General features: G+C 42.4%; 1 protein-coding gene and 1 long non-coding RNA gene across 4 annotated transcripts; both read left to right on the forward strand.

The window, feature by feature from the left end:
• The first annotated feature begins 1,682 nt into the window (after positions 1-1,682).
• rassf8b (Ras association domain family member 8b) lies at positions 1,683-27,794 on the forward strand. 3 transcript variants are annotated; one of them, XR_003986756.1, is made up of 10 exons: positions 1,683-2,226; positions 13,129-13,299; positions 16,111-16,458; positions 16,567-16,772; positions 16,956-17,159; positions 17,384-17,458; positions 18,172-18,294; positions 19,540-19,666; positions 20,243-20,453; positions 26,411-27,794. XR_003986756.1 is itself a non-coding variant. In XM_030440474.1 (9 exons), the coding sequence occupies exons 2-9, from the start codon at positions 13,188-13,190 to the stop codon at positions 20,356-20,358; spliced, it is 1,311 nt and encodes a 436-aa protein (XP_030296334.1). In that variant the 5' UTR covers positions 1,684-2,226; positions 13,129-13,187; the 3' UTR covers positions 20,359-24,818. The 3 variants fall into 3 exon arrangements, 1 of the variants encoding a protein (XP_030296334.1); XR_003986755.1 differs by lacking the exon at positions 26,411-27,794 and adding an exon at positions 24,174-24,818 and having other exon boundaries at positions 1,684-2,226; XM_030440474.1 differs by lacking the exon at positions 26,411-27,794 and having other exon boundaries at positions 1,684-2,226; positions 20,243-24,818.
• Positions 27,795-41,294: 13,500 nt separating this feature from the next.
• LOC115595742 (uncharacterized) lies at positions 41,295-98,192 on the forward strand. Its single transcript, XR_003986774.1, has 3 exons — positions 41,295-41,513; positions 51,895-51,952; positions 92,616-98,192. It is a non-coding gene; the product is annotated as an uncharacterized LOC115595742 (long non-coding RNA).
• The last annotated feature ends 3,679 nt before the right edge of the window (positions 98,193-101,871 follow it).

Below are 101,871 nucleotides of genomic sequence, written 5' to 3' on the forward strand. Positions count from 1 at the left end.
ATGCTTAGTTTTCAATCTGAATCATTCCGCATCAAAATATGAGCACCGTCGATACAGTAGGGAAGGTCATCTTTGATTCTGCATGATCAGCACAACAGGAAGCTGTCATGATTAATGCTGTGAGACATGAAGACATGAGTGTCGACTGGAATTCAAATATGGGAAAACCTTTTAGAATTTCAAAATACAATAGACCCTTCAAATAAGACATACCTTTTTACTTGAGTTACACATTTCTATCTTAGAAGAGAATGTTATAAATCTGTATTGACTTCATAAACTCTACAAAACACTCTGTTTGTCCACCCAAAGCGTGTTGTGCAGCTAAGCAGTGTAAGAAGTGTATTTAAGTCCCGGTCGAGATCCCAAAGTTTTACTGAAGATACCAATTATGTCAGGCTGTGTTTTTGGGGCCATGTGTGTGCGTGTGAAACAATGCACAAGGCATCCAGACGGTTTTCATCTGACGAAATGCTGAAGCCATAAAAAAAACACACCATTTTGCTGTGAATTTTTCATATTGTATCATTAAACTTGAGGCAATATCAAGATAAAAGAGGGTTAAATCTTTTTTTCAGAGCTGGGAATGCTTTAGTGCTAATGAGCTGGAGACCGGAAACATCGACATTTGTTAATCCATTTTCTGACTTTCAAGTTTTAATCCAGTAAAGCATTGTATAAATGTGACCATGTGGGGAGCTTCACTGTACAGAATGATGTACATGGGGAGTTTGAGACTAACGTGTTTCCATCAAAACATGTTTAAAGATGCGATATGTTAGAATTGGCCACCTGTCGAATTTATACTCCAAATCAGTAGGGGGCAGTATATCACATAGTAATCGCCAACTGTAGCTGCCATTAGGTAGTTAACTCACTTAGCTGCGCAGCTAGTGGTCCGGAATGGCAGCTGCAGGGGAGTGTTGTTGATTGGACAGGCCGCGGCTAGCTGGTTAGCATGCTATGCTGTCTCCAGTAGATGTCTCTGCAACAACACACCGACGTCGTAACGTCGCAACATTGTTTCTTCACATCCTGTTGATAATTTTTGGTTAATTTTTGAATGTTGCAAACAAAAATTATTACATAATACACCTTTACAATGTAAAAAAAGTCAAAGTATTCATTAAGCAGAATGGCACATTTCAGAATCACGAGGCTGTTACGTAAACATGCAGTCTGCATAGTAACTAGTGACTTAAGTAATCAAATGAATGTAGTGGAGTAAAAGTACTGTATTTCTCTTTTTATCTCTACATCTTACTTTTCCTCTCTCTCTTATTCTGTGACTCATTCCTTTTACCTGTAATAACCTATATTTTCCTTTTGTGTTTATTTTTGAATACTGTCTTTCTGCTTTTGCTTTTCTTTTCTTTTTTTTGTCAAAGCACCTTTTAAACTTTGCTTTTAAAGGTGATATATGAAGTTGGATATTTACCTCTGTAATGTAGTGGAGTAGTAAAAGAATCGAAATACTCGAGTAACGTAAACAATAAGTAGCCTACATCAAAAAAGTATCACAGTATATTAAATGTAATTAGTTCCATCCATCACTGCAAAACAATTTATTTGATAAATAATAAAAAATGTAGTTAAGTACAAGTATACAGTAGCAGGTTCACACTTGTAGGAATATGAACAATGTGTCTTTATTATCTCAATGCGCAATGACATGAAAACACTTGATTTAAAACCTGGACGCACGTGTAAACATCATCATCACCATCATCATCGTCATCATCATCACAAAACGTGACTGCGGGCTGCATCAGACCTCAGTGGTTCCGAGTGGATCTGAGTGGATCTCGCGGGTTCGTTCACGTCGCCGGTGCAGTGCAGCTTTAACCGGTCCATCATGCCTTGCGGTGTCCCAGTTCAGCTCCGATGTAATTGACAACAAGCTGCTGTGGTTCTCGCCTCAGTGACGGACGGACGGACGGGCGGAGCGGCTCACAGGCGGAGACACGCAGCCGCATGTCGGATGTCCAGTAACCGGACGGACGCGTGTTTACATACCCGCGGCTGCTGGGTGCGGGGCTCGTGCGCGTGAGTGCTGCGCGGCGCTCACTCTGATGCGGGATAAACAACGATCTCCCGCGAGTGGCCCGCAGGACACGCGGCGGAAAGTAGCGGATTTCTAACCGAGGACACAAACAGGAGAGTTTTTAAATGCTCTGACACACAGCTGTTCACAAGAAGAAGAAGAAAAAGAAGAAGGAGGAGGAGGTATGTTGACTGGTTTGATTTAAATTCTATACATCCATGTGATGTGTTCTGTTTATATCTGTGGTGAACACACAGAGCTGTTTTTAGCCGCACGAACTTTATTTCGCACGTTTCTCCTCACTAACATGCGGCCTGACATGAGAAAGAAAAGAAAACAGCCTTAAATGGAGTGATTCTGGTGTTCCCCTCCACAACATACCTGCTCCATGAGCCAGCGGCAGGAAGTGAGTGACTGTACCAGTGTGAGTGGTCAGTGAGTGGGTGATCTGCTGCTCAGCCCTGCAGTGATCAAGCTCTTAATAGAGTTTGGGGCCATAAGTGCTCGCTCAGCACTGGTGTGTTTTAATCACAGTTCCTTCAGCTGAGTCGTACACAGCCAGGGCAGAGAGTGGAAGGGTTCCTTGAAGTCACATGTGACAGAAGAACAGGTGTAGAAAATGCAAAAACAGTGAAAAAGCAAGAGTTTTCTCACATTAGAGGAGTCCCTGTCCCCCCGTCACCTGCTGCACCAGCCTAATGTACTGTGATTTTACCGTACCTGCGATTAAACGACAATATTTGGCTTCATCAGACTGTTTTTGTTGTGTTTGTCTTGAAAATTGGCAGGATGCTGGCCATTTTCATGGAATAGGTCTCAATTTATGTGTAACAGTGTCCATCAGAGAACAGCTGTGAACTGTTATGTTTAGAGCTACAACGACTAATCGATGAATCGCTTAGTTGACGACTGTTATTTAATCAGCGGCCCTTTTGATAGTCGATCTGTTCGAGTCATTTCTACGCACAAGCGCAAGTTTAAATTCTGATTGCAGCTTCTTAAGTGTGAAGTGCAAACTAAATATCTTCGGGTCGTGGACAGTGGCGGTGAGGATGTTTGAGGGACGGGGGCAGAAAAAATAAAAAAGCATCAAAGGGCACGAAGAGGATTGCAGTTTTGGGAGTACACCAATGGTTGTGGCCAAAATTGAAAGTTAGTGTTACTCGCAGGACTAATTTCTTTCATTACTGCCTGTTATTCTCTCCAGTCGGTTCATCTGAAGCAGAAAAATGTCTGCTCACAGTTGCTTGTTTTGCCTCACCGACAAGTTACAAATATAGATAAATAGTTCATATACATGTATAGTTAATTTAAGACAAAGAAAAGAAGCAAAACTACGCAAGCCAGAAGCTGTGACCTTACTCCAGTCGTTTTTCAGGCAAAAAGTGCTGAACATTTGCTGCTTTTCTTTCTCATTCATGAAAAGTAAATGAAGAGTCTTTGTGTTTTTGTACAGAAGAAGAAATGTGACGACGTCACTTTGCTGTCTGGGGAATTGTGACAAGCATTTTTCTCACAAACTTGACATTTTCCGAACCAAGCAATTAACCAAATGATCAGCGGACTGTCAGTAATGAGAGGGATTGCTGGTTGCAGCACTTCCTTGACTGTCACAAAGCTTCTGGTTGATTTTCAGTTGATCAGCTTCTTTAAACGCCAGAATCTGAATTACACAACGCTCACTGGTTCCTTTTCAAGTAAATACGTCTCTTCGTGTAGTCAACATTTGCCTTAACTTCAGAGCAGAGCAGTGCAGACTTCAGTGTAAATCCAGTCCATTCTATCTTTCAGCAGACGCCCCACTTCTGACCCTCCCACCACCACCTCGTGGTCTGCTAAGCTCCGAGTCTTACAGGGTTAAAAGCTTATTGTCTCCACCAAGCTGATTAGTTAACTTTTGAGACTGAAGGTTGGACGTTTGGTCACACAACTTCAGCATGGCGATCGTTAGCAGCAGAAACATCATAGACATAATGCTCAGTTGGGATTTTTAATGTGTTTTCCACATGACGTCAGCTGTTTTAACACAACTTATTTCCACATATAGTCGTGGAAATTGTGACAAGTACCTGCTGGATTAAAGGAAGCAACTTCATTCATGTAAAAACGCCGCTGCCTCTCTGCTCACAGGAAAATCTTAGTTGGTTTGTTGCAGGACGGGCAGCTGACGGTACCTGAATGAAAGCTTTTGTTCAACCTGTTCACCTCATTCCCTCAGCTGACAGAGCTGATGTGGAAGTAATCTCTAAAAGGTGTCTGCATTGAGTTACACACAGCTGTTTCAAGCAGGGCATGGGAAACGAGGCTGGAGGAGAGGTTATATTATCTTTAAAATCTCTCAGGGTGGACATAGTGGTATAAAGTGGAAGCTGTTTTAATATCAGTGAAGAGAAACAGGAAAGATGAGAGATGGTGCTGTTTGATCTGAGGCTTTGTGCCAGCTTTAAACCAAGAGTCATGAACATATTACTGCGAGAGGCTCCGAGCTCTCAAGATACTCCATCAAGAGGAGTGACATCCTGCCGGAGGACGAGGGTCAGATCTTAACCTGGTTTGCTTTTGAAATTGAAATAACTGCAGACATCGGCATTTTTCGGCAGCGAGTGTTGCTCTTCCACGGCTGCTCCAGGCTGAAACGTCTTGACCTCTGAAGGGATCGCCATTAAATTCTGTACAGAAATTTGTGCTCCCCAGAGGATTAATCCTGACTTTCCCTCTTGTGCAATGATGGGTGGATGGATGGAAGGATGGATGGCCATGACATTTTGTACGGACGTTTATGTTTTCCCTCAAGATGAACTGCTATAACTTTCTGTCACGCCGCGTCATCGGGTCGAAATCATTCTTTGCTGTACATTGTGTTTGATACTATTTATTAAGCAATGCCAGCATGCTAACATGCTAACCTAAGATAGCAAACAATGAACCTGTTAAACACCAGCATGTTTGCATTGTCACTATGTGTATGTCAACATGTTGATGTTAGCATTTAGCTCATAGCGCTGCTGAGCATGTAAGCGTGCAAACACGCTAAACTAAGATGGCAAACAGCTATCTGGAGCAATAACCAAGCACATTCACCTTCACCCTTTTGCATATGGCGAGGCGAGCTCTGAGGTTAAAACCGCTAAAACCTGACAAAATATAGCACAACACTTGCTGGCTTGTTTAGCGACCAGGTTCGCGTTCAGGGTTCAGGTTGCTAGCTTGGAGGTTGTTGTTGTTTGATATAGATAGATAGCGGACGGAAAAGGGGAAAGACGCCTGAAAAAGGCGTCCAGTGACAGGCTTTATACGAATCATTAACATGTAGTGAGTCAAACTAATCTCCTCCTGTAACTCCATTGTGGAAAGCGCTCTGCAGGGAGTTCTTCTGGGGTGGAATAACGACCCCGCGGTCCTTGAAGTGGAGGTCCTCCAAAGTTTCCTTCTCCCCGGGGATGCTTCCTGCAATGGAAACGTGGCTTACCCCGGTCTTGCACTTTGTTTGGTTGTTATCTTTTCATCTCCAGTTACAGCATAAATAGCAATTACAGCTCTGTAAATGTGCTCTTATAACAAATATCTTCTTTTAACGAGGAAAGAGGAGCGCTTTGAGCTGCTAGCATGGCTGTAGAGTCAAATTAGCTTTTGGTAAAACATACAAGAGTTTTTTATGTGCGGCACTGAACATGCAGCATGTTCTTTACTTTATTTCATGTGGGGAAAAACTCCTGTAAGAGTTGAATGTAATAAATGAGGTGTGTGTTTATACACCTAATAAACCAGGGTTTCCCCTATATGTAATTGACTGTGGCGCACCGCCACGGCAAAATAAAAGCTGCCACACCTTAAAAATTCAGGCATAAATAAATCCAGTGTTAGAGAAAGGAAATATTTTACCGTCGTCTTCCACCGCAGTCTTTGACGTTAACTAGCATGTTGGATCTTTAGCTTGATAATTAGCTAGAGGATTAAAATGGTCACTTAGAGCAGAGTCCTGCACGGGTCTTATTTTGCAAACCTCACCCCTAAAACCGCATCCGACCCGTTTTCCGACAGTAGCACAAATTACATTCTGTACCCGAGCCGACCCGCTATAAATTGATACCGAAGCCCGAGGGAAAATTGGACGGACGCAGTTTTTTAAATTGAAAGTAAGACAGCGTGGGGAATGGGAGTTCTGGGAGGGCCCAAGCACGCATGAATGAGCTCATATGAAATATAAATGCTTGTCATTTGTGTCGCTAATAATGACTGATGATAAGTGACACCTTGAAAAAGCAATCGTAAAACCCGGCCCGTCCCTCCAGGCGTCCGACCTGATCCGCATCTGTGTCAGACACAGTACATAATTTTTCACCCGTGCAGGACTCTGACTTAGATAACTCCTCTCTTGAACCAAATAATAAGAATAGTATTTCTTTACAATATTATAGTTCATGATGGCTGTGTGAGAGCATTATAACCATAGAAAAAAAATGAAATTCCCTAAGTAGCCTATGACATAAGTATAAATATTACAGTATGATGACCCAAACTGCGTGTGACGGTTAATGTCCACCAGCATAACCGGCTATGAGACGTTCTAGCAACGCCCAGCTTAATCCCGAGTTTGAGAAAAACCCCGCTGCCGCACACACCTCCATGATTTCTCGTGGGCCACACTGGGAGGAAACAAAGAGGAAGTGACAGGAAAGCACGGGCTGCTTCTTAATTGTCAGTGATTGTTTGGTTTACTTTCCCAGACCGTGCCCTCCAATCAATCCAGTCATCTGTGTAGGGCTCGGACAAAGCCAGAGCTGTGTCGCCATGGTGAGGGATTGTTTGCATCCAGTCATGCTGCTATCCATGTGGACACACACACACACATACACACACACACACACACACACACACATACGCACACACACACTCTGCAGCATGCCCTTTTGTCTGTGCACCACTTGTTTCAGCGGACCCCCTCCTGCCGGCTCAGCCTCCTTGTTGCTTTAAAAAATTGGCCTCAGATTGCGTGATCGTCTGTTGTTGACCTGCACGCTGCTGCCACCGCTTTAAACACTGACATCACATTTCAGGCGTGAAATATTCGAAGTGTGTAAAAATATAGTTTAACTGTACTGAGAAAAGCTCTGATTTCTGTAATGCTGAAATTGAAACAGTTATTTTCCAAATACTAACATTGTAATCCTTTGATTTATGTAATTTGAAATACACTGAACCAGATTTGATGCAGTTACTGTGCAACTGAGAGACATCATGAAGTTGTACTTTATGTTGTACCTTAATATGGAGACAATCTGTGTTAAATTTGATCAGAAAACATTTTCTTTCTTTACATACATTTTTTTCAGAGTATAGCGCACAGATCTTCTAACACACATCGAATTAGAACTTAAATGTGTCTCGAAATAGCCGAAATAAGTGTATTTGAGTACATTTACACATTTTTATTTCCTTTGTTTTCATTTATTTCGGAAATCGTACATTTCAAGTGCATTTTTCATTCCTGGGTGCACGCGGAAGTTAACTCAAGTACAGTTTATTTAGTCAAAACTTTGTGTTTTCATTATTTTTAAAAAGCAGTTTCCCAATTACAATCATTACCGTGACTCAAGTGCAGTTTTGTAAACTTCAGGCCATCCTCATCAGAAATACACCCATATATGGGTCGACTGTGAAAGCAGCTTATTATGACCCTTATTTACGTTTCTTGCAGTGACTTCTAGTGGCTGTAGTAAACATGACGGCAGTAAAGGAGGGTGTCAGGTGTAGAAGTATCAAGAAGTAGTTTCTAACCCTGACCAAACTGCGACTGTATGACAAAGACCCAGTACACCTCTTGTTGGTCTGCTACAGCCGTCGTTTGCTGGGAATAGTGCTTGTATGTTTTATGTTTCTTTTTGTAAGAATCTTGCTTTTAAGGCCATTATAGGCAACAATATTCTGTTTCGTCTGTTGCTGGCAGGCCGCTGGATAAACAAGTCAGGGTCGGGAGTTCAAACCTCATCAATGAGTTTGTTAAAGTTTAATTAAGTGATGGACTGAGAGAGCACTAGGCTGAGGCAAGGCAGGAAATGAGCTCTTTCATGGGTATTTTGCATTTAAACCCAGACTTCAAGTTGTTTGGACTTTAAGAAATATTTTCATACTTTCAGTAATCGTCTCAGGGATATTAACAGGGCTTTCAGTGGTATTTCTGTGCTGATGAGTCCTATGAATTACCGTCCATATTTGAGGAAATGCATGTAAGAAACACCGACGTGCCACACTGCGACCCCTCCCTAACTCTGCCTTCTTGTGGCATCCTGAGAATGAAACTTCAGGGGAGGCAGACTGAAGTCACAACTAAGTTTAGCTCCCGTGGTTCACAGCCCAGATGACACGGGATTCTTCATGTCTGAAGCCAAATGGCAAAAGTTGTGCGACAGCGAGGATTTGCACTGATAGCAGCAACCTTTCCTCTCCACACGAGTATTTCCTCATTTCACTGCAGCTACCATGAACACTGCTGTATCTTCTCTACTGGCTCTTATAGCCTTCAAAGATTAACTGTCTCTGTAGCTCTCTGTTCTCCTCAGCGCTGCCTATTTTGTTTAACCATTTGTGCTTATACAACTTCAGATGACTACAGGAACTCTGTATGACAATTTAAGTAGGCTAAATGTAAACACTGGAAGCTCCAGTAGAACATTAACAGTTAAACATTGCTAATATGCAATCATTGTGCAGTTAATTTCAACAATTTTTGCAGGGTTTTAAAGCATGGACAATGTTACATAATGTGTCTGACATACTATACGTAGCATAGAGATAAGGTCTGTGGTTAAGAGACCTTCATGTCTGTTCTATGACATAAAATACCCTTTTTAATACTGCGTGATAGGTATTTACTTGTCCAGAAAAAGGTGATTGCTAACAAGTGGCTAAATGAGACTACAGAAGTTGTCGTGGGACGTTAAATGTTGTTACACCGAACATGGAGACTCGTCTGCTCACTAGTCCGTCTTTACAGACCGACTGTAGTCACAAACTATTGTAACTGTCTCTCTACATATTGTATATTGATCATTTTGTTGTGACGTGTGTATAGTAAAGCGTTATAATAAGCTGAGTGGTGGTGATGTGACCGCGGTGTTGTCTGTTCATAGCCGAACAGTAGCATTTCCTTCTGCTGATTTCACTTCAATAATCACAAAACTGGTGTCCATCTGTGAGGGTTGTCTGACAGAACAGTATGTTCTGTAAACTTTCTGCAGTTATCCAAAATCCAATGGAAAGATCCCATAGGGTGTTTGACGAGGGAACCAGGGCGATATTAACCTGCAAGAATACGTCATTCCTACACAGCTCTATAGCGAGACCAATTGATAGATTAATATTGACATCAGCATGTCCACATCTGATGAGCAATGCTGACATGTTGATGTCCAGCAGATGTGTTTACTAGTGGTCGACCGATTGTCAGAAATCAAGTCGACTGAAAACTGATATGTGGGACTGATCAAACAACCAGGGATGAATAAACTAAAGCTCAACTGGCTCACCATCTTAGCTTCTCCTGTTGACATTCTGACATTTGCTCATTAGCATTAAATCAAAATACATGTTTACCTCGCAGCCTCACTCTGATCTAGAAACAGAGTTGTTGAGGCTGAACAGGAGCTACCTGCAGCGGCCTGCGCTGTCGGAAGGCGCTCCAGCAGGAATGCCTCTCCTGCATTAACGTGTGAACATGTCCCGGATTCCCTACGAATGGATGACTACGTGAAGGATTGAGTATGCAGCCGGAATGTGGAGCATTTGAGTCTGTTTATTAAACTGTGACTAATGGAAAAGGAAATTCCAACAGCTTCAGCACCTTTTCCCACAGGTTCCGGCCTTTGAACACACTGTGGAGACGTATAGCTCAGTCTGCTCCCACAGTCACTGCGGACGTATACATTTACAGTCACCCAAAATAGAAACGCACCCGATGTACAGTAGCATACTAATTAATTTGTGTGCACTCACCACGTTGCTCGTATGATTTATTTATCCGCTTTCTGGCGTTGGGACGGCTTCAAAGTGACTGTAATTTACATCAAAGACGGAACCAGAGAGAACGTGAAGGCAGCATGATGAAAATTCAGAACAATAGCAGCAACGGCCGACGGGGAAAGAGCCGCTGAGGTGCCGAGCCTCGTAGTGATTCAAGCGCTGGAAGTTATTAACTGGGGTAAAGAAAATCGAAAGCTCGGAAACGGGGGGTCCGCGGCGGTCCTGTTGTCGGAATTCGATTAGCCGGACATTGACGAGCTCGAAAAGCCAGCGCGGCATTAAGTTACCAGGTCACAGCTTCTATCTCCCGTGTGCCTCAGTTTATGTCAGGTTTTTCGGTTCGTCTAAGCGGTTATGAGACGGCCGTTTCATCTTCAAGGATCAAAGTATAAAAAAAGCCTATACGTACAAGAACCTCTGAACATCTGCTCCTGCACAGCTGCCTGCCAAACAGCTCCTCGCTGCGTATGGTGTGATATTGGTGTCAGAGGACCAGTGGGAGAGCACGAGGAATGAAATTAATGTTACATTCAGGGCTCCAACTTTTTTTCCATCAGTGTCCTTGAACAGTCCTGTAAAAAACAACTTTAACTATCCGAAGTAAATCTAACCTGAGTGGTAACTTGTAGTATTGTAGTAAGACACTCAAGACTCTCTGGTAAACATCAGCCATTTTAAACCACTTTTATAAAAGTATATTTCACAGCCTCTCGTAGCTCATCGCCTCACTATTTAACCTTTCATTTTAGAGCATTTGCAAATTCAAGTTATTTAACATGTTGAACATAAATTGGCTGCAGCTTATCTCGCTCTCTGTTTTCATGACAGCTTTACGACAATTGTATCGCAGAGGAGCGAATGACTTCAGCCCGACTTCTCACACAGACGTGTCCTGATAGCAAGTGTGTGTGTGTGTGTGTGTACGTATCTAAAGTGTGGGAGAGGTGGAGGGAACGGTCAGGTTTACAAGCCTGCGTCAACTGGCTCGTCCGTTTGGATGAAACCGCAGCGGGAGTCCAACATCACTCGTCATTGAATAAACATTGTATTACAACATTTCAGCCGCAGCTGTGAGAATCTGCAGGCATCATCACATCGCCGTCTGTTAGGACACTGTTTGTTATGAAACTATGTTGTGAATGCAGCCGAACAAGTTTGTTTAGAAATACCCGCAGAGTCGAACTTTTCCAAACGAGCGGTGCGTTCAGATTAGATGCGTTTCCTGCCTGAACCACCGCGACCTTTAATTTCGCCATCCCCCATTTCCTCCACTGTTCTGCTGAGCTGTATTCATGAGTTAGTCTCATTTACTGGGCCGTAACAGGCGTCTGGAACCAGATGCATCCTGCAGTAACGGTTTAAAATCAAAATCATCCCACCAAAGGCAGGCCTTGCCCTCACCAGATGCCTAGTGCGGTGCAATGCAGTCTCAGTGGTAAACGGCCTCAAGGGGGGGCAGTAGTTAAATTGCAGGAGGATTGGGACTCCCACGCTCTGGCTGTGATGAAGATGGAAGGCGCCTAAATTGTTAAGGGAGGCCACGAGCGGTGTGGAAGTCAAGGATCAGAGCAGAGCTGATGGTCCAGTCGAAGGGGGGGAAAAAAGGCAGAGCTGCTGCCCAGTAGGGTTGCAAAAGTCTGAGCATTAGGCACCAGCTCCTTCACTGCTCTGTTGCTCGCTCCAGCTCGCCGCCGTGGCCTTGCCAGGTTTGTAATGACTGCCTCGCTGCTGAGGTGCTTGTGTCAGCAGTTTGGAATGGCTCTCGTTCTGCGTGCATGCGACCGCTGAAAGCTCTCCTGCACTGACACCGGGGAAAATGAAAAATATGCTGGATGAGGCCCGCTTGACGGTCACAATTGCTGCACCACAAGTGTGCTCCTGCAGCAATTTGTCAGAGACATTACAGGAAACGGCTTCACAAAAGTGCAAGTGTTGGAGGTTGTTAAGTGGTCGATTTACAGGAGGCTAGTGTCACTCTGCACAGCCATGTGGCACTTGGTTGGTACTTTTCACAAAGAATTTAACTTAAAATGTGTCGTCTAGAGGTTAGAAAGCTATTCTGGGAAGTGTTTTAACTATATCATATTATAATAGCCAAATATATTTTTTCACCAAAACAGTTTTTAAACCAAACTAAATATGTTAAAACACCTGCACTAATGTATTTTGGGGTAGCAACAAGCTTTAAAACACAATATTGACATTTTATCACCTTCTACAGTTGATATGGCTAATACGTTAGCACTGTTAGCTTAGGTTAGGGGTTGTGTCTCTTGTTGTGTTCCCTCTCATTATAGCCTGGGCCACTAAATGCTGTACTGGGAGCTCAACAAGGACACTAACAGAAGGCTTTTTTAAAGTTTCCTCTGCAGGTAACGTGTGGTTAGCCTGACGCACCACATCATTAGGATCATCTGTCAGTTACCGTCTGTCACAAGCTTACTTCAACCAATCAGATCAAGAGTAAAAGAAAGCTACTACCATCAATGTTTTACCAAAGTCATTGAAGAAAAAAGCTGAAAAATCTTTTCCAACAAGAAAAAGTTTGATTCTCTGCTCTTTTTCCAATGAAATATACTTTCTAATTCTGATATAAATGATGCTATAGCAGCTAGTTAACCAGTTGACAAGCTGCCATTGTTGCTTTCAGACAAACAGTCCCTTCTCTTGCTGGTGGTCACATCCAACGCTCACCTGTAGCTGCCTCCTGCTCCTCCTGATTGGTCCAACCATTGTCCACTTGTGCCTAGCATGAAGCCTGGCTAGATGGATTTGGGAGATCAGCTGATGTTAGCATGCTAACCAGCTAGCCTCTGCTCATCCTGTCTCGTACCACTTTGGACCTTGAGCTTCTGACAGAACCGCTGGCTGCACAGCTAACTAGCAAATGGCATCTTAAGTTATTAGCACTTTGCAGTTACTCTGGTGATACACTGCCCCCTATTTGTTTGGCGTATCATCAGTGTACCTTTTTAAGGCTTTTGTTTTACACGCAAAAGGAGTTTTGTCTGAAATGCTTAACAGAGTTCCTTGCACCTAACATCGTTATCTGTTTTTTCTTTTAGGGATGGACAGGAAACACTATTAGCACCCCCCTGCGGTGTAGAGGAATGAGGGCCTCTGGATGAAGGCAATGGAGCTGAAAGTGTGGGTGGACGGAGTGCAGCGCATCGTGTGCGGGGTCACAGAGTTCACCACATGCCAGGAAGTGGTCATCGCTTTGGCTCAGGCCATCGGTAAGATCAAATGTACTTATTACAATATGAGAAAGAGCTTCATCTCTTGTGCTCCGAGGTAGTATTCTATAAAAATGTCTAATATTAAAAGGAATATGGGCAATAAAAAGTGAATAAGTATTGGTTATATGATGGGTAATTCACAGCCCAAAATAAATACTAAAATAAAGTATGTGGAAATCCAAATGGCCAGCCAATAATGTGGGATGAAATCCTCTTCATCTGGCTCCTGTGCTGAAAAACTTCAACTAAAGTGGTGTAAAGGATATTTTGTCCAACATAAATCCCTATGGGGGATTTTCCGTGATGTGAGTTGGTTCCAGTATTGGCCAGGCAGGTTGTCAGACGTCGTGGAGATGATAAATTGCAGTAAAATGAAAAGTGACTAGAGGGCACAAAGAGATTTTCACCATAAATAGGCTGCACAGAACAAGATGAGTCATGCTGCAGACTTTGGTTTATTGACGTGGTGTACGACTGCTGAGGAATAAGTTGAGGCTCTTGTCTCTGTTTTTCTCTGTTTGCATGGATTTAAATGTACGTGTAAATCTTTGTGAATGCAGGACAATAAGTATGATTTCTTTGAACTAAGTAATGTTTTTTTTTTTTTTTAATGGACAGATGTACACAGAGATATTTCTCTGAGTTGAAACGCGCGTCTTTCAGGGTGACAGTGTAGCAGGAGTTACGGCGTCCACCGTCCTTTGTCCCCTCTGTGCCTTTTGTCCAGGCGAGGGCACTTTGATGTGAATGGCTGTAGTGATGAATGCACCTCTTTTACAAGGGCCCTTACTGTGAGGGTGAGGGTAGGATGGGGACTGTTCTACTCTTATCTTTATGTGTACAGACAAGAATGCACACACACACACACACACACACACACACACACACACACACACACACAGAGCCGTGAACCATTTAGCGTTGCCTGTTTTCCCAGCACAATCACTGCTTGTTGAGTTGCATTTTCCCACTGTAAAGTTCTTTCACTGACCATGCTGGTAAAGTTCTTTGCAGCTACCAGTGCTGCTCAATGAGTCTGTTCCGTCTTTCCTCTTGTAATTGCAACATGCATTAAATCTAATTTGTTTTTACATTTTTGTAAGCACGGTTAGCTTCATACAACCATGATAAGATGCACAAATACTATAAAAATCGGACTGTGTCGACATGTTAAATGAATCAAGTTGCATTTACAGGCCATAAATCTTGGTTTCATCAGCACAACAATGAAAGCGAATGCTGTTTGTGACTCATGTATTGGGGGGCAGAGGATAGATCCTTGGGGAACACCACAGGTCCGTCTGACCTCCCAGGAAGAGAAAAATAACTTCTTCAACAGAGAAAGTTTTATTGAACCAAAAAGATGAACTAGTCTAAGACAGTAGTTCTCAAACTTTTTCATGTTAAGGAATACCAAACTGACACACATTAGACCATTGGCTCTCAACCTGAGGGTCGGGAAAGGAGTCAGGAGGAGTCTAGATAGTTGTGGAGAAAACCTCCACCTGAAATTTAGCTGGAATAGTTTTTAAGTTGCATTGCATGGACCAGTGATGTTATTAAAACAGATTTTATTGTTTGCTTGTGAGTGTGAAAGTGTGTGTCTACATGAGTAGACCCATTTTCTAATCAATTAATTGAACTTGAGGGATCAACTCCGTCAAAAGAAATGCTGAAATCAATACATTTTATAACTAAATAACTTATGATGAGGCTGTTTGAGTGATGTTGCAAAAGGCTCTTATCTACAACACCACAATGTTAAGACATTCCTAGACATAAAATATGTTACATGAAATATAACACTAAGATCTGGAAGCAAAATCAAACATAATTGCAAACTGTCTGTAAAAGATTAAAGTCATGCATGTGTCTGGAAGAGAACAGGCTGCTACTTCTCCTCAACCTCCTGGAGGTCGGAATTTCCTACTTCCGACCTCCAAGCGTTCCAGGTGCACAACGCCAAAAGGTAACAAAGACCTTGGCTGGCAAGTGAACACACAACTGATTTTACATCACTTTTACACTTGGAAACGTATCAAAATATTCCATTAACTCGCCTACCTGTTATACAAACACTGTCGTCTAAGTTGTAATTCTGAGTTTTAGTGGCATTTCATTGTACCATTTCTGGTAAGAGGTCGGAAATCTTCAAGTTCTTAAAAGTATGGAACGCGGCATTAATGTAGGGATGATACAAAAGACAGAGCTGGATTTTGAGATGGTTCACAGTGTCCTCTGAAGTGCACTCACCAACAGCCCACAAAAATAAATTGGCAAGGAAAGATAGTGCACAGGAAGGAATCTGAAGTCAGGATACATCTGGAGAATGTCATGTTCTGTAGTATTAAAGCCCGTCATCATTTCCGTCTAAATAAGTAACAATCAAAGTTAAGTTTTGACGAAAGAAAGAAAGCGTCCTTGGTTTTTATTTATATAATTTAAATAATTTCCCAGTCTGGGATCATTAAAGTAGTTCTATCTATCTATCTATATAGAATTAAACTGTCCACAAACTCAACTTCTGCTTCATCAGGACTGTCTGTGTTGTCCACTGAACAAAAAGATAACAAAACAAAATGACCCCACAGCTGTACTCACATTCAGATGTTGCTAAATCCTGATTGGTGCGTGAAAGTACATGACGTCAGCTGTTTCAAAACAGAAAGAGGCTCACTGAGAAAAAAATCAAAACAGAAGGCCTCTAACGTGAAACAGACTAATGTGTGATTTGCTGAACCCGCCACTCTGAGCTGATTGTGAAAATATGTTCTCCGGGCACTTATCAAGTTCTTAATCTCGTCCCAGGACGCACCGGCAGGTACACTTTGATCGAGAAATGGCGCGACACGGAACGCCACCTGGCGCCGCACGAGAACCCTGTGGTGTCCCTCAACAAGTGGGGTCAGTATGCCAGCGACGTCCAGCTCATCCTCCAGCGAACTGGCCCCTCCGTCAGTGAGCGGCCCACCTCTGACGGGCAGGCTCGCGTCCCGGAGCGAGGCCTCTACCGCCAGAGCCTGCCTCTGGCCAAGCTCCGCCCGTCAGGGGCAGACCGCTCGCTTAAAAGAAGGGAGCCCAAACGCAAGTCCCTGACGTTCACCGGAGGGGCCAAGGGTCTGCGGGACATATTCGGGAAAAGCAGAGATGCTGAAGGTAGTGTGCCAGTTTTACTGGCCTCCCTCTTTCCTCCCTCCCTTCCTTTATGCTTTTACTTGTCAACAATCCAATCTCTGTCCTTTCATCTCCTACTCATTAATCCAGCCAAACAGCCCCAGCAGCGTGGTGTGAGCCTCAACCTGCGCAGGGTTGGAGGTGTTGGAGTAGCATCTGCACCTGGGAGTCCGGCCAGAGACCTGGGCCGGCTGGTGCAGCTGCAGAGAGACAAACTCCAGGCCCTGGAGAGCCGTCTTCTGGGCTGCGAGGCCGAGCTGAGAGACTGGGATGAGTCTGTAGGCGAGGCCAACGAAGTGAGTAAAAATCAGCCGCCAGCTGACAGTGAAAGATCCTCAACACCTGCACTCTTTTCCCCCATATCTATAAATATATTCAGGTTAACGCTGCCTGTCACATCTCGACATCATCTCTTCTTTACCACGTTTTGTTTAATAAGTGTTTCCATTGTTCAAGTTGAACCATTTTCCACTCGCCAGGGCGGAAACCTGGAGGAGGAGCTGCTGCTTTTGGAGCAGCAGGTGAGGAGGAATGACGCAGAGATGGAGGAGGAGGAGTTCTGGCAGAACGAGCTGCAGATCGAGCACGACAGCGAGCGTCAGCTCCGGCAGCAGCTAGCCGAGCTGCAGGGCTGCGTGCGCGAGTGCGAGGCCAAGCTTTCAGAGTACTTATCGCGCATACAGGTGAGCTCAGCATGGAGAAGCTACCTGATTCCACTGGCTGCTGTTATATAAACAGCGTGAAAACGTATTTGTGAAACATCACTGTGGTTTTTTCACCTGCAGAAACAACTAGTGCAAATCAGAGTTGTCAAGTGTGAAACTGAATTAATTCTGGTTTTCTGTGAAGATTATGTTCGTGCCAGTTTTTCTTTTCCATATTATTTGTTGTCTGTTTTGTCTCGTAGAGCATGGAGGTAGGCCTGGAGGAGGAGCGACTGCAGCAGGAGGCCGAGCTCAACCAGAAGGACAACGAAGAGGAGGTACAGCACACAAACAGAGAGGAGTGTAGTCTGTCCAACTACTGAGATAGAAAACCCTGTCTCTCCAGAGACGCCAAGAATTGTTTCAAGTTCATGAAAAATAATCCACAAATGAGAAAAAAATTGGGCGGGGCAGGATTAATCAAGAGATTATTATAGTTTATACATTGATTTTTAGGAAAATCCTGCAGTGCATACATTTTGAGTAGTTTTTTTTCGCAGAATCATCATCAGAAAATTTCTTTCCAGCAAATATTTCTTCATATTACATTACACATGAAGAAAGAGCTAGAAGTCTGAAAGCCAAGGGTAGTAATCAGTACAGTAAAGAGCAGAAAATGTGTCCTTTAAAATCTGTTTTCATTCACTGTTTAATTAAAAAACAAATCAGTGTGGCTTGTTTCTTTGTGTTTTGTGCCAAATTAGCAGATGTTAGCAGGCTAAACTGAGACTGTGAACGCGGTAAATACAACCTGGCAGACATCAGCGTGTTAAGAAATATCTTCTTTGATGAGCTTTTCCAAATGTAAAGCTACAGAGTGGTCTCAAACATGGCCAAATTTGGAAATCTGCATTGTTTTTCCCAGCAAAAAGAAGCTCATTAAAGCATGAGAGTCCTCCTACGTCTTTATCTACGAGGATTAGCTTCTCAAGCCCATCGCAAGTTGTGATGAGCGTTGGCTCACTCTCCACACTTCCACTCTGGCTTTCAGGTGCAAACACAGCTGGAAAAAGTGCGGGCTGAGCTGGAAACGCAGAGCCAACACACAGCGCGGCTGGAGAGCAGCTGCAGGGCGTTGGAACGCTCACTTGGCCAGTCGAGCAAGAGATTACAGGTCAGCACAGATCCTACTGTTCACTATCATCATTCTGCTTTTGTTTTGAACACCAGCGTCTCTAAATCAAGAGGAAATGAAAGCATCCTTGGTAAGTTCCCTGTATGGGAAGGGAATCTTATTTTAGGAAATGTTTGAAGAAGGGCTCATTAAAAAGTTAGATAACTTTGGCGTTGCAGCGTTTGAAAAAAAAACCCCCAAAAAACCCAGCCCACTGCACACAGGTGGAACCATCGAAATCTAAGCTCATTAAAGTTGTGGGTAGTGAAGCAAAGATTAACCTCTGGATGTGCAGCAGATCCTCGGCTGCGTGCGTCCCGGTGTGAAGTGAAGTGCTCTGTGCGCAGGCGAGGTCCAGCAGGGTGTGGGAAGCATGAGGTAATGAAAAGGGGAAGGGAGGGAGGGTATTACAGCATTCTTCGCCTGATTAGAGAAGGGGCCTGAATAAGAACACAATCCCTCGCCTGCAGTTGCGTAACCATCTGGGAGCTAACGCTTCTCTTTAGCTGTCTCATCTGGGTTGTGACTTCTGCAGAGATCCTGAGCGCAGTCTTAACAGTTTTTTTTTGTTTATAATGCACATTCGACCAGTGGAGGACGTACTCAGATCCTTTACTTACAGTTCCTATATTGTAGGCCGTGAGATTCCCATGTGTTTTTTTATTTGCAAAAGCAGGTCCAGGTGGTCAAATGCACGCAAGCCGTGCGTAGAGAATTGTTCCTTTTTAAACGAGCTGCCAGAACATCCGCAAGGTTGTGATGTCACAACTGTACAGTCACCGTCCTCAGCCACGCTCTCAGTGAAGCAGCGATTGCAAAAACAAGGCAGAGTTGAGCGGAAAATGCGGTGGGTCGTGCCTGTTCAGGCCTGTGAGAGCTGACCAATCAGAGTAGACTGGGTTAAGCTCCTTAAAGATACAGTTACTAGGATGAATAGAGGAGCTGCAGCAATGGACAATGTGAGAAAATTGTTTTGGTTTTTTGACCATAAGGAGCGTGTTAATATTTTCCAAAATAAAAGTATGAACCTGGAAATTAGCATGATCGACCGATTGATTAGCTGACTAATCCAAACTAAGCTGTAAAATAAATCTTCTGTTGCAAAAAATCCTCTGTTCTCAAGTGAAGTACCGCTAATTCAAATTTGTGCTTGAGTAGATGTACTTATTGCTTTTCTTCACTGGCACACTGAGTGTATTACCGCACTGAGGAATTGATCTCATTTGGTTTGTCGTTCTGTTTCAGGAGAAGGAGCAGGAGCTGGAGCAGCTGACAAAAGAGCTTCGACAGGTCAACCTGCAGCAGTTCATTCAGCAGACTGGCACCAAGGTCACCGTGCTGCCTGCTCAACCTACAGGGGAACACTGCAACGGCACGTACACACACACACACACACACACACACACACAAATGTATATAGACTTACCACGTCACCATCACCTTGTCAAATGCTGTCACCGCATTCTGACTGAGGTGCGCTACACACAGTCTTGTCCTCACATGTGTATGTACACAGTGCCACCTTGTGGTCACCCTGACAACGACAGGTTAGGCTGCAAGACTTGAGCAGCTGAGGCAAGGCTGTTGTGCCCTAACAGCTTAAGTCTGCAGACCCATTACATGGACCAAATCACCAGCAGCCCTCAAAAAAATGCTGCAAGAGTTTCACAGTAAGTCAGGAGGAAAATCCCTGTTTTCATCCTCGGAATATAAAATCCCCTAGAAGGTTTTGCGGCGTACTCTTTCTCATTTCTCATTTCCGGTTCAGTTTTGCATCCTTGCATGTACTATAGTGGCAACTGTTTTTGTTTAATCACTTGTTTTACTGTCAAACGTTTGCAAGTTGTTGTGTAAAAGAATCTCTGTAGCTGATCCTAGAGCCGTAGATTAAGTTGTGTCCCTCGTCCTTGATGTCTGGCTTCTTTCTTTGTCACCTTGCTCGCTACAGAAGTGGAGTCTGGCTCTCTGAAACGCCTCGGCTCTTCTCGGCTCTTACCCAGTGACCTTCGCACCCTTCAGAGCAAAGTGTCCTCCAGCCTCAACCCTGAGGGCATCTACGTCTGACCCCAAACTGTTTCCTGGAGACATTTTTCTGAGCAGCCGGGAGCTCTGATGTTACCAGGACTCGAGAATTGACCGCTGGAACACTCTTGAGCGAGGTACTGAAACGAACCAGCTCTGCGAACAGTCTACTGTGGAGGATGGTGGCAAAAAACATTGCAAGGAAGATCATACAAAAAGAAAAATGAAAAAATCACAAGACTTACACATGTTGTGCATCTTTCCTGCACTGCCTCCTCTTCCATCAGGTCGAGACTCAAACTGATGTCAATATCCATTTGCAAACTAACATTTGATTTACTCTCAGTCAACAAAAAATCCATCTTCTCAGAAAAAATACTAAAAACTAGAAACCAGCAGATATATATATATTATATCAGTATATTTGTTGACTGAGGAGGCTTCAGACAAACTTCATTTCTACGTAGTAAATCATAAACTGAAGAGACCTTCAGGATGCAAAGTTTGGACACATGTAAACGTCATCCATGCACGACACCACACCTGTGCTATAACCACAGCCATATCTGATTGCCTTACTCTGATGCCTGAAAAAACAGACGTCAATAAGTCTAATGTCAAAAACAGAACTCAAGGTAGCTACTGAACTATGCGCCATATGAATAAAAAAAAAAATACAGAGCACCGATTCAGGTGATACCAAGTTATGGTAACTGATGTCAGAACACTGTAAAATGAAAAGACAAAGAAAAAGAAAACTCAAATTCAAGGCGACTACATGCTTGATACTCAAATAGTCTTAAACTTGTGAGTGTCTGCAGTGTGCAACTCAACATCGGCTCCTTTTCTTTCACACAAGTCAGAGTTTTTGTGCCGATTTTTGACCAGAAATATAATTTATTTCCTGCGTTTCATAACGATGTAAAAATCTTTCCCCCGTATTTTAAGGCTAACGACTCGAAGTGAACGGTTGGAGTAGATCATCGTCAGCTCCTGGACGTTTGTGGTGAAGCAGTGGCTGTCTGCTCAGTTTCACTGCAGGGGCCATTAATCTCCTCTTTTGTTTCAGCCAAACACTTCCTCCAAAAAGCTTCTGAAATGTGAGCGGAGCGATGAGTGATAACCGAGGCCTTTGAGCCTGCGGAGTGAATCCCCAGCCTGGAAAAAAAAAATTGCCAACACTGACTTTCATCCCCCCGTCTGACCACCAGGTGGCAACAAATCATACAATATCCAGACAGGTGAAAAGTTAACTTGTGTGAAAGTTGCTCCCGGTCTGATGTTAATCCGTCTTCATCCATCTTCAAGGGTCACATCTTGTTTTGTAAGAGAGCCTCAGCTCGTGAGATTTCAGCGAGCCACTTGGATCGTTTTGGCAAAGTGTTTGACATGTTTTCACTGTGTTCATTAAGCAGGGACGGAATCACACCCACATAACATTTCAGTGAACTGAAGATGTCTCATATGAACCAAAGCAAGTGTGAAAAACATTAATAGTTAGATGAATGTACTTTATTTTTTATATGTATGCAACTTATACCCATGAGATGCTCAAACTGGAGTCGAAACAGTAGCCACTTATATTTTTCCTGTCGTTAGATGCCAAATGGTTGAGCGTCGACGCACACGGTAAGAGAGAAAACACTACGTTTCACAGGAAGTGAAGGGATTGATAGAGAGGAAGATGACAGCAAAGCTAAAACAGTTAGAGTGCATACCTCAGCCAAGCCCAACGGCCCCCTTCAATTCAATGAAGCCGACTCCAGTATCAAATGAAACATATGTAGATCCGCTCAGTCTGGGTTTTTATATGGATCAGAATCAAATTGTACTCACTCATAGATACCAGCCACATAAACACACACGATTGTTTTCATGTCAAAATAAGGCTCACAATCTTAAGAAAGTGAGAAAAATATTCCTGGATCTGTCCCTTTACCAAAGTCAATGGGGTCTGTTGTGGACCGAGACCCAGACTCCATCCACGATTTATGGAAATCCGTTCATCAGTAGTTAGTAGTCAGTATACGAAAACGTATCCTCGACGCTGGAGGTAACAATGCAACTACAATTCCACAAAAGTCTGCTTGTTACTGAACTAATCCGTTTGCAGTTGATTGTTTCTCAACGCTGGATAAAAAAGAGATCCCTCTCTGGGTTTGTGGGATTAAACCAACGCAAGAGAACATAATACGCCGTCGATGCTGAAATGATTCCAAAGACTGTGGCGGACTAGTTACATCAACAGTCCATGCACACGCGTTTTAAGTTACAAGTGTGAACTTGTTTCAGCTCCTTTATTCATCATTCTACAACGCAGGGCTGTACAACAAAATGCAAGCTGTAGTCCCTTTGTGCTCCACAGGAAAAACAATTGCTATCATGGAGTAGAGAGGATTATTTAAGGAGTATCTGAGCCTGAAGAAAAAGAAGCTGCTTCTTAGTCTGGCGGTCTGTCAGCGGATACTCATGTATCTCTTGCCAGACGGCAGCAGGATGAACAGACTGGCTGGGATTGGTGTTTATGCAACTCCAGCTCTGATACAAACTGTGCACAGATTTTGGTTGTAGAAGGTAATCGAGTACATGTACTCTTTACACAGATTATGAACACAAATATATCCAATATACGAGAAAATATGTCTGATTATAGATTGAGCTAGCCAGTGCTGTACTCATTAGTTAAAATTAGCCTGACCTTTACCAGCTGCAACATGAAAGTGACACGTACTGTCCGTAATCCGATAGCAAACAGTGATTTTTCTCTGACGTGCCATGTACTGTCGGTGCTTAAATCATATTTGTTAACATTTCTCGTGCACAGTTTGTTATTTTCACACATAAACGACCACAAGCCTCGAAATGATTTCTGAGCATCGCATCACGCGCTCAACATCTCATTGACCCTCATTTGATCCCGTGAGCAGCGAGCTCGCGTTTGCACGACAACACAGCGAATCCCTCCCTCCGAGCGCGAAGCAGCCTGGCTTCGTCGTTTGCTCCGCGGCGCGAAAGACACCCGGAGGAACGCGCATCACAACTTCACAGCAAACTCTTCTCTGAAACTGTAACAGAAGTTTTTTTTTTTTTCTTTTCTTTTTAAACTCCCCCGTCTTAGTATGCAGTGGTATCATCATGGTAACAACTTCAGCTGTGACACAGAGCCTGTAGCCCGCTAATAAAGGAATCACAGCTCTTGTCGACTGAAGGTTTCGAATAATGGCATGCCTTACTGAAAAAAAAAATTGTAAATAATGTCTACATATCACCTCGATCTCTAGACTGTTTTTAAAGTAGATTGAAGTCTGACATATGCAGAGTGCTAGATAGGTTAGGTTTTAATGCTGCCCGCTCGATAGGCAGCTCCGCGTGCATGCAATAACGTGTGGATCGGTTTATTTGGGCTCCCAATTAGTGGCTAACAATTCATCTGTGATTAATTTTATTTTGGGTTTTGCCGTGTCCCTTTTCGCCTTGCTGACATTTACACAGATGGAGATTTTGAGCTTCGCTAAAGAGCAGGCAGACAGTTCTACTGGCAGGAAAAAAAAATAAATGGCAACACTTGCACATCCTTTTCTCGCCTGCTCGTCTAATTCTGGCAGAGACAACGTTAATGGATGTAAAATAGATCCGTGTTGCATCGAAACATGCGAACAAGTTTACCGACAACGCTGCTCGTGTCTTTTTTCCCGCTTCCCGCATCGAGACGTTGCCAATAATTGGTTTCTGTTGTGCCGTCAGTGGTGCTTTTCAATAAAAGTGCATATGGAAAAATGTGACGAAGGAGCCATTATGGAAACAGCCATCAAGTGGTATTTTTCGAATGCTATTTTTTTTATTTTATTTTTTTTCAGAAAACGCTGCAGCTCAGGGATATTTCAAGACACAGAATTACCCCCGACAAGAATGGGCAGAAAGTAATTATGGATAAACGCTGTTCATGACGTCTCAAGCCATTTGACAAGTTAAACTGTGTATTTGCTCTCACGGGGACTCGAGCAGCTGTTTGACAGGTGTAACATGTGGTGTCGGCTCCTCGATACAACAGGAAAAAATGTAACTGAGGTGATGATTTGGCTCTGAGAGACGAAGCTTTACATGAAGATAAAGCGTTTCTCTTGCAACTGGATACACTGCAGTGTACGCTGAGACACGTGAACGCTTCGCTGTAAACATCCTGCTGGTTGGATGACCTGCGCTTGGCTTACATCACTGACTTTGCACTAACCGACATTTAGACAAGAGAAATTATCATACACGGTATTATGAATGTCATGATTTTGTATCGTTTCACTTACAAGTTCACCTACCTGTATTTTTTTAGCCTCCAGAATTTAACAAATCTTTCCTTTTGTGGGTCATCGATTAGCCACTACAGTATGTATGACAGATAATGGATAAATCAAATACAAGAACAATGTAAAATATTATAAATAAATGAATGAAATATATTTAAAAAAAACATGCCAGAAAAGAATAAACTGCTATAAAGTGCTGAATCTTGTGTCTTTTGTGTTGTTTGTGACTGCATTTTTTGTATTTCTCAGAAAGGAAACAAAGGCCCGATTGGATAGAAAACATGACCTGAGCAAGTAAAAACATGCTGTTGGGTCCCTTTCTAGCAAACTCAAATAATAAAATAAGGTACAAGGAATTCATTCAATTAGTTTTCTGGTGATTCTCATAACCTGTTGATAAAAGCGGTGCGACTGCCTCGTGTTGTAAAGACCTTGATCTGTATGGCTGGCGTGTTCAATCGCTTTGGAAGCGAGTGAAAGAAACATTCAACGTGTTTTTGATACTACTTGGATTGTTTTGAACAAGGTTTTCAGGGTGCAAAGGTTGAAGTGATGAGTGAATGTATTTGTCTGTGGGTGTGTAAGATTTCCAATCATAAAACTTCTACTAAAACTGGTGAAACTGAGTAAACTCTGCGTTACGGTTCATACACATTCATGTATCCTACAGCTAAAAAGAGTCTGTTGCTCCCTAATAGCCAATTTTGTTGAGCTGAAGCCGAAGTTATCAACTTCTCTTAGAAATGTTAACTTGGTAGCAAGGTTAGCATAACATTTTCGTCATAATAAGCTGTTTTGCTGCCTCCTGGCAATATAGAAACATGCTCTGCTGTACCACCAGAATACAGTGGCTATTAGCTACTGACGCTACACCCTTTCAAAATTTGTAGTATTTCTATGAAACAAGAGGTTCTTGGTTTCAGTACGAAGTAGACAGAAGCTGCTAGTTTCTAGCCAAAGAGTCTCAAGTTTGTCGGCTGAAAAATGACAACTGTTGCTAGTGGATTTTATCAACGGTTGCTAGCCAGCGAATTAAGCTAACGTTACGTCACGTTTTCATTGAAAATGCAGTTTGACTGACTTCTGAATTGTTTTAAAATGAGAACCATGTAAAGGGGTCTTGTTGGTCTAGTTAGCATTATAAAAAAAGGATGTTTTAAGATAATGTTATTATTCTAATAAGCTACATAGCTTAGACGTACACACTTAGGTATCCAAAAGTTAACTTTATGCCTCATTGTTCGTGTTTTCAAACTATATTTTCACTTCAGACATCACAAGCTAGAATCATTTCAGGGTAAGTGCTAACCAGTGTGGTTTGCAAACATCACTGCCAGTAAATAATAATGTATGAAATCTCCCCAGCATGAATATAATTAACTACTGTATGTACTTTAGCTCAACATGCTAACCTTTGCAGCTAATATTACGGCTGACAAAAGCAGTTTAAACCTTTTTTCTTTTTACATACAAAAAAGAAACCACCAATGAAGCCTTGATTATGAAGCATGGCCCTTAATACTGCCCCACGGCAACATGTGAGGGGTCTAGCAAACTCTCAGCTCCCAAAACCCGTGTGGCTTGCAGTAAACCTGGGGCTTTTGGAGTTTTAACCAGAGAGGAAAAGAATGAGATGAAAAAGAATAATGTGTGTGGCTGACAGCTCTGTAGCCCCCCCAAAATCAAAATGCTTGTCACCGATCCAATCACCGGTAATATTTATGTTGTGAATGTCAGTGAAACTCATCCTTCAACAAAAAGATACTTTTTTTTTTTTTGCGTTGGCAAAACAGGCACTTGTATCACAGCAGAGAGACGCTGCTGCTGCTGCACGCTGAAGAAGGCGGAGGGTGAGGGTGACTTTTGCAGTTTGCCTAAACGAGATCAGATAAAAGCACGGATGACCTTCTTCTAAATCTGCCAAGGATAAAAACAACTTAATTTTTAATATGTTTCTGAGTTACCGGGGCAGTCACGGCTGCCTCTCCACCGGCACTCCAGAAGTCAAGGAACTATCAGAATCACTCCGAGCTCTTTGGCCAGCGGGCTGGCTTTGTGTTGAAAGAAGGACAGACCTCAAGATCGACCGGCATAAAAAAAGTTTCTCCCCATTTCAGATTTATTTTCAACTTTTGATACTTTACAGAGTGGGAGAACTTTGGTTATCACACCAGGCGCTCTGGTGGGAAAAGTCATTTGTCCCTCAGTCTGTCCCCAGTGAATTACTGCTCTAATACTTCAAATGGAGCTCAACAGCAAGGTCAGAGGGGCTCTTATTACATCTGTGACCCTCTCACACCAGACGACGCTTGAAGATCTGTAGCCTTAAATGCTGTTAACTTCATCCAATGTTTTTTTTTCTTTTTTCTTTTTTTACCTGTTGTTTTCTCCTTCCATCATTACATTTAATAGTTTGCTATACTTAGCAGGCAGTAAGTGCCAGCAGCTCTCAGCATGGAGGCACCAGCCGAGCCTCAAGCCATTCAAAAAACTACAGTAATATTCAGTTTAAAATGTCACTTTTTCTAAATCAGTGCGGTGTATTGAACGGGGAGGAGATAGAGTTGCATGTTAAAACTGTTGGATAACGCTGAAACATCAAATATGTTGTAAACTCTATACTTAAAAGACTGTGATTTGGTTTACTTCGCAGCTGACACGTCTGGAAAATGTCCCAAAGTCCAGCAGTTTCACTCTTAATAATGTTGAACGCCGTCTTGAACAGCGGTCTCTTGCTTGGTCACTGAAGCTGTTACACCCCCTGACATGAAAACGTATTTAATTGTACAAAATGAACATATCCATGGTTTGCAAAAATGTACCAAGCCAACATTTAATTCTTGTGGCTGGGCTGGACCTTTGACACCAAACTAGGAATACTTTTTTGTACTGTTTTTACTGCATATCACACTTTTCAGATAAATGATACCACAACTATTTTCCAATTGTTTCCTAGATGTCGAACATTCAATGTTGAACCACCATGTTCTCATCACCATCATGTTCCTGCTGTTTACATTCTACGTGCAAAGATGCCCAACGTGTTTATGTGTACTTTCTATATAAATGACTCTATATATGTAATATGTAATCTGTAGCATGAGAGTTTATGAACTTCCAGTTTATTATGCAACCTTGTGTTATATAATGACGAATAAATTACCTCATAACCTCTAATAACTGCCCTATTTCCTACACTTGTATGTCTTTTTACCCTGTAATGTTACAAATTTGATATAATCTTAGTACTTAAGTTAAAAACATCTGTTTTTACATTTTTGATCACTAACATTCTGTCTTCTGTTCTTATATCTACTTTTTTCATTGTATGTTCGCAGGCAGTATTTCATTGATGCCATGTGTGCGCAAAATAAATAACCTAATTTGCAGGCTGTAATCTAAAATGTTACCAAATGTCAGTGAAGATGGTAGAGATGAACCAAAAATCAGAGGAAGAGCCCGATTGGTCTGTTTATCGGCTGCTTCGCTTCCCAAATGTTTGTTAGGTGAGAACTTATCTCCGATTCATCCAAACAAATCTACTTCCCCTCGAAGCTATATATCGGCTTCTTTTCTCTATGCCGAGCTTTGCTGATTCAATCACACAGCCATCCCAAAGCTTGCGTCAACAACATCAAAGTAGTTTTGATTTTTATCAGAAGAAAATCTGTATGATGCTGCGGTGTGACAAGTCTTTTGTGGGAAAGAAACCGGCTGGATGGAGATCAGAGATTTTCTACGAGCTGCGAGTTATGCGAGGCGCGGTGTGATGAGGATGAGTAATGGTGTTACACTTATGAAGCCTATTAGTTAACCTCATTCTGTGAATTATGAAGCAAATATTGCACCTTGGATAGATTAAGCTATTGTGTTTAGGATGAATTATAGTTGTGCCGGAAGATTGATTAGACTATATTGTGTGCGCGTGTGTGTGTGTGTTCAAATCTGTGTGTGTGTGTGTGTGTGTGTGTGTGTGTGTGTGTGTGTGTGTGTGTGTGGATATTTGCACAAGCCATGGCTGATGCTGTCATTAAATAGCCCCTTGGCCCCTCTCCTGAATTTGTTTATTCTGCACTGGGCATGGGAGTAGGTGGCAAACAGATGGGCATCCATGAATTATGGAAATTATGGGCTTTGATTAACCACCACACACTCTGCTGGATAAAAGTAACTCCGGGGTTGCCAAGTTATGCGCTGCACTGGGCTGTGCCGCCAGTCAGTCGGTAGCGTGGATGGACCTGATGCTTGATTGATGTTGTTTACTGTTCAATTTCCAAAAACTCAGAACATAAACGGCATTATTTTTCATGTACTTCCTGCACGGTTTCTCACTGTGTCAGATTAACTTCCTTCACTATTTGGTAGAACTGATGATTATTTATGTAATAGTTTTGCATAAATTAAACATTTTGGGATATATGCTTATTACCTGTACTGTCGAAAGTTACAAGATACCACTTTTATGTTGGTGCATTACTTATGAAGCTACAGTCCGCAGACTTTTAGCTTATCTAAGCATAAGACTTGGCTAACAGCTAGCTTTACTCTTTCCAAACTTAATTAAATATGCCCAACAACAACTAATTCATTAGTGACCTCCATTTTTATTTGCTAATGTTTTAACAACAGCACACGGCCATTTTAAATTAGAATGTAGTTCAGCCAAGGCTACTCAAAACTAGCAGATTAAAAGCTAAATGTGATATTATATAGCACAGTGGGCTACGTATAAAGCTGACGAGCCAACAACTACTTAGCTTAGCCAAGCATGGGGGTAAATGGCTAACCTGGCTCCACAGGCGCAACAGAATCATACATAAACCCTGTAAAAAAAACAAAAACACATCCTCTCATTTTTAAACTTTAGTTTTACAAACCAGATGTTTGTATTATTAAACTAAGACATTTAGAGATCCAGTCTAGCCATTTTGCTGGGATTTTCACTCCAAGCTAAGCTGACTAACCGCTGGCTCAGGTCGTCAAGAGACAAACTTGAATGTTTCCAGAAATGTGGAAAAATACATTTAAGTGGCTGTCCCTAACATTTTACATTTACTGCTGGACCCTGCCTCACCATTTGGAGTTTTATTGCTCAGTTGATTATTAATGGTCAAATATGTTCAGCTTTAAAAAATAAATCCAGTGACGACAGAGATTTTGGCTTCCTGTTTCTCATTTGCACCACAATCTACACATTAAGGACCAGCATTGGCAACCCGCGAACATATTCAATCCGGTCGCGTGCCGCAGGATAATTAATCATGTCCATCATCATCATTTAATTCTTTTGGTCATATTAATCAAAGTCCTATTTTCTAAAGTGTTTAATCAAAGCACTTTTATAAAAGTATTTGATTTGTTTGAAACAAGCACCAATTATCTCAGAACTGGCCTTGCAACTTGCCTGCAACCGACACCCCCATCACACACACACACACCACTGTCCCCATCTCTTCACTTTCATAAATGAAGAGAGACAGCCTTATCCCGGAACCAACACGGAAAAGCAATTAAAAAGGAATTAAGGGTGTGCAGGGAGAAATTGGATATGATATCCGACGTCTATTGTAAATGTCAACGTTATTACTGTGTTGTTGTTTCCCATTCCTTTGGCCGCCTTGCCCGTTTTCAGGAGTGACAGCCCATAGTCTGCTGGGCTTAATGAAGCCGTCGCAGCAGCCAGGGTCTTGGTATGGAAGGTGAAGAGTGCTGCTTATCCTCCTCTGCATGCAGCTCTCATTAAGATCAGTTTTGCGGGTGAATCTTAACAACCTCCACTTCTCTTCTGTCCCCGTCCTCGAGTTAATGTCTGTTAAACTTATTTAACTCGGCCGCCCTAATGCATGTGAACTGTCTCTGCGCTATAGGTTTGTCTAATTGTGTTGTCAGCTCAGCGTCGGGGAGATGATGATTGCATTTGGCATTAACTAATAGGGGTCCTTGATGAAAACCAAGGAAAACAAACACCCGTAAACAGAAATTTTATGCAACACGTTGACATTTTTGTTCTGCTAAAAAATGTCTAGTGGTCATGAGCTCCTGAGGTAACAGAAGAGATTTTCAGATTGCGGAGATGAAGTTAAAACTGTGGATTAAAATTAACAGGTCAAGAAAACTTATATCTTTGGGGTAAGTAAGCAAGAAGAGAGAAGTCTAAAGCATCGGCTAAAGGTCGTCGATAAATGGTTCAAATTAGCTGACAGTATCCATTAATCACTTGAAATTGTTATCCTAATATTGGTAGCTAAAAGTAATGAATTAATGGCCAAACTCAACCAATCTGACCCATTTGACTTTTGAATACGGAGGGTCAGCATTGATGACGGGGTACTTGACAGGTGCTTAGCGGTTTTTCCTTCACTACCTGGTGGAAACATTAACCTCTCTTGAGATATATATATGATGTTATATATATGTTAATAATACATTTATATTAAAAAACCAACGAGAGCCCACCCCGTCTTTTCTTTTTCTTTTTCTTCTACTTACTTTAATAGATTATCTATGATGGACAAACACACTAGTAAAAATTAATCTAATGTACAGAAAAGCGACAAGTTTATTTGTCAAATGAAAATAAGCGTTTCAATTATCATCAAGTGGACATGCAGGTGAATATGCTATTCTGCTTTCCAAAGCCCAAATGAGGTAGCAACATACTCGGTCAAAAATATACATGTTTCTTTTTGTAAACCTGTTTAACCATGTGACAAATACTGCAAAGAGATGTTTTAGTTCTTTGATATTATTGAAAGAGAAACTTCTGTGTCAGAACTGTAACTCTTAAGGTGAAGGCAGTCAGCACTGGCCTTAGCTAAAGATAATTTAGTATCTTCCTCCAACCCGCTTCCTGTAATTAACAAATCTATTCTGATGCTCAAACATCTCAGCAACAGCCTATAAAGGCGTTTGATTAATGTTTTACATATATATGTTAATCACTTTGGTAAGTACTGAGGGAGGTAAGGATTCCAAGCCTCGTTTTTATTTTACTGCTGTCTGAGGCTGTTTTGGCACCCACAAGTTTTTAATGTGGGAGGTGAAAGGTCGGGGTTGAGCTCACAGGGGCTCACTGTCCTGGCACAGTGAGAAAAATTGCTCCACCACTAATTACTTGATGTATGAGTGTTGGTAAATGCAGTAATTGGTGTAACACTGCATAAATTATTCATCACAGCTGGCAAGAATCCAGAATCCGTGTCTAAGCAGAAGGACCGGTGGACATTTTCTTGCGTTTGACAAGTGAGAAGTCCTCATGAAATTCAGCTGGTGGATTATTCTCTTAAAAGTAAACCTACCTGGAAATGTAAGTTTGGAGACAGTGAAAAAGCAATTTCAGCTTCCACTCAGCCCTGCTGACTGCTGTCCGAGCTGTCAGTGAAAACAGAAGAACTGGCTCTGATAGGAGAGAGTGAAAGGAATTACTCCGGGATCTGGGATATCCAAGGTGAGCATGGTGGGCTGTATTACTGTAATATGTGACTGTCCTGTTTTATCACACTTTAATTTCCCCGAGGGACTTTTATTTTACACCTTGTCGCCTTGGCTTAAATGAATTGATATTCCCCTAAGGTGCTGCCTAAGATTCGGATTTCTTAGAAAATACATCCTGGGAGGTTTTTTTTTTTCTTTTGCTGGCTGCTTTTTTTTCAGGCCTGTGCTTCAAATTCATGCAGACATTCGCTCAGCGCAGCCACAGTCTAATGCTGTTGGCCACTGAGCAGCTCCAGTGGAGCGATCCGGGGTTTAAGTGGCTTCCTCAAGGGCACCACAGTGGTGTTTGTTGAGGGAGCCCAGAGTGTTGCTCATTCATTTTCCACACCTCGACATCCCCGAGATTATCTGTCCTGAAATCTTACAGGGCCAGTTCAAGTAAGAAGAATAATTCCTTTTCTCGAGCTCTGTGATTATACAAGACTAAGCAGACCTGCGTGTGTGTGGGTGTGTGGGTGTGTGGTATGTATGTGTGTGTGTGCATGTGCTTGAAGGTTTCTAGGCTCCCTTTGTTCTCACACTCCTGTCTTACTGTCTGTCTTGTGTGTCCCACTTCATCCTGCGGTATAATGGAAGTGGGTGACAGCCACATCTGAAGTCAAGAGATGAAAGACATCATTTACAAGTAGGTGTCTGCTCTCCCTCTGTGTGTCTTTCTCACACACACACACATACACACACACACACACACACACACAAGGTATGACACGGTGCATCCAGCAACAGACCAAAGCAGCACCACTAGTTTAAATAGAACTCTTTAAAAATGTTTCTCTCCCTACATTTGACTGTCTCGAGTGAGATTTGTGACACTGAAAAAATATCACCCTAATTTATTTCTGCTGACATTGGTGATTCACTTTTCCATTGCGGTGGATCGGCGCGCCATTAACAGTAAACGCATTAATCACAATTTAGCATAAATGTTTGCTGACTATACCGGCAAAGGCTCTAATTGGTTGTCACCAGTGGACAACTCCAGATAGCGCATGCTGAGGCACCTGTTAACACACTATGGCGGTCCCCACTGACATTAAGTGGGCCGGTGTGTGCGTGTGTCGAACAGAACAGTCTGTTTGAGAGCAGATTCATAGGTTAGCTTTAAGATGACATTTCACATTTTTAAGCTTACTGGAGGGAAAGGGCTTCATAGATGGGAAAGTAGGCGATGTAATATAATGGTAATGTCATTACCAAAAAAGTTTCCCTCAAAGAGCTATACATGCTTAGCAGTATTGATATGATTCGAATAAATGTAATTCCTATTAATTTGTGACCACTCTTGCCACCAGTCTTTCAGCCATCGCGCAGTTCAGTTCTGCACAACTGTAAACCTCAGCCACGTATTCTGAGAGCCAGCCAGACAGAACGGGGCCCGACTTGACACCTGAAGGGAGATTTTTTTGCTGTATTTCATCCATTAGCGCCTCACATTAGCTCCACTCTGTCTCTTTTTCCTTATGAAAGCCGAACCAAACTCCAGCAAGTCGCTGAGACGTGTCAGTTTTGGATCAGTTAGCAGAACTCACAGCCGCTCAGGAAGATAAGAATGAAAGAAATGTGAGATTTGTCTAAAAGTATGCAGACAGTCCTACTTATATGAAGAATGAAGTTCCCAGTAATTAATTAATACTTACTTCGGGGTTTATTGAGGTTAAATAAAGCTTTTCTTTCTAGGAAATTCCAACTTTAGGGATGTCAGTTTTAGTTAATTTGGCTTTTGATAGCCCGACGACAAATACCCGGTTAATTATAATGAAAACAATGCTTAATAAATGTAGAGAATCTGACAAATCATCATCATTTCATGATCAGCATCTGAAAATACGGCGTATAGTGAAAATCTATAGGGACTTCAGGTCATATTTCAATGGAAAACAACATATTTGCTGTTAGCCAACATTAGCATTCAGCCACTTACTAGTTAATATTATTGTTTGATAGAGTTCAAAGGTACAATAAGAAAGGCATAGATTATTTAACAACAACAAGCGATACTGTTGGCTATTAAGTTATTAAATGCTAACGTTAGCTAATAGATTAGCAAATAAGTTGTTTTACATTAAAATATGACCTGATGTCCCTCCAGATTTTCACTGTCCATCATCTTTTCAGTTGCTGATCAATCAGTAACCTCTGAAATGATAATGATTTAGATGTCAGATTCAGGTTGTACATTATTATAACTAAAGCTGCAACACAGCAGCATAACGTCATCCCAGCATTCAGCATGACATCAGAGGAAAATGGCAGCTGTGTGAATACGGTCTATAGACACGATGAGCTCTGACACACTCTGGACTGCATCTCCTGATGAAGTTACAGGTGGTTGTGAAGTTAACTTTTGTCCATCAGTTGCTTGTCATAGCTAAGTTAGCCTAGCGTATCTGCCCTGCCGAGCTAGACTTGTAGCTCAAAGTACTTTTCCACGTGTTTAGCCACAGTAGCTCTCAGTTTCATAACGTACTCGAGGTGGCAGTACCGAACTAGCTCTTTGAATCCCTTGTCCTCTCCCACGCTGATTGGTAGTGTATAGCCTCGGATCACCCTCCGGCCGGTAGCGACGAGGTCTTTGGCTGCAACCCCTCGTTGGACATGCGATTTTTCCTGTTGTAGTGCAATATAGTGCGAGGAGTTCACTACAAGTTTTAGTCTACTACTACTTACCCGAAGAGCGGTTTCACATTTTTAATTTACATTTGACTTTGTTCCCCCCACAGAGCTTCTTTACACTTGCTTCACTTTTGACGTAAGCAGAGCAAATTAATCGTTTGTGTTTCCGGTGAAAACTGTTCTCCGTGGCTACTCAATTACAACTGTCTTTCCAGGAAAATTCATCTTAAATCATTTGCAAATTATGAACCTAACACCAGTGTAACTGAATCTGAAAGTAGCTTTTAGTGTTTTGACCTGTAGGCAGTCATATTCAGGGGAAAACGAAAGCCTCTCATCTTGGTGAGGTCTCTTCGTTAAAGCAGATACACACATTAACGTGGCGACAACATGAGTTTGTCATCCACCTCCAGCCTCCATCCTTTTGTCTCTACCGCCTGCGACTGAAACCTTGAATCAGTCTTTTTCTGCCAATTACGAGAAACATAACCTCCCAGATCTGATTGTGTTTCCGTAATCTCTGCTGCTTCCTTTTTCTCGGCATCCTACTGTACCCTCTGGGCGTGCACGGGCGCCATGAGGGGTTAGAGTCCAACCTGCGCTGGCGTCAACCCTCTGCACCTTGTCTTGATGCCCTTGAGCAGTAATTGGTTGAATCCCTCCAGAATCTGACTTCAGGGCACAGAAATCCACGGCTCCCCAATCAGCCGGCTGTCAATCATTCTGCCAACTAAACTAAAGCCGGGGATAACTAACAGGCTGAGATTGGAATTTAGAGTTAGAGAGACATAAATCTTTCAGACAAGTTTGTGCTTGGCCAGGTAGGACTCGTACAGGCAGGGCTATCACCAAATTGGATGATAGGGATGTTGCCAACATGGTGGTTAGGGGGGAAGCCCAACATCCAATTTGGCTTTCACCCAGAGAGAGAGAGAGAGAGAGAGAGAGAGAGAGAGAGAGAGAGAGGATGTGCAATCTTCCTTGTTCCAAATATGTAAAAGTGACAGCACTGAGACAGCCATGAGAAGAACGCTGAGTAGATACTGAGCTCTGGTTCGTAAACAAATCTGAACATATGGGGAAATATGTCTTTTGAACCAAACACAAACATTTGGGGTTTTTTTTTATGTCTTACTACATCTAATCGGACTGTCTCTGGGGAGTCGTTCGGTATTAGTGTTAAGCCACCAAAAAGCCACAGGACACAGAAACAGACCAAGTTTCAAGCGGCTTCCTTTCCGGAAATTTGCAGCAGATAAATCACTCCTGGCACGAGTTTGTTTATCAAAACGAAAAGGTTGGGTTTGGATGGATTAATGAACAGAACGGTGTAAATTAATTTTACCAAACCAGTCTGACTGTGTGATTAATTTTTTTTTTACAAACATGCTCGACTAAATAGAAGCAATCACAATGTTTGTTTACAAGTTACACTCACGCAAATACCATTTAATTGCCTTTTTTTAATGATGTTATTTTCAAACTGCATACAACTCGTTTGTCCAAAATGCATTTTGTGTGATGCTTTAATATCTTGACGGGGAAAAAACTAAATAATTTCACTTAAATTAGGTTGGAAAAACCTAATTTAACTGTTGTTCCAGGCTGAGAACGTGACACAGCTGGAGTTTACCCAAAACTAACAGTTAGTCCGAGATGATAATGTTGTGGAGGGATCACAGTCGCTAGCAAGGCAACACGGTGAATAAAATAAGTGCGACAGTTACTGTTTCCCCTTTACTGTTCTCTGCTCGGAGGGAAAAGGAGCTCCCGGACCTCATCGGCTGACATTTCCATTTGCTTTTCAAATCTCTCCGGTCCCGGGTTGCGCACATAAAATGTCCTCCCCCTGTCTCTTTTCCTGCCGAGCTCTCCCGCTCACCCTTTTTATATAGAAATCAATTCGGCTCTGTTACTACCTCTGTTGCCGGCTTAGAGGCATAACAACAACGCCCCCCCCAGTCCCATCGTTGTAGATTTTAAACAGAAGGCCGCTCTGGAATAATGGCGCTTACAGGTCCAGCTTGTCTTTGTGAAGGGCTACAGATTATTGGTCACAAACCATTAACAATTAATCTAATGTTATTATTACATCAGTGTCATTTTCAGATGTTTTTGAAGATGGAAATACGCAGTTAGTAATCAAGTAAACCCACAGTGGTATTTCTGATCCTTGTGGTGATAAGAGTAACCACAAAGCCAGTTTTGAAGTGAGAGTATGTGACTTCTGCTAAACAGCTGCTTCTGTGGCCCTAAGTGACAATAACAGGATATTTATAAATGTCCAAGGATTATTAGCCACTATAATCCATCCATCTACCTATAACCACTTATTTTTCCGAGGGTTGCGGGGAGGGGGGGGCAGGAGCTGATCCCAGCTGACACTGGGCGAGAGGCGGACAGGTCAGTAGTTCATCACAGTGCTGACACGTAGAGACAACCATCCACAACCACATTCACACCTACGGGCAATTTTATAGTTTGACCAATTGACCAAACCTGCACGTCTCTGGACCGTGGGAGGAGGCCAGTGCACCCAGAGGAAGACATTGTATTGTTTTTCTTGCAGTTTGTGTCTTGGAACTAAGATTCTGTAAAAATAAAATAATAAATTATCTTCCCGTTGCTTTTCGCTGGGCAGGGCCATTCAAAGACTAATATATTCTCCAAAGTGGGAGCACAATATCCAGCTCAGTGTCTCGGAGCGCTAATAAAAAGCAATTTATTTCCTCCTGGCTGCAGAGGTGTGAACGTATCTTGTGTTTCCTTGAGCGCAACAACAGCCGGAGTAGCATTGTGGTCAGAGAGGCCATCCTGTAAGCTGTAAAAACCCCACATTCGATCCTCGTAACCCCACAGCGTCCACCCTGCAGTGTCCTTTTAATCACAACTCTAAATCTGCGTGGGGTTCCGCGAGAGGCTGACCCCGCCACCTGACCTTCCTGGTGGTTTATTGGGGGGGGGGGGGAGCTCGGGGATCGATAAGGAATTAGAAAAGTTCACGACGTTCTGCTGCCGTTCAATGATCACACAAGAGAGCCAACAGTCGACGCTAATCCCATCCAACGGTGATCAATGCGGCAAAATAACGATGCTATTTTTAAATGAAGCTGTGGTAGCATTAGCGCTAAGGTAACCTCTGTACATAGTTGTTGAACACGCCGACTGTTTTACAAATGCCTCACAGTGAGCTATCTCCAGGGAAGACCAGCTGTTCTATTAGGGCAGATGATCAGCATGGAGGAATGTATCTGTGTCCAGTGCGTTGCGATGGTGTTGTATAATTCATGTGGAGACACCCCATAGTTAAATGAGCTGGTGTGTTTCCTCGCAGCATTTTTTTTTTTTTTTTTTTTTTTGTCCTCCTGCTCCAGCAGCAAGACTTAAGGGTCTAAAAAAAACCAGGTTTTTCACTTGGACAAAGCTGTGTTTGGAGAATATATAAACATGCTCACAACGACAGTGCTAACAACAAAAGTAATGAATTACATTGCTCGTTTGTAAATGCAAAATATGTCATTTCTCCCTCTGGGGGTCTTTATATCAAAACTAAATAATTTGCAAATGAGGATAAACACCCAGAGTCACACTGTGGCACTCCGATTGTTTGAGACTTGCTCTCTTTCTTTGTTTGGGGCTATTTTTCCAAATCCCTCAGGACTAATTGCAGGAGATTCAGATCATCTGTGGTGAGGTGCAGGGTGGTGGAGACTGACTCCTGATTGAGGAGTGGAAGCAGCTTGGGGGCATTTCCCTCCCAGCCGATCACGGTGTGACGACGCCCCTTTTTTGAAGGCATAGGGCATAGGTTGGGCTGTCCTGTAAGTATTTTACTTACTTACAGGAGTCTCACCCAGAGCTGTTTTCACTCAGCTCAGAGATTACTTTATAACATTTGGGATTAAAGCCTGATTTTATCTTCACTCCCGTTGATCAAACTGACTGTAGCAGCGATCCACGGATGTGATTTCCGTTGGCGGGTGTTCATGTGCTGTCATGTTGACTGCCGACTGCACTTTATTACACAAACAAGATAACTTAGAGGAAGAGGGTAAAAAAAACGGCAGGGTTAGAGAACCAGAGTCTCTGGTGAGTGCTAAATTCAGTCAGGCTTGATATGTGTTTAAAAACACGCCTTCAGTGTTTGCTGTTGCTGTTAACGCACAGTAAAGTTAATTGCTGTTTGGGGTGAATAAACAGAATAAACACAGATGATCCTGAGGTCAAATTTGCCGTGCTGGTGGTGAATACACCATCGGGCAACCACCAGTGCTGAGGAAAATCAATCTGACGTGACTCGCGCACATAAGTTCACAGACGAGGTCATGTTCTAGAGTTTTTCCCGCTAAGTTTAGGCTCGTTTGCCGACTGCCTCTCCAGCTCTGGACACAACCAGCTGATTCCTGAACGTGCGGTTACTGGGAGGCACATTTGTCCCTCTTTGGGGCCGAGGCTAATTGCTTCCCCAAACCTGCAGCTCCTCCAAGCTAACGTGTCCCAGATTCCATTACTAACCCTGCCTCGAACTCACAGTGAGACTCAACAAGCACATAATTATGTGAGTGATGTGACAACTTGTGCTGAGTTTTTGTGTAACCCATGTTTAACGTCTGTGAATAACCTCTAAATGAAAAGCTACAGCTGACAGATGGATGTGTGGTCGTACACCAAAGGACTGGACAGAAGTGCTTTCATTAATTTTCTATTTTTGATCTGATAATGGCGCTGTGAAGAGATGTAAAGATACTCGAGATATTTCGACTGGATTAATGAAATTTCTGACCTGCAGGTGGCGCCAGATGTAATTAGTTGGATTCATCCTCTGGGGAACATGTCTGCCCATAATTTCATGGCAATCCACCCAAAAGATGTTGAGCTATTCATTCCTGACCAAAGTGGCGACTGACCAGCAGACAGACAGGCTGAAAAGCTGCGGTCGACCGGCGTTCATGTTGTACTTTTTCCAGCATTCAAGGCGGCTCACGCCGTCTCTGGCTGGCATCATGCAGCGGACTGCACCGCTCGCATTAGAATTCAGATTGATCAGCTCGATCCCATAATTCATTTCTGCTCTGGTGGGAGCATTGTCACAAAGCACAAGTGGCCATCCAGTTGTCTGATGAGCATGATAATTATTTCAGCCATATGCCAAGGATTTTCAAAGCACCTGCTCTGGACTCAACATCAGGCGGAGATGGACCCGAGCCGAAGACACTGTTTGCCACTGACAAACCACCATTATTGACTTTCTCCTTATTCATTATTTGCCCCTTTATCTTGCGCTGTTTGCCCTTTTTTTTTTTTTTTTTCTTTTTTTTTAATCATTCTCGTCTTGGCCATTCCTACAGCAACCCCTACTCCCAGTTCCCTCTGTAGCCCCCAACCCCCACCCCTATCCCGCTCACTTGATTATGTGGAGCCAGAGTCGGGGAAAGTGTCACTATGGAAACAGGGGCAGAGGCAGTGGAGGGCTCTCTATGGGAGAGAGAGGGGGGGGAAATAGACGGAGACAGAAAGAGAGGAAAAAGACTGAGAACTGGCCAGTCTTGAGGAATCCACGAGTGGTCATCTCACGCAGGTCTGACTCAAAAAAAAAAAAAAAAAAACAGCAGGTAGGGAATGAATTGTATTCACCGGTGAGCGGTGGGAGCACAGAGCTATGATTTGAATCCCGAACACCTTACTTAACGATAAGTGCCTTTTCTTTTTTCTCTCCCCTCCCTCTGCATTCGTCAGTCCACTCTTTTCAGTGAGACAGTGGGAAAGCTATGAGTAATGCACCAGATGTGATGAGATACAATCGAAGAACGCCGAGAACAGGAGACTTTTCAGACCCTTTGTGCACACAGCCCCCGTGATGTATCGATTGTCTGAAATGTTTAAAAGTCATCTACATCTCCTCCTCTGTGACTGTGATGTGATGTCGTTCGATACGATAGGGGCTTAATGCACGACACCTGAGCAACATACACATAGTTAGATCGTCACAAAGAGCCGATCGACCATTTAGTATGGCAGTTATTTGGATAAACGATCAGAAAAATAAAACATTTGTTGGTTTCGGTTTTTGAAAATGTGTGAATTTGCTCCTTTGTCTTCATCATATACGACAGGAAACTGAACATATTTGGGTTTTGGACTGTCGGGTGGATGAAACAGGCCATGTGAAGACGTCACGCTCCACTTTTCCTGACCCTTTTTTATAGACAAAACATTAATCAGCTCACTGGAAAAGCCAATCAGAGAATGAAAATAATCCTTACTCACTTACATATTTGGGATTTTCTCAACCATGGACTCCAGAAAACTCACCCTAGCAGATGTTAAACAGTGACTGTCTGGTGACATTTTTTTTTTCTTTTCTTTTTTTTTTTTTTACAAAACGGCAAACACACACTCGCCTCTCTGGCTTGATTTCCTTTGTCACCCCCTGAGTTTGAGGGAGTACAGCAGTGTGGGAGGAAAGAGAGTCAGGAGGGAGCAGGTCATAAGAAAAAAGGGGGAGGAGTGAAAAGAGGAGGAGAAAAAGGAGGGAAGAGGAGGAAGGGGGGGGCAGCAGGGGAGAGATGTATGATAGTGAGAGGAGCTGAGACACAGTGGCAGAGCGAGCCAGAGGCGGGGAGGAGGAGGAGGCGGCGAAGGAGCAGCTCTCCCATCCCGGAGAAGACAGAAGAAGAAGAAGAAGAAGAAGAAGAAGAAGAAGAAGAAGACGGGGGTGAAGTCAACAGTCCTGCCTCACCGGTGCATCCCAGCAGCTCCAGAAGTTAAAACCAAGACGTGCACTGTGAGGTATGTTACGTCTCTCCTCTTTGTGCCTTTCCTCCTTTCATCTCTCGCCTCATCTTTTATCAGGAGTGTGTGTGGACGAGCAGCAGCAGCAGCAGCAGGCAGTCAGGCGCTGGGGGGGTGTGTGTGCGTGTGTGTGTGCGTGTGTGTGTGTATGTGTGCATGTGTGTGTGTGTGTGTGTGTGTGTGTGTGTGTGTGTGTGTGTGTGTGTGTGTGTGTGCGCAAAGATCCTGCCAAGTATAAGGCTTTCAGCAGCAGGTTGCTCCGCGTGTGAGAGCAAAATGGGGTCTGACTTTATCGAAATGTCAGCAGCGATTCTGCTGAGATGTGGTTTGTCTCTGACATTTTGAAGACTGATAACATTTCACCGCAATCAAGATCATCCTCAGCGCAGTGTGACCTGAGGGGAGCTGATCGCCTCCAAAACTTGTCACACGTCCATTTCTCTTCATCATTTTTTTACTCACGGTCATTCAGAACAGAACAGAACACACGTCATTAAAACCTTTAAAAAATGGCTTTCCTGCATGTGCATCTCTTTCCGAGGCTTGTCAGGTGTGAGATTTTTGCACAAATGCCCCCTTTTTCCTTCATGAGTCTGCTCTTGTGATCTTCTTGGCTTGTGCCGTTCCTAAAGTGTGACTAAATGCAGTTTGCAATGCAGCTACAGCCATTAAAATACACTTTAAAATGTCCCAAAGAATAAAAAAAGACCCATTTTATTTCCCAAACCTGGCTCTGTGGCTCACAGCCTGTTTTTCTCTGACCCCGAGTCTCCCTGAGTATATGTGTCAAGCACTCTCTTCATTAGTGCCATTAAGGATGCTCTAATGTTATCAGGCACATGTGCGGTATCGATCCGCTAACCTGTTCCCGCGGGGGCAATAGCCCCCCTGACAGGCTCACAGTCTTAATTCTGAACTGTGCTCTCTTTACGTGCGGCAGAGCAGAGAGGAGAATTTATTGAGTGGACTAGCGCAGGGACCGTCTTTGTGCAGATGTCATGATGTCATCCTAAACCGGACCCCTCTGATTCTTGGCTAGCAGAGGAAGAAGAAAAGGACTGAACGTTAGAGAGGAAGTGAAGTATCCTGTCATGACAGAAAGGAGACAGTAAAAGAGCGTGGTGATAATTTGGTGATGGAGTGTGATAATTAGGGTGATAAGTGTTTTTTTGGTTGTTTTTTTTTGCAAAGGTTTGTGATATGTCATTTTTTAACTGTGTGCCGAGCTTGTCACGTTAAATCGAACAACTGAGCAGAGCCTTTTTTTCTTCTGTATAACCTGTGATGTCTTGTCCTTTTGGCTGCTTTTATTGTTTTCTTATTTTTCCAGCAAATTACCGCTGATTACTCACAAAGAAAAAGGCTGAATATACTGTAAAACGAATCATTCCATTATCTCAACAAACCCCATGGTGGCAAATAAGAGCATTTTACAGAGCATTTTACTAATGTGTTCCAGCTCGCATGATCATTTAGTGTATTTTTTTAGAGAAATTACCTCGTTATTGATTGTATTCTTTGTATAATTGGAGCTCAAACAGTGTTTGTGGACTTATTTCCTGAATGGAAATTTTTAGGGATGGTGCGTTTTGCATAATACCTGTTGATAGGACCCTCAAGTGGCAGACTATCCTTCTATCCTTCTTGACTGAGATGAAATATAATGGTATTATTCAGTTTGTCAGTTTGGAAAATTTGACTCTATATTCTGCAAGTTATTAATCGTGCGATTGAGGATTTACACGTGGAGCCAGGTACATTTTTATATATACTGAAAGGGCTGTAATGCTAATTTTCTTTATCGATTACTCTGCCACTCGTTTCTGGATTCACTGATTGCTCTTTTAGTTTAAAAAAAATGTCAGAGAATAGTGAAACATGTCCATATGGTGGTTGTTCTTTCTGAAAAATCATCCAAAACCCAAAGAAATTCATTAATTATCACAGGAAGACAAAAGAAACCTACCAAATCTGGACTTTTGAGAAGCTTGAACCACATCATTTTAGCATTTTTGCCTAGAAAATGACCAATAGACACGTGAACAAAACAGCAGCTGATCAATACCTCCTGATCCGCAGCACGTCTATACGGTACATCGCATACGATGGAGCCGCTATCATAATGACGCACTTGCAGCTGTTGCAGCGCTGAGGTCAGACTTCACGAGTGCAGTCCTACAGTAGATGCATGTATTCATGTGCCCGTGGGCAGCATCTGCGCGTGTGTGTGTGCGTGGATGCCGAAGAAAGTGTATGGAGATCAATGCAAGCAGCTGTTCTCTCTGCACTTCAAACGCGGCTCTGTTGTTGGCGCATCAACGCTCCGACAGGCCCTCGCGCAAGGGGATCAAAGGCTAATGAGACAGCCATCGCACAAACGCACCCGGCAGACCCATGAATATTGATACGGCTCAGGAGAGAGATGGAGGCAGGGTGTCTTCGCTCGCGCAACAGCAGCCCCGATAAATTAAAGAGGGGGGTGGGGGTGCAGCTCGATGCTGGAAAGACTTCGGGGTTTTCAAAAATCTGGATGTGCGGACAAGTGCTAACAAGCCGATGACAGATTGTAATTTTCTTGAAGGTGTTCCTAAATTGGCCTCTATCTCATATATTTCACATTTTAAGACGCTGCCGCCACACTCGCTCCGACTTGCACAACAGCGAGTGCAACACGGTGTCCAAACCCCTTCAACAACTCCCTCACTAGAAGCAGCATAATCAAAAAACTGATTAATGTAATGAGATTTTTTTAAAAGGCCTTGATGGAGGGTTTTATGGAGCTGAAACAATTACTTAACGAGAATGGCACTCAGTAGAGTGCATACCTTTGTCAAGGCCCAACAGTCCTCTTTTGTACTCGCTCATACCAGTCAACTAAATATGCCTGATCGTTTTTAATCAAGACTCAGCCATTATTTCCGCAGCAATTAGCACAAAATATTGAAAAACACCCTCGCAATGTTAAAGAAGTGAGAATACTGATCTGCACCTAAAGTTAATAGGTTCATTTCTGGTTGGAAACTCGTCCTCCATCCAAGGGTCGTGGAAATCTGTTGAGACACCAACCAACACACAAACAAGTGGTCACAGGTGAAAACATAGCTCCCTGGGCAAAGGTAGTCACCTAATTGGTGAATTTACAGAAAATTTGGTCTGCGTTGGTGTACAATGGATTTACCACCAACTGTCATCGGGTTCTGATTCAAATGTTGTCAAATCCTGATTGGGGCAGTGAAAAAAGGTGAGGTGTGACATCACCGCTGTCCATCAGAGTCCCGCCCAATTGGAAGCCAGTCAGAGGAGCACATGGAGAAGAAAGATGCAAAAATCTGTTCTGACATGTAAAAACTGTAGTTTTCATGTTGCTCCTGGCTGCTAACGATTAGAAGCAAGTTGAAAAAAATGGCTTTAAGGGCCTTTAAATTGCGACGACTAACTGCTTGTCTCTTATTATACTTGGAATTTAGTGTGAGTGACTTTCTGATATTTAATAAATCTTTATATCTAAAAAGTAATTGACTAATTGTTTAAAAATGAGTATTATCCTTGAATGCAGCTTATTTGTAGTAGAGGTATCTGAAGGAATGCAAGAGCCTGCCCCTATTTTCTATCTTTATTGTGCAATATTTCTCTTTTTACCTAAAAATAGTGGCACCAGTGAACCACTTTCATGAACCAACATGTTTTCCGTCGGCCAATTCTGTCCCATCGTAATGAAGCTGATTCAATATTTGTCTTCCTCTCCGCCTGGCGACAGATGCCACTGGGTGCAGGAACACCTGGAGGTGATATGTCCCTCGCACAGAAACGCATTGTGTTCCTCACCTCGGGGTGACCGTGTTGTCCAGCCGCACAGTTAACCTCCTAAATATCACCAGTTTGTTTCTCCCGCTGGTCGACGTTTACACGACATGTTAGAATTAAGCTCTTTCTCGTACATTGTCTGTCGAGACATCGCAGAGCGAGTATCCACTCCTCTGGCCAAGCTGGAAGAAAAATAACTAAAACAAGCTGAAAGCGACACAGAATTTCACCATCCAATAGATTCGGCTGAAAGTAAAGAACACAATGAAATGTTTTTTCTGGGTGGGAAGTCATTGCAGCCCGTTCCTGCTGTCAGCGGGCAGGCAAATAGACACTGGAAGGAGGACAAGTACAGCGACAGGCAGGCTGGCAGGCAGGGAGAGGGAGACTGATGTGGCAGGAAGGCCGTCCACAGTGCGTGGGCGACTGTGCCTCTATCTTGACTTGGGCTCGTAAATCAAGCCTCCCCTCCGGGGCCTATCTTCCATTCTCAGACCTTCACAACAGCTTGTTCTCCAGCCTGTGACGAGAGGGGCTGTTGTCATAGGAGCTATCGATCGTGTGGGATGAGTTTGTCAGACCGGGGGATTTCACCCATCTGAGCGTGGTCACTGAAGTGTTCCATCTTGTCTCGGTGTCTGTCTGTGGGCTACATGTTCTGTCTAACGCCAAGTCACTACTAGTCGACTGTCAGCCGCGTCTCACAGAGTTTCTTTTCCAAAATAAACTCTCGGGGACTCCAAGTGAGCGATTCACAAACTCAACAGAAGTATTGTAGGCTGTCTGGGTGATGAAATTATCACATTTTGCAGAGTGGATCCCTTAAAATTTAATGACTTGTGCCTGTTAGAGCTGCAGCAGACTGGCGATGCATCCAGAGCGATTCCCTGCCTTTCATCCGGGAGCATGCTGGGGATTGGGATGGAATAATTGGACATTTTGGGAAAATCGGGGGATGTGAAGATTGACACCACTCTCATGCAGCTACAGTCAGCAGTTGGTGAGCTTGGCTTAGCGAGAAAGGCTGGAAAAAGGAGGAAAAAACAACTTGATGTAGTCTTTTTTAAGGAGGGGATCGCTCCAACCCTTAATTTTGCTACTGAATAAATATAGAAATATTACAGGGACAGCGCAGGCATCAGTGTGTCTATATGATCCTCTCACACTTCTGCGACAACACATTTTTACTTGTCACTTAGATCATGAAAAGGACACTAATCTATAGAGTATATAGGCATAAAAATTAAGTATTCATAGCTGACCTTTTCAGTCGGCGGCCCAAGAGCTTGATCGTTGTGTTAGGGGCCTAATTAGTTCATTTATTATTTTTGTCTGTTGCACTCTGAGATCATTAAAAAGTTTCAACCACGGCTGTTCAATCAAACAACCTTCAACCCACCTCTCATGACTTTTCAATTGGGAAATCTAATTAACCCCTAAAGTCAAAATCGATCCTAAATAGGCCTTATTCGTGTGTATAGTATTGTGTATAGTTTCCAGAATATTAGAGATCCGAAATGAAACTGACAGAAGGGCGGGCACGAGAGAAAAAAGCCAGTTACAAATCTGTCTGCTGCTTCAGCACCAGGGACAGCGCTGTGGATTTATCAATACAGTACAGAGTTGATTACTTTTGCCGTGGTCGAGGACGTAGATTCGAACTTTCACAAACCTCCGTCAGATAAATGATTACTGATTTCCAGCCTTTATACTAAGCTAAGCTAACCTTCTGCCCGATGCAGCTTCATACACAAATATGAGAGGGGTATAAATATTCTTATCTAACGGGATGAACGCTGATCTCAACTGATTCAATCACAAGCAAAAAAGAAATCACACCTCAATCAATTCAAGAAATGGCCCTGCGATGAGCTGGCGTCTCATCCAGGGAGTACCCTGGCCTTCGCCCATAGAGCCACTGGATTTGGCCCCAGTATCCCCGCTCCACCTTGAAAAGGGTGGTATAAAAGCGGTAACATCACCCGCAACCCGCATGGATAAAGCGGAAGAAAACGAACGAACGAACAAACGGAAGAGTTAAAGGTGCAATGTGTAAGAATTTTGCACCAACCACTAGCTGCACGGCTAACTGAGCTAACGTCAGCAGCAGGTGCTTACGCTGGTGATATGCTGCCCCCGTTTTGTTGAGTATGAATTCAACAAGTGGCCCAATTCTTATGTATTGCACCTTTTTATTTAAAAAATACAATCAAAATTAACACAAGCAAAAAGTGACACACACACACGCCTACAGTTAATTATCACGTAATCACATGAGGCGGCTCTATCAGAAGACTACTTGTGGTTAAATCTCACCGGAGCCTGTTGTTTACTGTGTTACACCATGGTGCGTATGCAAATGAATTTCAGATGGTGTTCAGATACTGGTGAATATGTTTACACAGTATGCTAAAAACACCGTGAATCAAAGAAAAGCCAAAGCAGAGAGGTGAAACGTTGAATAATTCTCATTCTTTAAAGATCCTTTGATCCTCTCGACCTATACACACAGACGAATATGAAAAAGCGTTAGAAAAGCAAAAAAATCACGTAGTTCATTGTTTCAAAGGAGTTGTTACAAGAAAACAGAAGCTACGTTATGTTTATTTTTCTTATTTCCTCGGTGTCGGTGGGTTCACACCTGACCAGACTTACAAAATGTCTTAATGAGTTTCCTGGGCGAGGAAACTAAGTTGAAATCAAATGCAAATATTCTGGAAAAACAAAGTTTAACCCTGCACAGTAATGGATTTCCGATAGTGTTCTCACCAAAGTCGAGACTCACTTTAAAAACCCGAGCAGTTAAATTATTCACCAGCGCTCACTCCACCCTTTAAAAGCCAATTAGGCGAATGTTTCATGGAAATCAGGGCGAGCAGTTGATCCCCCTGATGTCATCTTGAATTCAAGGGGGAATAAATTACACACATTTGACGGTTCCAAAATTAAAGACCCCATCCATCCGACACTCCTGGCAGGTGAATACTTAACAAGCTAAAATCTACAATTATGTGATTTCATTCTTTGGGGCCGGGCTCTATTTTATGCACAAACTTCCTTCCTCTTTTTTTTAATTCCCCCTGTAGTTACAGTGAGAAGCAGGGAGACCGAGTTCTTATTACAAAGTTCTTTTTTTACATAGCAACATAAACTCCTTTCATCCCAGCGACTTAGTGGGAAAAAAAGACTGACATGAAATTCATCTCGCCGCTCTCAGAAGTGGCGCGTAAATGAAAATGTATTGAAAATGATAATAGCGGTAATATTGCGCCACAATGTCACCACTGCCTCCACATCCTTTGTCTTCCGGCGGTTTCAAAGCATTTCTTCATCTTGTTTCCTCACCCCTGAAAGCCTAGTTTGTGAAACTCCACCGGCGCTGCACACGAGAGCACTCCCACTCAACCTCCCAGCCTGCTGAGAGCACTTGAAAGCAATTTTCTTTTAATCAAGTTCACTATAAAGGCCCCTCTGATGCCAACCTCAGCAACGCTACCATTTTGTTTCGTTTTTTTCAGCTCCAAACCTCTCTACATTATATTGATTTCTTCATGAGCGCTATGAAATACTGTTTACTGACATAATGAGAATTCTCTTTGAGTTTATTGCTCTTTCGGGACAGAGACAAGTATGGGTGCGCCCTTAAGGGAAGGCCTGGTTTTTCTAATCTCTACTTCAGGGCAGCAGACATGTTTTTTTTTTTTTTTAACACAACCAGTGTTATTGTACTGCTGGACCATGACCATAATATGTTGTGATGGAGTGAAGAAGTAATCAGACCTTGAAGTAAAAGCAACTCTTTGTAATAACCATTTATCAATGGTACATTCAGAGTTATAAACTCTGTAAAGAGTTATTTCACTGTTAACAAACAATCAAATGCTTTAGAAACCATTAATTAAGCAGCTGTTTGTTGTAAAATTCCAACTCATTTTAAAATACTCCATTGTAAATACAGTAAAAATCATTAATTCGAAATCTTACTAGAAATGTACTTTTCAGTTTAAAAAGTACTCATCATTAGCGCTGCAACAGTTATCTTTGTCAATTTATCTGCCGATTATTGATCAAACATTTACTCACGTTGACGTCAGTCCAGAACACAAGATATTTCAATAACTGTCACGTGAAAAAGAGAAGCAACAAATCCCCACATTTGAGAAGCTGAGACCAACAAATATCTGGCCTTTTAGTTTAACAAATGACTCTGAATAATTTGATTATTAAAATAGCTTCTTTTCTAATCACTTAAATGTTGCAACTCGGGTCTTTATATTATTGTAGCTGATTGAGTCAGAGTTTTGTATTAGGAAGTAAATGATTTCCAGCTGATATAAACACATTTCTTTGCAATGAGCCCTCACATGTCAAACTATCAAACATTTCTGACAAAGATATGTTAAGGAGGCAGGTTAACAATGGACTTTGTTGTCCTTAATGACATAATTTCACTGAAACAGTAAACGTCACCGGGAATTTAACAACTAGAAATTTCCTGATGCATCTTTTGCATTGTTTTAACACCTGTGGATATCTGAGATCATATAGGTCGATAGCGATAAGTCTGTGATAGATCAATATCAACCAAGTGATAGATATATAGTTCTATATTAGTGTTTTAATCCAGAGTCCTGTGCAATCTGTATTCATTTGAAGAATTTGAATATAAGTTTCTCTATGTCCAAATACTGAATACTTACCCATCTTTGGACCTCAAAAAGTCAATAAATTGAAACAATCTTATGGGACATCATGAATTGATGATTGATTGACAGACAAAGGCCCACCGACGAGATACTGATTGTTTGTCATCGAGCCTTAAAGGTTGACAACACATTCTCTTCTGTTATCAGTATTATGTGTTTTTAAATTTGTTTCTTGATCCATAAAGTAATAGCTGTCAAGTGCAAAGTACAAATACTTACATTCATTCCACCACTTCTTAAATCCTATCTTTTTCACGACAGGAGGGATCTGAAGGTATCTGCGAGGTTTATAGTCTCAGTATTAGCTCACCTCCTGCACTGCCATCCATCCCTGATGTCCTCAGACAAATAAGTTTCTGCTGTATCATATTAGTGAAGGACATGTTTTATAACCACTTAATAGTCACTGACTTTGAGAGTGATGCCTCAAAGTGGATGTGCCCTGCTGCATTGTTAATTCAGAGAGTGTTTTAAACCGGAGCACCTTGTTGATACATCCTGTCTGCAGACGGGTGCCGGAGCTAATAAGGCCGCTTTGAAGCCTCAAAATACACACGACTGACGAATGTTGCTGATTGTTTAATTAATTGTGGGGTGAATCAACAAAATGCAGGTCAATGACTGTTAATTCATCAGAAAACATGTCACCAATTAAATCAAGTACAAAGTTCAGGCAAATCAGTCGCAGGATGTATCACCTTTAAGACCAACAGCAATGCAGCTGTGGCCTTTTAAGTAAGAGATCATAGTGCCTCCATCAGGCAACATAGAGTAGTTTTCTAAATCCGTAATGCAATCTCACAATTTTGCAATACATTTGATTTTTTTGAAGAAAAAAAAAAGGATGTCTCAGAAAACGTTAATAAGAAACAGTTAGAATAGTAAAAATGCTTTACTACAGCATGAAAGTGCATCATCTCAGGCTTTCAGGCTTTCACAGACATCAGATGGTTAATTTAAGTGATTTTTGTCTTAAATTTTATAAATATTCTAATAATTTTACAGCTCAAACATTGCAGTAACAGTTTTTTTTGCCACCTGAGTGCAATAGAAACAAGCTTTAAAACACATTAAAACACTGACCTATCATCACATTGAGGCCCGCAAGCAAACAGTTCACTATTTATACATTCAGCAACCTTATCATTTGTCGAGCTGTGTATTAGTACTCGCTCTTCTGTTTGCTCCATTTTTGGTCTCCACCACCAAAATATCTGACTCATTAGCTAAATCCACCACGTAAGCTTGCCAGTGGCTAACTTTGTCTGCCATTTGCTAACATACAATGGATTTTAGCAGTTGTTTCACCGAAACAAACCAACCCAAAACCAAAAGTGACAGTATGAGAACAAAAACGGAACATTTACCAAAAACAAATTAGCTCCTGAATGATCATTCTGGTGCTAAATCACTACAGGAAACATTAGAGCACTGGTTATAGCTACTTTCTTGAAAATGTTACAAAGGTTACGTACAATTGTTTGTGTTTATTCGTTTGTATGCATGTATCTGTCTTCTATTTAGTTATCGACCCTGTACATCGAAGGTTATGTTATGTGCACGATACTTTAGATGGATAAAAGCTGATATAAGTATGTAATAATGTGGGGTATTCACTGAAAATGGACCAGTTGTAAGCTAAAATTTAACAGAAGCCATAGCTCATATTATATTCAAACATTTTACTACATTAGGCACAAATGTTTGTTCAAACTCTGAAGATGATAGAACTGGTAAAACTGCAGCTTGGCAGAGATGTCTACCTCCAGGCTAAAAACATGTCAGCATGTAGGTTGGCAGGAATGAGATTAATATTCCTGCAACACTGAATGTCTCGCTGTTTTTTCCTCTGAATATTTTGTCTGCAGGTCAAGAGGACATGATGTACCAGGAAGACTGTTGCCTGTCAGAAAAATGAACACTGAGGTGAGCCTCACTCTTCTTACTGTCTCCTGTCAAAGATTAATAACAAAGATCCTTGAAATGATGGATGGTGGCCCAAAGTGTACATCAGCCATTATGAAGTGTGAGCAGATGTGTTAGGAATGACAAGACAAGTGATCCTTCAGTGCATTTATGATGGTTTATGGTCACAGTTTCAAGGGTTCAATTCAGTACTCACTTATATATGATATACTGCAGAAGAAAAACAGAATGAACTCTTACAGTGGCCGTCCTAAAAGATCTCACTCCTAGTTGATTTAGCCACTACAGGAGACACTTGCTGGGCAGCTACCTCGTCTGAAATACAACGAAAGAAAAACTGGTATATCCTACAGCGCAGACAAACAAACTGAGGTTGTTTTGATAAAGAGGCCTGTCAATAAAAGCTGCAAACGCAATTTAATGCTGCACATGGCAGGTGGACTATCAGCACAGCAGCCAGATTGAACTTGGTTACCTCGCTGAAGAGTTGGAGGTTTGCAGCATGTCACAGCTCACTGTAGCTGCTCTGAAATCAACCCAAAAATGTTTTTCTTTGCAAGCAGATTCACTGTGAGGCAGTGACTTCCTGTGGCCATAATTATAATGATGGGAGCAAAGGAGGAAGCATAGAGAGTGACAATGTCTGCATAGGCTGGAGTGGATCGACGGGTCAAACACACGTAGACTTTCACCCCTCTGCTATTAGAGTCGTGTGGAGAACCAAAAGTCAAAACTGACTTATTTTAACTTGTGTTACGTAACTTGATTTTATATAATTTACTTATTTTAACCTAAACAATGTCCTCTTCCTAAACCTAACCAAGTATTTTTGGTACGTAAACGTACTCTAATGGTGACGTTTCACCTTGTGAAGACAAAGGCCTGTCACCTGTACTCTCCAATGGTCCCATGTGACGTTGTGGAAGACAGTGGCAATCAACCTATCCAGTCATTTGGGTTTCTAAGTATGTGTAACAAAATACGTAACACTGATTAGCTGACAAAAAATGCCCAAAAACCCGGCTGTCTTAGATGCAGATGTTTTTCCCATTGAACACTTCAAAATTGAACCAGCAGCAGCAGGAAATGCTCATTTTGGAGCGTGAACAGTAAACGGTGATGTTTTTATTGTCAAAACATTGGTTTGATTTCATGAGACATATAAGTTTAGTCTTAGTGATGCATTTTCCTCATCATTGACATCTGTATATGCAGAAATACAACGACTGTGTGCAGATTCTTTGGTTAACGTGCACCAACCAGCTGAAAGCAGTCAAGAACTCAGAAAGTGGAGATCAATATTCCGAAACTGTAGTACTCACCCAGGTCTTTGCTGGACTGTTCTTTCAATGAATTTTAAAGTGGAACACATGTAACCATCAGAGAAGCGGCGCATTTCCCTTCTGCCTTTCGCTCCCCTGCTGCTGCATTGATCCCCGAGAGGGAAACCTGTAGAGCCCGGACACGATTGAAGCCACGTTGTCAGATTTCTGCACTGTGGAGGCGAATGACTTCAGCCTGCAGCAAAGAGACTATTTCCTTCAGTGCATAGCCTTTAAAAACAAGGCCGAACTGTACATTTTAATTGAAAGCTTGAAACAAGATGAATTCAGAATCAACTAAGCGATAATGTGTTTTTTATGAAAAAAAAAGTGCAATGAAAATGGAACCTTGACTTGATCAAGTGTACAAAAAGAAATTAAAGTAAATTAAAACCACCTCACATAAAAAGCTCTGTTGTAAAAAAAAAGATTATACGGAAAATGTTAAAACTGCTGACGCCATCGCCGAGCAATATATAACCTACTAATCAGGGGGTAATAGTTTAAACAGAACTATTGTCACATAGATCAAGTATGGAAATTACATCCCACCCAGCTCCCTAATGGGTTTTAATGAAATTCCAAAAAGAACCACTTTAAACTGGCGGCACGGAAAGTACTTCAACCAATAAAAATGAGAAATGAATAAAGCCCTGAAACGTCTTTATATTAGATATTAAAGTGGATTCCCCGTGCGGTAGAACTTTGCGAAAATGTAAATCGAAGTGAAGACAGAATAAAAAGCTGAGAAGTTAATGGATACATTTCCTTCAGGTTTCCTACTTTCTCCTCCTATCTTCTATTTCAATCTTCTGTTTTTCCGTTTGGCCCAGTTTATTTTTCAGCAGTAGAGCTGCAGCACTGCAGGAACACCCGAGGAGATTACTTTGCTATCCGTCTGCCTTTACCTGTTGTAATGGTGATGGTAACCTGAGCTGCAACAATAAGGCAGAGTTCACCTTCCAATCTGCGCTAATGAGATGGCTCCTGTGTCTGCATGCCGCCGTTTAATTTACAGAAACCTGCACACCGGCTGTGTGAAGCCTATGAATGCAATCACAGTGTGCATCCAGGCAGCATGTATGTCTGCAGCTATAGAGGTGTAGTCAGTGTCCAGCAGTGCAGCAGGCCATCTGCCCTGCGGTGGTTATACAGGAAAAGGCTGATGTGACCGGAATAGAATATTTGCATTACAGAACACGAGCTCAAATCCTGCGTTTTGTAACAGTTTTAATGATGGCACCTTCAGCTGAGCTCAGGTTGCATCGTATCAGCGCTGACCCTCGTGGGCTGAGCTCTGGTGACACCTTCCAATCTGTGTTAATGAGATGACTCCACTCAGTCTGCGGGTCACGGTGATATTTACAGAAACCGTTGTAGCGGCAGAGATCCGCGCTTCCCCGTGGCGCTCCCTCGCCTCATTTGCATAGCTTTCAGACTTCCCTTCCTCGCCTTCCCTCTTTCTCCGCTCTCGCTGTGCTCCTCCGTGATCGACAGGCTCCTTCGCACTTCTCTTCAGTTTGTGTCGCACATGTTAATTAAAGCCTCTAATTAGCTTTCCCCACTAAAAGGCCGCATTAAATCAGAGTTGGAATGGCAAATGATTCCTGGCATTAGCATAATTGTGTTTTTGAAGTGTAAAGATTCGGGCATTAGGGATGCTAGCATGCGTTTTTGTTTCAGTGATTTGTTGTGTTTGGGGCTCGGGGCCCAGGGGGCCACTGGAGGTTGGCTGTGTGGGTTGAGATGCCCCAGGACCCTACAGGGGCCACACACTAATGAGGCCTGCTCCTCTCTGATGGAGCAGATACAGGAAAAACAAACCTGTGATGTGGTACCCTCAGGTGGTCCTGGGAGCCCGGCAGAGCGGAACAGGACACTGGTGGAATGTGTGTGTGTGTGTGTGTGTGTGTGTGTGTGTGTGTGTGTGTGTGTGTGTGTGTGTGTGTGTGTGTGTGACAGAATGAAGAGCTAGAAAGGAGATAAAGTTAATACTATTTATTTTAGTATCACTGGTAATTGGCATATATTACCTTTTGCCAAGTGCATGGGATTGGCTGAAGGCTTCAGCCTCATAGTATCATTACATGTGGCCAAGATCTGGTCCACATGGAATGATGGCACTTGGGTGATCCACTCCCGTTTGCCAGAACCAACCCACAAGCAGCCCACAGCAGGTCCACATGTCAGACAAGAGCGAACCAATTGAATCAGAACTTGTCCAAGTCCAGGCCACAGCTCACTCTATGGGCTGGATTTGGCCAGTTTGGGTTTATTCGGTTGGCTCAGATCTGGCAAACAGTGGCATCATTTCACACAGTATATGGGCCGGATGAACGTGTCTGGTACAATTTTGCTGTCTGGGCAGTGACACTGAACAGGGAAGTATAGAAATTAGAGTCACCAAGTGTAATGATCAGTGTGTATCATAACATATATTGGCGATACAGACAAAACAAAGCAAAAGAAGGTCAAATGTTACAACTTTCTCACAGTAAATATCACAATTGGAATCAGAACAACGTTACTGTCCATCGTGAAGCGACTCATGCAGGTATCCATGGAATATAATCACACAAGCAGAAATATATATACACAGCATTAGATTAATTTACTTTTTACCAATGACATCTTTTCTGATCTGTGGTTTGAAACTGTAGTTCCGGACACAAAATGAAGCCTACACGTAAATATACATTCACTGACTGCAGTTACAAGTTTGGATGTTTTGACGTTCTTACAGCAACTTGTCACGTGAAGCTTTAAAAACAACACGGGTGATTTTTTTTCATGCAGTTGTTGCGTCCTCCAAATCATTCTGAATATATTGTTTTAAGAGAGATTGGATTATCCCGGTGAGGACTGGTTTGGATTCAGGGTGAGCACTGTCGTCTACCACAGGGGGCACCAAAGAAAAGTTTCATATCCCACCCACAGGTGCTTTAAAGATATAAAATGGAACATTCAAGAACAATTAGAGCTTACTCTCAGTTTTTTGTTGAATTGTGTACTTACATTATGCGTTAACAACTCCGGTGATCCCACGCTACATATGTTTTTTCTTTTGTTTTCATTGAGAGACGCTCAGCAGCAGTTAATGACATATTGTGTGAGAACATATTTGAATATCACATACTATATGTAGTCAAGCTGCATTGACAAAGAGGAGGTGTCACTTTCTACCCTCTTACTGTATGTCGAACTACGAATTACAGCTGGTACTGATCCTCACATGCTGTAGATGCACGTCTACACGGGTTGTTCAGAGATGTTTGCAGGCTTTTTCCTTCATACATCTGAGGTCAACCAATCAGCAGGATGCATTTTTGAATTTTTGGGCTAAACTATAATTCCAGCCTAAATAACCTCTGAGTATTGAGCTGTTTCGAGACTTTTCCGTCCAGGTAAAGTGTTTATTTCAGAATCGAACTTCCTTAGTTAGTGTTGGTGAACACAGAGATCCAATGCCGCGGGTCATGTCCTCTCTTACGCTGTGATGGACCTGGATTTACTGGTGATTAGTGCCGCACGCATCCGCAGCTACCAGACATGACTGAGGCTGTCACCGTCCTATGAATCAAGCCTTGGGGTAGACATGATGTACTTTTCAAGAGCTTCCTCTGGGCAAACTCGCTCCCCGACTACTGTGGCTAAATTATTCAGGGTGAACTTGTCACCCAAAGGCACAGGGGTGGAACAGTGACAGTTTGGTGGTTGTGTGATAGCCAGGACTGTTGTCATATGAGTTATTATTGAACCAGCCAGATATATCACAATGCAGCATATTCCTGCTCCGGCCTTGAATCTGCTCCAGGCGTGAAAACCCATTAAGATGCATTGGAGGAAGTGGCAGAGTGGAAGAAATGATCTGAGGAGGAAGAGACTGCAGACGGAATTATCATCACTTGCACAACGAGGCCACTTTTAATTTGATTAATTCTAATTAAATTATAATTTTTTTGTGTGTCAGCAGTCGAATCATTTCCTTTTCTTGAAAAGACTAGAGTTGATTACGTAAGGACACACTGCCATGTTCCCGAGGTGACAGATGAAATTACGCGGGATGATTTTTTTTATTTAACGGCACAAAAGCTTCCTGTGCAAAGTAATAAGTTGCTTTAGCGAAGAGAGAGCAGGAAAAACCAGGGCAAAAAAAGCACAAAAGAAACCAGAAAAGGCAAGAGAGGAGGAGGAGGAGGAAGGAGAGAAACTGACAAGAGAAGTGTGGAGAAATATGGAGACTGCAAGCAGCGCCAGACTCTGTGTGGAAGCCTAACATTCATTATGTCTGTTCCACTGGTGCCGCTAGTCAGAGCGCAGTTGGAGATCTCAGCCAGTCAGCACAGAAACCAAGGGCACCGCCAGAGACTTAATTTACACAACAAAAAGACATTTCACCGTATGTGACCTGGACGGCACTTTTATTTTGTTTGTCGAAAGTTTTGCCAAGTTTATGTAGCTGCTGGTGCCTAAAGGAAGTATTTTCCCTCGGGCACGAGCTGCACTCCCCTCTACATCACGCTCGCTGTATCCAAGCCGATTAAAGGTCCGGCTTGCGATGTCAACAGGTGTCGAGTTATGAGCCTGACTAAAGTTTTTAACGAGAAGCAAGAAGACCGAAGGAGTGTTGCTCGGAGTTGTGCAAAGCAAGAAGATCAACAGTTCAGCTGAATAATTGCTTTCATAAACAATAATATAACACTTTATTATAACAAACTGAACAGCAGCATGCAGCTGGCAAAGCACATGCCGTGTAATTACAATATTCCTGCTTTGAATGTAGCCCCCTTTTCTCTCATTCACATTCAAATTTGCTTTTTAGGCCTCAACAATTATGTAAATACGGCATAACCAAATCAGGTTGTGCAGCGTTTAAAATGTAAATGTAATAATTCAGAAAAAAGGCAATTAGTTAGTACAATACCACAAATCATCCTATAATACAATTTAGGCTTTGCGACAAATTGACATGATGATCATGAAAATATATTACAGATTAATTCCATTCTGATCAATTTGTTGCACAACAGACGATATCTATAGCAATTTAATGTCATCAATTAGTTTAAACAAGAGTTAAACAGCTTTGCTAGCAGCTCTGTCAAAGTATACCAAGTACCAAGTATTGAGCTAGAGACTGAATGCTAACACCAGCATGCTCACAACAACAAAGCTAACATGCTGATGTTTTACCAGGTATTTCTTTGCATCATCGTCTTAGTTTAGCATGCTAACAATTGCTAATTGTAACAAAACAGCTGTACGTGTAAGTACAGCTGCTACGTTTTGCCGGATGCTGTATTGAACATGTTGCTGTTCAGCAGTATTGTTCATGTTCATGGTCACCATCTGAGTTTGGCGTGTTAGCATTCCAACATTTGCTAATTGGCGCTTACCACAAAGTTAAGCTCAAACCAATTTTACAAAGTAAATCTTAAAGTTCTTTAACACATCTTGCCAAATGTTGTGCTATATTGTACTGAATCGCCTGCTAGCATGCTAACATATTTATATGCATATTAACCATCTTAGTTTGGCATGCTAGCATGCTAATTAGCAGTGCACACAAAGCTCAGACTGATGGGAATGTTGTAGGTTAAGCAAGGATTTGAATAACAAAGATGATGGCACCAAAACACCAACATTTTTACCGTTTATCCTCAGGGGGACATGCATATTTCTGCAACATTTCATGGCAATACATCCACTGATTGGAAAGGCATTTCACTCAAAACCACAAATATTGGCCAAGTTAGAGTCATTGCGTCACCAAAGTCAGAGGGATCCTCTAGGGACCATGAATTTAACAAAGTAATCCATCCAACAGCTGTTGAGATATTTCAGCCTGAAGTGTTGGACTGACAGACAGACCAACACTGCCAAAAGCCTGACTGCTAGTTAGGCTAAAAATAAATGTCATGAACATTTTTTTTGAATACAAAACTGGGAAAACTAAATGATGTTTCTGAACACATGATAAATACATGATTTGCTATGTGAACACATACTCAGCTTTACAGACAGACAGGCAGTGGTTAAAGCACGAGCGTTACACAGTCACAGGTCTGTGTTTCAACATTACATCATTAGACTTTAAATGAACCATGATGTGCTTACAGGTGTGCGTTTATGAGCCGTTTCACAGCAGCTTGGAAAGTGACTCAGCTCACCAGAACAGAAGCAATCTGCTCTGTAACCAGGGCAAAAAGAGAAATTATAACTTCAGACATAACAAGTCTGTGCCGCAGCTCTATTTTTGTGCTGTTGCGAGGCATTTAATCTATAAGCTCATTACCGGAAGTTCACCATATGGGTCATTTCTGCTTATAAATGATAATTTTATCAATCAAGCACTACTGGCCTTTAAAGGTGCTCTCATTTATTGTGTGCTACTAATTCTATATTGAGCGAAAGAGCGTACCGTTTAACAGATTGTATAGTCCTAAAAGATGATAGAGAAGCATGCAAATGTTTAAAAGTGAATTGTGTGTGTGTGTGTGTACACCTTTAAGAGCCTAGTGACAGACAGACAGGCCCAATGGAAACAAGCCAATGACAAGATGACAGGAGCAAGAATAAACTGATATTTTCATTAAAAAATCCCGAGCCTCATTTAAGAAAGGGAGGGGGAGAGGGGGCCTCAAATATCACGGCACAAATTTGACAGGTAAACACACACACACACGCAGACATGCACACACACCCTCCGCAGCTCTGATTGAGTGTAAGTGTCTGCGTTGGCGGTCAAGGTCAGCTGATAATGGGAGAGATTGAGGACAGGGTAAGGCGGCGGGGGGGTCGGCAGCAGTCTCAGGTAATGAGATTTACGACCCTGAGCTCCCACCGCACCCCCTCTCCTCCCCCCCACCCTGCTCCCCCCACCCCTCGCCTAACATGATTTATAGATCTAATAGACGTCAGCGCTCCCGCCTAAGATAGAGGCTCCACATTATCACTGAGGGAAAGTCATCCGTTCAACAGGGCAAGAATACAGAGACGACTCTACCGAGATGTCCCCGTCCGTCTGTGTGCGCCAATGCCTCGGTGTACGACACACACACACACACACACACACACACACACACACACACACACACATCAGTATGCATATATGCTGCCATTACAGATACAGTTATTCAGTTTCTTAACATAATTTTGTGCCGGTGTGGGAGGAAGTCACTTTTAAAAGTCATTAGAGACAAAGCAACTCAAACTTAAAAGAAAGTTTAGGCAGGCAAAGTTAGCAACACGCACACATGCATCTAAAAAGACAGGAGCTAGTGGACAGCAGAAAGTAAGATGAATTCTGGAATTACATTCATGATGTGGTCAGAAAGACAACTCTTATTCAGTGCTAGTCGTTGCTCTGTGTCAGCTGGATGTTAAAGTTGAAATACGTAAGAATTGTAGTGCTGTCGCAATTCATACTGAATTAAATAGGGGGCAACATATCACCAGATCAACCTCTAGCTTCTGCTAACGGTAGCTACCATTAGCTAGTTAGCTCAGTTACCCATGCAGCTAGCAGGCCAGATTGGTGGGGGGGAGCAGTGGGGATGGGATGGTGTTAACAGCTAGCACAGGAGCTTTAGCCAGGCTAGCTGGTTACTATGCTAATTTCAGACATATTATATAGACGCCATAATGTCAAAACTGTTATTTCTTAATGTGTTGTTGATTACTTTAGTTCATTTTTAAAGCTTATATATAGCACCTGTAATTTGGCAATTATAACAAAAAAGTTTGCTACATGCTGACTTTAGCCTAAACTGTGATAATATTTCAAACCTCTGACTGTATTCAAAGATGGACGATGCATCTCAAAAATGCAACCAAAATATCCTGCCCATACAACACCAAATGACTAATTAAAACCTAACTTGTCAAAAATGAACACCTGATGGTACGTCAGCATAATGAGAGCCACCTAAAATGACAGAAAGCATCTTTGGGAAAGTCAATTTGTTGTGTATGTTAAATTTTTTCTACTGACATGGAGGGAGAAGGGTTTACGACACATAATGCAGCCAGCCAAAAGCAGACGGTCAAGGTGTTTAGGGTCTTGGTTTTGGGGAACGGTCATGTCGCCTATCTTTATATACAGTCAATGCGTCAAACGGTGTGTTCACAGGTTGCTCCGCTTCCCTCCACATTGCCAAATCAATCCATTTATGCAGGTTTGACAACTGCTGTTAGCCGTAACTCTCAACAGTTTTGATGGCACCTAAAAACAGTCAAATTTACCTCACTGAGCCTTAAAAATCCAGAGTACATAATATTTGTATCACTGTAGAACTTAAATAGCTATTGATGCCATGCAATAGCAGGTCACAAAGACTCTTATCTCTGATTCAATTCTACATGTTCTAATGTTGTTATCATAACTAAGTCTGCTGCACAACCTCTCTCTTAATAATGATGTAATACATGTGACAAAAGCGGAGCCAATTGCATTCCAAATTTTTTTTTTAAGTAACTAAAACAGATTGCAGGAATTCAAAACAGCGAGCACAGAGGGCGATTAGTTGCCACAAAGGAGTAATGAGATTACTCCCGACATCCCACCCTCCGTGCTGTTCTGCTCATTGTCCTAACCCTCAGAACAAAATGACATTCAACTGAAACAACACACAAACGATGCTATTGTTCCGGCGCGCTGCACAAGGCGACCGAGGCGCAGCGGCGGTGAGGATGGGAGCCATCGAACTTACTGCTCATTACCAGTACAACCTCTCCTCGAAGTGGCAGAACGACGAGGCGACGTTCAGTGTCTGTTCGGCTCTGTTTACTGACGCTTCTGCAAAGAAAAACACAAAAAAACAAAACAACAACAATATGGTGACAGCCAGATTGCATCCCAGTAGATGCAGGGCCAATATTTGCACTAGGCCTGCTGTACGTGTTGAAAAAGATGGTAGATTGGATTTCGAGCACACGCTTACACACATAAACACACACAGACACCCCCCCTCAGCTGTTTGTTCTTATGCAGTCTCCCATCTCGCTGTATTTTGAGAATTAAACCAATAAGCCCCCCTGCTAAGCCCAGCAGTTATTGATGTGCTGCCTTTTTATTGTCTGGAGTTTATTCTGCTCATATTCACTGTGTCTGCCTTTGTGCCGCGGCGCAGCCACTCTAAACAGGCTGACACTCAGGGGCTCAGAGACACAAGGGCAGCTGTGGAATTTGAGGCAAAAAAGAAAAAAAGGCTGTAGAAAAACACCATAATGCTCTGATATCTGTTGAGCACACAGATTCCACGATAGCTTTCAGTTCCATGGACCAAAGTGTTGGGCTGACAGACATGTCCGCTTTTCATTTCGGTGACATGAACAAGGACAAGGATCTATAGGTATTCAGACCTTTTCCTGGCATGAGGAGGACTCAAAAACCAGTCTGAAGGACGTACAATCAAATTTCAGCTTCATCCAACTCCAGTACACACCGTGCCTCTGTTGCAAAATTGAAACTCTTTAATAACTGCCAGAACAAGAAAAACAGTTTAAAACTAAGCCTGCTCCTATTTCATTATATGTTCCTATAAATACCTTGATGTGTTCTTTTATCTGGATAAACATTAAACGTTAATGGGGTCTATTCTGGGCCGAGACCTATCCTCCATCCAAGTTTTGCGGAAATCCGTTCAGTAGTTTTTGTGTTACCCTGGTCACAAACTAACAAACCAACCAGCCAACATAACTTCAGAGTGATAAAACTAACCATCACAGCCTACATTTTCACAAAACAGCAGGTTAAGCTTGAAAATGAGATGTGACATTCATGGTGTCCACGCGGACAAGAAGAAAATAAAAGTCAAAGAAATGCTGGCTATCCTTGTGGTATTCATGGACTAAGATGCAAACCATGGTTCATTTATGTAAATCTAAACTTGTAAATTTGGAGCACTTTTGGAATATACCACTAAAATGGCAGTCATAGCTAAATGTAGAACTTGTTGACTTACAAAAATATTTCAACAAACTTGCTTGTATAAAAACCAAAGAGATAATTTTGTTTCTCTGAAGTTAGGTTAGACGTGTTGGTCACTGCTGATGTGTTGAAATGCTAACATTATTAAGCTAATGTTACATTATACAGGCAGATGTACAGTATTTAGCTAGCTGTACAGACCACATGATACAACTTTGGGATGAATATGACTTTACTGGCTAATGTTGTTGATGTTGGCTGTTAGACATGAACTCACCCTACAAATGACACATTGGTTAGTTCATACAGAAAGAGCCTGCTCTGCTACTTTGGACTGACAGATTGGATTTAGGTTCACAGCCCATGTCCCTGGTTTGATTCCAACAAGTGACCTTTGTTGCATGCCATTTTCTTTTGACCCTCATTTCTCGTTACATCTTTCCATAATAAAATGAGGCAAAGAAATACATTTAAAAGAGAAAAATGATGATGAAACTTTATATGTACAATTCCTCCTTAAAGAAACATCTGTTTTTACTACAGGTCTTGTTTTTTCACTTATATATATATATATATAAAGAGATACAGATAATTAGCATAAGCTAAGCTATATTTGAAAATAACCCCAGGAGAAAGCATAAATCCCCAAAAACATGAACATTTCTTGGAAACTTTCAGAGCTTATTTTGATCCCATTTTTGCGCTTTATTACGTAGATCACAGTGAAAAGATGAGAAGAAGAAGCAGACAAAGAAAAGTTCTTCTCTCCAGACTTGAAGACATTTACATAGTAGACGCCTCGGTAAGCTGAGTCACCTGAAGCTGCTTCCCCCTGCACGCCTCTGAAATCCTATCTCACCCATCTCATTTTATCTCATCACACCCAGTGTCTCTGTACGTCGCTGCTCGAGCCCATGGGGAAGTTTGTCACTTTGATAACAGGTGGGATAAGAAGTGCAGTCAGGCAGGGAAACGAAAAACGGCAACTAAATCACAAAGTTGTAAAAGGAAATTAAACAAAGTGCTCCTTTCCGGTTTTTTTTTGAGGTTCCGGTGAAAAGGTTATTTAAAGCAGATGCACGCGAAGAATGGGGTTTCAGATGCTTTTATTAATTTGGTTTATTTGACGGCCACTCGGCTCCCCTTCACCTGAGGTGAAAACTCTCGGCTGCGAGGACAATAAATAGTGCTGTTCAAGTGCCTCAACAATTTTCGGCTCAATAGAGAAAACGCACAGTTGATTTCTCTGTGGTGTCTCGGCTGCTTTATTAGCACAGAACTGAAGGGGCATTTTTTTCCCCCTTCTGTTTATTGTACCTCTGTTGGCGAAAAAAGAAAAGCAACAGTCTCCAGAGCTCCACACAGACTATGAATGTCTGGAGGTTACAAAAGTAATCAACGTTCAGTCGTAGAAGGGAGGGAAAAAAAAATGAGAAAACTTTAAGGTGATGCAGAGGACATCTTTCTATTTTCAGTTAACAATAGCACTCTTCTCTCCGACATCACTGCTAATCTCAAAATGTAAGTTTCTTCGAGGCTTATTTTTTTGTGAATGTGACACTTTTCTTCCTCTATTAGATGCCAGGACTCCAGCCTTGACACACAGAAAACAACCAGGTTCATAGACGGTCGCTGGAAAAATCACTGCTGGCCACTTTCAGCACATGCGTTCGAACAAGTACAGTAGCTGCACTTCAACGCTTAAAACATTACAGCTTTGTTTCTACACAGAGGAGGTTTGCGAGTGTTGCCAGAGAGAGCTTAAAATGGCTGCTGAAAGTCAGAATACTGGAGCTGAACCAAGCCCAGCAGACGGTGGACAGGCTTGCGGTTGGATGGCTGGGTTCGAAGGCAGCAGCTTGTTAGGGTGGAAATGGATTAGCGAGAGGCACAATGGGAGTCTTAGGCGTGTCTGCGGTGTTGTGTTAAAGCCCTGCCTACGTTGCCCGGGCTGCTAGACTCATTTATGCCCAGCGGTGCATGCAGCGGCCAACGCTCACACACAGGGCTTTTCTAATTGCCACGGTTCCTTCTGTGCTCGCAGCGACAGCCCCGATTCGGCATCCATCAAATAATATGAATTAACCTGCAGCACCGCACAATTGTTCTGTTTTGTCACATGCAGCTGGTAGAGGAATTATTTCTCTAACACGCTGTTGTTTTACATTCAGGGAGAGACTGTAGAAAGAGTCTCTGAACAATGTGCAGATTCCCCTCACCTGCTGATACAAGCGCATCACCAATTTATTTCTTTACTACCCTCAAAATGCTTATAACCATATTTTAAAGATGCTTACCACGTCTTTAGTCATGCTTGTAGTGACATAGCTAAAGTGCTGCGTTGGTATGTCCAGCACCGTGGTTAATTTTCTTTATTCTTTTCATTTAACCAAGAAGTCCCTTGAGATTAAAATCTATTTTTCAAGGGAGACCCAGCCAAGATAGCATATTATTGAATGAAATATTAGCATGCTAAGGCTAAACCAGACTAAGATGTGCTAGCATTTAGCTCACAGCACGACTAAAGTGCATTGAGCTATTAGTAATTGGCAAATGTTAACATGCTAACATGCCAAACTAAAAGAACATCAACATGACGACTCTGTTACTGTGAGATTGTTAGCATGCTGGGGTTAGCACGTTAGGTGTAACTTGTGCCCCAGGTGTAACGTGTGCAGTTGTTTGGGAGAAGACTGGTGGGCAAAGAAAGTTGTTTGTTGATGTTGTAAAGTAGCAAGGGATCATGGGAGTTTTAATACCTTTCTCCCTTTCTTTTTCTGGAAGTCAGAGCAACAGATGACCACATGAAATGCACTGTTACCTTACCTAAAATTACAAATTTCTCTGTGTTTAAACTACACAAGTAGCACACAACTTGACAAAATATATAACAAAGATCAAAGAAATGTTAAATTTTCTATCTTTAAAGCACCTGTTGGTGGAATTGGACCTTAGTTTTTGGTGCCCCCAGTGGTGGGTTTTAAAAAGACGGCGTGGTCGGTATCGGTGTTCCCAAACCAGTTGTCACCTGGATAGTCTTGACTCTCTAAAAACAAAATGTTACCCCATTAGAGTTTTTTGAAAGATGCAACAATCACATAAAAATATCATGCACATTAGCGTTGCCGCCCAATGTGACTATTTGTGCAAGAGCACCACCCTGGTCATAGGGTCTGAAGAAGAAATGGATGAACGGTAGCTAAAAGTTATAGATGGTTAAAATAAAAGGAAGCATCCAGCGTTGGGAACTACACCCCTACGAGACTTCCACAATGGAATAAAATATGTACCAGCGTCTAGCTTTTGCTAGAAATTCAATGATGCAACACTACACCTTTGATTGATGTATAAATATAATTATGTGACACTGTGGCTGTCACTATTGACACTAGGATGATGATTTGTGTTTGAAATCTGACTTTATTGCTCACTACACAGTATAGGGAATAGTGAATGAGTGAGTGGGGCCGGTGATTTAGATAGAGGTATATTATGCTTTTTATTAAACAGCAGTCAGTGGAGAGATGGCAGGAAACGAGGGGAGCGAGCAATGGGAAATAAACAACATAGCTTGTAAAAACAGTGCCACCCACACAAACTCATCAAAGTTAGTTCTCTTTCATTATTGATGCCTTATACTACTCGTCAGGCAAAACCATGTCAAGTCTTGGAAAACAGCCAATAGGCCTTCTTCACAGAGGACACTTTGACATATCGCAAAACCATTGGTGTAAATAGTAACTAATGCTGACAGGATTCAGTTTCAGGGTACCGGCATTGTGCATTTAGGCATCATAAATGTTATTGGTAACACTGCGCTTTTATTACCCAAGCTTTTGCTACTATGAAGGTCAAAATGTCTTCTGTGGAAAAAAGGCCTTTTTACACGCACTTTCACACCTACCGGCCAGTCAGAGTCTCCAGTTATCCTGCATGTCTTTGGACTGTGGGAAGGAAACCAGGGGAAGAGAAAAAAAACAACCTAGCAGGCAAAACTCTTCACAGAAAGTTTATCAAAGGGAGGAAAGCAACAGTCTGGGAGGCACACTCTGACTGACAGGTGCTCGCTGGGAAGTGCGGTGAAAAGACACCACAACAAAGATATTGCAACAAAAGAAAAAAAAAAAAAAAAAAAAACGCTGGATGTTGTTTAGCTAATGGTCCCAAAAATACAACCCAGTGAGATTTTCTAATGACAGAACATTTATTCAAAACTTGTGTTATGAAGGATACATCTGGCGACATCGACAGCTCTCAAAGAAAGACCCCAGCCAACTGTGGATTGATCAAATGAAAAAGGTTTTCTCTGCCTATCCAAAGCCTAAAAAAACATCAATAAGCCACAATGTCGCACTGGGTATCCTGCAATTTATGTTAGTCTTGCATACTGTGCAGTAAACACCCTCTAGTGTGCTGAATGTGTATTCATCCACAGCTGAAAATAGTCCCCAAACATAATCCAGTGTTTTGTGAGAAACGACAGTGCCTAGATTTATTAAACTAATGAGACTTTTTTATGGATAAAATTATACATGTGTTATCAATTTTTAACGATTTAAGTCATAAGGAATTAATATGCCTTGGGCTGAGTTGGAAAATATCTTGAAATGCGCCAACACATTGATCGTTTTGGTGTTTTCAAGGGTTCATTTCTTTCTTAAAACAGCTGGGCACTATAGTTTAAGTCAGTATTGGAAACCCTGTTTAGATTCTGTAAATACTCTGAAGTGCACTGGATGTGTGTTCACCCTAGCTGAAAATAGTCCTCACACAAAATCGACTATTTCCTCCAGTTTGAGTAACATTTTCTAAAAACTACAGTTGCCCAGCTGTTAAAGGAAATTAATGAGACTTTTTTAAAAGTAAAATTATACGTGTCATCCATTTGTAAAGATATTTCATCTCCAATAGGAATTAATATGCCTGGGGCCTGAGTCTGAAAATACTGTGAATCAGACTAACCAGTTGTTGGTTTTGGTGTTCTCATGGAATAACTTACCAGGCACTGTAGTTTGAAGCACACATTTCTCAAACTCAAGTGAATTTGTTAGGGACTGTTTTCCACCACGGATTGATACACATTTGGCACTACAATGAGTGTTTACAGGCTCACTCTTGTTTTTAAAACAGTGGAGCTCTTTGGCACAGATAGATCAATTATATGAGACAATGGAAGCTGGATGGATGCATTTTTGGTTGCTTTTTTTTAGGCGACAAGAAAAATCTAATGTCAAGAAAACAACAGGGAAAGTCTAAATAGTTTTCGGTTGAAGAAATCTCAAACTGACACATTTACAAATGTGTTTTTCGTGTGTTATTTTTGTACTAAAAGCAGCCAAACGCCAAATGTGTGTGTGGTCATGGCTCTAGTTTTGTGCAAGTGCAGCCTGGGCAAATGAGGATTGACAGGCCCCTAATGCCCTCTGCAGCGAATAAATGGATAATCGAGAATCCTGTTGTGACGCCCCCCGTCCTGTGTCTGAGATGAGACACACAGCCATTTGAGAACTCCAATGACACAGCCAGAGATTGATTTTTTGTGTGTGTTTGCGTGTATATATGTGTGTGTGTGAGAGGGAGAATGACAGAAAGATGAATTTATTCTCTGACTTTCATAGTATCAGTCACTCTATTTACATATTCATTTCTCATATTATAATGCAGTGACAGTGATGTTATTCCGCTGCTGCCACCGCGGTGTCAGTTTTGCATTCGCACTTTTTTGCATTTACTGCGGACCTCTGAAGAGCAGGCAGGGACGCACGTCATCAATCTAACTTGAAAACCCTTCACAGTTAGTCATCTCTGCTCGCTTTTGCACTCAGAAATAAACTGATGTGTTGAGAGGGATGAACTTGAATAGGGCGGCAACTAATGCTCGCTTTCTAAACTTGTGAGTCAGTCGTTTATTTGTCCTTTAAGCGCCCTGAGAAGAAATAGTAATTAGAATGTCCATAATTTCGACTGACCATCTGGTGAGGAAGATATGATACTAATGAAAGCACCAGAAAAGCTACTGAATATGTAATATTATATCTATATATATATACATATATATAATACTGTGGTGCAATTGTCTGGTATAAAAAGTTAAAGAAACACAGGTTTCCAGAGCCTAAGTAGATGTTTTAAAGGTGACTATGCACATTTAAGTTAGAAGAGAACAGTCTTATTGATTTTTCACAACTGATCATCATCAAAGGACAATGCAATTTTATTAATTTACTTAAAATTTATTACTGGTTTGGATTCAGGGGAATACTGTTGTCTTCTCAGGATCCACCTTTCCAGCATCAAGCAGCGTTCTGGGGACCTAATTACCATCTGAGGACCGCTTGTTTATTAAGTTATGGAATTAAACTCAAATAAACAGTCCCCCAAAATATACATTTCTGAGTTTTTCTTGTGTTAAATGTGCAAATGTGCAAATCTGCACGTTTAATTTAGCTTGTTTGGCCCACTTTAAAGTCCCAAACCCTGAAATATTTAATTTCTAATAATGAAATAGAGAAACATCTAGAGAATGCGAAATAAGCAAACCTTTGTCTTTCTTTGCTGAGGAAATGACATAAGTGACTGTTTCAGTTAACTGATCAATAGATTCAGTCCTAAGCTTGAGAACACAAAGTATACAGTTGCCCTGAATCCCAATAATTCGATCCTTGTATCTGTAAACATTTCCAATTTTATTAGTTAATATTTTTGGGCAACAGAGGCAGAGAATACGAAACTGAACAAATACGGGGACAAAAAAGAACAGTAAGGTAAAGTAAAGGGGTGGAAGGAACGGCTTGTTATCCAACAGTCAAAATAAAATAATGATCAAATTATCTCTTAATTTATTAACCATATATATGAACATTGGGCATCACAGTCTTGTCAATAACCAGATACGGTGGTTTCCTCAGTCTTTAGGCCTTTTTAGTACCCATGCTGACCTGCAAACTTTATAAAATAACAAAGTAAAGGAAGCCTCACCAATAATAGTTGCAGCTATTGATTCAAAAAAGCTGCTGTTTCCGTATTCCAGAGACTAAACATGGATTTTTGTGTCTGAAGCAATAGAATATGTATTGAATTCAAACATCTAAACACAAAGTGACTCACCCTCCTCAGTTTCATACATCCGCCTGGCTATAAACTGCAGAAAATGGTCGGATCGAACAGAATTCTTCCGCGGCACCGACGAGGGGTCAAAGCTACACCGCCGATACGACAGATTGAGCAATTTGCGATTACAAAAAAATCAAGAAAAGGATGTTTACTTTCACCGGCCCGTGATGGAGAACGATAGGGAAGTGTAATGAAATAAAAGCCAGGCGGAGGAGATAGACTGGTGGGCGAGTCACGTCCGTCTGCAATGCACTTATCAGGTAGGGATTTTCTGGAAGTGTCAGTCGGTGTAGGAAGCCTTCAAGGCTCCCGCAGAAAGGGGGGATGCTGCGGTAGTGACAGGGCTATCTGCCTCTGACAGCCCAAAGACCTAAACCGGATGGCTGGGAGAGATAAGGCTCTGTCGGCACTGGACACACACAAACACACAGGACACACACGCGCACACACACACACACACACACTGAAAGCTCTGGATGCTGGTGTACTTGCCGGCACACACAAACACACAGCCAAACACTGGCATTCACTCTGCATTTACAAATTCCCTATTGCCTGACCACTCGCTCATTCATTCACTCATGTGCACTGACACACACACACACACACACACACACACATGCAGGCTCCCTGTCTGCCAGCCAGCGAGGCTTCCCATTAGCTGTGGTGCAGTGTGCTGGGTGAGGAGCGCTGGGGCGAGAGACATCAATTTGCTTCCTCTAATGCGCTCGCTGCCCCCACAAGACATATTGATTATTTCTTCCCCGCAAAGCGACAAATAGCAATTTCGGGGGCATAATGGAGATAGATGGTTGGTTTATAAGAAGCCCCCAAAGAAAAGTTGTAAGGGGGGTGGAGGGCTGAGGCAGGAGGGGGGATGCTCTTACTCCTCCTCCTCCCCCCACTCCCACAATCCCCCTTCTCTGTCTCTATCTCTTTTAGATTTCACTTCCTCTCAGCTCCACCTTTTCTGTGTCGCCCCCTGAAAATGTAGAACAAGAAAAAAAATGAACATATGCAGAAGAAAGCAGGGTGTGGTTTCAAAGAAAACAAATGGACTGTAGTGGAGAAGGTGAAGGTATGGCGAGGCTTTGGGGTGCACAGATGTTGAGGCGCGCCACCGATCCACATTCATTACGTGCCTCCTCCTAGGAGCGTCGCCTCCTCCCGTCTTAATGGTTGTACTGCGGAGAGCAGCTGCTGCCGCAGTGTTTGCTCTGCCTCACCCTCCGTCTGTTACATCCACTTCATATCCCCCTTGTTAGCATCGGTGAGACTGATTCAGAGGTTGCTCTTACGGTGGGATTATGAATATTTGATTCTCAGTGCACTGCAGGTCTACAAGTTTATTAGAAGTTTTGGGATAAGTTTGACCGCTGAGTTGTTGTTTTTCGTCCTGTAATCAATAACGCTATAAGGTGTTTCTCAGTATGTCACTGGTCGGTTAAATTCTTACTTAAACACTCCAGTCATGACAAGAGGACAGCTGCTTGTTATTCCTTAGACACACATTCTGAAAAGGTGCACATCAGTGTCATCATGCACTGTGTTTGCTTTGAAAGATGGGCTTCTGAGCTGAGAAGAGACTCCGAATGAATCATGAAATATACATTGAGTGAGTGCTGAGTTTGTGCATTTAATCCAGATTTGATTTGTGCATCCATACCCGCCCCGCCATTCTTTATAGACTTCCACTGTGAACTCCAGACAAGCCCCGGTGTTCACATTGTTATACAACGTTCTGGCTGATTGGAGGTAGCTGATAGCTGGCGGCTGCAGAAGTCAGTGCTGCTGCAGACTCCAGGTGGTAAATGAGGTAATACATGTGTGCGGCTCATCACATGATGGACTGATGGGAAAATGCTGCTCGAGAAGTTCAGCTGCAGACAACTTTTCTCTTTTCCAAAGATGATTTCTGCTCCTGATTGTAGAAATCCATGAGCCAGCCCTTCTTGTAGGAAACTAATGGACTTTTCAGATCAGTTGAAACTGTTGCAGATGTTACCTGGTGCAGAAACACTTGTGCACAGCTTGGTTTCTGATTGTGTCACCTGGAATTGGCCGCAGCACATCGAGACCCAGTGTGTCATAGCATGAGCTGCGTGCGACGTGTGAACAGATGGTTTAAGTTCAGGCGTACAGCCCCTGAGGGAGTAAGTAAGTAAATATTTGACTGTTGGTACTTAAGATGGAAATCTCATTTCATTTAGACTCAGTCTTGGCAAATCTATAAGTGGGTGTAATATAACCTTAATCAGCCAATCAATCATTGCCATATGCTTCACAGGGAGCTCTGTCCGCCTTTCCTTAGCTTTCTTTTAGCTGCTGTTTAGCCACAATTTGGCTATTTTCATGCACCCACATCGCTCTAATTGTATCGGGGTTTTTTTCCCTTTAAAAAGCTGTTGCTCATCCAGCTCAACATTAACTAGCAGAAAGAGACAGTTAGCAACTATCTGGTGAACATGCTGAAGCATTTAGCAGCTAAAGAGCCAGATATTTCTCTCAGGAGGTGGTGGAGACCAAAACTAGAGATAAAAGAGTTCAAAAATTGGACATTCAGTTAGATTTCTGCCACACTCTCATCACCTACTGGGACACCTGAACAGAACAGATCAATCTTTAGTTTTCTAATAACACCTGTACTTTTCTTACTGTGACAAGTCTGCCTGTTGTATATCAAACAGAAGAAAGGAAAGAAATGCTACAAGCCAGAAGTTTTTCCTGCTAAAGAGCAATTTGCTTAATTTTCTAACTGTACAACTGTTGTGTTGGCCTCAGTGGCATCTAATGTCATTGATGGGCTGTAACCAAGTACATTTACTCAAGTACAATTTGAAGGTGTTTGTAATTTACTTGAGTATTTCTATTGCAACCAACTAAACACCCCTCATCTCACACCCACTTTGGTGGAAACTAAAAAAGCGAATACAAGCGAAAGGCTGTCTCTAGTGCCAGTGTTTGGTTTGTCCATTCTGGGGTACTGTAAAAAAGATATGGTGGTGCAACATTGAAGACACAGTGGAAGAGGACCCACTCCCTCTGTAGATAACTAAAAGAGCTCATTGTAACGTGACGAAAACGCAACAACTGTTTCCATTGATTACATGCTGATGAATAAAAACATAAAGAACACTGTATTCCATTACTGCTGATCAATCCTCCTAAATCCCCCCCCCAAAAAAAAAAATCCTACACACTAGACCTTTTTTAATGTTTTAAACATTGAGTGGAAACAGCTACAAGTATCTCCTCTCATTAGCTCATAATCTAGTATCCAAGCACATAATTATCACCCAGTAAATGTCATTAATAACTCAAGACACTGACATTTACTTTCAGGTTTCCAGATATTTGCAAACATTTCAGTTTTTTTTTTTTCAATTAGAGGATCTATCTATTCTCTCTTGTGCGCATCCTGAATGTGGGAAACACTGCAGCAGAGGTCTTTGATCTAAGATTTTTCTCAGCGAGCTGTCTTCCACCTATTGCTTGAGCTTCACTTTATCACAGCCTCCCTTGAATATTTCATGCGTCAAATTTTTTTTTTTTCTCCCACTTTCAAACCATTTCAAACCACTGTCATTGTTTAGGCAGCGGAAAATCTCGCAAATCGCAAATCAAGTTCTTGTTTAAAGCTTAATTATCAATTATTCAGTATTTTTGAGTGCTGGGGTTTGACTGGCAGAGAAAAAGCGAAGCTGCACGCCTGCTGCAAATGATGTCAACATGAAGTGTGCACTTTCATATTTTGTAATAGTTGATGGTGAATATATAATACTGCTGTCACATTAAAAAGAGACTTTTTGTGGTTTTGAAGCCTAAAATTTGAGTGTTCGTGGCCGTTTAAGGTGACAGAATGTCGCAAAGTTGCTAAATATTCAACAAAAAAAACACAAAAAAAACCAAGTTTGAATTAAAAAATGCAGTCATTTTGTTGCAGTTTGCAGATGAACCTTAGATCCTGAGTTCAAATTCCCTCCATCTCATGAATGTGAATAAAGCAAGCATGACAGGCCATTTTGTTGTTTCTTAGCCATAATGGATTACAGCTTTAATTGCATGCAACAAGCCTGCAGTGGGCCATTAACCACAATAAATTATTTCCAAAGCTAGTTGGAAGAATTGCAAAACTTTGACCGTTCCGGCGGCTTTTTAGACCCCCTCTGCTGGCAGCCATTATCAGTTTAGATTGGTAAATGAAAGTAATGCGGCCATTACAAAGTGTAACAGCGGCACGTTCTCCGCTCGGATGTAAACTGACACCTTTAACGAGAAATGGAATTCTTAAACACCTCGGCCAATCCTCGGCGGACTAATAACGCCTCCTTCCCCGGAGACGCAGCGGACCTAAATTATAGGAAGCAGCCCAGACAGACAGAAGTGACGCAGGACGGCATGCAAAATGAGCTTATTATCCCTGTTACTGTCAATGCAGCACGGCCAAGCTGTCAGTGATCACAACAGACATGTTATATGCAACAGCGGTATTACAGCCGCCGCACCTGATAAGAGGAATGATCCACGGCAGTGATGAAAGCAGACAGGTGGATGGAGAGAAAAGAAGAAGGGGGGATGGATGGATGGATGGATGGAGGGGTTGGAGGACAGTGGGGTGAAGGGAGGATATGAGGATGGACAAAGAGAAAAAAAAGGGAAAGCTGGAAGAAAAAAAGGAGAATGAGTGGATGTAAAAACAGCAAAGACGACGGGAGGGGAAGGGGTGGATGGATGGAGGGATAGTGGGATGGAGGAGGGGGAGATGGAGTGATGGAGGGGCGAGGGCGCTTGGCTATTATCCTGCATCGATTTACTCCAGTCAGGGATGGCTGGACGCGTAATGAAGTGTGGGATCTAGGGGTGTCCGTGTGCGCTTGTCTGCGCCTTATAGCTTTTTGGATGTATTATGGGATGACGTGCCACCTGCGTGTGTGTGTGTGTGTTACATGCAGATAATAAGGTTTTATCTGCTGTGGTGAAACACAAAAATCAGGTCGTTGTCTCCGGGACGCTTTGCTTTAATGCATAATTGATTGACTGTAAGGAAAACATTCACACCCCTTCCTACAGATGCATTACAGCATTTACTCCCCCTGTAACCTGGGGATGATGTTGAAGAAGATGTTCACAACACTTAGTAATAATTGCAACCTGGTTTTGTTTCTAAACTTCAAAGCGTAATAGTGAAAAAAAAAATCTATTTTAAGTCCTGTTTGAAACTCAGATCAAACACTTCAGCATTAGGGTGCGTATTAGCCCCAAAAATCCCTCAAGGTCAACATTAAAAGGAATCCCTGAATATTTAATGATCATCTATCTGTTCACAACTGAATTACATCAGTTTTCTTAGTCAGGGAAAGAGTTAGATAAGCTCAAGCAGCTTAACAGGAAATGAATCACCACATATTTTGATAATCAATTAATCATTAGTCCTTTTTTTAAAAGCCAAAATTCACTGGCTACGCCATCTGTTCTGGTTCTAAATGTGAATATTTGTTAGATTTCTTAATTTTCTGTAATGACAAACTGATTATCTTTGGACCTAATCAAGACACCACCTTTTAGGGTTAGGGTTGGTGCAAATGCCAAACCTTCCATTCTGGTTCCAAAAGTGAATATTTGTTGGTTTTGTGCCATTTCCTTGGATAAGATAAATAGCTTTGGTTCTAAACAGAACATAACCTTGTTTTTTTTTTTTTTTGATCAAACAATTGTTTGAATAAAAGTGAAAATAATTAGTTGCAGCCCTAAATGCGTAGTTGGTAAGCACCTTTTAGAAAACTACAGTAAAATGTTCTTGTTTCTGTTGAATATTTTGGTATAATGAGCCCGAAAATAAGACCCGAGCAGACGTTTCAGACGAGACATGAAGCAGATCTCAGAGAACAGAGAAACCATCCAAATACCGCTTGACAAAAGGTGAGAAAGTTTCCCTCAAACCTGCTTTTGTGCAGTTCAGTACATCTTCCTCCTTTGCACAATGTCAGCCATCCTCTTGTGATGCACGAATCAAAACAAGCGGCGTCCACTGCAGACGACATCGTTTGAAAGAAGAACACCACTTTTCCTCCTTGGGGTTTTGTATGTAACATGTACAGGTTTAGTAAAGAAAAAAAGGTGGACAAAGAGCATTATAGTTGTCTCTCTGTCCCCCTCCTTTTACTCCCTTGTTAGATTCTTACTTCTTTCACGTTCCCTCTCCTCCTGCATCCCCTTCTCCCCCCCCCCCACCACCCCGAAGCCCCGCACTTCCTCTCCCGGTCTAATCCGCTCCTCGACATGCTCTCCTCTTTGTTCTGCGACCCTGACAAGTCGTCTCGTTCTCCTGCTCCGAAGGACAGCCCCGGTGTGTTTCGGGATAATGGAATGAATGCTGGAATGATAAACCCCCGAGGATGCCGGGAGAAAACACAGGAGTGTGTCAAGCAGGGTGATAACACTCTATTCTCCCGTGCATCTGTCGGAGGAGCAGGGATTATGGTTTTACAGGCAGGCTTTGCCGATTTGCAGCCCCTTTTTCTGCGGCCTGGGCTGTTTACACTGGAAGGTGTCATGGGTGTCGGGCGGGGGGGCGCCAGAGGAATATTCTCACATCCGTCTCGCACAAAGGTCTTCATTAGTTTGGAGCATTGCTTCTGGTTGTGCAATCATGTCTTAGCGGACAGGTAATTTTAAAGCTATCAAAAGGTTACTGCAGTCCTTGGATACTTAAACTCCTGAAGAAATGCCACCGGATTCAAAAGTGGAGTTCCGACTTGTTTGTCCGTGGACTCAGAGATGTTGTACAACTACTACAGCCGTAATTAGACACACTTTAATCTGCAAATCCAATACCGCGACTCCAGCGTGCGTCAGTGATGTCTGTGCCGTGACATTTAAAGGATAAGACTGGCACTATATTTTTCTTATTGGCCACTAATCTCATGAAAAGACACCAACAAAGAGGTTACCCAGCTAGTATTGATATAGCTTGCTGCTCTCTGCCATAGAGCGCCATTGGTGTCCAAAAAACAAATCAATGATCCACACTGTCATGGCTCCGCGCAGTAAAAACTCGAAACCAACAACGTGTGAGTCCATTTCATGTTACTCTGAATCAGGCCCAAGCATATTAATTCCTATTGAGAGTATTTACAGCTTTTGATACAAAGGAAATGGTTGTTAGAAGCATACAATCACTGTTGGTTGTTTATATCACCAGATATATCCTTTGTCACACAAGCATTGACTACATGAACAATTAAACGCATCAGTGAGCCGCACAGTTGTGGCTCTGAGCTGTGAAAACTCATTGCAGTGCCAAATCTGTATTCATCCGCGGTTTAAAATAGTCCCCGACAAATTCCCTCTTTACACCTGTTTGAGAGACGTTTAATAAAGACTACAGTGCCCAGCTGTTTTCAGAAATGATTTGGCCTTTTTTTTTTACTTAAAGTTATACATTCATGTCACGTTTTTTTAAAGATCTCCAGTAGCAACACATGATTGGGGCTTAGTGCCGCCGGGGTTTTTCTCTAAAATATCTGTACATGACGACTAGGGAAGGAAAAAGGTTAGAAGAGATCGTCACGATAGCTAACAAACTACGATTACACTATGATTAGGGTTAGGCAATTAAAATACATGGTTGATGTCGGGGAAAGGTCGCTGTTTTCATTAATAAAGAGACAAGTGTTAATTGCGGTGTCCAGTTACTACACACCCAGTCCCGTACTTTCTGCCTCGCTGCATATGGGGCACTTTGGATGTAAATTGTGAGGTGCAAAGTTTTTATTTAGCCTTTATTTAATCAGGTAAGACCTTTTTGAGATCAATGATCTCTCTTAAAAGGGCAACATTCAAATGCTCAGACAACCTGGAGTCAATGGATTTCACCATTTACTTTAATATCGTTCAGTGATAAAACATTTTGAAGAGCTGTCTGGAGTTTGTTCCGTGCAGAAACCTGAAAGCTTTCTTTCCCATTTCCTTTTGGACTTTGGAAACAACAAATCATAAAATATCCAGAGACATAAAGAATTATAATTTGTATATTACCCAAACAGAAGGCACATAGAGGCAGAGGCTTAAATAACAAAGAGTACAAAAGCCAAACAACCCAAAAGCAGGGGGGGCAAAAAAAGCTGGCAACAAAAAGGCAACAAGGAGAATTCGAAAAACGGGGGACAAACCATAAAGCCATGGGGAAGAAATCAGGAACACATTGAGCACATGAGAACCAGGGAACAGACACAGAAACATAAGAGACACCGACAAACCAGCAAAGAGTAAAGGAAATGCACAGACTTGAACACACAAGGGCTAATGAACAAATGAAACACAGGTGTACACAGAGAAAGGGTGGGAAAAAGACAAAGACAGGATGCGGAAAGCAACACATGATACATGAGGATCTACCAAAATAAAGCAAGAAACGACAAACATAAACCCAAACATGATGAGCAGACCAGCTCACTTTTGAATATAATTCACAATGTGACACAGCCTATCCAGCATGTGAAGACAATGAGCAGAGGCGTTTGTCTGATGTAAACATAATTCTAAGAGACAGAAGGCTGGTAACACCGAGCTGCAGTTAAGCTGAAATACTGTCTTCGTTGAGGAGCTTGGTGTTGAAGACTGTGTCTAAAAGCGCACCTTTTTTAAGTGAGATTTTGAATGGTAGCTAATCAAGTCAATCTAGCCCGGTCGAATGTTGACTTCAATATGGAGTTACAGCAGGGATTTCATGTTTTTTGATGATTTTATTTTAATACCGCTATTGCCTCAGATTGACTTCCACTTCAGTTAGCACTTTCAGCTCCTCACTTTTTAATAGTTAAACATATTCACGCCAGAGATCTGCCCGGTGCAACCGCTTTTCGCTTGCCTCTGGACAACTCCTCTGCCCCTGTCGTGATTACCCTGACAGTAATTGTTGGTGAAGTGTAGAGCAGTTAAAATACTCGCTCTCCATGCTGCAGATTCTGATTGGAATGAGGTATATTTTATGCCATATCTCAGCCCCTGCAGAGAGATTATTGGCACTGTGGCAGACACTCTCGTCTGGCCGACCTGGTCATTATCAGACATGAAATAGGATTCAGAGGATGTCCAGGCTTTGAGTTTTTTCTTTTTTTTTTTTTTTGGTGCAGTGAGACAGTGAGGCGAGGAATCAATAAAAACTGATTGGTAAGCCTGTTTTGTCGCTGCAAAACAATTATCAGACTTTGTGGCTCGTACAAAGTTCAAGAGATGAAACTTGGCCATTTGCTACAAAACACTCTGTCTTGTGCTATTACACCGCAGTCCACCTACTCTTGACCCCAATCTACCAGATATCCACACAGGAAAGGAAGGTGGACACTTCTCTCCCTCCTCGATCTAACCCGCCGAGATCAACTTCAGCCCGTCTGACAATCGAACAATCTTTAAACTGACCTTGACCATGCAAAAAAAGGAAAAAGAAGAATCGAAGGCGTGAGGGGAGGAGGGAGGGAAGGAGGCTCATAAGAAAACCTCCCACCCTAAAAATAGAAAAGGTGGCAATTAAGTGCCAATCTAATCATCCCTCTGGTAAACGAGCCCTGAAGATTCCGCCCTCGTATCCCCAAGGCTTTCTTTTTTTTTCCACACCACTTCCTCATCATCGCTGGCTATCGGCTTAATTACGCCCCCGCCATCCCCAGATAAGAGAGTGATAGCCTTATCACCACGGCTCATTTCCAAATCCATGAAATTAATAAAGTCTACCTCCCGTCTCAGTTCTGGGGCCAAACTTATATGAGCTGTCACGTACGAGAACTCGGTGAAGTAATACTTCGCCCGGTCTTACAGTTGGCAGAGAAAACACTACAGGAAATCATCCTCGAGGAGATTAAACACAACGAGGGGAAGGCTACTTTGTGTTTCACGCAAATTTTCAGCTGCTTTTTTTTTTTACCCTGATGAGGGTTATGTCTGCGTGTGAGTTTTTATGATTCCTGCAGCTTCATTCATCATTCACACAGTTGCAGGATTGGCGCAGTTAACTACTTCATTTTCTTAATCTCCACCTTGGGAGTTCGGCTAAATTGCACAGTTTTGTTCCCTGCTGCAGTGGACTTTGCAAGACTTTGCATGTCTGCGTGAAATATCAATTAGTGGGAGCATGTTGGAGTAAAAAGCGCTACCTGCAGGCAGTCCATAAAACTCCCAGCTTGTTATAAGTGATAGTTTCTTTATCCGGAGATCATCAATAAACCTCTAATCAAATAAAGTGGAGCTGCTTTCCAGTCGGATCCACCTCGAGTCTATGAGTTCTCCAGCTCCCCGTGTTGGCTGCTGTAATCAGTGGGGAGACAGCTGGTTTCACCACGCTGTTCCACCTGCCCGCTCCCCTGAGTAAAGGGCTGTGCTTCACCGACCAAATCCACTCCAAGTCTCTCTCCGAGGCACACTCCAGCATGACTGGCAGGGGTCTCACACATAGATTTCAGGGAAAAAGGGAAGGTTGGGCGGACCCGTCACCGCACCGACGCTGGCAGTGGAATGAGACGGGCTCCCACTAGGTTTGGGCCTGTCATTTATTTCTAAACGACGGCAGATGGTGGGTTTGGCGCTTGCACCATCCTCTCAATCTCCCAAGGTGCACTTCTGTGATGGATGTGGCGAATGGGAGCGCCGCGGAGAGGGCTGAGGCACATCTGCGCGGGCCGATAACGGGGGGCAAAGTATGTCTGGGCTTTCTAGCCGCCGACTCGCTTTCACGTATTACTCATTCCCTCACAGACCTCTTGAGGACTCGCATCTTTCAGGGTTTATTTGCCTCTCACTTTCATAGCTTTGCTTTTTGCTGCGCTTATCAGCAGGACACCTTTCTGTTTACCATGCGGGTGCACCTTTAAGTTTGACATTGCTACCTGCCTGAAAAAATCTATGGAAACTTTCCCTCCAGGCTGCGATATATACCCCATTTGAAAAAAATGACTGCTGGTACAATAGTTAATCATCACAGAATTATATTAACTGTAGCTATCATGAGGTCTTTAAGCAGCTCTTCACTCACGGAGAAACTTTCTCAGTTATCAGGAACTGACCTGTAACTTTTAACAGAGTGACATTATATAGCCAAGGAATATAACTTTACTTAATTGGCTTTCTTTTCTTTTGTTATCCTTATTAGTGCTTGTCTTATTGAATGCCTGTTGGGTCTTTCACAGCACTGTTGAAGTCAGTAAAAATACTGTCGTTACACCGCTCTGATTAAGCTTTTGTCAAAGTTTCGATGCTGCGTGGACAACCGTGGCTTTTTACAGAGGCGGGGAGAACTGTAAGTAATTGCTATTGTGTTATAGCTATTTTTATGTGTACTTGTGCTCGTTGGGTTAGTCAGAAATGTGCCTTTGTGTGTGCTTTAACACATCACAACTACTCACATCCTAGACTCATGGCACACAAGAAAAGAGAAAATAAGGAGCACGCTAGCAGCCAGGAAAAAGAGCGCACTTAGCTAGCACTTCTGACAAAGGAGAGAAAAAAAACACTTCAATCAAATACATTTAGTTTTAAGTGATTGAATTTCAAGTCATCAGTAAGAACCCAGACATAGCGTACTTTTTAAAAGCCATTACGTCGCTGCCAGTTTTGCTACCTAGCAAGTAGCCTAGGCTAGCTTGCAAAACAGACAAATCGGGTATTGACATGCAGGTACGCCCATCTTGTCTGTGATAAGATTAATTTCTTTATTTGATTCAACATTAATTTTGAATGTTACGAAATGTTACGTTGATGTTAGCACATGATAGCTAACGGAGGCTTCATATATAGGCCTATATTACTTGTCATGTTTGCATTTAATTGGAAAATCTTTTACGAACATCCTTCCCCATCACAGTTTAATAAGTGACCTAGATGTAACTTTCATTAACAGTAGGATATAGTAGTTTCAAATATTAATGTAGCTATTTCTAGACCCACTTTTTTAGTAGTTTGTTACCATGTAGCCTGATTTTATGCAACAAAAAAAAAAGTCAGGCTATCATGAAAGTAGGCCTGGGATCCTCATTCGGATACAACTAAATAGGTTCCACAAAGAAAACTACTCAGGTTAGGTTTAGGAAAACATCATGGTTTGGGTTAAAATGCCTACGTTACTTCTATAACTACACTTCCAACTGGCCTGCGTTACCTAAGTGACTTGCGTTATACACGTTACGTTACTTCACTACGTTAGTAAGTCAATAGAGCTCAGCATTTACTTCTGTCTTCACACTGGTTATACAGATTGTACAGCTTTATTTTCTTGATTTCTTGATATCGTTATGTTCACGTATCTTTGGGGTTCAAGAATTACGAATAGTACGTTTAAATTACGAAAAACATGGTATCCTGGCGTGGCTAAATGCCCTAACCCCTAACCAGACACCAACATAAAATGAAATGTTTCTAAACAAATGTAAATAGCCAGAAAACCATGTAAGAAATATGCTATAATGGACAGAAGGGGCCTCTCATAGTGAGAGAGGAGCTGCATGGTATCTGTATCCACAGGCCCATTTGTGCAGAATTTACACCGTGTAGTTACACCGCCCGTTTACCGCTGGGGTGAAAAATGTTGGTCCTCTTTCTGCCTTCTTTTTCAAGATCCTCGGAGTCCAGCTTTTACCGGAGCAGTTGACAAACACACACCCACGCCCTACACGCCGCCTGACACAGTAGATCCAAACACACATTAAAGTGAGCAATCACTGCCTAACAACACCCTTGCAAAGGTCATGTCAGCTTCATCACCCTAATCATGGAGCCCCATCGCTTCCCATGATTTAGGGGTTGCAGTAAAAGCATCATAACCCGCCCAACCGCATCCCTGCCCATAAACGTCTCCATGGCAACAGGGACGTCGGGCTGCCCTCCGACGATGCATCTTTGGGATTCTCGGCGCGTCGCTGTGGGGTGACAAGTCAGGCGTAAAGAGTCGATTTAGCTGCGGCATTGGGGAGGCTCGCACATTAGCGGAAAGGAAATAGGAGCCAGCAAATACTTAGTGGGTGATTGGCTCCGCAATAACAGAACACCCCCTTTGGCAGCTCGTCAAGCGGTGCTATACGGATGCCATTACAAACAGGGGGCCATTAGCAGGCAAGGAGGCTTTGTGAGGCATGTCGCTGCTGCACGTCCTTAACCCCTGAGGGCATGTTTGAAGATGTGTATGATCAGATAGATAGATAGATAGATAGATAGATAGATAGATGTCGAGGATCGCTGGCATTCAGGAAACATGAGGTTTTTCCTGCAACATCCAGCACTTTAAGAAAATACCATGTAACAGGGTAAAACATCTAGTACACATCCCTCCAAAGGCCTAGTTACATCAATCCCCTTTTGCAAAAAAAAGAAGCAATTTGGGTCAAAACATGGCACACTGTGTATACACAACGCCCCAGAGGATCACACCCAGATCTGACTCAGAAACAAAACCTTTTTCTGTCAGCCTGAGCATTTCCTGCCTGCTCCCCTCTTTCAATTCCATACAGAGGCCGTGTTGTTCATATTATACTTTTATAACACTTAATAGCAGCTATTTAGTGCATTTCTTTTCCCGCGCCGGCTACGATTTTTAAACAGATCACACACACACACACACACACACACACACACACACACACACACACACACACAACAACTTAAAAGCTTCATTTTGCTGTAGGCAGCACGGGAGACCAGAGCTGCATTATAATGACTTCCTCACTGTAGGAAAATGTGCTTTGTGATTTTCATGCCTCATGCAGCGATGAGGAACGGTACACACTGAATGTGAGTAGCTAGATCTGCACAGAAGCACTATTAATATGCAGTAAAAAAAAAAAAAAAAAAAAAAAGGCTAACTTAACTAGTGGCGGGATGAATATTTTATCAGCACGGGGTGCATTGATGTTTCCTCCATATCTCTTTTTATTGTGGCTGTCAAAGGCAATCCGGATTGTGAGGATTTTTCTTAAAGTGGATGGAGAAAGCCTGTTGATGCTGCCGACAAATCATTTCATTTTTCTCACAGTTGTACTTATCACCTCTGCTCAACTTGTATTTAATTATAAAAGACTAAATCGTTCTTGATAAATGAAATAATAAGCAGCGTCTGTTCACAGATAGCTTAGCTGCGAATGAAATGACTAATCCGACAATAAGTAGAAGCATGCGTCTGGGCTAATGCTGAGACTTTTTTTTTTTAGCTGAATACAGTGTGCAGCAGAAACAGGATCTGATTGTGAATTCAAATCAGGAGGGGAGGGCACTGAAACACATTTCTTTCCTGCTGCTCAGCTCTGGTTGTGCGCTTCACTGCATCATCAAATTGAAGGAGAGAAAAATCCCTCTCAGCTTCAGTTTTCATCTGCACACATTTGAAACACTATATTTAACATGCTGAGTCCGTGCCTTTGTGGAGGCAAGTGAACATGCGATAAACCCCCCCCCAAAGCTTCTCGCCACAGCCGGTCCACACTGACGCTCCTCTACACTGATGTTATACGTAAAACTAAAAAAAGGTTGCACGTTATTTTATTTTAGCACATAATGACTATAATAATGACATGTAATAAGATGTACTTTGTGTCAAATTCGATACAAATTTTAAAAAATATGTTCTTTATTAGGCTATAAACAAACATTGTAATACCCTGAGTAGATTAATACGACCTAACAAGCCAAATTTTAAGAGTGAGAGTAAACAAACAGTTCAATTTTACCCGAAGGAAACATTACATGACCTGAAGTTGGAGAACTCGGTATGAAACTCTGCGTGAACCAGTGTAGTTTTTTGGTTGAAAACTTTCAAAACTTCACAAAAAATATCGACAGAATGTGAAGTTATAACAGTTTTGATGGTATGACATCCATGTATTGTGTTACAAGGCATACAGCATCCTCACCAGCTGGTCCCCCGCTAAAGTGCCTGTGCTAGCGGTAGCGGTATAAACACAAACACTTTGGTGCTACGAGCTACCAGTTCAGACAGAGTTGCTTTTGTACATAAAAACTATGACGGAGAAGTTAACTACAACTCCCAAAGTGCTTTTCAACAAGAACCATCCAATCCCAAAGCTTAAAAACGGGTCTCTCTGCGGCTAACGGTGGATGGAAGCTAGCTTTTGAAAACATGTTTTACTTTTACTTTTTTTTTTTTACTTTTGGAGTTTGTCCACAAATTCAACAACTAAGCTATCTGAATTGAGCTCTTGCTCGTGGTTACGCCATGAAACTGCCTGAAAAGTATGTGGCCGTTTGGGAATGTCAACATTTACCTAAGAGAAAAATGTTGTAGAAACACTCTACGCAGCTAAAATTACAGCATATTAACTCACCAAAAAGTGGACTTATGCGGCCACCAACATTTCTTAAAATGTAAGTAAACACGCCACAACTAAAGCCATTCAGGAAATACAAGAGGGGGTGTTCTTATGCAATCTTCTCATTAACACAGTAAGCCCAACCCTATTTGAAGGCAGCATCTAGCTAGCCTCTTCTGCGTAACAACAGTAGCAGAGCCTCGTGGGTATTGTAGTATTAGAAGTCGTTCCACGTGCTGAACCGATGCAAAAAACACAATTTCTGGGGAAAAACCAGCAGTGACACTATCGACTGATTTCTCTGTACACCTGCTGCATTCACTCCTATTCTGACCATTCAGTGGATACCTGTGTCTCCGTCCTGTGAAGCTAAAGCAAGTGCTGGCAGTACATCACCTTCTGTGGCCGCCCATGCTAAAAATGCATGCATTCATGGTAGAGTGCCACAATTTAGATGAAAACGTCCGTTAAATGGAGTGTGTTATGTAGAATTAGCCGCCTGCCCTGCCCAGCCCGGCTGTGTGCACTTCAATGGTCTCCTCTACCACCCATGATCTGGTGCACGGACACCCCAGAGTTTTTTTTTTTTTTTTTCACTTTCACAGTCCCGCAGGCACCCTCACTGACTGGCATCTCATTAGGAGAGCGGGGCGCCGCGCTTGTGTGTTCGCCGCCAGACAGGCCACACCACAGGCTGCATGCTAATTGCGGAGGCGTAGCCAGCATGAGACGACCTTGTATGGTAAAAGAGGAAGGAGGCAGAGAAGTGGTTTTTGTTTAGCGTCTGGTGGGCAGGGGGGGCTCTCGTCCGCAAAAAAAAAAAAAAAAACGCTTTTTGTCCTGACCTTGGGCGGGGAATGTCAGCCAAGTCTGACCGCTCATTAAAAAAGTGTAAAGCGATGCGGCGTTTTAATATACTGTAGGTGGTAAGCACTTTACTTATCCACCAGTGTTCTACAACAGTGTGTAATGAGTAAAGCGTCTTAGTGAGTGACATTAATTTGCCGCTTTTCATAACTTTACTACAGTTTTCACAGCCTGTTCTTTTGCTTGACAACTCATTAGGTTCACGGCTTCAATTGAAAGTCACTTTCAAAAAACACATTCTGACAGTATTTTAGCACATCTTGGCAGTTTTATATTTTTATATATATATATATACTTTCACCTCTTGTGACATTAATTTACAACATGTCTGAGCTGTGTTGTAGTCTCCAGACTCAGGTCATCCTTACAAAGGGCGTGTAATTTCTATTGAACATGACGCAGCGTTATAAACTTCAGAATATCAATGGAGACGATACAGAACGCTCTGTTACTCCTCTCGTGGACTCTTCATGACTTTTGTATTTCAAAAACACTGCGAACCCTGCCTGACTCTATCTGTAATTTCATCATAACCTCTCCAGTCCAATAACACGACCTTTTGGCAGCCCACTCCATCCCCGGCGCTCACTGCTGACAGGTTTTTCTCAAGCCGCTAAAGTGAAAAAGTCCTCAGATTAAATTCCAATCAATGACAAAACGCGTAAACACTTCGAACCGAGAGGACGGGCCGAGTGGAGTCTGGAGTGTGTGTCCCAAAAGATGTCAAATGCAGCTGGTTTTCTTAGTGATAGGCGGTCTGTCAAGGGGAATAATGGTTTTATATCTTTCTTACGCTCGAGTCTTGGCAAAACTTCAGTTAAAAGTAAGTGTTGTGTGCGAGAGAGAGACATAGAGACACACTGAGAGAGAGAGAGCGAGAGAGAGAGACCACAGCAGCCTGTCTGTTTTAGTGCCATTAGTTCCTCCCTGCCACTCATTGATAAAGAGGCGCTGCCATCAGCCAAACCAGCCATCTCCTTCAGTCCTCATTAAAATGTCGTCATATTAAAAAATAATTTCAGGCCTTTGCTGATGAGCGTTTTATTGCCTTCATGAAAATGTTCGCTCTTTGGTGTCGACGGGAGAGAAAAAACCCTCAATGAGTAATGAAAGCGGGGCGGGAGGGGGAGAGGACGGGGCAGATAAGGGTGATTTGTTGCATACTTGGGAGGACGGTTTCGATATTTAGACAATTAATAATTTCTTTCTTTAGTTGCCCTGCATAAACAGCCTCTCTTAACTGTACAAGTACGCACACTGGCAAAGCAGAAGTGAGAGTTCATCTCGCTCAGTGACCCGAACAGTCTGTGTCATTCAGTACTGAGAAACTAGTTACTGAGTGCAGCCATGAACACACTGTTATCTACTTTTAATTTAATTACATCAGAGGCAAAAATTAGGTCACGACTAGTTTGTCGGTCTATCAGTACTAGGTGCTTTTTTAATGAACTTATTCAGTGGCGAAGAAGTACTAGAAACACTGTGATCCTACCCTCTCAGTGAAGTGATGGGGGGGGATGGAGTGGCTGAGACAGAGACACTGTATTACGATGTACCAAGCTGTTATTTTAAGGTACAATGTTCCATGATGTTGCTTTAAACGTGAGCAGCAATAAAAAAATGGAGAACACCAACACCTGCATTCAAATGACTAACTTGCTACTGCAGGTATCAAATAAATGTAGTGGAGTAAAAGAAGTCTAAAATGTCCCTCTGAGACGTAGACGAGTGGCAGAGAATGAGAGTAAAGTACCTCGAAATGGTACTCAGGTACAGCGCTTGAGTAAGTGTACTTGGTCACTGAGGGAGGCTCATTTTCGACAGCGATGGCAGCTCAATCCACCACCTTCACTCTCAATCGAGAGAATCTTGATTAACAAACCATCTGGTCTCGTTAACGACACCTTTCCACCTTCTTCAGGCCGGTCAGATGTTTGCACCTGAGCAGGGACTGTGGACTTAATCATCCGCTCGCCCCTGCAAAAAAAAAAAAAAATATGCCTCCACCAGCACTTTTCTGCTGCGGAGTCGCGCAAAACGGAAAAAGCAATCTGCTCACAACCCTGTAGCGGAACGATGGCGGCAGCAGAAACTTTAGAAAGTACTAAACAATAAACCTATTGAGGGGCCCCTCTTCTGTTAATGGCACTCAAACCTTCAGCTGCTGCCGCACAGTGTGTTGTGCAGCTCAGTCGAGCCTGTGGAAGCAGGTCGTCTGATGAAAGCCTTTGTGGCTGAAACATCAAGTGCATAGTAATAGTTTAAGGTTTAAATGGGCAACAGTCTCACAACTATTCCTCCTCCTGAGGTAGCACTCCTGCTCTCACTGTGTGCACTCGTTTCCAGTCTCGTCTTGGGCTCCTCAGCATTTCCATTCTGCTGATTTGTCGCTCAGATAATGAAGAAAAAACAAAATATCCCGACAGCAGCGGCACACACATCCTGTAAACGTCTGCGCTGATGGGTTGAAGTGGAGACGCTCCCCGCTGCACATCACTCCCTGATGTAAATTTAATGCCGCCATATGCTGATGTTTCCAGGCACCAGTCTTGATTAAATGATTCAGCTGTATCTGATGAAGGCGTAAAAAGTTCTCGCATCGTTTGTTATTGTGCGGCCGCGCCGTCTCTCTCCCCCCTTCCTGATAATCACATTTCTATTCAAAGTGGAGCGAAAAAAATAAAAAATAACGGCATTAGCCGAGCGGCGCGTCGGTATTCTTTTCCCTGAGCTGTGTGTTTTCTTTATGAGATATTTTTTTAATTGTAAATAGAAAAACACGAGCGCACCAGAATCACATCTATTAATGTGGGAAACCATGAATTATGGGAGGAAATTAAACCACTTCCACACAAACAACAAACACACCGAGGTGCACAAACGCACGCGTCGTAGGAGTACATTAACGTCCCAGCAGAATAAACGCATAACTACTTGATTGGCCCCAAGGGATGTAATATCTACGCTTTAATTTCAGATAGCAAGCGAGCATATCCTGTTACAAGCCATTACAAGAGTTTAATGGCAGGCGCTGTGTTTGTTATGCTCCCATTTTATATCCTCACTTCTCAGGATTTAGCCGTGTTGGAGATGAGATGAAAAGATTTTTCTTCTATTTGGGTTACAGTTGGAGTTTCCCCTTGTCTTGCAAAATTTACTCATATGATTAAAAATATTCCATTTAAAAAAAAAACACAAAATAATCACTTCTCTTCTTATTTCTCCTCCGTTCCAGAGACGTAAAGTAGATGTAACTAATTGCTCTTCCTCCTCTGGGTCTGGAGCGTCATACACTTTATTCGAGGATGTGATTGTCTGTAGGATGCACACGCCACCGTGGCTGCCGGACAGAAACATTTTATTTCTTGCCCTGGCGCCGAGGCTCGTGTTCCTGCTCTCGCCAGTCAGAGAGTTGCTCGTGGCTCCGGTTTTTTGGTTGTAATACAGACAGAAGATGCCAAACCAGTGTTAGGTCATTACTCATCCCACAGCCTGCTGAGAATAAATAGCAACGGAAGCTGAAATGTGCCAATGGAAGAGAAGCCAGAGGTGGAAGAAGTACTCAGACCCTCTGCTTCAGCACAAGTACCAAAATATATGGACTAAGCTGGTCTTGTTTTAGACTCCGTGCCTGTGTTGAGTTGATAATACTGAGGTAATTGCTTTGCAGACTTTTTTAAAGTAAAGTCAACTTTTAAAATTCACAGAGTAAGACTACATGTATGACCCCTAAGTTCATTTAAATACTAAATAAAACATACTGGACGTATTTGGTGCAAAAGTGTTACCTGCAAAGGATATCACTGTACAGCTTACATACTTATGTACTATATATAGTGTATATATGTATAGTAAACATCTCTTTTTACATTTATCTCCCATCTTTGTTTTTTTCGTGTAATTTAAGCTTAAATTTCACCTCTTTTTCCTCCTCAAACTGTTTAATTAAGTGGAAACATCTGTGAAGTTTAGAGGTGGCATCACCCCAGAAGGATATGATCTGATGCTGCAGTAAAAGTCCAATAACGGCACAAACTTACGTTTTAAGCGGTGAAGCCCTCCAACCTGAAGTAATTATGATGAAGGAGGCAAAGGAGGAAGTCGAGCTATGTTATCACAGAGCGACAAAATCAGAGTGAAGCACCGTAGATGACCACGATCAAGTGTTTTCCCAAAAACCTAACCAAACCTTAACCTGATAGTGTCACAGTGTTTAATGGTATTTAACTGTAAAATGATAATTAGACAGATTGGATATCAGAAAATACTTTATGTCCCTTTTAATTGCAGTGAAGTAAAAGTATAAAATAGCATAAAATGAAGATAGTAAATGTATGTTTCAAGAAGCACTAGTATTTCAGAAGAACAAAAGAAGGGCGAGCGCAGCCTGTCACCTGCTCAAAAACATGGTTTTGGGTGTAATATCGGCTGATAAATACTGCGTTCCGGTGGGATGCTGTTCATTTGTGACATCCTCATTTCATATTCTCGCCAGTTGGGCATGCCTCAGTTTTGAGGTGTAATATAGGCCCTGCCAAATCAGCGGTAGCCCCATTACTCATCCCCCTCTGTGCTGTCTCCTGGCTTGTGCTCCGGCGCTAATGCAGATTACAGGGATATATGAGGGCTATTTTGTTCGCTGCAGGGTGGAAACGATCACAGGCAACCCCATCCCTCTCTGATGCACGACTCTACATCTGTTCCCCCCCCCCTCCCCACGAAAGCCTATCTGGAGATCCATCAGAGCCAAACCTCTTATCAGATCGGAGGCTGCGACATCCATTGCACATCAATTATAGATGCTATGTGTAAAAAATTGGGTCACTATATCAACACGCGCTCGCGATCCTCTGAGACATTGTTTGGTTAAGTGATTAGTGGCTTAACTTTAGATACAGTTTGTGCGCGTTATACGTGTTAAATGGTCCATTTATGATACATGAGCGTGCAGAAACAAGGGCCTCCAGTGAGGGGGAATAATGGGGAACAAATAATGGTTTTCGCCATAATGATAATGTGGCTCAACTTTTTCTCTGCGCACAATGAAATCACTTCAAAGCAGAGGGGATTAATCACAAGTCGCCACACTTTTGTTCAAGATCTTTGAGGAGCATCGGCAGCTGGTGTAGGAATCCACACAGGTGTGAAGCCTCGCAATCGATAAACCCATTTTTTTTTTTCCCCCCCTGCTGCAAGACAATCAGGGGTGATAAACGCGCCGCGCCGCATTATTCGCGGCCGAAAATCACTCGCAACTTGAATTCATTTCCAGCTTGCTCCCCGACGGAGAACACAGACGTATTATTCAAATTTCCAATCTATTCCCGTGACCAGGACACGTCCCAAAAAAACCTGCACGTTTAATCTCTATGCAAGTCTCTCCTCATCTGTTGGGTAAATAGACCATTCATCATATTATTGGGCTTTTTACAGCTTGACTGTTTGAGTGATCTGTCTCTCAAACAGCCCCTCTCCCTGGCAGCCAAATCAATCATTTTTCAATGAAGATGTCACAGCTCATTGTGTGGAGCGCCATCCCCAAACAGTTCCCAGAGCCTCTTAGATGATAAATTAAAAGCTAAACTTTTTATTTTTGTTGATGAGGACGGTCTGGTCCTCTCTCCAAAAATATGTAGGTTCGATATTTTTAACAGGCGGCGTACGGAGAATCCACCGACTGTCAACAGTTTTTACCTCGGCGGAGACGTTCGCAGGTGCAGGAATGAGCTCGCTATTAACTTTTCATTAGGCATCGTAAACTGCACCAGTCATCAAGAAGTACTGCTCGATAAGGGACATAATTGGTTTGTGGTTCAGGACTAAGTTGTGGCTGTTTCTGTAAAACCCCAGCGTGAGCTCTCTCATGACGGAGGGGGAAAGTTTTTCAGACTGACAGCTCAAACCATACCCAGACATCTCTTCGTGGATGTTCTTGTATTGGGAGTGCTCGGCAAACACAAGATAAAGACCCTTAATTCAATAGCGAAGCCCTCAGATTGACTCATTAAATAACCAAACAGCCGCAGTGGAGTAATAAGGTTTTCAGTCTTCGGGTTGAATTATTATTCTTCTGTGAACACACCTCACGTCTCCTCTCTCCTCTCTTTTTTCTCTGTTTGTCGCAGGATCCTCCTCCAGGAGTCGATGCAGAGACACGGGGAGCCTGAACGCCGCGCCGCCTGACACAGGGACGTGTTTCAGATAACACAGTGTGCAGACATCGAGAGTCACACATGATCCCACACAAAGGCTAATACCAACCCAGGCTCATCGTACTTCTTTCTTTTTCAAGCAAACTTACAAAAATCCATCCATCTTCAAGCAGACTAAAGAACTTAGTCTAGTTATTTGAGTTTTAGTTCAAAACGTTCCAGAAATGAACTAAAATCGTCATCACAATGTGAAGAAATGCTAAGATAAGGAGATATCTACTGACATTAGCTACTAACAAGCTAGCCCCAAGCTCACGTAGCAGTGGTGTAAGCGCCAACACTCCCCTGCTGCGCCAAGCTTAGCACACGGACGGCTAGCTGAGCTAACTAGCTAATGACAGCTACAGTTAGCAGCAATTAGCGGTTACCTCGGTGATATGCTGCCCTCTGTTTGTGATGAGTTTGAAATCAGCAGGGGGACAATGCTTACATCCTGTATTTTAAAGTGCTTTGCAGAAGCATACAAAATTAAGAGAACATTGAATTTTCATTAAAAACAGCCAGAAGAAGACAAAAACAAGCAAATGAACAGTTAGAGATTACAAAGACATGATGTATCTAATTTATTTGAAAGCCACAGTAAGGAGTGATGTTTTAGCAGACCTCAGGTAGAGAGTATAGAAACTGAGTACTCATTATGCAGGATTACTCCTCTCTGCATTATGTATTACTGGATTACGAGCAGTGATGCATTAACATTAAGCAGCATTTTAATGCTAGAGGTTAATTTGCACTACTTTATATTCTGAGTAGCTCAATCTGTAATAATTCTTCATAATTCAACATACTGCAGTGGGGAAGAAAGTGTTCTAGTCTTTTACTTAAAGGTCCACGTTAAAAAAGTTGATTTATGAGGCTCATTCCCAACTCATCGAATACTGGCGCGTTTCAGATGGCATATATGATGAGTTGGGTATAAAACTCAAAAATCGACTTTCTCCTAAAGTCCATCTTCAGGTGAAAGTAGCACTACTAGAAATACTCACAAAAAAGCGTGTATTGTCAGCAAAATGTACTTGAAGTACAAAATGATATTCTTTTGATGGTTATTACTGATGCATACATGTGTGTGCAGCATTATAATGTTGCACCTGGTTAAAGTGAGGGACTACAACTAAACTCTTATATAAGAAAACATCATATTTTATAGTATTATTATATTTTTTTATGAAAAAGTACAGCACAGTGCTCAAATAAATGTACTTAGTGACTCTCCATTACTGATGATTTACACTCTTTTGGCATTAATCTGTTCCTGTAGTTAATTTTGGCTTTGTTTTCCTGCTAGAATCCAGCAAATACACACGAATAATGCATGAAATACCCATTTCCTGTCTTCGAATACACAACAAAATGGCTGATTTTATTAATAGTAACAGCAACCTTTCACACTCACGAAACTGAGCGCACAGAAATCAGAATCCTTCCAGCCTAATTAGCGAGATTAAATGTAATCTGTTACCTCATTTCTCACACCTCGTCTCATGAGGCCTAACAGAGGATTTGTGAGGATGTGCGGGTCCGTTCTTCAGCCCCACCACCACCACCACCTCCGACTCCACCTCCACCTCCACCTCCCTTACCCACAGTGCACCACAGTTGCGTTATTAAACTTGTATAAGATCATTAGCATACAAAGCAGGAAACCCACACCGCGGTGGAGTCATACATATTTATCTGGACGTGCCTGAGTTGTGCGTGCCTACACTCGTACTGTAACCCCTCTACACGCAGGCACGACCGGCTTTCTACTGCTGCGAACGGAGAATATGAAGGGGATGTCACCCGAAGCACGACAACTTTTAAGGGGGGAAAGGTATTTATTTGCGCAGCATCTGAAGGGAAGACGAGTGTTTGCATGCGCCTGTAAGACTTAAAAAAAAAGAAAAAAAGAAAAAAATGTGAAGACAGAGCAGATGGAGTTTGGTTAGGTTCATCAGAGCAGTTTGCTCCGAGCATATCAAATATAGTTTACACACACAGAGGAATTTCACAGAGGGAGCAATGCCTGCAATACATATTCATCCGCTGCACACAGAAGCACATAATCAAACAGAAGGGAAACACAAACACAGAGCGTGGTCTTGTAAATATCACCTGTGGGTTACCTCTGCCTTTTGAATGACTGTGAAATCAGCTCCCTTTTCTCTCTCCTTCCCCTGTTCCCTCCCTCTTCAAATCCACTTTTTCCATCCCCAGCTCCCTGCCCCCTTTTTCTGAGACCACTTTCCACACTTTCCTCCTTCTAGAGCACGATCTCCCCCCTTTTTCCTTTCTTTTGGCGGCGCGGAGTTAATATTTCCTTCCTCCTTCCTTCTCTTTCCTCCCTCCTGTGAGATTGCTGTTGTGTCTTATGGCTTTTTATTCCTACGTGATTGGTAGATGGGTTCATGTAGGAGTAGAAGCCACTAAACACGCGGTGAGTGCTCAACGCGCTGGCCAACACACACAGCGAGCTTCCTGTGGATATGACAGCTGCCATGTTCACATCAGTGTCCTGCCCATTATCGAGAGTGCGCACGCAGTAAAAAATAGAACAGGGTAATAACTGCAGAGAGGGGCTAATCTTTTCAAACCAGGTCTGTAATGTGAAAAAAATCTTTCAAAATGACTTGATTAAACTGATATTATAGTTAATTGAACAATTGGTTTTAGGACAATGGAACTAAATGTTCTGTAAGTTCAGGCTGACGAATCAATCTGAGAAAAGTTGTGTGAACAGACCTACTTTTCATGAAGATTTCCCACCTGCACGCCGGCCGCACATGCACTGAATTTTTAAACTCCTTCCTGCGTTCCTCTGCCGCGGGGCCGGCGTACAAAACCGGAGCTGTTGCTCAGAGTCGGGGCTCAGTGTTCAGAGGTAGGTCACTGATGTTGTTTAATAATGTAAAGAATCTCTACCAAAACACAGGCTAACATGTTACAGGACGCTGTAAAGGACATGAGTACGAGTGGTTCATATGGGAAACATTGCACATCACATGCTGTCGCTGTCTCGTGAAAACCATGTAACTCCAACATGACAACGTCTCACGAGCCGAGGAAAACTTTTCAGTTTCATGGCGATGTATTTTTTCATAAAATCCGATGGATTTTTATAGGGTTGGTCATAAAGCTGAAAAACACAATATGATATAATCATGTTTATATGTTGTGTGTATATATAAAGACTTGTTCTTGCAGTTATGGGGTGACACTGGCATTAATGGAAAGTCATGTTTCTGTCCACAGTAGGATTACAAGTTTGGAGTCAATTCACCTTTTATCTCTGTTTTTGGTCTCCACCAACTCTTTCTTTGGCTGCTAAATGCTCCTCTGTGTTCAATATGATTGGGTGCTGGCCAGGTACAGGTACTAGTTTTGTAGCACTTGAGATTCTTGGTCTCAGACAAAGAGGACTTTGGGAGGTCAAGACCATGACTTCAGCGATATCGCGTTATAATTAAATTGTTTGATTCCTTCTGTAGTACCTAAAAATCGTTTCTATGGGAAGACGAGTATATTTTTGCAAGACAATTCTAACAGTACACTTACAATACAGACAGATATATATTGGCAATAATCGAAGGAAGAGGAATTTCCATTTCTGTCCTCTGTGGGTGTTTTGATGCCCAGCTGTGGTCTTGGTCTTGACTTGATCTCAACCCTTTGTCTTTTTTCTTTTGGTCATTGACTTAACTCATGCTCTTTGTAGGGGGGCTCCTCTCTGAAGCCTGGGTCTTCAAACAGGGGGTCCGCGATCCCTAAGGGGTCTTCAAAGTTACTGCAGCGGGCTGCCAAATAAATGTTAGATCCGAGTTTAAAATACACATTAACATGAATTCAAACATATCACTAGCAAAGATTACACATTACAACTTTAACACAACATTGGCAATCGTCTACTCATCATTCCTAGTGCGATTAGGCGAGCAAGCTAACCTAGCCGCACTTTAACATCGAACTATTCAGATAACTTAATGCTATTGAAACATTTTGCGTGTTAAAGGAAATTCTTTGTTACTCATCAAGCAGGAGACTCTGATATACCTTCAATCTGAGAAGCTACCAGAGACATGGCAGCGGTTGATGCGAACACGTCTAATTAGCCGCGCTACAACTCCTGCCAACTTGTTTACGCAACTGATCGTTTTTACGCTGTATACTTTTCCTATCAGCTGAGGGGTCCTTTGGCCTGAAAATCACTGAGCGCTCCTACTCTAAAGCTTTTAGCACCAGTCTGGAAACTTCAGCTCAGCTTAGTGCAAAGCCCTTAAATTCCCGTCCACTCACAAATTGGGTCCAGGACATTTTGGCCGGCTCAAAACGGCTAATAATGGTAACTTTCTGCCTGAAGTGAACTCGGTGTCAACCAATTAAGCGAGAAATTCAAATTATCCCGTTCCTGTTGGGTCCAGTTGGGCGCCGTTGGGGTTTGGGTTTAAATGTCAACCTTCTGTTTGTATTTTCTGTAAAATGAGCTGCCCGCCCCGCCCGCCCTCTTGCCCAGAACAGAATCTGAAGAAAGCCTAAATGGGTTGTCTGAAAAACCCAAAAACTGAATTATAAACCCCTAGGATGTTACGATAATTTGACACATGCTCGCAATTGTGTGACATTACTTCTGCGCCCCGATAGGAAGTGGATAATGAATCAAGATGAAATTGCAAGAGATATGGTCTGCTGAGGTTTAATGATTTATTCAAGGCTGTAAGTTGTTGTGATCTAATATTCAGTGGGCGGGATGGGAAGTTTCTTTAGCTTGCATTATCGGTTTAATTTATTTTTCAGGTTCCCACTCCTACGTAGAGTTTTTTTTTTTCCTTCTCTCCATCTTTATAGAGACATGAAAAGGTCAGAGAGAATAGCAGAGCAGCAGAGGAGGCTGAGGGAGGATTCGATCCTCGGCCAGCGGGGGTCCATGGGAATCCAAAGGTGGGAATCAACCACCCTGGCATCTATGGGAAAGTGCTTGCATTATGTAAAAACAGCCCTGGCGTATGAAAGGGGGGGGGCGGTTGTGTTTGAATAGATCGCTGCCATCCTGTGTTTGCGCCAGAGGGCGTGTACGCGTTTTTTGACGACGTTCCTCAGTTATGATCCGACTGAGCCATACACCTCACAATTTTTCAAAATGTCAAGATATTCGGTTCAAATAACGCAGCCTAATTTCCTCTTTTTTGTTTTAAATCAAGCACAAGTTCTCAGGTTTGGGAAACTTCCCCAGTACAAGGTCACATAATCCCCCCCAAGGTCAGGTAAAAACACGAAAATCATCACAGTCGGGGTAATGGGATTTTTTTCGTCTGACAGCAGCAGCGATAACGGCGGCCTGTTTGTGTACAGTAATGTATGAGTGTTGTGCTACTGTATCCGCCCTCCCTCGGGCTACACTTTTTTTCCCCCCCCTGTAATAAATAATGCTCTTTTGTGTTCTGTGCTTCATTTGTTCCCTGTTGTAACGTCAGCGCTGCTCAATAAATTATGGATCACGCCTGTTCAACCTGCCGCATATCTCTTGTTTCATTTGTCTGTCAAACTCCTTCTTTTCTTTTGTGTGTGTTTGTTTTTGTGCCACACACGAGCTCAGCCCAACTTCACACACACACACACACACCTGAGGTCTCCAGTTTCCAGTTTCATAAGGGGTTCTTTTTCTTGTAAGTTAGGATGTTTTACTTAAATCTCTCGCTGGGTTTTTATGAAATTAAGTCGACACAACAGTGCGAGAGCAGCAGGCAAACATGTAAAATCATTAGGAGGAGTAACAATAAAAAGCCTCAGTAGATGGTAATTAGACACGAGGTATTTAAAGGTCTAATAAAGACCTGATAAGTGCAAGTCAAACTGACAATCACTGACACAAGTGCTCGCGTTAAATCAGCTGTAAGCTGCGAAAAATTGCCATACATAATGCCACAATTGCATAGGCTTCATTAAAGAATAAAGTTGTCATCCTCCAGCCCCGCTCTGTGTTATCCCGCAAAATAGCCTAGCAGCAGGCAAGCTGGGGGATTGTTTAGGGGTGAGTCTGATGCAGAGGATGAATTGCAGAGGCACAGCGTGATTCTTTCACTTTCTTTTCTCAGAGATTTTTTTTTTTTTTTTGGGCAGCGAGGCTCGCCTACACACGCCAGCTGGCTGTTGTCTGGGGGAATCGCCTCAGCCATCTTTTTTCTGATGAAATCAGAGGAAATCCACAAGCAGCCCAAAGGCAGACCACATATCCTCCTCTCTCTCTCTCTCTCTCTCTCTCTCTCTCTTCCTCTCTTTTTTAACTCTTCTTCTCTATTCAATAATTCTCAGTGATAGGCCTCTCCTTTGAGCACTGGCACCACTCCTCATTCCAATTAGTGAAAGGCAAAGAGGCCCCCTTGTTTGTCGGCACGCAGGCAGTAATTGGATAATCCCTGAAATTTCAGCGAGCGCACAAAAGGGAATCTGTAATTAAACCAGAGAGCCTGTCAAATATTGACACAGATGAGTCCTGCAAAGTATAGATACAGAGGATGAGTCAACAAAACAGGGTTTTTTTATCGAATTTTTCAAAAAGTTTGATGCACAAGGGGGAAATCACGATGTTTACGCCTTAAAGTTGAGCTTCTGTGATGAAAAAAAATCAAATCCACCCTAATATTAATATGAATTTGCATAACTCCTCCGTTTAATTAGCTTTAAATCCACCTTCGGCTTGTCTCCTCGTGTTCATTTCATCTCCCTGTGTGACGAGAGTGGATTTACCAGGTGACCTCGGTGAGCTTTCACACAGACTCACTAGATCGATGTGTTTCGTGAAAAAAGCAGGTGTTTCAGTGTGTGTCACTGTCTGCAACATCTGCATTTGACAAGCTTTATTACAAAGGTGGACAAATGCGACAGCTGCTCCTAGAAAACAGACATTAGTCTCACAGTAAATGATCTGACGAGCGTCTACAGCAATGCAAGTAATATTGCAGTGGTATGTAAAGCTCAGTGCTAACATCAGCGCGACAACAGTGACGCCTTGCTGGTAGGTAAACACATTCACCAATTTAGTTTAGAGCGTTAGCTTAGCAAAAATGGGCTAATAAGCAACATAAATACAAAATAAAGCATAAGGCTTTGGTCACAAACAAAAGTACTGGACAGACAAAATGTTTAACCTGATGATGATGCAACACAAAAATTAATAACGATACGTGTTGTTCACACGTTTCAATCATCCCCACAAATGTCAGTTTCATGGCAATCCACTGAATGTTTAACAAGACACAAGACAATAAAACCACACATGTTAGCCTTCTCTGTTAGTGGTGACTGAGGGGTATTTTTGTAGGCATCAACCTGGTTCCCTCGCCTTAAAGCCTGTTAGTTTTTACATTGGATTCTGGATTTTTGCAGGGAATAAGCTCCACGGTTTACAATTCTTACACATTTTGTTCAGCATGATGATCACAGACCACTTTTGAAGCTAAATGAAATCACCAGAAGTAAAATGCTTACATTAGGCTATAACATCTATATAGCAATATGTCAGCATCACCACCACTTACCTTCTTTCAACACTACACTACACACAATTTACTCCAACTTGATAAATCTGCAGGTTGAAAAGTTTGAATTTAAATAGCTTGTAACTACAGTTGGCCTCTAAAGACGGACTAGCGATTAAATTAGTCTCTGTGTTCAGCGAGATGACAGGTTATGTCCGCGACAACTTGTTTACTCTTATTTAGCCACTCATTAGCAACCACCTTCTTTAAGACTTCAAACTTCAGGATGCGGCACTGATGATCAAAACATGAAAATCTCTTAAGCACAAATACTAATCATAATAAATGATCACGTTATAATGATTAAAATGTTGGCAGCTAATGTTGCTAACCACTGATATGAACACATTTATACCTGTCGTAAGTACCAAGCTGATGTTTCTGCAGTACTTCTATCGTGGCCACATCACATGTCAATGACTGAGCTTTGACATCATGAGGGTGAGTGGATGGTGGTGAAGCCATGACCACAGATCGAGCCAGTGTTTCAGCATTTCTTGGTATGAATATTTTTTAGACCTTGGGACAAATCCAGCCATGTTAGTGGCAACAAAACAGGTATTTCTAGTCAAAACGGGATCTTTTTCTAACCTGACCAAGTGGGTTTTGTACCTAAACCTAACCAGAGCGTAAGCACAGCGCTGAAAATGTAAAACTGAACCTAGAGAAACACTAAGTTTCAACTGTGGTTTGCAGAAATGTACATTGCACATATTTCTTTGGATTCATTCCTGCAGCACTCTGTAAAGGGAAAAGTTAAAGGATCATCAGGGTCAGCAGGGTTTCTCCTCTCAGCATCACAGATGTATGTTCATGTTTGCCGTCCTTCCGAGCTGCGCTGCTAGCATGGCTAAAATACCTGTTAACCTGAGTCCTTGTTTTTGCGCCCTCTGAGTGATGAAATTCAGCTCCAACGCGAGCCTGCCTGGCAGTTTTTTGGAACCGATCTCGGCTCACAGTGTGACCTGTGGACGTCCCGTTGTGACGGCAGAGTGCTGAGTTACACACATTTTTCCTCAACATCTCACTAAAACCCATCACAACGAGACGTCTCCCCTCTCCGAGTCCACTTAATGAGAGTGTAGCGTCAGCGTTCTGGCTGCAATTACAGTGCTCAGGACTCTTTAATGATATGTTAATGGCTTGGCTGTATTACCTCTCAGCTGCCCAAACAACATTAAATACCCTGCGGCTGATTAATCCGGCATCCACAAAAACACCCAATTAGAGGGAAAATGTTTGAATCGAGTTCTGCTAACAACTTAAGAGCAGAATAGACACGCAATGAAAAAGAGACGCCCACAGATATTTTTCCACAAAATGAAGTAAATATAGGGATGATAGCCGGAGCCTGTGGATCAATTCGTTCATGTTCAACACTGGAAAAAAACAGAAGACTGTGTGTGATAGTTCACATGGCGCTCTGCTGCAGCATGACTTCGGATAAGTTAGGGTTACTTTGCTCAAGGGCACAGTGCCAAAACACACAGCTGTTGGGGAGTCACGAGGGTCAAACCGGTGACCTCCCGGTTACATAACGCTCTGTCTAAGCAGCAGGCCGCCCTGCCTACTCACTGCTGCATCAAAGTGAGAAACAAACTCACTGAGGCTGTTCAGGCCATCTCGCTCGCACTCATTAAACCACTTCTTTTTTT

This window comes from Sparus aurata, chromosome 14 (assembly GCF_900880675.1).
Source record: "Sparus aurata chromosome 14, fSpaAur1.1, whole genome shotgun sequence".
In the NCBI taxonomy this organism is placed as follows: domain Eukaryota; kingdom Metazoa; phylum Chordata; class Actinopteri; order Spariformes; family Sparidae; genus Sparus; species Sparus aurata.

Bases quoted from the DNA above. Each gene is read 5' to 3' on its own strand.
- rassf8b (XM_030440474.1), top strand. From the start codon at position 13,188: ATGAAGGCAATGGAGCTGAAAGTGTGGGTGGACGGAGTGCAGCGCATC. The intron at 13,300-16,110 runs GTAAGATCAAAT...ATCTCGTCCCAG, and splicing joins CGCTTTGGCTCAGGCCATCG to GACGCACCGGCAGGTACACT. The intron at 17,459-18,171 runs GTACAGCACACA...TCTGGCTTTCAG, and splicing joins AGAAGGACAACGAAGAGGAG to GTGCAAACACAGCTGGAAAA.